Genomic DNA, 135,188 nt, shown 5'->3' with positions numbered 1-135,188 from the left:
CAGTCTAGATAATGTTCTGCCTCTTCAAAATTCTGCAGAATAGATACAGAAACTGTCAGCCGCGGAACTTCCTCGCGAGTAATTGGAGAGAAGCGCGAGTCTTTTAAGGCACTTGTGATTGCATACTCTCGGAGACCTGAAAGTAAATTTTAAGATTTAAATTAATTATTACTACTTTTTTTAAATAACAAACAATATACTCAAATCATCCACATACAGAATCTTAAACTATTATAGAAATAAATAGTATGAACGAGTTTTGCGCCACGAATTTTCCTACTTATAAAATAGGATATGAGTGGCTAACCAGTTTTTGCCTGTGCTTCTCACATTAGCTGTCTGTCCATCGACACTCTCATCATATGGCAATGTGGCATATTATTAAAGAGCAGTTGTATGATACTTATAAAATTACGATTTCTATTTTTATTCTGGGTCTAAGTGCCAGGAAGAATTACAGAAGTTTTTATGGAAGATTCAAATTCTTCCACTGCTGGTTATCTTGAAGCAGTCTCGACGTTAAAGTCGACGTAAGTCACCCATATCTGTATCTGCTGTACCCACTAGTTCAAGGACAATTTAGCAAAGACAAGGTTCTGTTTCTTCGCTATAATTGTCATGATGTCTTTTACTTTTACAAAGTACGAGGACAAACGACCGTACAGGCCGCCCACTCTCATGCAATACCAGGAATACAGGAACCTTGCCAGCCTTTTAGATGAGTGTAAGCACTTTTTGATGCTACGCATTTCTTGAAAACCGGACTGTGGAGGAATAACACCACTAGTTGGTGAATAATATATTTTAGTGTGGGGAGAGTAGTGCGATGGTGAGCATTGAGGGCAGAGATAAGGTCAAACAGCTCTTCGGAACACCCCCAGTGATAAATGTGATTGAAGACACACAATGACGTTTCATGTTGTGCCTTCAATCACGACAACACGCGATCGAGTCTTGCAGACTACTAAACTGACAATATGTTTAGCTCTGCTCTGTACATGGATAAAACAGAAATGAGGTCTACGCTAAGTCGTAGACCTACGTAAAGCGATTGAAATATGGACCGACTTCATAGATTGACTTGCTCTATGGATAACTCGTTTCTTGAAATCACGTTCCAGGTAGCACCTCAAAATTGGCAATCGCTCGAGTAATATTAGGCGAGGAATTAAGGAGAGTGTTGCCGAAGAGAGATGATACAACAAATAAAGTGGTTAATATTCAAACTTGAGTCTTCTTTAAATTAAATTCCTGATGATGTCATTTAGTCATCGAATTTTCAGTCACACAGGGTTATTGGATCATTGCTTTCTCCATGATACTCAGCACAGCTCGGAACTCTTCTGCAGTCTTCTAACGTGTATATTATATAACCTAACCTTGACATTGTGTACTTTTGTTTTGGAATAGTCTTATGACTGATCCACATCAAAATGACTAAATATTAATTTAGCATTGACCAAGAAAAGGTATTTTATTTTAATATTTGGTATAGGTACATTACATAATAGGTTGGTACTGTAAAATAATGTGGAGGTATTTTCATATATTTAATTAATATCTGTACATACAATATCTGTCTTCTTAAAACAATAAATATTTAAGAAGACACACCATTTCCATTTAAAAAAAAATATTGCAGTTTTTGTTGCGATGCTGTAATCTCGAGTAGGTTTGGGAATTGCAATGTGTTTTCCATGTAATATTTATTGTGTTATATTTTCAATAGCCCGTTAAAATTCATAAGGTCAACTTGTCATGCTCTTCCTCTTTATCAGTATCTTCATATCTGGTATTTTGTCCAACATTGTCTTTTTTTCTCAATGAAAAGGTCCACAGACTTACCATTCTATTTTATTTCCTTACTGTTGTAGGGAAGTACTCTATAGATTTTCATTATACAGTTTATCTTATTTTAAAAAGTTAGTAATTCTGCATTCAAAGATTTTCTAAAAATTTGATACTTGCCCCGTCTGGGACTCGAACCGACTTAAATGTAAAAAAAAAACACCCCTACTTTTACGATGCCAATCGAAAGAATAGCCAAAAACTAATAACTCTTCTTAAGTTACATAGTATTTTAAAAGAAAGGAGCAACGTAAAATGTTTGAGTCAAATTTCAAGAAAGTTATTTATTGCCGACGACGACGTCCGAAAAGTAGAGATATTATCATTCCATAGATAGCATTGATTATTCGTAAATAAGTACCCACTTCATAATTAAAATACTTTATAGCATAGTTTTTTTTACTTTAAAAGCGACACGAGAACGTGGGCGAGTTACAAATAGAATTGTGTCATATCATATCGAGTATTCACCATAAAATTATAAGAAAATCAAAAGTCAGCGGACTCATTAAAAGATTGGCGATTTGCGTAAGACAGGAGGGATCACATTTTGAGCATTTAATTAATTAATTTACAAATAATACCCACTTAATTGACTACTTTCTCATATTTACATATCATCAAAGTAGGGGTGTTTCTTTTTTACATTTAAGTCGGTTGGATTCCCAGACGAGGCAAGTAATTTTTAGAAAATGTTTGAATGCAGAATTACTATCTTTTAAAAATAAGATAATGTCTTCTTCCAGTAAAATACCTACGATATTTAAGGTACTTTCCCTTCATGTCCCATAACTTTGGGACATCCTGTATATCATAGTTAGGCAGTAATATGTGAACAGTAGAAATAATATTACTTCTCATTGGAATGTCTGCTGTGTCATAAAATATAAATAAGACCAATTGCAAAGCCTTGGCTTTAGCTATTATTTCATTCATGGCTAGCCATAATTGACTTTTATTCTAAAACTATCTGCCTTCTAAGTATGATTTTAAGAGGACAACAAGTTATATAACGTATATATTATCTCTTTATTTTATAAATGGCTGTGACACATCAAGAAATATTGCAGAGTAGCACTGTTTCATATATCTAGTACTTTCCAATTTTATTTGAACCCGACAAACTTGTTCAATGGTTGAATAGCCACTTCTAAATCCAAGCATAATGTCCACATGATAGTATCCAATCCTAATAATAGTAATTATGCTCTTCCAACTAAGGCTTTCGTGGGGCTAAATTGATAAATTAATGAAATTAAATTAAGTAAAACAGAATTCAAGGGCTTGTTTTGACTTCAAAAGATTTATTTATTTTTTTACTTCATGAGGTGACAATGATCATTGAATTGGAAGCCATAGTGGTAAATCCTTAGAAAAAACAAATATCATATCGGCCTCGCAGTTACCTGATCCAAGAACTTAACGAAAACATTTGCTTGTTCTTTTTTACTTTTCTCCCACACCATTTTGTTTTACTTGATAGTGTTACGCAAAGTGCTGCTTACTATTCATTTACTCCTCTTCACAGTTTTCCATTATTTTCTTGTCTTGTAAGTTAATGTTTATTTAATACCAGTGTCATATTCTTCTGTATTTCTTCAATGTTTTGTCATATTTTCCAAGCAGCTCTTCAACATGTGCAGAATAATATGTACAATTATTATATTTTTTATTCAGGTAAATATCTTGTCACATGTTCAACACACAAAATCACAGGATAACTTGCTTATATATCATCAAAATAAGTCCAGGCTTGAAGTCCACAGGGAACATAGACACATACATTTTATATATTATGATGTAATGATTGTAACTTCTAGCTATTTTGAATTTTGAATGTTATTCTCTAATATGTATTAATATTTTTGAAACAATATTAATGTTTCATCAATGGGTGTTTAAAGTAAAATTAAATGAAAGTATTTTTTTTAATTATTATGATATTTTTATACCTGAATGCAAATGCATAGCATTGAATGTGCCTATGCATCCTCTAAGACGATGCTCTTTGCCAATCTTCCAAGTGACAAAAAGGGGACTGAAAATAACAAAGATTTTTAGGACTGCACCATGTACAGTAGAAATTTGACATCGAGTTCACAAAATTAAATATTATACTTTTATATCAAAAGAGTGAAACACAATTTCTATATGGCTTCCTTTATTTACAAAAAATATATAAAAAAACTAACTCAGTAGTACTTATGTAAGTTTTATCATTAAAATAAAATTTAAATATTAATAAATATGCAGAATACAGCATTTCTGAAGCTTTGTTAGTGTGGGGTAGTTACTGACCAGGTTTATAACTTTCCAATAAAATGTAATCCTTAAAAAATGTGTAAGTATGTGTGTATATTTTAAATAATTTGTATACACCTACATATTTGATAAATTATATAATATACTAGCTGACCCAGCAAATGTTGTATTTCCGATATTAAAATCGCGATACAAAAGTAACTGTTCATCGTAGATGGGTGAAAATTTGAAGTTGAAGTTGTGTGTATTTTTTAATGCTGACTCATAATCAAATAAATTTAAAAGCAATGTCAAAAAAAATAAAAAAAAAATTCGTGTGGACCACCCTTAACATTTAGGGGTATGAAAAATAGATGTTGGCCGATTCTCAGACCTACTCAATATGCTCACAAAATTTTATGAGAATCGGTCAAGCCGTTTCGGAGGAGTACGGGAACGAACATTGTGACATGAGAATTTTATATATAAGATATATATTTTAATTGTTAAAAGATAATTGTTTTTATACATTACAAAGACAAACATAGTCTAAGGTCTAAAATATTTACTCATATCTCATAGATATACCGTGATCAAATGTTTTGTCACCGACTTAATAACACTACAGAGACAAAATAGAATATATTTATCACACAACACATTGAGACACCTTCTTGAGCTTATGTTGACTGTTTAGAAGTTGTTAAATGAATAAGAGGACTGTAACTCCCACTCAATAAGAATGAAACCTTGTCATATTTGGTTTTCAGCTAGAAGAAAATAAAACTTGATTCAATCTTAAGCACAGATCACTACCATTAAAATTAGTAAAAGAATACTCTATGCTTGGTGGTCTACCTTAACATGACACTGGCTAACTTGTGGTATACCTTCCACAGGAGCCATAGTAGGAAGAATAGAATAGAATAGAATTTTTAAGGTACACAATATGTTGTATTGTCCTGGAAACAATGTGGGTGATGGAGATAACTTAACATCAGGTAACATGTATACACTCACTTATTCTCCTCTTACATAACAAAATACTCTGCATGACAGCTCTTTCCATAGTTTAGTTGTATCTGGAAGAAAGTTCCTTAAAAAACCAACAGAGGAACACCACACATCTAGATCCTAGTTTGTGGAGTTATGATAAAGTAGAATTTGTTGTGTGATGAAACTGTACACAATAATAATGGGCATTATGATAGGTTATGGGTCACCTGATTGTAAGTGATCACCAAATGAATTTCAGGAATGTTGTAGATTGTAGATCCCTGAAAAGGTTGTACACACATTTTTTAAAGGTACTCATGTTGTATTGAGCTGGCAAGATTGAATGAAAAATGTAATAGTTGTGTATTGGTTATAATAATAAACATTTAAGATTTGTAAACAAAGAAAGCACCCTAGATACCGTTACTTTTTTTTTTAATTTAGGTACTGCATGCCCTAGCTAATTTACTATCGGTGTGTTGTATTTAAGCAAAATTTGTCTTTACATTTGAAAATTGATAGTGATTTGTTGAAATTTTATATTTATGTTATTGATAAAATAATATTTCATAATTTCAGAGTACATGATAAAATTTGTTACTATTCTTTGCAACTAAGACATAATATATAATAAATATTAAAAAAAAATTCATATAAAAATAATCTGTGCATATAGTAAAAATTTGAAATATTTATTAGGATAATGCTTGTTTATAAATATAAATTGCAAACTTTATTAATAACTGTTTAAAATAGTATATTATTTATTTAAAATTATGTATATAATTATTCTTTATAAAAGTATTCTATAATTTAATACACGATCACAGCTGGCACAGAGCACTGATGTTCCGAAAATACTAACAAAGAAATAGAGACTAGGTCAAACACCTCTATACACGAACGCGTGAAATCAAACTTGAACATTGGTTTATTGGTTGAAACTTGTACTTACAATGCTTCATTCGTAAAATTTGGCGTCTGTGGTGGATCCATACTGTGTAACTGACTATACAAAACATCGAAACAAAAGTAGCACATATCTGGAATAGCAACTGCTTCTTTGTGACCATTCATTGGTCTTTCAACATGATTGCTGTATAAATTGTTTAGTTTTTGTTTCTTAGTTCCACAACATACTGAAGACATGTTGGTTGGTACCAATTATTATTAGACCTAATAAGCTTTCACTAAAAACCAATCAATTTCTATTAGCAAACTAATAGAAAACGAAGACGACAATCGCTTCGACTTGAAGAGGTTTCAGAAGCTGCAAATATATCCGAAATCCGAAGTATCTAAATCAAAAAATAATTGAAGCAAGAGTCAAGCACACAGTCTGACATATGTCATTTGCAATTTTTTTTTTGGATTTTATGGCCTGGTAATGAGACCTTTAAGCCATGTCATTTTTCGGTCACTTTCGCTTTGAGGTCATTTGCAATAAATACCTATCACAGAGTAATAAAAATGTTCAGTCCTACCTATTCATTGCTCATTTGACAAATCTGTCTGTTATGTGTCAAAAGTGAACAAATTTCGCACACTTGCGGGGAGAAATTAAACAAAAATTGAATAAGATTATATTTTAGCGCATTCAATTATAGTTATTTATGCAACTGTTGTGTAAAAAGTGGTATTAAAACACGAATGTGGATTTATTTCACGAGGCGAAGCCGAGTGTGATAATTGTATCACATGAGTGTTTTAATTCCTATTTATCATCAGTTGCATACAAGACTTTTTCTACACCCAGAATATGATTCATATTTTGGGTGTAGAAAAGATTCTGAAACTGTTAGCTTACTGCTAACATTAGAAAATTTTTTAACAAAAATACGCAATTATTTTTATACTTTTTAGTGCAAATTGTATCTATTGTTTGGAATAGTGGTTTTGAAGCCGCCTTTTTTTTGTCTGTTAAAACTCTCTGAGCATGAAGGGATTGAAAAAAAAATAGGAGTGTTGTTATGAAAATCAGTACAACATTACAACACTCGTTTGGATGATGTAATGGTTATTAGAACATTGGGTGTTTTAATGTTAGCAATAAGCTAACTGTTTCAGAAACTTTAATAGAGAATTTAAGGCATGGGTGTAGATAAATTTCATTTATCTACATTATTGCCAACATTAAAACACCCAATGTTCTAATAACCACACTCGGCTTCGCCTCGTGAGAAAAATCCACACTCGTGTTTTAATACCCCTTATTACTCAACAGTTGCATAAATAACTATTACTCGTTAGAGTAAAAGTCTTCTGTGATTTAGCGATGTTTAAATGTTTCTTGATTGACTAGTTTTCGTAAATCGAATTATGTGAATTAAAGCTAAAATAAATAAATAAATATATAGCATATTATGTTGTAAGGTTAAAATCGAGTACATGTTTAAAAAAAACTGAAACTAATTATAAAATGAAGATAAAGTTTTACATCTTAATACATTCATTTTGGTTCGATCATATTCTAAGGGTTTGACCAAATGTTTTTTTATTATAATTTTTTCGCCCGGTTCTAAGGCTAGCTAGGATTAATATCAATTCTTCGTTTTTTGTTCTATATTTTGTTTACTTATGACCTCCATTCAGGAGCTTCCTTTTCAGTAATAGTGTTCTGTGATCCTTAACTATCCATACTATAAATATCTATAATATCGTTCAATCTATACTAATAAATGGACAGCCTTTTTCTCTTCGGTTATACTGCAAAGACTACTTAACCGAATAAAATAATACTTTATAGGCTTAGAAAAATAACGCTTAAAACGTGAGAAGGCCCAAGCAAATGGAAGCCGCAGACACTTTTTGGATTACAAATATGATGCCAAATTCGTTCTCTGGACCCTCGAGGACCTCGGATACGATATCCATATTGTTGAAATCATAATTTTGCACGGCGGCCTTCTTGGATTTCAAAAATGATCCCAAATTCGTTCTCTGCACTGCCGAGAACCTCGGATACAATATCCATATTGTTGAAATCATAATTTTGCACGGCGGCCATCATGGATTTCAAGAATAATCCCAAATTCGTTCTCTGCAGCGCCGAGAACCGTGGATAGGATATCCATATTTTTGAAATCATAATTTCAGCACGGCGGCTATCTTGTAGTTAAAAAAAGATCCCAAATTCGTTCTTATTATTAAAAATTTTTCATCCAAGATGGCTGCCGTGCAAATTTATGATTTCAACCATATGTATATCGAATCAGAGGCTGTCGAGGGTGCAGAATACGAATTTGGGATCATTTTTGAAATCTAAAATGGACGCCGCACAAATTTATGTTTTCAACAATATGGTTATCGAATGTGCGGTTTTCGAGAGTGCAGAGAACGAATTTGGGATCATGTTTTAAGTCCAGTGTCTATATGTGCCAATAGTGTCACGAAAATATGGGATGTTTTTATCCAAGAAAAGGGATAGGGAGATTGAGATAGAGTGAGAAAGTGCGAACGTAGCATGAAGCACATGTCACCACTAGTAAGTAGAACAACTTCGCTACTAGCGGTGTATCATGCAGGTTTAGCGAATGGCCGCGAGTAAGTAGAACATCTTCCCTACTAGAATTATATCGTACAAGTTTAGCGCGCGGTCGCGAAAACGTAGAGCATTTCCCCATTAGCTTTGTGTCGTGCAGGTTAAGCGTGCGGATGCGAAAAAGTTGAACATCGCCCCTTCTAGCGTTGTATCGTGCAGGTTTAGCGCACGGCCGCGAGTAAGTAGAACATCTTCTCTCGTAGCTTTATATCGTGCAGGTTTAGCGCGTGGCCGCGGATAAGTAGAACATCTGATATTTCTAATATTGACAATAAACGAGATTTAAAAATTAGTTTGCCAAAGAACTTTCACTTCTGACATGTGTACTTTGTACGCACGTCATGTTTTTTAATACGTTCGACTCTAGATTCAAAAAGCTTGAATGTTTTGGCATTGGTCGTTTTTTATTATTTACTGATATTTTAAACTAGTTGCTATATAAATCCGCTGCAAACACATTTTCCGATAAAATATTTCAATCGTCATTATCAATAAATCTTTTCTTTTGCAAGTTTATTAACATTTTTTGTAACGACATATTTTTTTTCTTCAAACAAAAAGTTTTTTTGGCTAGTTGTTTGCGTAGTGCAGACTTCCGAGGTGTATAAAAATGGATTTCAAGTCCGTGTCGTACGCGTGAGATATCTGTAAAGAAATTAAATTTTTACCAAGCTCCAATCATAAAGTAAGTAATCTGTGAATTATTGACCAAGCGAAGCAAGATCCCCGAGTTCACTGAAACATATTGGCGTTTGTATGTTTATAATATTTGCATGTATGTTTGTTCGAGGAGAACTTGATGCAACGGTAGACGATGATATGAGCCATATCGGTTTATGGCTTTAGAAGTTACGGGGTCACGAGATTCCGTTCGGAGCTAACATCTAGTAATATTAGTACAACATTATAATTACATTGAATGTGAGAATGAAGAGTGATACACGATTTTAATATTGAACTTTGAGTCAGCCTTTGACCACAATCTCGCTTGATGAGTAACGATGCGGCCGAAAGCAGGCTGATACTAGAAGGTGGAAATAAACCTGGCTTCACTGAACATACCGAACACGACTATTGTTGACCATTTGGTGACACAGTTTTGTCCAGCGAGCAGTAACTAGTCACGGCCGAAGCCTACCTACTGGTTTAGCGAGTGGAACGATTGGTAGGTTGAGATTGTATAGATACTTAACGTGATACCGCTCAGCCATCTGTAGCTCAAAATCTTTAAATCTCGTTTATATTGATTATCCTACTCTGTTCTCATCGCCAAATGTTTTGTCAATATTAGTAATTATTAGATGTTCTACTTACTCACGGTCACGCGCTAAACCTGCCCTATACAACGCTAGTAGGGAAGATGTTCTACGTTTTCGCGGCCGCACGATATACCCTCGAGAACCCCAGATTCGATATCCATATTGTTGAAGTCATAAATTAGCGCGACGGTCATCTTGCATTTAAAAAATGATTCCAAATACGTTCTCTACACCCTGAAAAACCTTGGATTCGATATCAATATTGTTGAAATAATAATTTTGCGCGGCAGCCATTTAGGATTTCAAAAATAATCCCAATTTATTTGGTTCTCTGCACCCTCGTATACGATATCCATAATTAATTTAAAAAAAAAACAATATGGCGCGTAGCCGAAATTCGTTTCGATTTGCTATAAAATTTCTCTCATACGTCGATAACGAAGTTTCACTTCAATTAAATTTAATTTTTTGCTTAATATCTCAAATTACAAACCAGCCGTGTCTTAAGATATGCAGTCCCTAAAACAATGTGACAATATTCTGATTATTACTCAAAAAGAAAGTATGCATTAAAAATAGGTAAAAAAAAGGTAAAGTGGTAGTAAAAACATTTTTACTTTTGTTTGTCCTGCATTCGGACGTAATTTATCGTAGCCACCATTAGAAGTATACTTTTCTTTGTCATCGAAATGCTCGGAACATATTTTCATATGTTTTGTTGGCTTGCAACACTCTTCTTTTCGCATTTTATCTATCCATCGAGCACCAGCAATTGGATTCGAAGGAAATCTCAAAATAAATTTAATTAAGTGTACATTATTGATTCACAATTGAAATATCGCGCTTAATACCTAGAACGTCATGTTGCATCGTTCATTAAAGCGTATGTGTGCACACGCCTATTTTTTATTCACACACAGTAGAAGTGAAACTCCTGAAAAGTTCCTGATTAAAATTATCATTGAAAAGCATTGAAAAAATAAACAGTCGCTTTATGTAAGCTTGACATTTATAAAAATATAAAAAAAGAATTAGAATTATTGAAAAGAACGCGCGGTAGCCATCATGTATTTCAAGAAATGATCACAAATTTGTTCACAGCACCCTCGAGAACCTTGGATACGATATCCATATTGTTAAAATAATAATTTTGCATGGCGGCCATTTTGGATTTAATAAATAAAACCGAATTCATGCACCCACGAGAATCCCGTATACGATATTCGTTTTTTATTATTTTATAACTAAGGAGGACAAACGAGCGTAGGTGACCCATCACCTGTTGTGATCTGATCACCGCCACCCACATTCTGTAGCAACACAAGAGAAATCACAGGAGCGTTGCCAGCCTTTAAGGAAGGTATTCGCGCTTTGTTTAAATTCAAGTAGCTATGTCGTATCGTCCCGGAATCACCGCATAAGGAGCTCATTCCACAGCTTTGTAGTACGTGGAAAAATCTCCTTTAAAACCGCACGGTGAAGGATCGCCACACATCCAGATGGTGCGGATGATATCCTAATCTGTGGCATGTCGTGCGAAGATGGAATTTGGCGCCAGAATTCAGGTGAAACAGCTCTTCACAGAGCACTGGGTCCCCGATAATTCGAGCTGATCTGCGTTGCACGCGGTCAAATGGATCGAGCTGATTCTTGGGTGCACCAGACCAGAGTTGACAGCAATACTCCAAATGTGGACTGGAATGTGGGCCGGCTTGAAGTATTGCCGAGCTCTATTTATGAAGAAGCTGGGCGCTTCTTCGAAGCTAATTTGGCTTTGCCCTCCAGGTGGTTGTTTTTGTTATCACCCCAAATTATGCTAGTAAAATTATTAACCACCAGCCATTACGTAGCCCGTTGGCATTGCGTAGAAAAGTCACTTATGTTTTTTCTTCTACTACACTTCTCACAGGTAGTATTCTAAGGAGCTGTTAGACCGCTGGATTCCACCTTCATACACGCCATTTTTTACCCATATATCCTCTCCACATCCTCAAGTGCACCTATAACTTTTAATTGAATATTGTGATAGTCGTGGTTGGAGATTTTTATTGTTCCATAAAGGAATTTCCATTTAAATGGAACTTACAGGCTATTTTATAAAAAGTGGGTAACAAAATTGCATCTTAAAGCGTACAGTAAATATAAAGTAATTGAAATAGGTTAATTAGGTAAGTATAGCTTATATACATTTCTAATACAAATATTTAATAAAAATTATAATACTAGTGGGTAGTTTTAAAACTTATAGTATTAAAACAGGTATAGTTGAATGTTGTTGTTTTTATTTTTCTTTAGATTCTTGTTAGTCCCACAAGTTGTGGGGAAACATGGATTCACCCTTGCAAATCACCTTCTAGAGGTAAGTCCGATAAAACTTTGAAGTCACCTGTTGTCCAAAGTACCACCGTCAGAAACTGACAAACCAAACATCTTGATGAGATTTTTGCCAGGACTTTTGTAGTTAGGTACGGTTTTTTTCGTAGGTAAATAGAACGAATACTCGACATGGTACTACGTGTAAGATAACACCTGTGACTTGTCTTAGAAATCTACATGGCATTTGCACCCTACCCCAAGATCTTGTACTTCCTCTAAGGCCTAAATTTTCTGTGAATAAGGATTTATATACTACGACGACTAAAATCGATATTAGACAGTTTATCAAAATCAATCATTTTTGATGAACGGCGGTGATTGATGACTATAACGAGTTTTTGTATTTAGACTAAAATGTTGAAGTGAATGTAACGTGAACATTTTTTCTCACAATATCGCAGCTTTCTGCGTCTAGTCGTGCGAATTGTTTTAATTTTCAGTTTTATATTCTCTTCGGTGACGCCTTCTATATTTAAATCAAGTTTCATCGATGTAATCGCAATTAGCATTCGCGCGCTTGCTGCGATATTTGTAGATTGCCAAACGGTGATTCCAAAGACATTCATGGCCTTTATCATGACACTTAAAATATTCTAAGAGTATTGCCATGTGTTCATCACGCCATTTAAAAACTAGTTATTCGGAAAACTAAAACTGTATTGGTATTAAAGCTAACAAAATTAGCATGTTCTGACAACTTCCCACTACATTGTAGTGAAACAAATAAGTGTCGCTGCATACACGATTTATTTATCATTCATTTGTGATGAACGATGACTGATGATAGACCGATGCTGATGAAAACGAACGGGCGTTTAGTAAGTTTCATCATAAAGGCACATCAATGATGAAAGTTGAAATGACATACTAAGACACTTCATTTTGGATGCTTCAGTTATGAAGCAGGAACAGACATAAACTGATGATGCCTACTACTCGGCTTAGTCGAGTTAGTAAGTCTTTTGTGGGGCGATGTATATACTTTTACAACAAGATCCCAGAAAGTGTTCAAAACAAAGGTGTTACGTTATTCAAAAGAATTGTTAAAAAACGTTTGTGTGGTAAAGGTAACTATAACATAAATGACTTTCTTAATGATACCACAGATTGGGAATGGAGCCACCGCCCTCAGGCTATTAAATAATAAGTTTAATTGTACAATATTACTTTATAAATGTTACTTTAATTGTAAAACATATTTTTGATGAAAAAAAAAGCCCGCTGAGTTAGTTGCGCCCATTCTTCTCAGGCCTGAGGCATTCACTTTGGAATGGGTGGTAGTTTTTTTTTTTTGACTTTCAATAAGTGATTTCACATCCTATTTTGAATAAAAATATTTGAATTTGAATTTGAATTTGAAGGACTGAAAATGAAAGCAAAAATGAACTGTTTAATATCGCCCTTACAGGCTACAGCATGTTGTTTAAGCGGGCTAATACAATAATAAACCCAAAAGCAGTAGTACTCCATTGGCAAGAGGCAAGTGGCAACATTCCGTGAGTATCACTTCGAGGATGGCAGATGGCTGTCAATAAGTTTTATTTCATTATTTTGGAAAAGGAAAGAAATCAAATAACGCAAATGTAATGACATTTTTATGAATCATGTATACGTTTTGTAGTATTGTAATAGTTCTGAGAGATCATATATCGCGTCGGTAGTGAATATCGTCTAAATATGTTAAATAAAAAGATACAATAAATGTCGACGATGGCGTCTGATGGAGAAACTTCGTGTACTAATGATCCTAATTTTGCTGCTATCTATTCGTTCTTAAAAGTTTTTGGAAAGTTATATGGTTTAGAAATACCTACTATATCTATATTACAGGAATGGATAGAAAATTCACAAGAAGGTACAGTTGACATGGAAAATCCATTATGAAAAACAAAAACAAACTATTCATCATTAGTATAGTTTATATACTAAGTTTTGTTATTTTAGTATTGGAGCCATTGCGAGAGCTACACTTACGATTATTACGTCGCGCTCTTAAATCGGCGCAGAGCAATCGCTGGGAAAAATGTTTAATAAAATTCTGTCATCAACAAACATTTCATCAAGAAGCTTGGGAAATTGAAAGATTTTCTTACAAGAAAGCCAGTACTCAAGTTAAATTGAAGGTTTTAAAAGTAAGTCACTCATCATGTGAATCAGTAAGTAATTATTTATATGTTGTAGTAAGTTGATATAATATGGCCAATAATCTATAAAACATTATGTGTACATAAATTTTTACATATCCATCATTATCATCATATGTGGTGGTAGTCCTTTCAGAGTATAATTTTGTAAGAATTTTCATTTGTAATAACTGGATTCAACCTTGCACAATATTTCTGGACCAATATAATTAACTTAACTATTAAACATGTACCTCTCTCCTACATTCCCTGGTGTTTTTTGAGAACATGGGTGGTGATTGTTTGTTTTGATACTGTTATGAAAAATAAAAATAGTAAATTGTTGCAAATATATACCAAATACTTATTAGTTTTGTAAAACATACACAGTAGTTTAGTAAAACAAGTTAAGAAATAAACAAACCAACAATATGTAGAGCCTATCAGGAGGTAGAATTCACATTTAATAGAAGATGCCACATGTACCTTTTGTATTTAGGTCTAAAGTATAAATATTAAAAAATACAGCAGCATATATACCCCTTTTTTATCCAAACTCTGAGAATTTAGTTAAACTTCTTTAAAGAAATCCAATATTTTATTTTGTTGGGAGGTACTAAATGAAAAATAAAAAGATTTGTCTCACAATTTATGTAAAAACATATTTTTCTGGCACAGAAATGTCTACTTTGTCAGCCCATTCAAGGCATTAATTAATTAAGTAACATTAAGTGGGTAGGGAGTTCAGATCACAGAGGTGTTTTGATTAGATGGAGTTTGGATTAAAGAGGTCTTGCAATCTGATGATGTTTTTGAGAAATGTGAAGTTTCTGGCAACTTAAAGAGTTACTCTTTAAATAATAATATTGACCAAATTTTACTTTAAATTTTGATGTTCTAGTGTAAACATGCCACAGAGATTTTTTTAATTCATGGATATAAAACTATAATATATTTTAGGTATAGTACTAACTATTTAATGACATAGTAGTAGTAAGTAAACCTGTAGTTATTGGGAATAATCAAAGCCTTGTTTCGCTAACCCAGCTGAAATATAGCACAAACAGCTCTCTTCTGCTTCAATCTTTTGTTGTTCATGACCTGGCTAGTGTGAAGTTCAAATAAGTTCTATCTGTTTTAGTTATTATTAGAATATCAGTTCACCTGTCATCCCAAGTTCAAGAATGCAGTAAATAACTTATCAAGCAAAGACCTGAGGTTAAATCCCATCGGCAGGGATAAAAATAGTTGCTTGTATTGGCTTCAGGTTGACCATGAGGCAAATTTGTGTCTGTTCAAAGAAGATCAAGATGAGGAGACGTGGCATCTTGTAGCTAGGTATGGACAATTTCATATATTAATTATCTGTTTCTACAGCATGCTTCACGGAAGTTTCATTATCTGGTTGGCATGTGAATGAAATAAGATCTGTTTATTAAAAGTGTTAGAATATTCATACTCTTGTTTATGTTAATTAATTCACTACCAGCACTTTAATAGCAAATGGGTCTCAGGGTAACCTCTTTTAGCAGAATCTACAAAAATCTATTTATAAAATTTCTGTTAATTGTATAAGCACTAAAATGGACTTAGTGGTTATTTTATTGTGAATATTGTTACAAACACTTTATATATTACTAGTGGACCCGACAGACATTGTCCTGTACACACATGTTAAATTTGAAAAGCGGTCTTGAACACGTCCAATCGCTGCTAAATTACGCGTACACCTTCCTTAAAGGCCGGCAACACTCTTGTGATTCCTCTGGTGTTGCAAGAGAGTGCGGGCGGTGGTGATCACTTAACACCAGGTGACCCGTACAATCGTTTGTCCTCCTATTCCATAAAAAAAAGAATTCAAAGTGCTATTAAATCTGTAATATCTTCGACAATATTCATTTAAATCATATGCTGTAACATAAAATCTATATTAAATCAACAATGTATTTAAGGTATTTAATTAGATAAGGATTATTGCTGTATTGGTTAAAATCACTTCGAAAATTAGTTTTAGTTTAATTTGTGGTAAAAAGTAAATGACAAAAAATTTTAATGTGGGATATACATAAGAGATAGACATATAACATAGCAGTGTTATATGTAGACCTTTTCAATGTGTACCAATGTGACCTTTTCAACTTAGAACATTATTTTGATAAATCTAGTAGGGTTCAGCCTGCATTTACAATTTAAGCGGAAATAATGTAATTATTTATGACATCACATTAGAAACCTCAAAAATAACAGTATTTCTCCACTATTTAATGGATGTTATTATACATATAAACCTTCCTCTTCAATCACTCTATCAATAAAAGTTTTAAAGATTTAAGCATACATAGGGATATAGGGACAGAGAAAGTGACTTTGTTTTATACTTTGTAGTGATTTATTAGACTATTGCTGTCATATGCTGTCTGTATTACATAGAACTTAAAACATCCCAAGCTTATTAATCAGTGTTAATATTTTGTCACAATTAGTTTGTTTCTATACGCTTTTTACATCTGTAAAGGCATATTATATCATACTATCCCTTATATGTAACTCTAAATTATTGTTATAATAATCCTATACTTTTTAAAGTAATTCTGGATAATATTACATATGGATAATCATCTATATACATAAAAATGAAATGCTGTTCGTTAGTCTCGCTAAAACTCCAGAATGGCTGGACCAATTTGGCCAATTCAGGTCTTGAATTATTTGTGGAAGTCCAGGGAAGGTTTAAAAGGTGAATAAATAGGATAATGCTGCTAAATTAAATAAAAACAACAAATTTGTTTCTCCTTTGATGTGTCCACACATAATTTCTATGAAAGAAATTATTAACGCACGGTTTGACAGTTCTGCTGTGAAACAATTTCATTACCACAGCAGTCTGCATCTTTTACGAAGGATTTTTGATGTTATGATATACAAATTCATATAAAAACATTATTTTATTTATTATATACAGAACAATGTCTGTTGGGTCAGCTAGTTAATAATAAATTATTGTTCAATGTTGTTTAAATTTTAAATTATTTCATTTTTAGGAATAGAGATGAGCTTGTTAAAGTAATAGCACAATTGAAGGCAGGGGAAGCAACCACACCTGTTGTCACAAGTACAAACAATATTTTAAATAGTGATGATTCCAGTGGAAATGAGGTGCAGAAGATAGGAAAAGTATGAATTTTGATTGAAATATACTTAATACTTTATATATTTGTTTAAAAGTTATGTACTTACTTACAGTTTACTTCTATTGTATTTGTAAGTTTTAAAAATTTAACAAACAATGCCAATTCTGGTGTCTTTCTCTAACACAAAATTTATAATGAATTTTATTATGTTGCAGCCAGCAAAAACATCAGAAGATGAAGAGGAGTTTTTAAGTCCAGAATCCGAAACGGATCACGAAAGTGATGGGTCAAATGAAAAACAAAACAGACCATCTGAAGTACAAGTAGAAACAGAAAAAGAAGAAAAAAAAGAGAATGTAAATAATGTAGATAATAAAGTTACTGATGTAAATACTAGTGATAGTGAAAACTCAATTGAAAAACAAACAACTGAGGTTGTCAAGGCAGAAGACTTGATGGTAGCAAATGAAAAGGGCTTAGACCAGAATAAAGACAATAGAAAAAAGAAATCTAGTTGTCATAACTCCGAAGATAGTGAAGATGGTCAATCTGTTAGTGAAGCTATTGAAGAACCTGTTATGATGGTAACTGGAGAGGGAAATGGTGCTGATTGTGAAAGTTACTATTTTGGTGAAGAAATATGTGAGCCAGTTATGTATATATTTGGTGAAGGATCCGGTTATGATAACTGCACAGGTAATCCAGAAGGTGCAGAAAAATCCCATAGTGATGATAAATCTGAGGACGAAGATCCAACTGACGAATGGAACGGTGATAGTAGTGAAGTATCAATTTCAAACAAACTTAAATTAAGAAGAAGTGCAAAATCAGTGTCCGTAGCTAAGAGATCATTAAAAAAGCAATCAGATACAACAGAACTACTTAAAATAGAATCAAAAAAGCAATGTAAAAGAGATATAAATAAATCAAAGGACTCAGATACAGTCAATAACAAGGATGAAGCTGATAGTGATACAGTAGAAAATTGCGCAAAGGATAATGTAAATAAATCTAGAAAGAAAAAAATTAAGAGTAAAGTGAAGAAGAAAAAGTTATTAAGAAGTTTTAAAAAGAAAGATGATAATAATTTAAATTGCACAACAGAAAATGATAAGTGTCAGAATGGAAAAACCAGTATTATAGAAAAGCGTAAAAGTAGTCTCTCATCAGACCAAGATGAAGAAAGAACTACAAATAAAAAAAATATTTCTTATGTAGAATCTAAAGTAGAAGAGCCTTTACCTTCAAAAAAGTTACGCTTAGAAACATCACAAGACTTAGATGATGTATCACATTCCAAAGAAACAGTTGATCCTTTAGATTGTAAGAACGATGTTAGTAATGATAATATTGAAAATAAGGATTTGAACACTGACAAAAACTATGATTCCATATCCAATAGAAAGAAAATCAGAGCTAAGAAAGGAAAATTTAAGAGTCGAAAGTTTAGTAGAGTTAATGAATCTAAAGGCAAAGCAAGTGACATAAAGAAAAGTGGCAAATCCTTAAAGAGATCCCTATTAAATGTTACATTAATTGATAAAAATAAATCAGAATCTCATAGTGAAAGTGAGGAAGATGAACCTGCAAAGAGTGGCAAACGGTTAAAAATTAAGCCTAAGGTGATCATGAAATCAACAAGGTGAGTAAATGTAATGTAAATTTAACAAATTAAATTTGTAACCATTTATGAAGGATGCGGACTTGGACCTGCGACCACTCCGGTTCCGTCCGTTGAAATACACATGGATGGTAAATTTGTATATCTAGTTCAACTCTGGGAACCTTACACTAAACTACAACAACATTTGGGTAGCTTAATATCGAGTATGAACAAAACATGCTGAACTCTTTTTAATGTCAGGGATTGAAACACGGATTATAAATATAAAAATTAAAACTGTTTTGTTATCATTGTCTCATTTTTTAAAAGTTTTATCTTTTTAATATCTAACGTGTACATTGAGTCAAAATTCAAGACTATTGTAAACTTAATAAAAACATCAAAACAACCACCTAGCTGTTGTGTATTTCTAATGTACAATTAAAGCGCAAAATAAGTTTTAATTCCATACATAGTTCACTTAAGACATTTTAATTTAAATTTAAAATATTTATGGATTTCCTGAAAATTAAGTACATGTGAAATATCCTTAGAAAATGTTGATGTGTGTGGTATGAATGTGTAAATGTAACCCCTCCTGAGTGATAAATATGTATAAACTTTAATTAAAATTGTAGATTTTTATATTTTTTTTATATATTTTTAATAATATGTTTGCAGAAAGAAAGTGGAAGCAAAATTAATGACAAAATGTTCAAGTGAATCTGAGGAGGAGACATTACTCACTTTAGGTATAATCTAATTTCTATTTTATGCTTTAAACAACTCATTACAATGGATCTGTTGTTGTTGTAAATACAAATATTTTTTATTTTATTTGTATCAAAAGAAAAACGTATTATACAAAAAAGCCATGTACAAGTTACTACATACTCATAATACCTACTACACGACATTATACATCACAACCTTTAGATACAAACATTAAGAAGAAGCCTATATACTTATGTTTGGTAAGTGCATCTAGACAAGTAGGTACAAAGTTTATATTGCTAGGACTTGTTAAAGAACCTAGGCACATACAGACAGTAGGTTTTATGTGAAGCAGACATAAAAGCCATCCCAGAAAATTGATATTTTGCTGGAGTGGTAGGTATGTAGGTTTCATTATGTAGTCAACATTATGACAACAATCTACCAGTACATGGCTGAGCTCTAACTCCTAACTAAGTTTCACTGTGTTTAGGATATTAGTACTCCCCCTGTATCGGTCTGTTATTCCATAGTTCAAGAATGTGTATGTCTGACTATTATAATGCACAAAATGAGTAGTAGTTTAATAATTTTGAGAGGAAAAATAAATAAGTAATATAATATAGTATATAATTAATATAAAGGTATGAGTAGTAATGAGTAAATATGTAGGTCGGTATGTATACCACCAGATAATTATGTACATACTAGTGAAGGTATATGATTGTATAAATATATATAATTACGAAATAATAAGCTGTTTAGAAACATGTCATTAGTATTTAATTATCATTTTACAGCAAGCAAAAAAACACTAAAAAAATTGAAAAAGAAGACCAAGAGTGACAAAAATAAAAGTGACAAAAATAAGAGTGAAAAGTTAGTAGATGAGGACGGGTCCAGAGTGAGACAGTCGAGGAGGATAGCACAGATGAAGATCAAGGAGGAGGCCGATAGGCGTCACTTAGAAGAGGTGGCCTTGAGGGAGTTAAAAATGATACATAAGAAAAAGGTATATATATTTTTCAAAGTCAAAAACTATAATTTAAGCTAAAACTAAGCACTTTTAAATTGTCACTATTTAAAATATATTTCTTTTAAATTTACTGAATCTATCACATTTTTGGAAAAGTAGAGCTTGTGAACACATAAGAAATTCAACGTTCACTCATTTCAATGAAATAGATTGTTTTCATAGATTCGCTCTTTTTAGTTAAGAGGCAATCTATACTACTATGTTAATCTGTTACGTTATTTTTTTATTTAACAAAACTTGTGAATCATAGTTGCCTTGCAGTAACAGGTCGGTACTAATTCTACTTAAAAATATTTCCTTTGTCTGTCCTTATTATCTTGATTTGAATGAGTGGATAGGAAAATCATGTAATCGAAAATTAATATATAAAAAGACGAAGAGACACTAATACTTACTTAGGAATAGTACTCTCGTAGAAGAGTATCATCTCGTTGTAATTAAATGAATTGAACTTTTGTACATGTTCATCTAAAAATTAATGAAGTGTGGACACACCCCCACACTACATGACTCTTTGGTTAACCTTTAATGCAGTGTCTCGTGTGTTGCATATTTAATGACTTTCGTTTGAGTTTACTAAGTAGTCAATTAATGTTAATTTTTGAAGTAAAACTTCTTTAGGTGTGACTTGGGGGTAACTCAGAATATTGTTCTGACGGAAGTAACGTTAGTACTTCCGGCGGAATAAAGTCAATTGAAACAATTTTTAACCGTTAATTTAATGGTTTTAATTTTTTTTTCAAATTGCTTAGTAATATTTTCTAAAAATCTCCAATAAATGAACAAATACATTGTTCATTTATGACTACTTTGTAATAAATAATAAGTAAAAGTTCTCAGTCTGATGTTTGCGACATTCGTTTATTTTTCTTCGTCCATCGGAAAGGCAAAAGGTCCGAGCCCATAGAGCTATATTCGTTAATATGCAGTAACAACGTTATATTGATATGTGTGATATTAATAATTTAATTATTTTTATTCAATTATTTATTAATAACACGACTTTAATTAATGTATGTATATATTTAATGGTATAAATTAAATCTTCTTCTTCAATCGCGGGTTAAGATTACACGCACACACTTCTTTAATATCCCATTTTGTTCATATATGTTCCTCAAATATCAAGCCCACAAGTAACATTAACAGTATCTCACCACTCATGCTGTACAATGTTATAAAAGGCATAAAGGCATAAAAGGCATTTATTTTCTTGATTTGATTGATTCCTTTAGAATTCTTTTTGATGTATTTTCTGATAACTACTAGATACTACTACTATGGTATCGGTAAGTGATATGTTTTAAGTCTACCAAAGTTAGATGAGCTCAATTGTTCGAAACATGTTAAATAGGATAACTTAATTAATAATAGGAGAATCTTAGATCATTTATACGTCCAGATAGATTGTGACAGCTGTAAAAACGTCGAAAAAAAAATTGAGAAACACACTTAAAGAAAGTGACATTCAAATAGCGAGTGTAACTTGTCACGCACACTAAAGTGATAAACAGCAAGAGGCTCTCCAGACGTACAAATCATGTGAGGGGAGAATAAAATGAAACTTTGTTAACAGAATAAGGACGAAGAAGAATGGCGCGCCAGCGGCACTAGCTCGGAGTCGGATCGGAAGAGTCGAGCGAAGAAACACAACAAGTGGCGCTCGTGTGACTCAACTGGACCCGAGCAGGACTCTGAGTCGGAGGAGCCGCTGTTTGAACATGATGAGCCGGAGAGTGAGTTATGACAAAAAAAAATAAAACTCTTACATCGCTGATTTGTTTAACACTCCGATACGTCGTCTACTTTTGTTTTCATTATATGAGGAGTCGAGTTACATTTAAAATTTACTATTTTTAGAATGGCATCACTTACTTTTGTTTTCGAAAGTAAGTATTAGTATAAAGTCAAGTACACATTTGCTGCACTTACTCACTCTTAAGACCCCTAAATGGGGCAGAGGGAGTCCACATTCCGGCTACATTCTCGGCACCAGGGGTGGTGTAGGTTGTCACGTTTACCTTGAATATTACAAACTAAGGCTTACTTGAACTCTCATCTTGGAGGTTCATCAAATTCCATTTTTTTCTGTTCGAACAGAGCTTAGCTTATGATTTTATATAAATACTGATACCTACGTCAAAAGGAGGGGCTTATAAAGACTAAGAGTTGGTGTAAGTTAACATTCACATTTCACGTCCGTATAGCATTAGCTCCCGGCATTCCTAAACGAATCTTTTTCAGACAAGTCCAGTCTGGTCCAAATAATGTTAGTACAGATCAAGACAGTGTTTCTTAGTTGTCATCTCACTCTGAAAGCATACTTATTTTGTATTACGTTTTTTGCTTCTCGCCATTTGATTCCACAGCAAACGTTTTGAGAAAATTGAATGAGCTTTGTCTTGTGAGGTGTATTGTTCCACTTTGTAGTTTATCTGCCCTAAAACCAAAGCATTTAAGTCTTTCAAGATAATTTTAGCTTGGAATTAAGTTAAAACCGAATTTTGGCTGAAATTAAAATTTAATTATAATCTCCACATTAGCCCTTGTTTTGAGAGCCTCACCAATGACCTTAGTGCATATTTATTAAATAAAATACGGAGGACTCTATTTCAGCAGCTGGCTCTTTATAAATTAACTAAATGTTGTTATTTTATTTCAGTTGATTACAATAAATCTGACCACGAGTTCTCACCGGAGTCTGACCTCGAGAGTGGTGAATGTGAGGAACCTGTAAAGAAAGCAAGGACCATGATAGAAGGTACATTAACTTACGTTACGTTCTACGTAAAATCAGTAAACCACGTTAATTAGTATTCGAGCTATATTTATCTGTGTCACAGATTTTTCTACAAATGCCTATATTTAAGATTATATTTAAAAAGTGTTTATTTTATTTTTTTGTAATTGAATTAAATATAAATCACTGATATTAATTAAAGATATGCAGCACCTACTACATAAAGGTATTATAATCTACTTAAATAGCAAATTATGCGGCCCTGTACTTTGGGTGCCAGACAAAATATTTATGAAACTTTACCATAGAGTGAAAATACATAAAATCTGTCGTTTAAAAGTAGACATTTTCTAGAACAAAAGTAAAAATGGTGCATGTTGATAAGCACTCAGCAGCTGTTGTGGACAAAAGTTGTGGAGGTTTAAAAAAGCTGAGTGATTTTGGCAAAATGTTTGATTACACAGACTCTATAAAATATAAACCTAATAATATTATGTTATAACCCAAATCGAACAAATGGTTTCGGATTTTTACATTAGAGGCTCCATATGGGTTTAGTAAGTTTTCCCTGATTCTGTTTTTTGTTAATATTATATGGCAACCATGCTAGCGGCCGCGCGCTTAATCTGCTCGATATAACGATAGTAGCGAAGATGTTCGACTTACTAGCGACCGCGTGCTAAACCTGCACCATACGACGCTAGTGGGGAAGACGTTCTACTTACTAGAGACCGCGTGCTAAACCTGCATGATACACCCTCATGCGCGCAAAGAAGTTTTACTTCAAAAATTCATATGCCAGTGTGATTAAAAATATCAGTGTCATGTCATTGATCATGACACTCTCGGTTTCCCCTATTACCAATCACAATTCATCCTCGCGCGTTATAAAAGTTCCCTGATTGAGGTATTCAAAGGTTGTATTTGGTACTAGCTGGCCGGGAGGGTGTCTGCAAGCGCTGCGGCAGCGGGGAGCAGCCCGAGTGGATCCTGGTGTGTGAGCGATGCGAGGCGGGATACCACGCCAGCTGTCTGACACCCGTGCTCCTGATGGTGCCTCCCGCGGCCTGGTACTGTCCGCCCTGCGACCACGTGCGTACACACACACTTCTACTGCACTCTATCTCATAATCCACCATAGTTGGACAACTAATTCTATAGATTTTTCCATTATGGTCTTTACGACTATGGCAATAAGTATGAGGTGCGAACACTTGTGCCGGGTGATCGCGGGTCACCGCGTTCTTCGGCCAGTTTCACTATTACCTTTTCTAGACCTTTCCGAAGAAGTTAGGTGTCTGGAAGAAGCGAGACGCAGGACAAATCCTTGATGTTCTTGAGTTCATGTAAAATATAATTTTCACTTTATCCTGTTTAGTTCTTTGAGTTTTAAGTTTGATGATAATAATGTAGGTATAGAAAGAATATAGTAATTTAAAAATAATATATGGATACTTACTCTCGTAGGAGTCATTGATATCCGCGCTGGAGTCAGAGTTAGGCAAATATGACGAGCTTGTGATAAAACTGGAAGAGGAACGCGTCAGGAAAGCGCAGGAACAAATCGAGCAGACTGAAAAGGCGAAAGAGACAGAAGAAGAAAACACTGAAAAGAGAGAGGAGAAACAGTCAAACGGAGATTCGTCGGAAGATAATTCTGGTGAGTGATTTTTTATGATTCACACATCTATATATATAAAAATGCTGTTCTTTAATCTCGCTAAAACTCGGGAACGGCTGAACCGATTTGGCTAATTTTGGTCTGGAATTATTTGTGGAAGTCCAGAGAAGGTTTAAAAGGTGAATAAATATGAAAATGCTCGGAATTAAAAAAAAAAACAACAAATTTGTTTTTCCTTTGATGTGTCCATACATAATTTCTATGAGAGGATTTATTGACGCACGGTTTGACAGTTCTGCTGTGAAATATTAGTTGTTTATTTTACGAAGTAATTCTTGATGTTACGATATATTATTGACAAACTCATAAAAAACATTATTTTATTTATTATACATAGAACAACGTCTATCGGGTCAGCTAGTATTTAATAATTATTTTACGGTAGACAGTACGGATACGTAGATCTAAGAATTATACAGTTTCAATTTGTGAGTATATTACACACCTCATATCATCTTAAATCAGTCGGGGCCATCTTAAATCATTAGGACTAACCACGGAAACGAGAAAGTAAAGGAGGACTTTTCTTGATCTAAGTTCTAATTCCCAAAGTCTTAAAATGCATTAATTTTCAGTGTATCCTGCAAAATGTGTAAGTTTTAAAGACAAATAAATACAATGGAATGTCAAACAATAAAACATGATTAATATATACGTCATAATCTCAGACGAAAACAGGAACTGTGGGGACGAAATATTTATCCTCTTTATTATCAAGAGTTTTCTCTGCTAAGAGCGCGAGTGAAAATGATTCTTAAGATATGTCATAATCGGTACATTGAATGTGTTGAAGATTCCCTAAAAAGCAACATTGAACACTTTTGGAAATATAGTTCATGGCTAAAGCAATCTAACTCAGGATATCCACATATCATGAAGTACGGAAATACTTTGTCTAGCGACCCATAACGACATTGTTGAAATGTTATCTCAGTACTTTCAACCAGTTTTCGAGCCTTCATATTGAAGGATTGACGAACAGACTTAGTTCTGCAGCATACGCGGTTAAAAAGATTAGACAATTAACTGACTGATAGATACGGCGCGACTAGTATACTTTAGTTACTTCCATAGTCCTATGGTATATTGCTATGGGGCAACGCTGCCGATATTAATACAATATTTGTGCTGCAGAAGAGGGCTATTCGCGCTATTTATAATCTAGGCCCTAAGGAATCATAGAGAGCAAAATTCTAAGAAATTAACATCTTGACTGTTGCTTCTCAATATATTCTTTATAATGTAATGTATGTTCATAGGCACATAAGTGAATTTGCCAGAAACTGTCATAACCATAATGTTAACACCAGGAACAGACGTAAGCTTATAATGCCTTCTACTCGACTTAGTCGAGTTAGCAAATTTTTTGTGGGGCGATGTATATGCTTTTACAACAGGATCCCAGAAAATGTTCAAAACAAAAGTATTACGTTATTCAAAAGAATTGTTAAAAAACGTTTGTGTGGTTTACCACACAAACGTAGACCTTTAGGTTACTATAACATAAATTACTTTCTTTATGATACCACAGATTGGGAATGGAGTGACCGCCCTCAGGCTATTAAATAATAAGTTTAATTGTACAATGTTACTTTGTAAATGTTACTTTAATTGTAAAACATATTTTTGATAAAAAAAAAGCCCGCTGAGTTTGTTGCGCCCATTCTTCTCAGGCCTGAGGCATTCGTTTTGGAATGGGTGGTAGTGTTTTGACTTTCAATAAGTGATTTCACATCCTATTTTAAATAAAAATATTTGAATTTGAATTCAGCTGTGTAGTTGGTGCTCTCACCAACTACACAGCTGAATTCAACGATACTCTATCGTCAATGACTCTCATGTTCTAATTAGTCACGTATATATGGAAACCTTTATACTCGATCCAATCATATAATTTAATCTAAAAATAGTACTTTGTAGTCATCATGGAGGTACATTTGTAATAATTAACAAATAATGAGTGCAACCCCAAACTTGAATCCTGTAACAGAAGACAGCAGCGAGTGGTCGTCTTCGTCGTCCGACGGCGCCGTGTACCGGCTGCGGGCTCGCAGGCAGCTGCCTGTCTCGTACCGGGACACGGAGTACGACCGGCTCATGTCGTCTGCCATCAAAGTAAAATATTAAATATTACACACACTTACATCTTCTTACTCACCCTTCATTTCTTCTTACTCACCCTTCACTTCTTCTTACTCACCCTTCACTTCTCCAGCTTGACTTTTCTCTAATGGAGAAGGAGGACAAACGAGCGTACATTATCTTACAACACTGGAGGAATCACAGAAGCGTTGCCGACCATTAAGAAAGGTGTACGCGCTTTTTTTGAAGGTACCCATGTCGTATTGTCTCGGAAACACTGCACAAGGAAGCTCAATCCACAGCTTTGTAGTACGTGGAAGAACGCTCCTTTAAAACCGCACTGTGGAGGACCGCCACACATCCAGATGGTGGGGATGATATTTTAATTTGAAGGTGGTATTCGGCTCCAGGAATCAGGTGCAACAGCTGTTCGGACACTTGACTTTCGATCAGATATTAACTAGATTAAGCATTTCATATCCAATAGATTTGTCAATTCTTAAAAGCACACAAGTATTTCAGCGAGAGTCTCGACGAGAGAACCTCTGTAGAAGAGGTGCTGGAGAAGGATGCTTGGAGTTGGAGTATTGTAGACCGTCTTATACTGCAGGAGCTAGGATCTGCCAAGCAGCGTTTATTTAGGTTTAAAGATATTTATTTCTCATTAAAAACATAATATTGTCACTTACATGAGAACATAAAAGTATGATGTAATAATTTATCCGCCGTTCTTTAGATGTTCAGTACATACATATTACACATTATAGTACTTATTCTTCTTCACAAAATTTAAGATTACACACTTTTTTTACCATAGTTCAGTACCGTATTCTTTAGACAAGTATGAAGGCGTAGCGGCCAGAACACAGAACGTTTTGTCATCCAGGATAAAGTGGAAGACACGAAAACGCGCGAAAGTTCACCCATGCGCTGGACCAAATCAAATCTGGGCGGTGCCGTCGTCCCCGACACATTTCATCTGTAACAGAGCAGGTGGCGACAAATTATGGGTTATTACATATTCTTTCCCTGATAGCAAAACTTCTAGACCAAGAAGAACTCACGTCCAATCACCCTGTCCACTCATCTCACACACCTGATGAATTGATAAAGCTCCGGTAGGCCGGAATCTGGTCTCTCTCGTCCCATATTTTACATTAGTTTAGCAGTTTAGAAACAATCTATTTTTAATTCATACGAAGAATGACAGTGTTCGACAAGTATTAAGGTAACTCTCGTATTACCAACTTACAGGAGGAATATGTAGAGCCGACAACAAGTGCTGGAAACCAGGGCCGGGGCAAAGATATCTCCACCATTATCGAAGCTGCAGAGGAAGAAAAGATGAAAGCGGAAAGAGAAGCTATTGAACAGGTACGCGAGGATAAACTTGAAAGACTTAAGTAATAAAAACTACAAGTTACAATTTAAGCAAGGTACATCAGTATTATAAATTCGTAATAGGATTATTGCACTCCTTTTCTAATTTTTCCTAGATAATGGTTAGTTTGGTGATTCCATAGCACGTATCTATGCGCACAAAATTCCCTGAAGCTACTTTTTCTAAGAGGTGCGCTCTCTCTCTCTCTCTATGTATATATATATATATATACTAGCTGACCCAGCAAACGTTGTATTGCCGATATTAAAATCGCGATACAAAAGTAACTGTTGATCGTATATGGGTGAAAATTTGAAGTTGTATGTATTTTTGAATGCTGAAAAAATGTAAAAAAAATAATAAAATAAAATTTCGTGTGGACCACCCTTAACATTTAGGGTGGATGAAAAATAGATGTTGTCCGATTCTCAGACCTACCGAATATGCACTCAAAATTTCATGAGAATCGGTCAAGCCGTTTCGGAGGAGTTTTATGTTTAACACCATGACACGAGAATTTTATATATTAGCTGACCCGACAGACGTTGTTCTGAACATAATAAATAAAATACTGTTTTTTAAGAATTTGTCTATAATATTTCATAACATCAAGAACTATTTCGTGAAACATGCTCCCTGTTGTTATAATGAAATTGTTTCACAGCAGAACTGTCAAACCGTGCGTCAATAAATTCTCCGAACAGAAAATATGTCCATACAAAACAAATATTGGAAATACAAATAATTATGGGTCCCAAATCGAAATAAAAACTATCCTATTTCTCAAGTTGGACTGAACTGCACTCCATGAAGTAATGCCCATTAAAATACGTTCATTAGTTTAGGAGTCCATCGCGGACAAACAACGTGTCACGTAATTTATATATATTAAGATTAACATACATATATATATATATATATATATATATATATATATATATATATATATATATATATATCTCCTCTCTCTTAAGCTGTGATTTTGTTTCTGTCCAGGGTAAAGTGGTGGAGGTGAGAAAAACGAAACGAGTGGCGCGACGGAAGCCCAGGAAACTTAATTCACTGGAGATACCTTCGGAAGATGACGAGACCGATGAAGACTTTAGAGATATAGGGTAATGATGGACAGATTTTAAAGAGAGTTTGGCTGGTACTATAGAAAAGGAATAACTTATCTCAAAAACAAAATATAGCACCTGCACAATTTAAGTATCCGATGTGGAAGCAGAAACTCTATTGAAATAATTTTTTTTTGCGGAAGTATCTATCTATTATAGTGATAACATGATGAGTATTCAACATCAAAACGATGTAGGTTGTATGGTAAGTGATTACCACTGCCTGTAGTCTGTTGTAACACTACAGGAATCACAGCAGTGTTGCTGGACATCTAGATAGTTGTATAAACCTTGGTCAGATATAAGAGACCGACCGGTAATGTCCGAGCAGCTGGAGTAGTTACAAGTAGATCGCCGTCCTTCCTTCTATTTCTTAAAAAAATATTTTAGATATCCAGTTATTCATTATCATCATCAGCCGGAAGACGTCCCCTGCTGGACAAAGGCCTCCCCAAATATCGCCATGGACCGACGATCTTGTCCAGATCGTCGGTTCATCTTGTAAGGCCTACCAACACTGTGTCTTCCGGTACGTTGTCTCCATTCGAGGACCTCACTGCTCCACTGGCCATCTGTCCTGTAGTTTCGCAATTATTTGGACTATGTCGGTGACTTTGGTTCTCCCACAGATCTCCTCATTTCTGATTCGATCTCGGAGGGAAACTCCGAGCATAGCCCTCTCCGTTGCCCGCTGAGCAACAGTGAGCTTCTTCATAGAGTCCATAGTTATCGACCACGTGTGTGTTCCGGATGTCATCACTGGCAACACACATTGGTTAAAAACCTTCGTCTTCAGACACTGTGGTATTTTGGACGAGAAGATTTTACAGAGCAGTACGTTGCCCATTTGAATTATTTCTGTAGTATTTATATTTTTGTAATAAGTTTTTATTTGCCCTTCCCTACTTTACTAAAAGAAGCAGCGCTTCAGGAAAGTATTATTTGGAGCGGCGTTGAGACAAATGCACTTTGAAGGTGAGCCTGTCATTAATATAAGAGTGTCATGTTGTCAGGGCCGAGTCGTCGTCGGAGGAGATATCGTCGGCCAGTACGTCGGGCTCCGTGCCTCTGGCTCGCTCGCAGCGGGAGCATCGCGGTGAGTGACACTGTACTGTATAATATGGTACAAATGATTTAAGTCTTCTTTAGTGTTAATTCCGCCAATATTTGTCTTTAAAACAAATCGACACGTGTTTCGCCTCTACACGAGGCATCCTCAGGACGTGTTGTCTCGCCAAAATCTGGCACGATATCATCCTCACCATCTGGATGTGTGGCGGTCTTCCACAGTGCGGTTTTCAAGGAGCTTTCTTCCTCGTACCACGAAGCTGTGGATTTAGCTTCCTTGTGCGGTGTTCCCGGAACGATACGACATGGGTACCTTCAAGAAAAGCGCGTACACCTTCCTTAAAGGCCGGCAACGCTCTGTGATTCCTCTGGTGTTGCAAGAGATTGTGGGCGGCGGTGATCACTTAACACCAGGTGACCCGTACGCTCGTTTGTCCTCCTATTCCATAAAAAAAAAACCTACTTTTTGGCGAGACAACATGTCCTGAGGATGCCTCGTGTAGAGGCGAAACACGTGTCGAATTGTTTTAAAGACAAATATTGGCGGAATTAACACTATAGAAGACTTAAATCATTTGTATAATTATGGATTTCCGCAAAGTAACTCCGAATTCAATCAATTTTGTATAATATGGATCAATATACACTAATTTTAGTTTATATTAGGGGTTAAGTATGAAATTGCCGATATGGACTGAAAAATTAAAAATTCGTTTCTTTTTAATTTGAAATATTTATTTAATCAAAATAAATAACCATTATTATCTATACATTGCTGCCTCGTTAGTTCCGCGTCGGAACTCGTATTCAAAAATCACTCAAACTTTCGAAGAATCCACCTTTATAGCTGAATAAAAAAAAAACATCTGAAAGTCGATAATCGAATGTTGCACATTCTTTTAAAGAAAAACAACATAGGTACCATGTGATAAAAGTTTTACTCAAAAACCTCAAACCATGAAGGTTCTATGTCAATTCGAATACCTTTTACAATAAAACCGCGAACATACCTAAAAGAAGGTCCCAACCAATTATATGATAGAGGTACATTGTATGTACTAATTCAAATTTATTTATTAGTACACTGTACCAAGAAATAAATATTAATTTTAATTATTTGTATTTTTGGTTTGATGAGCTACTTGACTTTAGTTCATCGTCAGTTATATATCTATGAAAAATATATATTAATAATACAATTTATTTCAATATTGAGATGACAATGACATTATTACCAGTGGGAGGCTCCTTTACACATCCTGTGCATAATCTAGCCTCCCTGGGCTAGATTATGGGTACCACAACAGTGCATTTTTCTACCGTGAAGCAGTAATGTGTATGCATTATTGTGTATCGGTCTGAAGGGCGCCGTAGCTAGTGAAATTACTGGGCAAATGAGACTTGACCTCTTATCTCTCAAGGTGACGAGCGCAATTGTATCGCCGCTCAGATTTTTTTTATTTTTACAAGAATCCTGAGCGGCACTGCATTGTAAATGGCGGGGCGTATCATGGTTTATCGCTGTGAATTTTGTATTAATTTGTATTTACAGAAAGAAAAAGCCTGGCTGAATCATCGCCCGAAGGGAGGAAGAAAAAGAAGGGAGTGTTTGCGGAGACTTCCAGCGACTCACCTGATACTAAAGAGTGGTCAAACAAGTTAGTAATTTATGTGTGGCTGCTGTAATAACAATGTAAATTACAGTCCAAGTGACTTTGTTCATCTGTTACATCATAACAGATAGTGATTACTTATATAAGCAACTTTTGTGTAATAAGGGGTATACAAACACGAATGTGGGTGATAATAGTATCACATGAGTGTTTTAATACCTAATTATCAACAGTTGCATACAAGACTTTATCTACACCCAGAATATGAATCCTCTAAAAGATTCTGAAACAGTTAGCTCACTGCTAACATTAAAAAAGCCAGTCCTAGTAACTATAATATCATCCAAAGGAGTGTAATTATGAAAACGGATGATGTTATGTTGCACTGAATTTCATTACTAATTAATGGTTATTACGACATTGGGTGTTTTAATGTTGTAATGAAATTAATAAATAACTGATAACTGTTTTAGAATCTTTAATAGAGGATTTAAAGCATGCGTGTAGATAAATTATATTATGAAGTGTTATTGTAGCATAATATTAAAATCTTCTTCAGCTTTACATCAGCTTTGCATCTCTACATCTTAAACTATGATTATCACGGGAAGTGTAAGGGGAGACAATTGTTTGGGGTATGCACACAATAGAAGATACAAGCGGTAGTGTCACGCAGCTGTCACACGTGTATCACACTGAACTCCAGAGAGAGAGAGAGAGAGAGAGAGAGAGAGAGACTGAGTTGCGTCTCGATCCTGTAATGTTCTATCATTATTATTATTTTAATAGATATTTTTAGTCAGTACTAGCTGTCCCGACAGACGTTGTTCTGTATGTCATAAATAAAATAATGTTTTTTTATGAATTTGTCAATAATATATCATAACATCAAGAATTGCTTCGTAAAAATGCACCCTGTTGTTGTAATGTAATTGTTTCACAGCATAACTGTCAAACCGTTGCGTCAATTAATTCGACGGGGTACACATCAAAGGAAAAACAATTTGTTGTTTTTATTTAATTCCGAGCATTTTCCAATTTATTTACCTTTTAAACGTTCCTTGTACTTCCACAAATAATTCAAGATCAAAATTAGCCAAATCGGTCCAGCCGTTCTCGAGTTTTAGCGAGACTAATGAACAGCAATCCATATTTATATACAGGGTGTCCCAAAGCTATGGGACATGAAGGGAAAGTACCTTAAATATCGAAGATAGGCTCTTTTACTGAAAGAAGACTTTATGTTATTTTTAAAAGTTAGTACTTCTGCATTCAAAGATTTTCTAAAAATTACTTGCCTCGTCTGGGAATCGAACCGACTGAAATGTAAAAAAAACACCTCTACTTTTATAATGCCAATCGAAAGAATGGCCAAAAACTTATAACTCTTCTTAAGTAACATAGTATTTTAAAAGTAAGGAACAACGTAAAATGAATGTTTTCCTACTTGGATTGGTACGAATGGACCGATTAGATGGCCGGCCAGATCCCCGGACCTTACACCATTAGATTTCTTCTTTTGGGGATACATGAAAGATATGCCGAGTATTCACCATAAAATTATAAGAACCGATATATCGAGTATTCACCATAAAATTATAAGAACAGGCAGCGGAATCATTAAAATATTGGCGATTTGCGTAAGACAAGAGGGATCACATTTTGAGCATTTAATTAATTAATTTACAAAAAAATACCCACTTAATTGACTACTTTCTTTTAAAATACTACGTTACTTAAGAAAAGTTATTAGTTTTTGGCCAGTCTTTCGATTGCCATCATAAGAGTAGGGTTGTTTTTTTTTACATTCAAGTCAGTTCGATTCCCAGACGAGGCAAGTAATTTTTTTAAAATCTTTGAATGCAGAATTACTAACTTCTAAAAGTAACATGATGTCTTCTTTCAGTAAAATAGCTTATCTTCGATATTTAAGGTACTTTCCCTTCATGTCCCATAACTTTGGGACACCCTGTATATAGATGTACATGTGATAAAAGTATATACAAATATGACATGTACTTAAAATACTTCAAGTGTGCCAATTGTAGAGGTCTTTAGTTACAATTGAGTGGCCGAACTTGTTGCTTAGTGATCCAATTGGAGTATGAAATGAAAAAATATCTTAATTGATTTTGATATTAAAATATAACTACATTCAGGAGTTGTAATAGTCAATTTTGTATAGCAATGAAAAGTTTTTCGACAGAGTCCCATTTTGTATAATTTGTAGCCAATTATTATATATTTCTTTTCCGTGTATTGCAGATTTTGAGAATGTGTGAGTTTTGCTGACATTAGTTTTCATATTAATGAATTTTAAGGGGCACTTCCAATTGCTTTAGCTGTTGCATGGTGTTATTAATGGCAGTGAGTAATGTGCAACACTTCACAATGTAGATAGACATCAATCAATGTACTTGCACTGCCTGCACGACTGAATTTACATTTAACTTTTTGATTTGAACATTGAGATTGTTGAATCAAATTCAAATATTTTTGTCCAAAATAGGATTCAAAATCACTTATTGAACTACAAAAACAACCAGCCATTCGTAAATTTATGCATCAGATCTAAGAAGAATGGGTGCGAGAAAAAAACATAATTTCGTACAGTAAAATTATCATTAAGTAGCCTGAGGCGGGTACATTTCTAATCTGAGGTATCATTAAGAAAGCAATTTAGTTATTTTATTATATTTCTTAATACATTTGTTTTGTTGTACATTGTCTCGGATCAAGTTGCAGAAGCAAATCAATCGCCCAACTCAAGACTTCCTAACTTGAATTAACCGAGTATACGAATAGTAGGCATAAAAAGTTTATGTTTGTTCCCGGTCTCAGGAATTTCCTACCACCTACGGCATAATAATATTTTTTTTTCCGTGCCCGTTCATTTTCTAATGATGTCGATTCATTTATGGATATTCCATAGAAGCAAGAAAAAATCGCGGTCGTCACACAGACGAGGCAAGTCGAGGAAGTCCCGGAAAAGTGGGCTCAGTCAATATGACGCGGCCGGGAACGTTGTGCGAGCTCGGGTCACGTACGGAGGACTGAGTGACGAGCCCAACGACTGGTCGCCCAAACACCGCACGCGGCACAGGACTATCAACTACACGGAGATGCCCAACACGGAGTCCGAAGACGTGAGTCGACCTACACAGTGTTACTACTTTTAAAATTAAAAATTTACATTTTGTAATAGTTAAAAATTCAAGAATTTTTTGAGTTTCAACCCTTAATATCTCGACTGACCGACTACATATCAAACTTGGTACTTGGCGACATTGAGATTACCAAGCGTTTCAAATCAGGGTCAATTTTGAACTATTTTGAGAAGTTTTAGAAACCGACGAATTATAATGATCATTCTTCAACCTGCCTTATAATATAACCTTTGGAATGAGGAATGAGCTTCCTTGTGCGGCGTTTCCGGGACGATACGACATGGGTACCTTCAAGAAAAGCGCGTACACCTTCCTTAAAGGCCGGCAACGCTCTTGTGATTCACTTAACACCAGGTGACCCGTACGCTCGTTTGTCCTCCTATTCCATAAAAAAAAAAACCTTATACCTTCAACAGATATAGGTATCGGAATCCTGCTATGACCAAACATCCACTGCTAGAAGCTAGAAGAGGCCTTTGCTTTAAAAATATATTCGTAATACGGCATATTTATATAAATATATCATACTTGTACTTGAGTTTATTAAAATTTATATTATTTTAGCTTAGATAATTTATACGTATACATAGACCCTCTTGCTGTTAGAAAAAAGGCATAAGAGGCATTTATTTTCTCAAAATTGATTCCTTTAGAATTATTTTTGATATCATTTCAAATATACTAGATACTACTACAGCTTCGGAAACAAATGGCGCTCTGAGACAGAAGATGTGGCGCAAGAAACTCTCGCAGCATTCTTTTTTTTGCGTTCTTTTTAATAAAAATATACAATACTATACAGTCATTTCTATCGCTATAAAATAATTATAATCTAGTCCCAGGCTGTCCGATCACTTAGATATTCACCTGTAGAGTAATAGGATTTACGACAGAGCCATTTTTTTATATTAAATTTATTTATAGATCATGCCTGAATAGCAGCTGGGACTTTATTATAAAGTGTATACATTTATCCTTAAAGCTATTATGTATCTTATGAAGCCTACTAGAATTACTTACAAGCGATCCCTTATTTCTAGTGTTATAATAATGAAAATCATTATTAATAGCTAATATACTGACAATGAACAGTCATAATATTACGTCATTATGCTGTGAAAATAACTGCAGTACACTAATCTAGCGGTCGCAACATTCGTGTACTCTCTAATTTTTCTAACGGCATATGCCGCAGAGCTGAGTCTATCTGTGTGACAAAATACGCTATATTACTACAAGCTACGTCTAACACTCGCGATTTGTATGACACTTTGTGTTAGTGGTCGTGCATTGCTCAAATTAGAAATTAATTCAAACTCGGTTTTTTTCGACGTTTTCACAGCTGTCATATCTAGACATATAACTGACTAGCTGACCCGGCAAACGTTGTTTACCTATATAAATTATTTTTAGACCGTTTCTTGGACATTGCTTCATTTTTCTAAAATAAACGTAGCCTAAGTTACTCCTTATTACATCAGCTACCTGCCAATAAAAGTCGCCGGATTAGACGGAACAAACAAACAGACAGACAGACAAAAATTGTAAAAAATGTCTTTTTGGTGTATGTATTCATAATATACATTTAGTAATAAACGGCTATTTCAATATTACAAACAGACACTCCAATTTTATTTCAATGTATAGATAATTCACACAATATTTTTATAAATTGTAGCCTATATGTTATTCTGGTGTGCAAGCTATATTATTGCAAAGTTTCATCAAAATCCATTCCGTAGTGTTTGCGTTAAAGAAGTTCTAACATACTGGATGTATGACATACAAACTTTGACATTTATAATATTAATAGGATGTTAGTGTTTCTGTTTAAGTAGTTTGTGTCCGGTCCCGTGTTCCAGGAGATGCACAAGTCCAGCGGCAAGCACATGGCCGACAGCTCGGACGAGTTCAAGATATCGTCGGACGACAGCTCGGGCTCCGCGCCGCCCGAGCGACCCGGCGGCGACCAGCGGCGCACCATCAGCGACCTGATCAAGAAGACGGCCGTGGTGCCGCTCGAGAAGCTGCCCGAAGACGTCACCAGAGCCAAGACGGAGGCCTTGCAAGCTGCCTTAGGTACTTATCATGTCATACTTAGTGTGAAGAAGTTATACTTCTTCAGGCGCGTAATGAAAATTATGAGAGTGAAATTTTGAGATGTGACAAAAGTGACAGGGTGAAGTTGGTTCCTAAAATTTTTGACGTTTGCGACATTCGTTATTTTATTTTTGTTTCGCGACTAACTTGGGGCTTCTGAATGATTATATCACATATGCGGAGTCAGGACATCAGGTAGACGTAATATACACTGATTACAGTAAATGTTTTGACCTAATAGACCACAAGATTCTCTTGCATAAATTATATAAAATGGGCGTTAGAGAAAACTTACTCAGATGGTTTTCTTCGTATATAGACAATGGATCTCAAGCGGTTGTTATAAGCAACTATATATCCAATTGGGTTATAATATCAAGTGGAGTCCCACAGGGCTCCCTTTTAGGGCCTCTCCTGTTTTGCGTATTTATAAATGATATCCCAGGTTGCATTAGATGTTCTAATGCCGATGGCATGAAGATATTTATGGCTGTTAAATCATCTGCAGACGCTGCTATGCTTCAAGGTGACCTTAATAATTTAGTCTTCTATTGTAACCAACATAAATTAGATCTAAATCCCATTAAATGCACAGTTGTCTCATTTAGACGTAAAAAACAAACACTAAATTATAACTACCACTTAAAAAACCAAGACCTTGGAAGGAGTCCTGTCATAAGAGACTTAGGAGTGATACATGATTCAAAACTCATGTTTGATACACATATTGATCTTATTCTAGCTAAGATTTCTAAAGCTCTCGGCTTCATAATGAGAATTTCCGCTGATTTTAAAAAGGCAAAAACGTTTAAAATTGTATTTTGTGTTTACATACGTACGTAGCTTCTTTAGAATATGCATCACAAATATGGAATCCACATTATTATATCCAGAATAATAATAATAATACAAACGAAAATTTTAAAATTCTTATGCTACCGATTACGTGTACCTTATAAATCTGTAGATTATTTAGAGGTCTGCAAAAAAATTCACTTCTTACTTCTATCATACCACCGTCCAGATCTCTTAACGAAAATATCTTTTTACACGCCTTCAATTTTAGCTCGTAAATATGCTCCTATCTTTATATCCCCTGCCATCACTAACTATCGTCAAAATTCATTCATCCTACGTGTCAGGAATAACTTTAACAAATTATCAAAACAATTCAATCTTGACTTATTCTGTAGCAGCTCTGATTCCATTAAGCGTCAGTTAGGAAATGAGTTCTTTGGTCAATTTGGTGGTCGAGCTGATAATATTTAATTAGATAAGTAATACAAGTGTTAAGCATTTGACTCGTGTACGTAACTCTCACATTGTTTTTGTTTTATATTTTACGTAGCTACATCGTGAGAACCAGTCAATGGCTTTCTGTTATATTATCATGTATCTATTGTAAAGTGTTCAGCTGTAGATTCTCCAATAACATAAATAAATAAATTATTAGGATAGGCAAAGGGTTCAAGCCCGTACAGCCGTATTCGCTATTTAATAATTAATTGTCAAAGCCATTGTTGCAAGATTTTTACAATATTGTTCTTTCTACAAACGTAGAATAGCAAGAGGAATAAGTAATTTTAAGGACTTTTGCTTTGTTAAGCCAAAGAAGTATAGCTTCTGCCGCGGTAAAAAAAGAGTCTGTGTACTTATGTATATAAGTACACATACCCTTTTTTTTAGACGAAACGTTTTTGCTTCTTCTTTTATAGATACATAGAACATCGTTTTTTTTTATTCATTTGAGTCAAGAAATGACACTTATGAATGTCAACGTTACACATTTTATAATTTACATGAGTTTGTTCAGCCATCGCTTCCCTTGCTTATGTTTAAGAAGTTCAGATTAACATTAAACAAAAGACAAGCACAGAAGGGGAGGTCATGTAAATGCAAATGCTGTCATAGATCTAGCGAGCTAGACTCATGTTTGTGTGTTAACCGTTTACTAAGTAATATTTGTTGTATGACGTCAGCAACACATGATAATGCCTCGCCTACTATCATGATACCTGAAGATAGAGAGACCAATAGAGTGAGGCAATACGTCCAACCGTTCCACATTCAAGCATATATAATATATAAGGTGCAGGTCTGATCAAGTATGGAGCATTAATTTCAAGTCTCGGGTCGGCTACACACCAATACGAGGGGCACACTGAAATGATCGGGAATAGAATATTTCCGATTGAGTTACAGGAAAACCTTTTTTAGAATTTGAATACTGGCCTCTTAGAACCTTAATGACATTCATACAATTAAAAAAAAAGTTTAAAAACAAAAACTATGTTGGTTTAAAGTTGACACGTCGTTGACAGAAATGGAGCTCACGCGTGAAAATTTCCGTGCCATAATTTATCACAATTCGTCGCGGCTTATTTCAAGATAAATGTCTCAGCGAACTTGTTTCGATTTATGATGTTGAAGCACCGAGTCAAACGACAATAAACCGCTGGTATGCCGAGTTTCGACGTGGTCGTGTGTCGCTCAGCACTCTTTCTTCTGCAGGTCGACCAAGAACAGCGGTCACGCCGGAAAACATCGCAGCTGTGCGAACTATTGTATTAGTTGACCGTCATGTGACATACGAGCAGATTCAGGATGTTATTAGTATCGGAATGAGTGCAATTCAGTCGATATTACATAATGAACTTTGTCTAAGAAAGCTAGTTTCCTGATGGGCACCCCACAATTTGGCTGAAGAGCAAAAGGCGGCTCGTGTAGATTGGTGCCGGAATACTCTGCAACGCTTTAACGGAGGGAAGTGAAATGCCGTTTATAATATCGTCTCATGTGACTAATCATGGATTTATTCATACGAACCTGAAAGAAAACATCAGTCAGAAGTTTGGGTCTTCAAAGACGAGGTCTAACCAACGAGTAACGAAAATGTTCGCTACGTTTGTCTCGAAAAAGGGGCAGGTTGCTACAATTCCTTTACAGGATCGCAGAACGGCTACCGCTGAGTAGTATATCACGGTTTATTTGCCAGAAATGATAGCCGAACTCCGAAAAAATAACCCGAAACGTCGCATCATCTTACATCACGAAAATGCCAGCTCCCATACGGCTCGGAGACAAATGATTTTTTGAAGCAGGAAAATGTTGAGCTGGTGGGCCATCCTCCGTACAGTCCTGACCTGAGCTCAAACGATTTCTTTACATTCGATAGAATGAAAGATTTATTACGCGGTCAACGGTTTGAAGACCCCGAAGCAGCTGTGGCAGCGTACAAATTAGCCATTTTGTCAATATCAACTTCAGACTGGAATAACTGTTTTAACGATTGGTTTGCACGAATGGAAAAGTGCATTAAGTTGAACGGAGAATACTTTGAAAAACAATAAAATACAATTTAGCTATACCGTGCATGTGGTTTTTCTTATTCCCGATCATTTCAGTGTGCCCCTCGTATGAGGGGATACAGTATTCTGTAAACGACATAATTTCTTGGTGTTGTAAATAAAAATGGCTTTTAAAGTCTAAGATAAATTGTTATAAATAAACGTTCAAAGGTTAAAATAAATAAAAAAGACGTGTGGCACTCGGAAACTGCCGCGGTAAAACTATTGCATACCATTTTTTATCAACTTATGTAATTATAATTATGTATTTATTTTATTTATGCAGTATTTTTTTTCCTTTGTTTTTTTTTCTTTGATATTAATTCAAGTTACACTTCTGAACGTCGTGACCGATAAGAAAACAATTTTTTTTCTTTTATTAAATAAATGAGAAGTAAGTATTGTTCAAAATATTTTTATTATCTTACAGTACATGCAGGTTATTCAGGAATATTTATCATTGAAACTATAGGTTTATGTTAACTGAAATAAGAAACATAAGTTTCAGACTTGATATCTTCTAAATATCTGGAAAATAACGCGTCAATGGTGGTGGTCCCATATTTTGTTGTGGATTCTTGTGGATCATTATTCATTTTCAAATTCAATATTTTCGAAAGAAAAGTTGTCAACCGCCCTGTTTTTTTATCAGCGAAGTTAATGTTGAAATCGCCAGCCAAACTAAGTGGAAATTTATTACTATTTGTACCAAGTATTTGCGACCCTTCTTCTGTGTAGTACAGTAAAGTGCGGTGAATAAAATGCTCTACCTCGTCTAAATCTGGATTCGGAGAAATGTAAATAATAATAAAAATTAAAAACGTGATAAAAAAAAATAAAGAAATTATAAAAAATCAAGACGTACCCCAGGCTCGAACCTGGGACCTCCTGCACAACAAGGGTACGTGATAACCGCTGTTCCACATCTATATACATGTAGTAAGTGGGGTGGTTATTTTCGTTACGGAATTTCTGGATTCGGTCTCCACGCTCAAGGCCCACGATAGAAGCTATGCAATAGCTTAATAAACAAAAGGTTTTTTTCCATTTGTGTTTCATAATATAGAATATAATATTATATTTAACGGGGTCACCATCTTATCCGATGTTTGGTGACGTACGATTGTTGTTTCTTTTGTAGAGCGGCAGGCGGCGCAGAATGCGAGAACCCCGCGGGGCCGCGGCATCCGGGGGAGGGGAAGCAGGTGAGTCGATGATATATAATATGACACCCATGTATGGACGATTTGATTCTTTATTTTAACAATAATGTTACCTACGCTTTTCACGTCGATCAAATTGTGTCAGGCTGAGATCTATAGAGCGTTTTTAGACTTTGCTTAGACTTTACTTATGTAAAACTTAGCTGAGTGTAAGCTTACCATAATCTTTGACTTCTCAAAATTCGAAATTATACTCAATAAGACAATAAAATACAAAGGTCAAGTTCATGTTTTATCACAATCAGCATAGTTTTACCTGAGTAAAATCTGAACAAAGTGTACGTTCACTCTATAGATCTCAGCCGCGAGAGCCACTAAACTCAACAATGTTAAGCTCTCAAAATATATGCCAATAAAATGAATAAATTATGATAATAAAAACGCTTTTCAACCAACTTCAAAAAAGGACGAGGTTCTCAATTCGTCGGTATTTTTTTGTATGTTTGTTACCTCAAAACTTTCGACTGGGTGAACCGATTTTGATAATTCTTTTTGTATTTGAAAGCTGGTGCTTCCCGTGTGGTCCCATTGTAATTTGGTCTGACACTGGCATTCATGAGAAAACCATAAAAGTCTTAAATTTGCTTTACATAATACGTATAGCAAAGTGGATGATAAATTTACGAATAATTCAATATCGGGTTAACCGATTTCGGTTATTCTTTTTTTATTGGAAAGCATATACTTCAAAGATAGTTTGGTTAGGTTCTGATTACGGAATCCATGAAAAGGAACGGAACTCTTCAATTCTTAGGAGCAAATTACGATACTCGGCCGAATATTTTTTATGCGTTTCGGATATTTAAGTCATCCACCCATAACATAGTTATGGTCAAGTAATTGTCGTAGTCGAATGTGATGATCAATGGGACTCCTTAACGACTTACAGTAAGGGTGCGATCTTTGGCAGAATTTCTGTCTGTAATCAAATTGCAAAGCGCTTACGTTCATTGCTGCATTGAAAAATTTAGTATATCTACACATATTTAGACAATTTGTTAGTGTACTTCAAATTCACTGAAAATCAAAAAATAAAAAATATTTTAACATAAAACAATCGACTTAAAAACATTATTCTAAAACAATATAATATATAATACGCACTAAAACAATAATTGCGTATGTTTTTACAATCTAATTAATTAATCTAAATCTAATAACGATAGATATAGATTTTAATTTTTGAGTCGGTGTCATCCAAGATAGGTTTATTACTACATACATAGATAACTATGCACTAACCACTCAAGCACATGTCACCTATAAAGGTGACATGTGCTTGAGTGGTGAGGAGGCGAGAGGCGAGAGCTGGTCACGGCGGAAGGACCCCGATTCCAAAATAACAATAATCGTAACTAGAATTAGATTAATTAATTAGATTGTATTAAAATGTGCAATTATTTTTATACTTTTTATATAATATAACTTAAATCTATTGTTTTGGAATAGAATTTTTGAAGTCCGTTTTTTTTTTGTTAAAATATTTTTAATGTATGCCGATGTAACTATTTGTTCAATAATTTTGTTTGTTAACAGAGGCGGGGGCCGCGGACGAGGAGGTCGCAATAGCGGGGGACCGAGCGGGGCGAGCGCGGGGCCCGAGGACGCGCTCGCTAAACTGGTGGGGGTGAAGATTAAAGGTGACGTGACTGTAGTGATATATTGATATGTAGCAGCGGGGGACCGAGCGGGGGGCCCGAGGACGCGCTCGCTAAACTGGTGGGGGTGAAGATTAAAGGTGACGTGACTGTAGTGATATATTGATATGTAGCAGCGGGGGACCGAGCGGGGGGCCCGAGGACGCGCTCGCTAAACTGGTGGGGGTGAAGATTAAAGGTGACGTGACTGTAGTGATATATTGATATGTAGCAGCGGGGGACCGAGCGGGGGGCCCGAGGACGCGCTCGCTAAACTGGTGGGGGTGAAGATTAAAGGTGACGTGACTGTAGTGATATATTGATATGTAGCAGCGGGGGACCGAGCGGGGGGCCCGAGGACGCGCTCGCTAAACTGGTGGGGGTGAAGATTAAAGGTGACGTGACTGTAGTGATATATTGATATGTAGCAGCGGGGGACCGAGCGGGGGGCCCGAGGACGCGCTCGCTAAACTGGTGGGGGTGAAGATTAAAGGTGACGTGACTGTAGTGATATATTGATATGTAGCAGCGGGGGACCGAGCGGGGGGCCCGAGGACGCGCTCGCTAAACTGGTGGGGGTGAAGATTAAAGGTGACGTGACTGTAGTGATATATTGATATGTAGCAGCGGGGGACCGAGCGGGGGGCCCGAGGACGCGCTCGCTAAACTGGTGGGGGTGAAGATTAAAGGTGACGTGACTGTAGTGATATATTGATATGTAGCAGCGGGGGACCGAGCGGGGGGCCCGAGGACGCGCTCGCTAAACTGGTGGGGGTGAAGATTAAAGGTGACGTGACTGTAGTGATATATTGATATGTAGCAGCGGGGGACCGAGCGGGGGGCCCGAGGACGCGCTCGCTAAACTGGTGGGGGTGAAGATTAAAGGTGACGTGACTGTAGTGATATATTGATATGTAGCAGCGGGGGACCGAGCGGGGGGCCCGAGGACGCGCTCGCTAAACTGGTGGGGGTGAAGATTAAAGGTGACGTGACTGTAGTGATATATTGATATGTAGCAGCGGGGGACCGAGCGGGGGGCCCGAGGACGCGCTCGCTAAACTGGTGGGGGTGAAGATTAAAGGTGACGTGACTGTAGTGATATATTGATATGTAGCAGCGGGGGACCGAGCGGGGGGCCCGAGGACGCGCTCGCTAAACTGGTGGGGGTGAAGATTAAAGGTGACGTGACTGTAGTGATATATTGATATGTAGCAGCGGGGGACCGAGCGGGGGGCCCGAGGACGCGCTCGCTAAACTGGTGGGGGTGAAGATTAAAGGTGACGTGACTGTAGTGATATATTGATATGTAGCAGCGGGGGACCGAGCGGGGGGCCCGAGGACGCGCTCGCTAAACTGGTGGGGGTGAAGATTAAAGGTGACGTGACTGTAGTGATATATTGATATGTAGCAGCGGGGGACCGAGCGGGGGGCCCGAGGACGCGCTCGCTAAACTGGTGGGGGTGAAGATTAAAGGTGACGTGACTGTAGTGATATATTGATATGTAGCAGCGGGGGACCGAGCGGGGGGCCCGAGGACGCGCTCGCTAAACTGGTGGGGGTGAAGATTAAAGGTGACGTGACTGTAGTGATATATTGATATGTAGCAGCGGGGGACCGAGCGGGGGGCCCGAGGACGCGCTCGCTAAACTGGTGGGGGTGAAGATTAAAGGTGACGTGACTGTAGTGATATATTGATATGTAGCAGCGGGGGACCGAGCGGGGGGCCCGAGGACGCGCTCGCTAAACTGGTGGGGGTGAAGATTAAAGGTGACGTGACTGTAGTGATATATTGATATGTAGCAGCGGGGGACCGAGCGGGGGGCCCGAGGACGCGCTCGCTAAACTGGTGGGGGTGAAGATTAAAGGTGACGTGACTGTAGTGATATATTGATATGTAGCAGCGGGGGACCGAGCGGGGGGCCCGAGGACGCGCTCGCTAAACTGGTGGGGGTGAAGATTAAAGGTGACGTGACTGTAGTGATATATTGATATGTAGCAGCGGGGGGCCGAGCGGGGGGCCCGAGGACGCGCTCGCTAAACTGGTGGGGGTGAAGATTAAAGGTGACGTGACTGTAGTGATATATTGATATGTAGCAGCGGGGGACCGAGCGGGGGGCCCGAGGACGCGCTCGCTAAACTGGTGGGGGTGAAGATTAAAGGTGACGTGACTGTAGTGACATATTGATATGTAGCAGCGGGGGGCCGAGCGGGGGGCCCGAGGACGCGCTCGCTAAACTGGTGGGGGTGAAGATTAAAGGTGACGTGACTGTAGTGACATATTGATATGTAGCAGCGGGGGACCGAGCGGGGGGCCCGAGGACGCGCTCGCTAAACTGGTGGGGGTGAAGATTAAAGGTGACGTGACTGTAGTGATATATTGATATGTAGCAGCGGGGGACCGAGCGGGGGGCCCGAGGACGCGCTCGCTAAACTGGTGGGGGTGAAGATTAAAGGTGACGTGACTGTAGTGATATATTGATATGTAGCAGCGGGGGACCGAGCGGGGGGCCCGAGGACGCGCTCGCTAAACTGGTGGGGGTGAAGATTAAAGGTGACGTGACTGTAGTGATATATTGATATGTAGCAGCGGGGGACCGAGCGGGGGGCCCGAGGACGCGCTCGCTAAACTGGTGGGGGTGAAGATTAAAGGTGACGTGACTGTAGTGATATATTGATATGTAGCAGCGGGGGACCGAGCGGGGGGCCCGAGGACGCGCTCGCTAAACTGGTGGGGGTGAAGATTAAAGGTGACGTGACTGTAGTGATATATTGATATGTAGCAGCGGGGGACCGAGCGGGGGGCCCGAGGACGCGCTCGCTAAACTGGTGGGGGTGAAGATTAAAGGTGACGTGACTGTAGTGATATATTGATATGTAGCAGCGGGGGACCGAGCGGGGGGCCCGAGGACGCGCTCGCTAAACTGGTGGGGGTGAAGATTAAAGGTGACGTGACTGTAGTGACATATTGATATGTAGCAGCGGGGGACCGAGCGGGGGGCCCGAGGACGCGCTCGCTAAACTGGTGGGGGTGAAGATTAAAGGTGACGTGACTGTAGTGACATATTGATATGTAGCAGCGGGGGGCCGAGCGGGGGGCCCGAGGACGCGCTCGCTAAACTGGTGGGGGTGAAGATTAAAGGTGACGTGACTGTAGTGATATATTGATATGTAGCAGCGGGGGGCCCGAGGACGCGCTCGCTAAACTGGTGGGGGTGAAGATTAAAGGTGACGTGACTGTAGTGACATATTGATATGTAGCAGCGGGGGACCGAGCGGGGGGCCCGAGGACGCACTCGCTAAACTGGTGGGGGTGAAGATTAAAGGTGACGTGACTGTAGTGACATATTGATATGTAGCAGCGGGGGACCGAGCGGGGGGCCCGAGGACGCGCTCGCTAAACTGGTGGGGGTGAAGATTAAAGGTGACGTGACTGTAGTGACATATTGATATGTAGCAGCGGGGGACCGAGCGGGGCGCCCGAGGACGCGCTCGCTAAACTGGTGGGGGTGAAGATTAAAGGTGACGTGACTGTAGTGACATATTGATATGTAGCAGCGGGGGACCGAGCGGGGGGCCCGAGGACGCGCTCGCTAAACTGGTGGGGGTGAAGATTAAAGGTGACGTGACTGTAGTGACATATTGATATGTAGCAGCGGGGGGCCGAGCGGGGGGCCCGAGGACGCGCTCGCTAAACTGGTGGGGGTGAAGATTAAAGGTGACGTGACTGTAGTGATATATTGATATGTAGCAGCGGGGGGCCCGAGGACGCGCTCGCTAAACTGGTGGGGGTGAAGATTAAAGGTGACGTGACTGTAGTGATATATTGATATGTAGCAGCGGGGGACCGAGCGGGGGGCCCGAGGACGCGCTCGCTAAACTGGTGGGGGTGAAGATTAAAGGTGACGTGACTGTAGTGACATATTGATATGTAGCAGCGGGGGACCGAGCGGGGGGCCCGAGGACGCGCTCGCTAAACTGGTGGGGGTGAAGATTAAAGGTGACGTGACTGTAGTGATATATTGATATGTAGCAGCGGGGGACCGAGCGGGGGGCCCGAGGACGCGCTCGCTAAACTGGTGGGGGTGAAGATTAAAGGTGACGTGACTGTAGTGATATATTGATATGTAGCAGCGGGGGGCCGAGCGGGGGGCCCGAGGACGCGCTCGCTAAACTGGTGGGGGTGAAGATTAAAGGTGACGTGACTGTAGTGACATATTGATATGTAGCAGCGGGGGGCCGAGCGGGGGGCCCGAGGACGCGCTCGCTAAACTGGTGGGGGTGAAGATTAAAGGTGACGTGACTGTAGTGATATATTGATATGTAGCAGCGGGGGACCGAGCGGGGGGCCCGAGGACGCGCTCGCTAAACTGGTGGGGGTGAAGATTAAAGGTGACGTGACTGTAGTGACATATTGATATGTAGCAGCGGGGGACCGAGCGGGGGGCCCGAGGACGCGCTCGCTAAACTGGTGGGGGTGAAGATTAAAGGTGACGTGACTGTAGTGACATATTGATATGTAGCAGCGGGGGGCCGAGCGGGGGGCCCGAGGACGCGCTCGCTAAACTGGTGGGGGTGAAGATTAAAGGTGACGTGACTGTAGTGATATATTGATATGTAGCAGCGGGGGGCCCGAGGACGCGCTCGCTAAACTGGTGGGGGTGAAGATTAAAGGTGACGTGACTGTAGTGACATATTGATATGTAGCAGCGGGGGACCGAGCGGGGGGCCCGAGGACGCACTCGCTAAACTGGTGGGGGTGAAGATTAAAGGTGACGTGACTGTAGTGACATATTGATATGTAGCAGCGGGGGACCGAGCGGGGGGCCCGAGGACGCGCTCGCTAAACTGGTGGGGGTGAAGATTAAAGGTGACGTGACTGTAGTGACATATTGATATGTAGCAGCGGGGGACCGAGCGGGGGGCCCGAGGACGCGCTCGCTAAACTGGTGGGGGTGAAGATTAAAGGTGACGTGACTGTAGTGACATATTGATATGTAGCAGCGGGGGACCGAGCGGGGGGCCCGAGGACGCGCTCGCTAAACTGGTGGGGGTGAAGATTAAAGGTGACGTGACTGTAGTGACATATTGATATGTAGCAGCGGGGGGCCGAGCGGGGGGCCCGAGGACGCGCTCGCTAAACTGGTGGGGGTGAAGATTAAAGGTGACGTGACTGTAGTGATATATTGATATGTAGCAGCGGGGGGCCCGAGGACGCGCTCGCTAAACTGGTGGGGGTGAAGATTAAAGGTGACGTGACTGTAGTGATATATTGATATGTAGCAGCGGGGGACCGAGCGGGGGGCCCGAGGACGCGCTCGCTAAACTGGTGGGGGTGAAGATTAAAGGTGACGTGACTGTAGTGATATATTGATATGTAGCAGCGGGGGACCGAGCGGGGGGCCCGAGGACGCGCTCGCTAAACTGGTGGGGGTGAAGATTAAAGGTGACGTGACTGTAGTGACATATTGATATGTAGCAGCGGGGGGCCGAGCGGGGGGCCCGAGGACGCGCTCGCTAAACTGGTGGGGGTGAAGATTAAAGGTGACGTGACTGTAGTGATATATTGATATGTAGCAGCGGGGGACCGAGCGGGGGGCCCGAGGACGCGCTCGCTAAACTGGTGGGGGTGAAGATTAAAGGTGACGTGACTGTAGTGATATATTGATATGTAGCAGCGGGGGGCCGAGCGGGGGGCCCGAGGACGCGCTCGCTAAACTGGTGGGGGTGAAGATTAAAGGTGACGTGACTGTAGTGACATATTGATATGTAGCAGCGGGGGGCCGAGCGGGGGGCCCGAGGACGCGCTCGCTAAACTGGTGGGGGTGAAGATTAAAGGTGACGTGACTGTAGTGATATATTGATATGTAGCAGCGGGGGACCGAGCGGGGGGCCCGAGGACGCGCTCGCTAAACTGGTGGGGGTGAAGATTAAAGGTGACGTGACTGTAGTGACATATTGATATGTAGCAGCGGGGGACCGAGCGGGGGGCCCGAGGACGCGCTCGCTAAACTGGTGGGGGTGAAGATTAAAGGTGACGTGACTGTAGTGACATATTGATATGTAGCAGCGGGGGGCCGGGCGGGGGGCCCGAGGACGCGCTCGCTAAACTGGTGGGGGTGAAGATTAAAGGTGACGTGACTGTAGTGATATATTGATATGTAGCAGCGGGGGGCCCGAGGACGCGCTCGCTAAACTGGTGGGGGTGAAGATTAAAGGTGACGTGACTGTAGTGACATATTGATATGTAGCAGCGGGGGACCGAGCGGGGGGCCCGAGGACGCACTCGCTAAACTGGTGGGGGTGAAGATTAAAGGTGACGTGACTGTAGTGACATATTGATATGTAGCAGCGGGGGACCGAGCGGGGAGCCCGAGGACGCGCTCGCTAAACTGGTGGGGGTGAAGATTAAAGGTGACGTGACTGTAGTGACATATTGATATGTAGCAGCGGGGGACCGAGCGGGGGGCCCGAGGACGCGCTCGCTAAACTGGTGGGGGTGAAGATTAAAGGTGACGTGACTGTAGTGACATATTGATATGTAGCAGCGGGGGACCGAGCGGGGGGCCCGAGGACGCGCTCGCTAAACTGGTGGGGGTGAAGATTAAAGGTGACGTGACTGTAGTGACATATTGATATGTAGCAGCGGGGGACCGAGCGGGGGGCCCGAGGACGCGCTCGCTAAACTGGTGGGGGTGAAGATTAAAGGTGACGTGACTGTAGTGACATATTGATATGTAGCAGCGGGGGGCCGAGCGGGGGGCCCGAGGACGCGCTCGCTAAACTGGCGGGGGTGAAGATTAAAGGTGACGTGACTGTAGTGACATATTGATATGTAGCAGCGGGGGGCCGAGCGGGGGGGCCCGAGGACGCGCTCGCTAAACTGGTGGGGGTGAAGATTAAAGGTGACGTGACTGTAGTGATATATTGATATGTAGCAGCGGGGGGCCCGAGGACGCGCTCGCTAAACTGGTGGGGGTGAAGATTAAAGGTGACGTGACTGTAGTGATATATTGATATGTAGCAGCGGGGGACCGAGCGGGGGGCCCGAGGACGCGCTCGCTAAACTGGTGGGGGTGAAGATTAAAGGTGACGTGACTGTAGTGATATATTGATATGTAGCAGCGGGGGACCGAGCGGGGGGCCCGAGGACGCGCTCGCTAAACTGGTGGGGGTGAAGATTAAAGGTGACGTGACTGTAGTGATATATTGATATGTAGCAGCGGGGGACCGAGCGGGGGGCCCGAGGACGCGCTCGCTAAACTGGTGGGGGTGAAGATTAAAGGTGACGTGACTGTAGTGACATATTGATATGTAGCAGCGGGGGACCGAGCGGGGGGCCCGAGGACGCACTCGCTAAACTGGTGGGGGTGAAGATTAAAGGTGACGTGACTGTAGTGATATATTGATATGTAGCAGCGGGGGACCGAGCGGGGGGCCCGAGGACGCGCTCGCTAAACTGGTGGGGGTGAAGATTAAAGGTGACGTGACTGTAGTGATATATTGATATGTAGCAGCGGGGGACCGAGCGGGGGGCCCGAGGACGCGCTCGCTAAACTGGTGGGGGTGAAGATTAAAGGTGACGTGACTGTAGTGATATATTGATATGTAGCAGCGGGGGACCGAGCGGGGGGCCCGAGGACGCGCTCGCTAAACTGGTGGGGGTGAAGATTAAAGGTGACGTGACTGTAGTGACATATTGATATGTAGCAGCGGGGGGCCGAGCGGGGGGCCCGAGGACGCGCTCGCTAAACTGGTGGGGGTGAAGATTAAAGGTGACGTGACTGTAGTGATATATTGATATGTAGCAGCGGGGGGCCCGAGGACGCGCTCGCTAAACTGGTGGGGGTGAAGATTAAAGGTGACGTGACTGTAGTGATATATTGATATGTAGCAGCGGGGGACCGAGCGGGGGGCCCGAGGACGCGCTCGCTAAACTGGTGGGGGTGAAGATTAAAGGTGACGTGACTGTAGTGATATATTGATATGTAGCAGCGGGGGACCGAGCGGGGGGCCCGAGGACGCGCTCGCTAAACTGGTGGGGGTGAAGATTAAAGGTGACGTGACTGTAGTGATATATTGATATGTAGCAGCGGGGGACCGAGCGGGGGGCCCGAGGACGCGCTCGCTAAACTGGTGGGGGTGAAGATTAAAGGTGACGTGACTGTAGTGACATATTGATATGTAGCAGCGGGGGACCGAGCGGGGGGCCCGAGGACGCGCTCGCTAAACTGGTGGGGGTGAAGATTAAAGGTGACGTGACTGTAGTGATATATTGATATGTAGCAGCGGGGGGCCCGAGGACGCGCTCGCTAAACTGGTGGGGGTGAAGATTAAAGGTGACGTGACTGTAGTGATATATTGATATGTAGCAGCGGGGGGCCCGAGGACGCGCTCGCTAAACTGGTGGGGGTGAAGATTAAAGGTGACGTGACTGTAGTGATATATTGATATGTAGCAGCGGGGGACCGAGCGGGGGGCCCGAGGACGCGCTCGCTAAACTGGTGGGGGTGAAGATTAAAGGTGACGTGACTGTAGTGATATATTGATATGTAGCAGCGGGGGACCGAGCGGGGGGCCCGAGGACGCGCTCGCTAAACTGGTGGGGGTGAAGATTAAAGGTGACGTGACTGTAGTGATATATTGATATGTAGCAGCGGGGGACCGAGCGGGGGGCCCGAGGACGCGCTCGCTAAACTGGTGGGGGTGAAGATTAAAGGTGACGTGACTGTAGTGACATATTGATATGTAGCAGCGGGGGGCCGAGCGGGGGGCCCGAGGACGCACTCGCTAAACTGGTGGGGGTGAAGATTAAAGGTGACGTGACTGTAGTGATATATTGATATGTAGCAGCGGGGGACCGAGCGGGGGGCCCGAGGACGCGCTCGCTAAACTGGTGGGGGTGAAGATTAAAGGTGACGTGACTGTAGTGATATATTGATATGTAGCAGCGGGGGACCGAGCGGGGGGCCCGAGGACGCGCTCGCTAAACTGGTGGGGGTGAAGAGTAAAGGTGACGTGACTGTAGTGATATATTGATATGTGGCAGCGGGGGACCGAGCGGGGGGCCCGAGGACGCGCTCGCTAAACTGGTGGGGGTGAAGATTAAAGGTGACGTGACTGTAGTGACATATTGATATGTAGCAGCGGGGGGCCGAGCGGGGGGCCCGAGGACGCGCTCGCTAAACTGGTGGGGGTGAAGATTAAAGGTGACGTGACTGTAGTGATATATTGATATGTAGCAGCGGGGGGCCCGAGGACGCGCTCGCTAAACTGGTGGGGGTGAAGATTAAAGGTGACGTGACTGTAGTGATATATTGATATGTAGCAGCGGGGGGCCGAGCGGGGGGCCCGAGGACGCGCTCGCTAAACTGGTGGGGGTGAAGATTAAAGGTGACGTGACTGTAGTGATATATTGATATGTAGCAGCGGGGGACCGAGCGGGGGGCCCGAGGACGCGCTCGCTAAACTGGTGGGGGTGAAGATTAAAGGTGACGTGACTGTAGTGATATATTGATATGTAGCAGCGGGGGACCGAGCGGGGGGCCCGAGGACGCGCTCGCTAAACTGGTGGGGGTGAAGATTAAAGGTGACGTGACTGTAGTGACATATTGATATGTAGCAGCGGGGGACCGAGCGGGGGGCCCGAGGACGCACTCGCTAAACTGGTGGGGGTGAAGATTAAAGGTGACGTGACTGTAGTGATATATTGATATGTAGCAGCGGGGGACCGAGCGGGGGGCCCGAGGACGCGCTCGCTAAACTGGTGGGGGTGAAGATTAAAGGTGACGTGACTGTAGTGATATATTGATATGTAGCAGCGGGGGACCGAGCGGGGGGCCCGAGGACGCGCTCGCTAAACTGGTGGGGGTGAAGATTAAAGGTGACGTGACTGTAGTGATATATTGATATGTAGCAGCGGGGGACCGAGCGGGGGGCCCGAGGACGCGCTCGCTAAACTGGTGGGGGTGAAGATTAAAGGTGACGTGACTGTAGTGACATATTGATATGTAGCAGCGGGGGGCCGAGCGGGGGGCCCGAGGACGCGCTCGCTAAACTGGTGGGGGTGAAGATTAAAGGTGACGTGACTGTAGTGATATATTGATATGTAGCAGCGGGGGGCCCGAGGACGCGCTCGCTAAACTGGTGGGGGTGAAGATTAAAGGTGACGTGACTGTAGTGACATATTGATATGTAGCAGCGGGGGACCGAGCGGGGGGCCCGAGGACGCGCTCGCTAAACTGGTGGGGGTGAAGATTAAAGGTGACGTGACTGTAGTGATATATTGATATGTAGCAGCGGGGGACCGAGCGGGGGGCCCGAGGACGCGCTCGCTAAACTGGTGGGGGTGAAGATTAAAGGTGACGTGACTGTAGTGATATATTGATATGTAGCAGCGGGGGACCGAGCGGGGGGCCCGAGGACGCGCTCGCTAAACTGGTGGGGGTGAAGATTAAAGGTGACGTGACTGTAGTGATATATTGATATGTAGCAGCGGGGGACCGAGCGGGGGGCCCGAGGACGCGCTCGCTAAACTGGTGGGGGTGAAGATTAAAGGTGACGTGACTGTAGTGATATATTGATATGTAGCAGCGGGGGACCGAGCGGGGGGCCCGAGGACGCGCTCGCTAAACTGGTGGGGGTGAAGATTAGAGGTGACGTGACTGTAGGGACATATTGATATGTAGCAGCGGGGGACCGAGCGGGGGGCCCGAGGACGCACTCGCTAAACTGGTGGGGGTGAAGATTAAAGGTGACGTGACTGTAGTGATATATTGATATGTAGCAGCGGGGGACCGAGCGGGGGGCCCGAGGACGCGCTCGCTAAACTGGTGGGGGTGAAGATTAAAGGTGACGTGACTGTAGTGATATATTGATATGTAGCAGCGGGGGACCGAGCGGGGGGCCCGAGGACGCGCTCGCTAAACTGGTGGGGGTGAAGATTAAAGGTGACGTGACTGTAGTGATATATTGATATGTAGCAGCGGGGGACCGAGCGGGGGGCCCGAGGACGCGCTCGCTAAACTGGTGGGGGTGAAGATTAAAGGTGACGTGACTGTAGTGACATATTGATATGTAGCAGCGGGGGACCGAGCGGGGGGCCCGAGGACGCGCTCGCTAAACTGGTGGGGGTGAAGATTAAAGGTGACGTGACTGTAGTGATATATTGATATGTAGCAGCGGGGGGCCCGAGGACGCGCTCGCTAAACTGGTGGGGGTGAAGATTAAAGGTGACGTGACTGTAGTGATATATTGATATGTAGCAGCGGGGGACCGAGCGGGGGGCCCGAGGACGCGCTCGCTAAACTGGTGGGGGTGAAGATTAAAGGTGACGTGACTGTAGTGATATATTGATATGTAGCAGCGGGGGACCGAGCGGGGGGCCCGAGGACGCGCTCGCTAAACTGGTGGGGGTGAAGATTAAAGGTGACGTGACTGTAGTGATATATTGATATGTAGCAGCGGGGGACCGAGCGGGGGGCCCGAGGACGCGCTCGCTAAACTGGTGGGGGTGAAGATTAAAGGTGACGTGACTGTAGTGACATATTGATATGTAGCAGCGGGGGGCCGAGCGGGGGGCCCGAGGACGCGCTCGCTAAACTGGTGGGGGTGAAGATTAAAGGTGACGTGACTGTAGTGATATATTGATATGTAGCAGCGGGGGGCCCGAGGACGCGCTCGCTAAACTGGTGGGGGTGAAGATTAAAGGTGACGTGACTGTAGTGATATATTGATATGTAGCAGCGGGGGGCCCGAGGACGCGCTCGCTAAACTGGTGGGGGTGAAGATTAAAGGTGACGTGACTGTAGTGACATATTGATATGTAGCAGCGGGGGACCGAGCGGGGGGCCCGAGGACGCGCTCGCTAAACTGGTGGGGGTGAAGATTAAAGGTGACGTGACTGTAGTGATATATTGATATGTAGCAGCGGGGGACCGAGCGGGGGGCCCGAGGACGCGCTCGCTAAACTGGTGGGGGTGAAGATTAAAGGTGACGTGACTGTAGTGATATATTGATATGTAGCAGCGGGGGACCGAGCGGGGGGCCCGAGGACGCGCTCGCTAAACTGGTGGGGGGGAAGATTAAAGGTGACGTGACTGTAGTGACATATTGATATGTAGCAGCGGGGGGCCGAGCGGGGGGCCCGAGGACGCACTCGCTAAACTGGTGGGGGTGAAGATTAAAGGTGACGTGACTGTAGTGATATATTGATATGTAGCAGCGGGGGGCCGAGCGGGGGGCCCGAGGACGCGCTCGCTAAACTGGTGGGGGTGAAGATTAAAGGTGACGTGACTGTAGTGATATATTGATATGTAGCAGCGGGGGACCGAGCGGGGGGCCCGAGGACGCGCTCGCTAAACTGGTGGGGGTGAAGATTAAAGGTGACGTGACTGTAGTGATATATTGATATGTAGCAGCGGGGGACCGAGCGGGGGGCCCGAGGACGCGCTCGCTAAACTGGTGGGGGTGAAGATTAAAGGTGACGTGACTGTAGTGACATATTGATATGTAGCAGCGGGGGGCCGAGCGGGGGGCCCGAGGACGCGCTCGCTAAACTGGTGGGGGTGAAGATTAAAGGTGACGTGACTGTAGTGATATATTGATATGTAGCAGCGGGGGGCCCGAGGACGCGCTCGCTAAACTGGTGGGGGTGAAGATTAAAGGTGACGTGACTGTAGTGATATATTGATATGTAGCAGCGGGGGACCGAGCGGGGGGCCCGAGGACGCGCTCGCTAAACTGGTGGGGGTGAAGATTAAAGGTGACGTGACTGTAGTGATATATTGATATGTAGCAGCGGGGGACCGAGCGGGGGGCCCGAGGACGCGCTCGCTAAACTGGTGGGGGTGAAGATTAAAGGTGACGTGACTGTAGTGATATATTGATATGTAGCAGCGGGGGACCGAGCGGGGGGCCCGAGGACGCGCTCGCTAAACTGGTGGGGGTGAAGATTAAAGGTGACGTGACTGTAGTGACATATTGATATGTAGCAGCGGGGGACCGAGCGGGGGGCCCGAGGACGCACTCGCTAAACTGGTGGGGGTGAAGATTAAAGGTGACGTGACTGTAGTGATATATTGATATGTAGCAGCGGGGGACCGAGCGGGGGGCCCGAGGACGCGCTCGCTAAACTGGTGGGGGTGAAGATTAAAGGTGACGTGACTGTAGTGATATATTGATATGTAGCAGCGGGGGACCGAGCGGGGGGCCCGAGGACGCGCTCGCTAAACTGGTGGGGGTGAAGATTAAAGGTGACGTGACTGTAGTGATATATTGATATGTAGCAGCGGGGGACCGAGCGGGGGGCCCGAGGACGCGCTCGCTAAACTGGTGGGGGTGAAGATTAAAGGTGACGTGACTGTAGTGACATATTGATATGTAGCAGCGGGGGACCGAGCGGGGGGCCCGAGGACGCGCTCGCTAAACTGGTGGGGGTGAAGATTAAAGGTGACGTGACTGTAGTGATATATTGATATGTAGCAGCGGGGGGCCCGAGGACGCGCTCGCTAAACTGGTGGGGGTGAAGATTAAAGGTGACGTGACTGTAGTGATATATTGATATGTAGCAGCGGGGGACCGAGCGGGGGGCCCGAGGACGCGCTCGCTAAACTGGTGGGGGTGAAGATTAAAGGTGACGTGACTGTAGTGATATATTGATATGTAGCAGCGGGGGACCGAGCGGGGGGCCCGAGGACGCACTCGCTAAACTGGTGGGGGTGAAGATTAAAGGTGACGTGACTGTAGTGATATATTGATATGTAGCAGCGGGGGACCGAGCGGGGGGCCCGAGGACGCGCTCGCTAAACTGGTGGGGGTGAAGATTAAAGGTGACGTGACTGTAGTGATATATTGATATGTAGCAGCGGGGGACCGAGCGGGGGGCCCGAGGACGCGCTCGCTAAACTGGTGGGGGTGAAGATTAAAGGTGACGTGACTGTAGTGATATATTGATATGTAGCAGCGGGGGGCCGAGCGGGGGGCCCGAGGACGCGCTCGCTAAACTGGTGGGGGTGAAGATTAAAGGTGACGTGACTGTAGTGATATATTGATATGTGGCAGCGGGGGGCCGAGCGGGGGGCCCGAGGACGCGCTCGCTAAACTGGTGGGGGTGAAGATTAAAGGTGACGTGACTGTAGTGATATATTGATATGTAGCAGCGGGGGGCCGAGCGGGGGGCCCGAGGACGCGCTCGCTAAACTGGTGGGGGTGAAGATTAAAGGTGACGTGACTGTAGTGATATATTGATATGTAGCAGCGGGGGGCCGAGCGGGGGGCCCGAGGACGCGCTCGCTAAACTGGTGGGGGTGAAGATTAAAGGTGACGTGACTGTAGTGATATATTGATATGTAGCAGCGGGGGGCCGAGCGGGGGGCCCGAGGACGCGCTCGCTAAACTGGTGGGGGTGAAGATTAAAGGTGACGTGACTGTAGTGATATATTGATATGTAGCAGCGGGGGACCGAGCGGGGGGCCCGAGGACGCGCTCGCTAAACTGGTGGGGGTGAAGATTAAAGGTGACGTGACTGTAGTGATATATTGATATGTAGCAGCGGGGGGCCGAGCGGGGGGCCCGAGGACGCGCTCGCTAAACTGGTGGGGGTGAAGATTAAAGGTGACGTGACTGTAGTGATATATTGATATGTAGCAGCGGGGGGCCGAGCGGGGGGCCCGAGGACGCGCTCGCTAAACTGGTGGGGGTGAAGATTAAAGGTGACGTGACTGTAGTGACATATTGATATGTAGCAGCGGGGGGCCGAGCGGGGGGCCCGAGGACGCGCTCGCTAAACTGGTGGGGGTGAAGATTAAAGGTGACGTGACTGTAGTGATATATTGATATGTAGCAGCGGGGGGCCGAGCGGGGGGCCCGAGGACGCGCTCGCTAAACTGGTGGGGGTGAAGATTAAAGGTGACGTGACTGTAGTGATATATTGATATGTAGCAGCGGGGGGCCCGAGGACGCGCTCGCTAAACTGGTGGGGGTGAAGATTAAAGGTGACGTGACTGTAGTGATATATTGATATGTAGCAGCGGGGGGCCGAGCGGGGGGCCCGAGGACGCGCTCGCTAAACTGGTGGGGGTGAAGATTAAAGGTGACGTGACTGTAGTGATATATTGATATGTAGCAACGGGGCGACGGGGGCGATCGTAGGGACACTCGGGAGAGCTAGGGACGAGATCGGTGCTGATATGAGATCAACAACAAATACAAATATAACGACGAACATAAACCTCTCTCACACCGCCTCCGCTCTGTGCTGGCGAGTGATACTCTTTCTCTTTTCAGTAGCTATATTTCGCCGTTGTTCGTTATATGTTGACTTGGAACAAGATAAACAGACATGAATGCAAAGCAAACTTGAGAAAAGCCAACTCAAAAAGCAGCCGTCCGCTAACATTTTATATGATGTGGGAGCTGATGATGAGATTCTTTGCAATGGAATAACGGTAGTGTTGCCGGAGTAATTCAGAGTCAAACTGTCCAGGAACACCACACATCCATTATATAGTATTTATTACGACACGAATAAATTGACACAAGTGTTGGGAACAGTGTCCGTGACATGCGGTCGAAGTAAAATTTACAGCTTTACAATGTTAAGAATATGACATGCTTTCCAGAGTTAACAGTAATTATAGACCCACAATTCAAAACATTAATATAACTAAATAAATTTATTTTCAGAACTGAGACCTGATTGCGCACCGCTAAGACCAAATCAGGTATAATATTTTTACGTTATATATATATTTTATTTAATACATTATCAAAAATGGAGAAATCTTAACTTATATTTATCATTTATAAAATAAAATAATTACATCGTTCGAATCAACAATACAGAAGTCAAATATTTTGTATACTCAGTCTGAATTTCATAATATTTTTTTTTAAATATATGGAAGGTACTAAAAGCTGTATAGCTTTTTAGTGTTGGTCATTTGAAATTTAAATCAAGATGAATAACTGAAATGATATAACGTTGGTGCACATTTAAAAAAGAAATTATATGGATTGGCCAGCAAAGACTCTTTTCATATTGGTCAAATTAAAAATCAAGTATCATAATTGTCATTTTGGTAATCGGTTACCATCAAATAAGCGTACTTAGAGAACATCGACGTTGATAGATTTATTTTAACTTCAGTGATTAAACATACATTAAAGAAAAATGAGTCAAGTAATACATATATTTTAACAGGTGGAACGTGACAGGAAGCGTCAAGAACGCGAGGCAAAACAAGCAGAGAAAGAAGCGAGAAGATTAGAACGACTGCAGAAGAAGGAAGAGAAAGAGAAAATGAAGGAGCAAAAGGCGAAAGAGAGGGAAGAGAAGCGACTGGCGAAGTTGGCGCAACAGGAGAACAAGCGAGTCAAGAAAGAGTTCAGCTACGTGCAGCCCCAGCATCAGGAAATAATGGGCCAAGGTCGACCAGTGGAGCGATTCCAGCCTCAACAGCCAAGGTTACAGGTTAGTACGTGACCTCCCCGCTGCATGCTCAGGACAAACACCTGGCGAAGTTCTTGATTCCATACACTTATATTATCGATGACCGAAATAGCCTAGTTGTTAGCGACCCTGACAACTGTGCTAGAGGTCACCCCTGAGTAGGTACCTACCTATATCTAATTTATCAGTGTAACGCGTCCATCTGTGAACAGAGTGCGATTGAAAAAGCACCTTATTCCTTACGAAGTTTGAGTAAGTGAACTTCTGTACTAAAATATGACAAGATTTCTACTCAATGTTAATAATTGTACTAAATTGTAGGGACCATTTTTATAGTTCAACGTTGGGTTTGTTTACATGCCAGAGAAAGTTTCTTGACAATCTCAGTGTGTTTGATAATATATATAATATGACGAGGAAAGAACCTGTGTATTGTTTTTAAAAGGTGTGACGTCATTACTGTTGACATCACAATTGCTATCTTGCTGAAGATCACTCATTGGTTCTTCCAAAGAAAACTACACGAGTAAGTATTTTATTACTTTCGTTTATTCAACGGGCAGCGTAACGACGTCCCAGAGAGGTCCGTACCGTACGACAGCCCGAGCACGACTGACTCGAGTGTCGACCGTGCGGCTGTATTGATAGGACCCGGCGCACGTGCTACTCCACGTGTTTTTGCGCCGATAAATATTATATTTAACAAAGTAAAACTGGTGATGATAAAAAAATGGATGATGGAATCAACTATAATAAAAATAAAATACTAATTATTAATCAATGAATATACCTATTTACTGTAATGATAGACATTAGGTAGACAAGAAGCGAAACAGCAATAACTCCTAATATGGAGCGAGTGAGATGTGGGGTCGGGAATCGGGAGTAATCGGTTTATCTCGCTACAATTCGTTAATGAGCTAGCCTGCTCAGCGGCTCACGAGCAGTCTAATGTTGTATAACAGTGACCAATAATTTTTCTAAATAAGATGTATGAAATACTCGTTATCGGGACTGCCTACCGAACGAATTTAGTATCTATCGTAAGGAAAAATTTAATGAGTTGGTGTTCAATAGAAGTTTGGTTATAGAATAACGCAACCAAATTAAACTTAGTCAATATATTATTTAGTATCTTGAGGTCTTCTTCAGTTCCTCTTAGCTCTGAGGAATGTTTTGAAATGGCGGTAAATTTTGACATTTATTATGCGATGCAAAATTTAAAAAAATAATATAAAATCCATAAAATGCCAAATTATTTGAAATGAAAAAATATAAAAGCTATTCAAATATTCTTAGTCATAGCCTATTTTAATTATGGTTATTTGAAGTGATGGGCCGATTGTCATTCATTCATTCATTCATTTCAAAATACTTTATTAATAAATGATATAAAATGAAAAATAGTAACCGAGCGGGGTCGCAGCGCTGGCTCCAATCGTTTGTAATGCTCATGCTCTCGTCATTCTCGAATTGGGGGAAACAAAACGTAGTGCTGCGGAAAGTTACGCGTGTGTCGATGATTGTTAAATTTATAAGTTGTGGATTTTTGTTAGTTTAATTTTTTAAGTAAAATGTTACCTACGCGTGTAGTGGTGTGGGAATGTTAATCCAAGATAGTGGCTGCATGAAATTGACATTTTTTTGTTATGGGTGTCGTTTTCATGATTCGCGAGGGTGTTGAGGCCGATAATGCTGGTCTTAAAAGAAACGAAGACTGAAATAAAATTGTGTGACCAACGACACTCCCGAAAATCTCAAAAATTATACCCATATTGATTTTATTAAAAATGTCACATCCGCCATCTTGGATCTTGAAATGGGTGTCATATTCGTTATTGACACTCACGAAAACAATAATTGTCCCGTCTTGACATGTTCGTGGGATGACTGCAGGGAAGAGTTTCTTAAGACTGTGGTAGAAGCGAAACTACAACGGACAAAGTTTAAAAACACATATTTCAAAGCTTCCCGTCAATATTTAAAATAAAATATTTCCAAGAAAAACATTCAATAAAATGTTGTTTAAAACATTACATAACAGTCATCATGTAGATTATAATATTGCATTATACACAGTATAGCTATCATACATACAATATACATAAAAATCTTACGTTTTTTACTTTTTTACCCTCTGCAACGCCCCATAAGGAACTTCGTTCCAAACTCCTTTTTTAAAGTCGGTTAGAAAAATAACCAGACAACCCTAGCCCTAGCTTTAATGGAGTGTAGCCTTGTTGATAAAATACTTACATATATGTGATATGTAAGTATTTTATCAACAAGGCTCAGTTTCCGTACTGATATATATGTCTACTGTGCCTCCGTCTTAGACTCGTTTAATTTCAGCTTCAAATTTAGAGAAGTATGTACAAAGCAATACGATTGCAAGTTGTATCTACTAATTATAAGATCGACATCATCGTCAGATGAAGTGTATGAGGCTGGATAGGGATGTCATTAAGGAAGATGAGGAACAAGTATGGGCCTAGAATAGATCTCTGACGAACACCAGCAGGGGATACAAAGCATGATGACTTGGATTTGTTGTAGTGAACTATAAATTGGCGGTCGGAAAGAAAAGACTTAATAAGTTTTACAAGGTCTAGTGGAACATCTAGATTGACTAGTTTGTGTAATAAGTCTTCATGCCACACACTATCAAAAGCTTTTTCAATGTCTAATAAGAACATACCTATTGACTTATGAAGACGAACGAAACGAACGGTTAGCTCAGTTGGTTAGAGCACCGGCACGGAACGCCGGAGGTCGTGGGTTCGAATCCTGCATCGTTCATAAAATTTTGTTTTTCAAATTTTTACGCTTCGTATATATATTTTTATCATTACCGCTAGGAAGCTTATAATCCTTACGTCTCAGGTAGTTTTTGTATTTAATAATGTTCAAAATATAGCGGGGTAGCTTTGGAGTTTGTAATCTAGTCATGGCCGTTAGGACAGCATACTCTTTGGCAGCAAGAAGCGTAAAGTGAAAGAGATCAACAGCCAAGTCGATCTCATTTCTAGTGTTAAATGTAGGATGTAGACATATAATTTCGTCTATTTTTGACCTGTAATGGCTCCAGTTGGCATTTTTGAAGCGATAAGATACTGTTGTAGGAAGACGAGACACGGTGCCATGAATACTAAAAATTAAGGGTTAATGATTAGACGAGAGAGCTATTTCAGCTTGAATATCACTTATGCTGACAATATTCTTGGAAAGGACCAAATCAGGCTTTGACGGTTTATGTCGGGAAGAATAATTAACTTGAGTTGCTCTACTGGAGAAGTGGATTGAGTAGTCATTAGCCAACATGTGTTGAAACAAGACCCTACCACGATTGTTGGTATGGCTACTTCGCTAAAAGTTATGATTAGCGTTAAAGTCGCCAGCAATCAGTAACCGACCGCACATACCAAACAGTAGATCAAGGTCTGACTTCCGGAGTGGTAAGTTAGGAGATTAATAGGCCGATACAATCACGTACGAGTGTGGTTTGAACTGAATACGAACTTCAGCCGAACATTCGGTTCATTTTCGCCGCCCTTTCTCGGGAGTGACAGGTCACGTCTTGTATCGCGGCTAGTTACCACCCGCCCGCATTACGCGCACCGCAGCGAGAGTCTGGGCCGGTCGGCATTCATTAGCAAATACATCGTGTTGATGACGCCTGCGTTATTGTTTAACGTATGGAAAACCAAAAGCAAAACGTTTATTGAACTCATAACATTGATTTGCAATGGCTTAAGTTCAGTCATACACTTAATTTCATAACAATAAATACATTTATTTATATTTTATTATATCACACAGATAAAATTAAAATCAAACAAATCAAATAAGTAATATTCGTATAAATAACGTCAAACAATTAAAATCACATAAAACAAATCACTCTTAAGTAGAGGAATTATTCAATTCCAGGCTGCTTTATCATTTAAATAATCTTAGATATTGTGATAGCCTTTGCTGCTAAATTTACTTTTTGTGAAGGCTTTGAATATGTTTATAGACATATTTGCTATCTGTTCGGGGAGTTTATTATAGAAGCGAACACACTGACACCCAAAAAAAAATCTTTTGTACAAGCATCAAATTCTCGTAAATGTATTGTGAGGCCACTGTCATAATACCTATTTCTTTAAACTTATTCTTTAACGAAATTCTAGATCCCATGTTATAAATGGCTCTAATGGCTCTCTTCTGCAGCACAAATATCGTATTGATCTCAGCAGAATCACCCCATAAAAGGATACCATAGCTCATAATGCTGTGGAAGTAACTAAAATATAGTATTCTGGCCCTATCTATGTCAGTCAGTTCTCTTATCTTCTTAACCGCATATGCTGCAGAGCTTAATCTGTTTGCTAAGGCAGATATATGGTCACTCCACTGAAGCTTTTAATCTAGAGTTATACAAAAGAACACTGTCTTATTTACAAGATCCAACATTTCTCCATTTAATTTAATATGTGTTGTTAATATTTTTTACATTTGGTAATATGAATTTTAAGCATTTCGTTTTCTTACTATTCAAAAGAAGATTGTTAACTTTGAACCATTGTTCTACCTTAGAAATAGCATTATTTACATCTTCAATAGTAGTTGCATGTCGATTAACTTTAAATATTAGTGACGTATCATCCGCAAACAATACTGTATCATGTGTGTTCTTTATAAGATAGGGTAGGTCATTGATATAAACTAAAAACACAAATGGTCCGAGAATTGAACCCTGCGGGACACCCATGGAGCATGAACACGGAGCCTGAGGACCTTACTATATTAACTTCAACATACTGTTTCCTGTTATTCAAATATGAGATTAATAAATTTAAAGCGCTTCCTCTTATGCCATAGTATTGCAATTTCCTGATTAGAAATTCAAGGTGGACGCAGTCAAACGCTTTTGAAAGTTCGCAAAAGATTCCTAAAGAATCTTGTGAATCCTCCCAAGCACTAAAAATATGTTCTATTAATGCAACACCAGCGTCAACAGTTGAACGTCCTCGTGTGAATCCGAATTGTTTATCATGTTTAATTTTATTTATGTTAAAATAGCGCGTTGTTGACATAGTATAAGTATATTCAAATATTTTACTCAGGGTAGGCAAAATTTAAATAGGCCTATAATTAGAGGGATCTGAAGTGCAACCCGACTTGAATAAAGGTATTATTTTGCTATGCTTCATGAGGTCTGGAAATTTGCCACAGTCTACACATTTGTTAAATATTAGGGCTAGATCAGGCGCTATTATATCAATCAGAGAGCCTATTATTTTAACAGATATACCCCAGAGGTAAGCTGTCTTTTTAACATTAATCTCTTTAAATGACTATAATATCCGTGATATTAACATACTCAAATTGGAAATTATTTGAACATTTAGTAACATTTGAAGCAAGTAATGATATTGCCCTGATTGGACATGAGTATAAATGTTTAGTGGTAGATATGGGAATATTATGTGTTGTTAGAAGTTGTAATTTGATTTAAGTTGTGAAATATTAATATTTTGTTGTAGCAAGTGTTAAAGGGCTTGTTTTATTTTACAAGCCATCCGTATTTATTAGTGTCCTTGTCGTTGTGTCAGGTCCGGCCCGAGCTGCGCGGCATGGCGGCGGGCGCCGACGAGCGCGTCATAGCGCAGCGGCACCAGCACCACCACCTCATGAGGGAAGGTAGGCAGCCTGCTTAATAAACTAATTCCAGCTTCAATAATAACTTTGGAAGGTATTCTCTTATTAATTTTGTATAAAACGAAAATCATAAATAATAAAAGTGAAAGTTATAATTAGAACATTTTATTTATAGTTAAATACATAGATTTTGTGGTAATTTTTTTTTATTGTATATTTTGCTATCGACCTCCGCGTATGTATTATTATTTTTTGGTTCATACACTTTACTTTTTAGTAATTTACTTATGAATATATTACATAGCATATACTTACAACAGCAATAAATTAAAAGTAAGAAGGAAGGGGAGTTATTTTCTTAATAAGATTTTTTATAAAACCGAGCTTCGGACCCGTGAATTTCTCACGTTTAAGTTGTTAACGTGTTATTTTTTCACGTTTGTTGTGTTGTTTTAAATTATTGTTGCCTCTTTTTAATTTATGGAAAGAAATCATAAGATCATATTATGTGTTCCGTCTAACGTCTGAAGTCCTTTATCGGAGAGTACATTGCTCCTTCCGACTTCCGTCACTACTAGTTTCCGTGCTGAGAGTAACTCTATCCATTGCTTCCTCATCATCGGAGGGTAGTTCATCATCGCAATACTCATCAGATAACGAGGGTAGTAATGCCTTTAAGTGACGTAAAACCTGTTTGGAACTAAATCAAAGGTTTGAAATGTAATCCTATCAGCTGGTGAGTTATTTAAACAATATTATGCGTGAAAATTTCATTTGCCAATCCCTTCATGTAATCAAACCACCGTAACATCAAACGCCCCTATTCAGGAACAGTCTCTAATCGGCAGTAAACATAAATTCGACATATCTGATCTTAGTGTATCTGTAAAAGTGCCTACCTTGCTAAATTCAAGTTCAGATAGGGTCAATAAACTCAGTGCCTTACAGCGTTTCGATACCTGCGAATGGAATTCAGTTCGTTATACCGACGTGCAAAAGAAGTACGTAGCATGTCCTGTTTTTATGGAACTGAGATTAAATGAAGAGTTGAGGCGGTTTGAAGAGCAGGGTAGCGAGCGCCTCGAGAAATGTGCAAAATGAACGCAGTTTTGCGGCTATTTCTAATACAATTATGGCTCAAAATGAGTCCTTGAACACTGCACTTCAAAGTCTTGTAGACTGATCGGATAAAGCAGAGACCACATTAACGCCCTTAGCTTTATAGTCTAGTTAAAAACCGTTACCGTTGCCGTAGTCCGATAAAGCTCGTGCGAAGTCGCCCACTCCCTCAACGTCGTATCAGGACAAATCATTTCAGCCTCGCACTAATAAAACAAAAGGAAACAAGAAGTTTTTCAACAATAAAAGAAACAAAGACAACTCATCTAAAAAAAGGGGGGGGGGGCGAAAGTTTAGCAATAGCAGAAAGCCAGCCGGCCACAATAAGTGACTCAGTGTTTTCGGAGAGTTGCCTAGCGCTCCATCGGCATGTCCAATATTCCTAATCAGAAAACCAAACGGAAAGAACCGAACGACCTTTAATTTTAAGCCGCTAAACCAATACATGAAACAGAAGCCTTTCAAGCTTTTTAATCACTATCAGGTGCACATGTTTTTACAGCCACACGAATGTATGGCAAAAATCGATATAAGCAAGGTTTATTACCACGTGCCAATCATAAACAGGCGGTACCTTCGCATCAGCTATCAAAATCAACTGCTACAAATGACATGTCTGCCTTTTGGTCTTTCGGCAGCGCCGAACAATTTGTATCGCAGAAATACTGCGAGTGAAAGGAATAAGTCTGATTGTATACCTGGATGATTTTTCTCTAGTACACCAGTTCCGAGAGCAGCTTCGACTACATGTCCAGATTGCACTAGAATTTCTAAGCAACCTCGGATGGTGTGTCAGTTTCGAAAAGTCTGGCGTAGCTCCGACACAGACAATGGAATCTTTTTGCATAACGTGGGACACACGGAGCATTCCCAAGTCCTTGCTAAGCGAAAAGGTGCAAAAATTCGCCATTGCCTTCAACAGCGATTGCAGGTCGGCAGTTGTACCCTCAAGCAGGCGCAACGCCTCATAGGGTATCTCAACTTCGCAACCTTCATCACACACCGGGGAAGGTTGCATTGCCGCAGTCTTCTATGTCACTGCCACCTACTGAAAATGACTCCATTAACAAACGTCAAGTATCCAGAAGAGGTTCAAATAGACATGAGTTGGTGGATGGAAAACTTGACATTGAGAACTCCGATTCACGTGGAAATGACACGCACCAACTCTATAACAAACGATGCCTCCGATTACAAGTGCACTAATCAACAACAAAACGGTAGAAGGCAGGTTGCAAGCTCTCCAGACAAAATGGCACTGCAATTTGAAAGAGATGTTTGCAGTAAAAACAGCAATATTGTACGAAAAGGACAAACTGAGAAACTTGAGAGCCATTCTTCAGAGCGACAACAAGACGGTAATAGCTTACATAAAAAACGAAGGGGACTAGGTCACAACATTTATTAAAGATGGCGAAGGATCTTCTAAAGCTGACAGACAGGCTAAATAAACTGTTAGTGCCGCATTTCCTGCCCGAGAAATACAATGTCGAAGAGAATCATGTATGTAAACAGGGCAGTTGCCGAGTGCCTGACAACAGAGGCTGAAAAACAACAGGAAAAAAGACCTGTCTAAACGCTGGCGAGATTCTACATTAAAAACGTACACACCAATCTGGAATAAATGGATTAAAATGGTGTTCACAAATTAAATTCAAATTCAAATATTTTTATTCAAAATAGGATGTGAAATCACTTATTGAAAGTCAAAAAACTAGCACCCATTCCAAAATGAATGCCTCAACCAAAATGAATGCCCCAACCAAATTAAACACCAAACAGCGAAGTTGCTCGATATTTAGCAAAATTACATACCATAGATAAATTAGCTTATGCTTCAGTCTGTGAAGCTACATAGGAGATAAAATTATCTTCAAATCCTCTAGTGAAGCATATTCTAAAAGCAATGTAATATCAATATCAATGCCATCTCCACCAAAGGCAACCATATGGGATGCAAGAGTTCTAATTGCTCATTTGATGAACACAAATCCCAACCTAGACAGTTTATTTGAGGTTTCTGCTATTGAGTGGACTTAGAGTGCATGACGTAACATTATTACATTTCGATTCCAGTCGATTTATAGAAGAATGCGAATAAATTACGTTACGTCCCGAATTTGGATCTAAAACATACAGTACACCACCAGCAATCGGATTGGAAACTATCAGCGCATCCTGACTCCATATAAACCCAATATTTTGGGTGCGTCGATAAGTAGAGCTATCCAGCTCATTTACTAACCGCGCAGGGACTCACTAACCTTTTTATAACAAGAGCTCCGTATAAACCAGCATCACGAACTATTATAGGCGGTTGGCTGAAACGTCTGTTATTAGATGCAGTAATTAACGCCTCTGGCAGTTTCAGGTTTGCTGTAGCCTCGTTAAACTGGATAGAAAACTATCCTATTAATGAGATTTTGGCAAAAGCAAATTGGTAACACGAAACAACTTTTAGAAAACATTATTTCAGAACAATGCAATCTTCATCGCATTCAAACGCAAAAATCACTGTCGGAATTATTTTTTTAATATCAATGGGTTCGAAATGGTCGGGTATTGCTAAGAAAGGATGACGCTACTCCGGCTATATGGGTCAAAAACAGTGAAACATTGTCTACACTTAAGGACTGAGCTTCTTCTAATATATTATTCTCTTTGTAAACATTAGATTTTAGATTTTTATATCTTTATAATGCAATATTTGAATCTGTTGTTTGTTCCGTTCTAACATTTGACGTAAAACCAATTTTGATTAATCAGCAGCACGGGTTTAGATCTAAAATGTCTACCGTTACCAATCTTGTTTGTCATATAACAGATGTATCTGAGGCAATAGACATGGGGCTACAAATTGACACAGTATATACAGATATAAATAAATTGTTCAGCTGTATGGAGTCCTCACTACAAGTGTGATATGCAAAGACTTGAGAAGATTCAAACAAGGTTCATGTTTTTTATGTGTATCCATCAAAACAAGCTACATCAATTACAATCATACAATGAACGCTGTTTCTGTTTTGAATTGACAATTCCTTCGTAGACGTTGGAATTCAGATAAGGTTTTTCTTTTTAAAATAGTTAATAATTTGATTGAATGTCCTCAATTACTGGAAAAAATTAACTTTAAGGTTCCTCGTGCTAATGCTAGAGTGAATAACTTTCAGCTTTATGCAATAGATACTTACCGAACAAATGTAGGGTTCCACAGTCCTTTACCTCGGATATGCCGTCAACATAACGACATAGATATATGTTTAATTAAGTTTAAAATAGCGTGTTTGGAATGGAGATGGAACGCTAATATTTAAATACTTGTTGTATCTGTAAATTTTAATAGAATATATTCATAGATATTCCTTTTTCTTGTAATAACCTTAAGAAAGAGCGAAGGAGAAATTATATAATATGTTTATCATTATGTATGGATAATATCTATAACAGGTTCTTCTCAACCCTGTTTACAACTAGATAACTAATTTGCTGTGTTTACCCATAATTGGATGTTCACTATAGTTTTTAAGTTGTGTATATGTATTCTAAATAAGCTTTTGTGTACTATCTGTCGGTAAACCTTATCAAATAAACAAAACAACTCAGCAGCAGCCGGCCGAGGTGCGCACAGGACCGTGAGCTTATCAGAGGTTAATCGTATATTAAATTAATCACAAATCTATGAATTTATAATAGTATGTTAAGGCTCATCAGGGATGGGAATGCCGAAGTTATGCGTTTGATACAAATGTCGGTAGCCTGTTGATTGACATTTAACTAAAGTTGACCATCACGGCATGTTTCAGGCACGTTGTCTGTGGCCGGCTCCCCGCAGCCTTTCAAGCCGGTATCGGAAGAGCCCAGCGTCATCACTCGCATGCCGCACATGCTCAACCAACAATACAGGTGATTATGTTTACAAATACCATAGAATTCGTGACCCACGATCTTGTAGGATCTCTGAACAATCACAAAACCGTTACCGTAAAAAGTGCGGATAGATAATTATATTATTTGACCCGGTACATCAGGGGTGCTCAAGCTTGAATTGCTGGCGATCTACCTCAAAATTGTTAGACTACGAACGATCGGCTCTGAGAGGCTTCAAGTATGTGTGATGAAGGATTGTCGTCTAGGTAGAGTGTCACGATGACATAGATATTAGTTTTGCGCAAAATATGCATTTTTTTAGTCAAGGTAAGTGTAGGTCTGCTCTTAAATGTCAATGAAAAAACTCATAATTATTATTCAAAATTGCGAGTTTATTGTTTCTTACAAAACAAACGCGTTCTAAAGTTCTAAGCTTAACTAAATAGTGACTTTGGATGTTGAAGCGTGACACTGCATGTCCTGAGCATACTTTTCATAAGATGGTACGTAATTACCGATTTTAGTTTATTATACCGGATTTTTTTCTAGAGATCGACTCAAAAAGCACTCGCCGATCGACCGTTTGAGCACCCCTGCGGTACATCATGAAAGAAACTGAAATACAATTTAGATTTCAACTTCTAATTTATTGGTAAAAAGTCAACGTTTCACAAACTATTACTAAGTATACGTTGTCATTATTGCGTTATTGTGCACACAGAAGTCTTTTGTGGGTAATAAATATTATGTAGTATTTTCTCGTTTTGCTTCCAGGGGACAGATGATGTACCCCCCCCGCCCGACGTACGGGGCGGGCTCCCCGTACCCCCCCTCCCCGCGCCCCCCGCCCGCCCCCTACCCGCAGTACTACTTCCCGCGCGCGCCGCCCGCCTACCGCGCGCCCCTCCCCCCGCGCCCCCTGTTCCAAGCCGCCATGTCCGATCCCGGCTCGTCGCCTCACCTGCTGGTCCGCGGTCCGTCGCCCACCGCCGCGAGACCCGCGCCGCCTGCCGGCAGTCCGCATCAAGCCTCCCCCGATGAAGCCTCGGTCAGAATCAAAGCGGAAGTGAAAACTGAACCGGAATATAATTCTCCTCCAGCGTCACCCACGCGACGACCCTCTTCGCCGGAACAGCCGCGGAATAGGATAAAACGCACCGAAAACAAAGACGGTCGGAGGCATCCACTGGGTCCTTATGCTCCTCAGTATGGTCCTTATGGGCCTTACGCGCCCCCCGCGTCGCAGGGCCAAGAAATTCCCATTAACCATCCTCTCCAACGCATGCCCATGCCGTATCACGCACCGAATGAATTCAAGCGCCACAGTCCGTCGCGTGAAAATTACGAGCGCGACAGACCGATCCCTCCCGAGGGGCGGCCGCCGAATAGGTTACCCGAGCCCATCGGACCCGAGAGATTGAAGCCGGACATGAACCGACCGCCCGAGACCTCCATCCTTCACGACATGATCCGAGCTCCGCTGCGACCCATCCTTTCTGACATGCTGCGACACGATCGACCCGTTACCTCTACCGATATGCGATGCCCTCCGAATAGACATTCGCAGCCTTTCTACCGACCCACCCTCGACAGAAACATGCACGAAATGCTGCGGGCTCCCGGTCCGGAGAGACACGAAATGCACCGGGCGCCCGGGCCAGAGAGACACGAAATGCTCCGAGCGCCCGGGCCAGAGAGACATGAAATGCTTCGGTGCCCCGGTCCAGACAGAATCGAAATGCTCAGAGCTCCCGCACCAGAAAGCCACGAAATACTTCGGGCTCCCAGACCAGAGAGACTTGAAACGATTCGGGCAACAGTACCAGAAGGACACGAAATGCTTCGGGGTACTGGCCCAGAAAGACACGAAATGCTTCAGGCTCCCCGCCCACCGAGACTGGAGATGTTACGCGGAGCCGGACCAGGAAACCATGAAATGCTTAGGGGCCCTACACCATATAGAAACGATATGCTACGAGGCCCCGGACCAAATAACAATGAAATGCTACGGACTCCCGGACCAGAGAGACACGAAATGCTACGAAGTGCAGGACTAGAAAACAATGAGATGCTTCGGGCATCTGGACCAGAAAATAATGAAATAATTCGGGCCCCCGGAACAGAGCCCAACGAAAGTCTACGAGGCGCCAGACCAGAAAAGCATGATACACTCGGGGCTGCCAGACCAGAGAGAAACGAAATTCTACCAGGTGCTGGACCAGAAAACCATGAAATTCTTCGGGCACCGGAAAGAAACGAAATACTACGAGGCGCTAGGTCAGACAACCATGACTTGCATAGGGCTCCCAGACCCGAGAGACACGAAATGATCCGAGCTTCTGGAATGGAGCGGCACGAAATGATCCGTGTTCCCGCACCGGAGAGACACGATATGGGACCCGTGATGCCGGATATGAGAGTCGCCGACCTCTCTCACTACCCGTACATGCGGCCACAGATCCGGTACTCCATGCCCGTCCGACACCTTCAGTCGGAGCGGTTCGTGTACGATGTGAACAGAATGGAGAAACCAATGCATGCTATGCGAGACTCGGTTCTGATGAAGCCACCATCGCCCGGCGCTCCCGGACCGGTGACGGTTCGGCCGGTCGAGTCACCGAAGGCCCCGGAGCCGCCTCCGTCACCGCCGGATATAAAGCCTCAGATACAGGACGATCATGTAAATAATGACGTCGAGCTCAAGCTGAGTAATCTGAAGATGGAAGAACCGGCGGACAGTCGGCGGGGGGAGGAGGGCGGCGTGTTCGGTGGCCTGGTCAGCTACTTCTCTAGCCAGCGAGAGGACGACCTGGTGTAGTGACGGGAGACAGACCGGACGCAGTCGCGACGATGAAGACAAGCTCGTTCGAACAAAGTGTTTCCTTTCACGTTAAGTTTGAAGCTCTGTATGGATAATATTAACATAAACTAATATATTTCACCAGTGGCTTCTTTGTTCAAGAAGCTGTTCAGATAACGCGTACCGCAGAAGTGCCTTTTTTTTGCCGTCACACATATAGTTCAATTAATGGGCTACTGGGACTAAACCTCTGTATGTCAGAATTGTAGGTTAAAATTGTAGGTCGAAAAAAGTGGCCAAGTAAGATTGCTTACTGTCAGGTGTTATCGTAGTCGAGTTATGTCTTGTTATCATAAAGAAACCATAAAATTTATTGAATTAGGCGTTACTTTGCGGAAATCCATAACTATCCAAATGTTTTAAGTTTTCTTTAGTGTTAATTCCGCAAATATTTTTCAGTTTCAGGACATGTTGACTCGCCAAACTCTGGCACGAGACTGAATTAAATGAGCCGAAAGCCGCTCTTTTATACCCTCGTCCCATGAAATGATGCCCTGTGATTGGTCGGCTGATGTGACGTATTTCCCCCCGGAAGAGATACGTAACAATGGTGAAGGGACCAAATTTGTTGGTTCATTCAACAATGTAAACATGTTATTGTTGTGTTTTATTATTTCTAATTGCTTTAACACATTCAAGCGACATCCTTTTTCACATGTATGTGAAATATTAAAATTATTATTGTTGCCTAGTGAGTGACCGGTGTCAATTAAATGTTTCGCGAAGTGTGATTTTTCGGGATGATTATTTCTAAATGCAGAATGTTCCGCACATACATGTGAAAAAGGATTTCTCTTGAATGTGTAAGAGCAATTAGTAATAATAAAACACAAAAATAACATGTTTACATTGTTGAATGAACAAACAAATTTGGTCCCTTCACCATTGTAACGTTTCTCTTCCGGGTGTAATACGTCACAACAATCACAGCGCGTCATTTCATGGATCGAGGGTATAAAATAGCTGTCTTCGGCTCATTTAATTCAGTCTCGTGCCAGAGTTTGGCGAGTCAACATGTCCTGAAGATGCCTCGTGTAGAGGCGAAACACGTGTCGAATTGTTTAAAGAAAAATAAACTTTTTTACATTTGCATATCGGAGGCCATCGTCCAATTCGCCATTTTTTACATTTATTATTATAACGGCAATTTGTACTCACATTTATCTCATAATTTTATCTGTTGCGGTTTATGAGATGCAGTCTGACGGACGGACTCTAAGTTGAAATTTCACTTAAGCCTTATTACTTTATTTACACATGACTTAACCTTAAATCTGAACCTAGATATTATTCTTTAAACTCCTATGTAAGTGCAATGCAATACGCTTCCAGTAATTGTACTAAATTAGATCCAGTGTTAGCAACACGAAATCTCAAGGAAACCTTTTGCGAAACGAACTTTACTGATAAAGTAATGCGACTCATATAACGCTTTAGCATTTTTAAGAATTAATGAAGTAAATAGTTAAGATATAACGCGGTTAAATATATTGACTATATTGTATGTATCACAAAGTTTTATATAGGAATAATTGTTGCCGAGAAATACATAATACATAGAAAACTGACTGAAGCAAGATTGGATATTTTCATGGTTGTGTCGCTTTATTTAACCGCGAAATATCTGTGCACATGTACATATAATATATAGATAATATTAACGGATAATGTATTTATAATCCGGCGCGTAGGCCGTTAGCGTACCCATGATGTATAATATAATGAAATACAATTTAAATTTACAACAATCTCGGTCTCGAATGAGAAACTGTGTATTATTATTTTTGTTTATTGTTAAGTGAGATTTATTTATATAGATATAGATCGACGAGTACTTACTTACTCTATACTCAGAATACGAATTTTATTACAGAGGTATTTCTTTTTGCAAAATAAATGTTTTCTCCTAACGTTTGTTTTAATACGTGGATTTATGTGTTTCTTTTGGCTTTGGAGGCAGATAATGCTCGCTGTGGACTTTCTGAAATATAAAAAACTACGTTTAAAAAAACCGACTTCAAATACTGAAAAGTATCAAATAGCTAAAAATTAATAAAATGCAATTATTAATATGTGCTACCTATTGATAGGTTTTAAGTCAGTACCAAGCAAAATAAAACTTATTAAGGTTGTCTGGCCATGCGTGTCTGTCCGCTTGGGTTGTTTTGTTCTAGACGAAGCTATCCCGCTCAAAGTCACGAGGCGAGTGTAGGTACCTAAAGCTATCAATATGTAGCACATACAAATAGTATTTTATTAATATTAAAGGTAAAGGTGTGTATTAAATAAAATTTTAAGTTATTTGATACTTTTCAGTTTTTGAAGTCGGTTTTCTTAAACATAGTTTTTATTTTTTACTTTTGTGTCACTTAATAATTATAATATAACCATATATAACCTGAAAGAAAACTCCTAAAAAAGACGTACACAAAAAACAATTATATCATCCAGGTAAACAAAAATTTTCATAAAAAATGTTAATAAAATGAAAACTACTGGGCCAAACTATGTAAAATTTTATGGGACCAAATGGCATCTATTCTGCATCGAACTAAAGATAAATTACGTAAATCGGATCATAAATCTAAAAGTCATGTCAATAATATACTATTATCACATACATAAAAAAAATACCGATCGAATTGATAACCTCTTCCTTTTTGAAGTCGGTTAAAAATATTAATTGCTAGTCTAAATATCTACAAGTATGTTTGGATCAGAAATGGCAAGATTTTCATGCGCAAATCAGACGATTCTGATTTTAAATTTTTAAAGAACCATGATGTATTAAGCAAATTAGACTAAAATGTATAATTTAGTGGTAAGTAATTTAAAAGTAGCACACAAAAAAATAAATTCGATCAATTAAAAATTTATTACCAGAATGTACGAGGAGTTAATTCAAAATTAAATGAAACATACTGAAACTTAACGAACTGTGACTATGACATTGTTGTGTTATCCGAAACTTGGCTTAATAAGAGTGTCTATGATAGGGAAATATTTTGTGACCGTTATGTTCTTCATAGAATGAATCGTTCAGTGACTTGTTTTAATCGCAAAACTAAGGTTAGGGAATATTAATCGCCGTTTCAAATAAATTGAAGTCTAAGCGCATTATTGATTATGACAGCATATGTGAAAATGTTTTTGTTAAACTAAATATTTCGGTAAATAATAAAAATATTAATGTTTGTCTGTGCTAGCAGGGTTTTAGAACTAGAAGATTACGTTATGGTGTTAGAAGACTTTAATCTAGGCACCTTACAGTGGTTTGACAATAATGGATCAATAATCGATTCCCCATCCCATATTTCGTTTAATATGCAAAGAATGCTTTGGGACTTTTTGATGGATAATGATTTAAAACAATTTAATAATTTGCCTCATATAAATAACCGGATACTTGACTTGCTTCTGTCACCCATTCCCTATTGTGTTCACCTACAGAATGCATCTCATGTTATATCTAAAATAGATCCACATAATCCTCCATTTGAATTTTCGATATCTTTTAAAAAAAACACAAATTTTTTGAAGAACAATATAATGTAGAAAAATTATACTTTTTTAAGGCTGATTATACTAACATTGCTATAGAATTAAACAAAATAAATTGGGAGGAAACTTTTCGATCTCTGAGAGTAGATGAGATGGTTTCTTCACTATATAACCATATAACCCATAGCTATTTTATCTATCTTAGCTAAAATATTTGCATCTTTTATTATTGAAAAAATGACGTGGCAATTATCGCAATTAATTGATACTAGGCAAACTGGTTTCGTTAAAAACAAATCGACAGCAACAAACCTTGTTGAGTATACTGAAGAAATTGTGGAAGCAGTCGATGGTAAAGCACAAATTGATGCCGTAAACACCGATTTCAGCAAGGCTTTCGACACCGTCAATCAAGAAATTTTTATATACAAATTGCAGAAGTATGGAGTGTCGGATGCCATGTTGAGTTGGTTTCGCTCATATCTCTGTAATAGACAACTAAGAGTGGTTATCAATGGGCATACTTCGGAATCAAACATAGCGACCTCAGGAATCCCATCTCGGCCCGCACCTCTTTAATGTGTTTATTAATTATATCTCTGAGTGTTTTAAGTATTCCAAAGTTTATCTTTTTGCTGACGATCTCAAGGTCTGTAAAGTTATTAAGTCACTGAACGATTCCTATCATCTGCAGGGAGAACCTAATAGTTTGGAAAATTGGTGCGAGCTTTACTTAAATATGTATTATAATGAGTATCACTTAAATGAAGTCATTTTGGAAGAAGTCACGTGTATACGTGATCTTTGAATTCATTTTGATACCAAATTGAATTTTAACACTCATATAGATAAAATACTACATAAACCTTCAAAATTATTAGGTTTTGTTTTAAGAGAGGCAAAGAATTTTAAAGACCCAATGACTAAAAAAATAATGTACAACTGTTTGGTGAGAAGTCATATAGAGTACCTACTGCACTGTTGTTAGGTCGCCACATTATAAAGTAAATGTTGCTAGACTTGAGCGTCTCCAAAAAAAGATATTACGGCATCTTGCGTTTTGTCGTGGAGTTCTTAAAAATATTAAAACATATGAACAACGACTATCATATTTCCACATTAACTCCCTAGAAGAACGAAGAAATTATTTGGACTTAGTATTTCTAAAAAAATTATACACTGGCCTAATTAATTGTCCCGACTTGCTCAGCAAAGTTAGATTTCCTATACCAAATAGTCGCACTAATCTAAGAAAATTCTGCCTATTGTCACGAATGAATTTTCGCTTCTTCAAACTTTTAGAAAATTATTCTTGAAAGAGATATCTTAAATAATATTACCCAAACAGGTTCTTAAATCTGTGCTTACTAATTTTGCTACTATTTTATGTATGCAATAAAAACATAAGTGTGTTGTTATCTTAATTAAGTAAAATTCTGTGCATGCTGTGATATCCTGTAAGTGATAAGACACTTAGCATTAATTTAATTGAATCCAAACCGAAAGACAATCAGCTCAGTTGGTGTTTCTTTTCGAGAATCGGCCAACTAAGGTAAAAAAAGGAAGAAGTCAAGGAAAAAAGATGATTGCCTCATTCTTTGGTCGGAAAGGTCATTTCGCGACAGTTGTGCTAGAAGATGGAAGAACAGTTACTGCAGACTGCTATGTCACTCGCTGTTTGCCTGTTGTCTTGGAAAAAATTCGACAGCAGAGCCCTAGAAGCAGGATCCTCCTTCACCACAATGTTTCAGCGCACTCCGCAAAACGGACTGTTGAATATTTGACTAAGGTAGGTGTCGAGATAATGAGTTATCCGCCAAACAGTCTTGACCTGGCGCCCTGCGACTTTTATTTATTCCCAAGAACTAAAGATAAAATTCGAAGTATTCGCTTTAAGCCCTGAAGATGCGGTGAAAGCGTACGAAAATGCCAAATAAAGAGACCCCTAAGGAAGAATGGGCCCACATACTTGACATTATAGCACCTGAATTAGCAATAATATATAATGAATGCATAGATGAGGGTGTGTTCCCTGACCTCATGAAATACAGCAAAGTTATACCTTTGTTTAAATTGGGCAGTTCTTTTGACCCTGCTAATTTCAGACCTATTTCAGTGCTGCCTGTTTTTAGTAAAAAATTTTAAAAAACTTTTGCTTCAACAGCTACAAATGCATTTTTGTAAATTAATGAACAAAAATCTATTCGGTTTCACTAGGGGCCCACCATGAAACTACTCCTAAAACTAAAGCATTATGGAGTGAAAAATAGAGCAAAATAAAATCTGTTAAAATCATATTTAAGCGAAAGAGTATGATAGACGATGTAAATAGCAAACGGTCTTCGGGTAAACCTGTGGGAATAGGTGTTCCACACGGTTCTATTCTCGGTCCTTTCTTGTTTCTTATATATATTAAAGATCTACCGTTTGTGGTAGATGATAGCCATGAGATTGTATTGTTTGCTGATGATACTTCACTTATTTTTAAAGTGAAGCGACGTGTAGATATTAATGACGAGGTAAACAATGCACTCTCAAAGATAGTGCGTTGGTTTGAGATGAATAATGTGCACTTAAACAGTAAAAAAACAAAGTGTTTACGGTTCATTACATCAAACACAGTGGAGGTACAAGCCAACGTACTTATAAATGACCAGAGATTGGAACTTGTGGACACTGCGGTCTTCTTGGATATCGTGTTAGATAAAAAGCTTAAGTGGGGTCCACATATTGCCCAACAAGCAGATAGACTCGGCTCTGCGGCATATGCCGTTAGAAAGATTAGAGAGTACACGAATATTGCGAACGCTAGATTAGTGTACTTCAGTTATTTTCACAGCATCATGACGTACGGTATTTTACTGTGGTGTGATGCTGCTGACATTGATATAGTGTTTGCACAGCAAAAGAGAGCTGTTCGTGCTATATATCAGCATGGTTATGGACAGTCTCTCAAAGAAAAAATTTAAAGAAATAAATATTATGACTGTTAATTGTCAGAACATTTATGAAAATTTAATATACGTTCACAATAATCGTCACCTTTTTGCTCTTAATAGTGATTTTCATTATTATAACACTAGAAATAAAGGATTGCTTGTAACTAATTCTAGTAGGCTTCATAAGACACAAATTAGCTTTAAGGGTAAATGTATACACTTCTATAATAAAGTCCCAGCCACTGTTCAGGCATTATCTATAAATAAATTTAAATGTTTTAAAAAAATGGGTCTGTCGTAAATCCTATTACTCCACAGCTGAATATCTAAATGATCGGACAGCCTGGGGCTAGATTGTGATTATTTTATAGCAATAGAAATGACTGTACAATATTGTATATTTTTATTGAAATAAGCGCAAAAAAAGAATGCTGGGAGAGTTTCTTGCGCCGCTTCTTCTCTCTCAGAGCGCCATTTGTTTCCGAAGCGGTAGTAGTATCTAGTATATTAGAAATGACATCAAAAAGAATTCTAAAGGAATCAATTTTGAGAAAATAGATGCCTTTATGCCTTTACTGCTTTTCACAGTGGTTCCATGGAATGCGACGATGTGTAGAGAGGAATTACTTCGAAAAACAATAAAAGTATTAGCAACTTTCTACATTAAGCCATTTTTCATTTTCTAATCATTTTCAGTGTTACTTAGGTAAAACACGCGTATTTAATAACAATAATATTATAAGCTTGGATTTAATTCACTATAGAAAATAAAATTATAAGTTGTATAATCCAAGGTGACAACATTCTCCAACAATTTAAGTATCTTCTAACACAATATCTCTATCTTCTATCGATATAAACGAACATAAATATTCATTCAAACAATAAGCATCGTGGAAATTCATTTTAAATTATTATCACACGTAATTTGACAAAAATCGAACGCCCGTGCCGTATTGTACTGTGATCATGACGTCAGTTCGACATGTTAATTGTAAACAAAATGCTGATATGGGTAATGGGATCATTGCAAGATACCGCTTGTCACCTTGTTTTCATGTTCACTGACTATCAATACAGATGCATTTAGATTGCTACAGTTAGATCTGGACATAATGTACATTACACAATACAAAAATTTTGTTTAATTCAACAACAAATACATGAAATTTAACAAATAAAAAAACATTTTGAAACACCTTTCGCGCAATTCCTGACTGCCTGGTTGTGAACTCTCACATGCAGAATGTCCCTACGCTATTCTCCCATCGATGGTTTCACTCGACACTTTGACAGGTTCAGTAAATAAAAACAAATGTTATTTATATAAATATGTTTATTATTACAATCATTTCCGCGGTCTGCCGGCTACTTTTTTGCTTCCCGCCGTCTGCTTGTTCTTGCCGCCGAACGAAAGTGGTTGTTCTACAAACAATACATTACGTTATTATACATTTCAGAACTTTTAATAATACATGCAAACTTTCTCGACTCATCCAGAGCCTCTAACCAAGTGTCAAGTCATCCAGAGTCAAGGTGCTACACCACCAGCGACTCAGACATGCCGGAGCTGATATTACAGACTGACGCTGTGCTTAAGGCACTTCTCACCTTAGACATTCATAAATTGAGCCTGATATTGCTCCAGAATGGGAGCTGGTCTTTACCCTATCCCTAAGAAAGGTGTACGCTCGGATTTGTTCAACCATCGCACCATTGCCATTACCTCTAATTTGTCCAAGTTATGGAGTCGATTATCAACCACTAGCTCTTGGGATACCTAGAGGAGCACCAGCGATCTCCATCCATCTCCAGGCAATCTCCTAGTATATCTCACCCATAAATGGACGCAAGCGGTTGAGTCGAAGGGAGAGGCGTTAGTGGTAAGTCATCGCATCGCGTCATGTTGACGTCTGGCATTCTACAGGGTGGACCAAAAGTCTGTTTACATTTGAATCGGTTGCCGCGTCTAGCAGCGGCGGCGGAGGGGGGTGGAAGGGTTACGCATTGCAAAAGCGGCCAATGGGAATTTAGTACCATGGCGTCGTTTAGCGGTAGTCAACGTGCATTTTGTGTACGCGAATACTATCGAAACAACGATTCTGCGACCTTAGCTCAACGAAAGTTTTGCAATCATTACAAGATACGACACAAAAATCAAGCTCCATCAGGTGTGTTAATTAAAAAATGGGTGCTCAAGTTTGAGAAGACGGGTTCAACAATGGATTTACGTCGATCTGGCCGGCCTAGAACGTCGAGGGACCCCGAAAACGTGGAGCGAGTAAAATCGTCTGTTCGTGACCAACCTGGACTATCACTCGACTCGAAAGCGGTGAAAACTTAACCTGCCAAGATAATGATGTATTAAACCGCATTCTCAAGAAAGATTTAAGTCTACATTCCTATAAAATCAAAAAGGTTCAGGAATTAAGGCCTCAGGACCATGCCACTAGGTTGCAGTTTGCGAACGAAATGGTAGAGCAATTCACCAGTTTTACAAACATTTTTTTCTCAACAAGGCACACTTCCACCTAAATGGGCATGTTAATAGACAAAATTGTCGTTATTGGAGTGACACTATGTCATGGTGATCAAAAACCCCTGCATTCCAGCCAATCAACCCAGTAACTCTTGACGAATTAAAGGATCGTATTCGCACAGAAACATGTAAAGCTGTCATCGAAAATTTCCGCTCTAGATTGCAGCAATGCCAGAATAATGAAGGATTGCATATGGATGATGTGATTTTTAAGAAATAAATTCCCCTTTTGTTTTCTATCGAAAACAATAAACAATTTTGATCTACTGTAATTAGTTTTTTTTTAAATCATCATTCCAATTATAAACGGACTTTTGGTCCACCCTGTACAATCGCTCGCTATGAGAGGAACTTCTTGCCTCACACATCCTCTTTGTGGAATCAATTATCGGCTGCAGTTTTTGCGACCCGATACGACTTAGAGTCCTTCAAGTATAGCGCATAGAGCATACTTCCAATAAAAAAACGGACAACACGTCTTTGACGCTTAGTTTTTTTTTATGAAAATAAGAGACGAGACGAGCAGGGCGTTCAGCTGATGGTTATTGATACGTCCTACTCATTACAATGCAGTGCCGCTCAGAATTCTTGAAAAACCCAGAAATTCTGAGCGGCACTACAATTGCGCTTGTCACCTTGAGACATAAGATATTAAGTCTCATTGGCCCAGTGATTTCACTAGCTACGGTGCCCTTCAGACCGAAACACAGTATTTACACATTACTGCTTCACGGTAGAAATAGGCGCCGTTGTGGTACCCATAATCTAGCTGGCTTCCTGTGCAAGAGCCTCCCACTGGTAGTTTCGCGGATGTCCCTAGTTGCTGTTGCCTCACCATTTCCCATTACCTGAGTCTCTTGTCCGTTTGTATATATATTTGTATATACAGTATGGAAACAGCTTATATGAAATAAATGTAGGTATATACTTGTTAGCATATTAGCTGACGATATACCAAAAATTAACGAAATCCGTGCAATCCGTCAAAAAGTAGGCTTTTCATTTTGCACAAATTTAAACGTCCTGTAAGATTTGTGTTACTGGGTCAATGATTCAATGAATTTTAATATTTCAATATAGGCGGCGTTGCCGCTTTGCCTAGCTGCCTTTAAATTGCGCCGCCCGCGGCCGTCAAAGAGATACGTGCCGGCGGTGTCTCGTTGACTGCTGCGCTATTCAAAGTTAGGGAAGGACATCTTCTATCGATAATTAGCTTTCTTTAAAGGGAGTTGGATTGGATAAATAATAAGCTGTTTAAGTCTGTTTTGAAATTGTTCTGTTATGATTATTGTAAAAATACTACATCTACCTAGGTATTTAAAACTAAGCAGCTTCAGAATTTTTATTTTTATAAATTATGAAGTAGTTTAGAGATAATGATCGTGAATAAGGAACTAAACAATAACAATTTATTACTTGTTTGTAATTTGAAAGCAAACCTATCAAAAATCGTACCAACTTACTTTTTTTAATGAAAATAAGGGACGAGACGAGCAGGACGCACAGCTGATGGTTATGGATACGCCCTGCCCATTACAATGCAGTGCTGCTCAGGATTCTTGAAAAACCCCAAAAATTCTGAGCGGCACTGCAACTACGCTCGTCACCTTGAGACATAAGATGTTAGGTCTCATTTGCCCAGTAATTTCACTAACTACAGCGCCCTTCAGACCGACACACAGTAATGCTAATACATTACTGCTTCACAGCAGAAATAGGCGCCGTTGTGGTATCCATAATTTAGCCGGCATCCTGTGCAAAGGAGCCTCCCACTTGTTCGCTGCTCAGGAAATCACTCAGAAAACAGTGGTTTCGTAAGTATTGAACTTACAAAAATAAACTATTTTTTTACAAAGCTTATCCATTCTTTAATTTATTAATTGTTAAAAATATTAAAACATTCGAATAACACAAAACTACTAGTTTTTAATGCCTTGTTTAGATTGTTGGTTGGTAATTGTAAATAAAGTATCGATAAACTAGAATTGTGGGGTATGCCCTATTTACGCCATTTATTTTCGCCATTTTATTTAAGTATTTGTAATTTGTTATTCGGTTTAACGCGAGCTTTCGGAATCTGTGTTTCGTCGTCTGGAGTGTCCAAGCGAGTGCTTTACGCAGCCCGTGATTGTTGAAAAAGTTAAAGTTGTATTTATTAATTTAACTTTTTTAAAGTTCAAGTAAAATGTTTCAATAAATTTTCATTTCATTATGTTATTGTTAAGAGCTTGTTTACGAGAAGAGAAGTAACAGCCAATTCGCCGCCGTGAGCTACGTTGTCGCTCCTCGGGGTAGAGGTGAGCTACGTAGTCTAAACATACTGTTTTCTTTTTTCTAATTCAATTTAGATAATTAGTTTCTTTGAAAATTTATTTTTTATAATTTAGGGATTTTAATTTAATTATTAATTTTACTATACTTCTGTGGACCTATGGTATGACCTGGAGTATGACTTGTATTTTCATTTATTTCATATAAGCTGTTTCCATACTGTATAAAAAAACTTGCATTTAAACGCTTAACAGGAGTTGATAATTTAGACAATCTACGCAAAGATTTACAATAAAGACTCAGCTGCTCGTCTCGTCCCTTATTTTCATAAAAAAAGTATACTGTCTTTGTTTGTAAATAAACAGAAACATTTGACTGGCCCATAGGTGTGCATGTACCAGACAAGCATAGTTTATTAAATTATGAAAATTATAAATGGACTTTTATTAAAATTACATGCATTTAATAGATTGCAGTTTGATTCATTATTATTTATAATTAAATATTTGTGAATTGTAAATTAACGCCATCTATGTTTTTCTGTCCATTACTACAAATTTTTCCTTTAAACTGTTTTAAGTAAACTTACGGTATCATACTCTGGCTGTTTTTCGAACCATTTCAAAGCTGTTTCCCAGTCCTGAAATGCTTCTGGATGACATGGTCCTGTACAATTATTTTGCTGCTTTGCTGTCTGTTCGTTTGTATTGTCTGTTCATAACAGGTACAATATTATCTCAATAGTAATGCATTACACAACGTCCTAAAAAGTAGCGTAATGTGATACCGCCTTAGTTATATTGCTCCTGAGGATGTGATGTATGACTCAGTGATATTCTATCTTATTAGCACAGGCCTGAACTTGAGAATGTCACGAGGTCCATCAAATCACTTAATACTATGTGGACTGGTTCGCTAGCATGACTTCAAATACACAAGTTTTAGTTTCAATAAATCAAGCACGTGCTTTTGATGTTATAATAATAATCGTTACCTTTTTGCTTTTAATAGTGATATTCATTATTATAACACTAGAAATAAGGGATTACTCGTAACTAATTCTAGTAGGCTTCATAAGATACATAATACCTTTAAGGGTAAATGTATACACATTTATAATAAAGTCCCAGCCACTGTTCAGGCGTTATCTATAAATAAATTTAAATGTTTTATAAAAAAAATGGCTCCGTCGTAAATCCTATTACTCCACAGCTGAATATCTAAGTGATCGGACAGCCTGGGACTAGATTATGATTATTTTATAGCAATAGCAATTAAAGTACAATATTGTATATTTTTATTAAAAAGAGCGCAAAAATAGAATGCTGGGAGTTTCTTGCGCCGCTTCTTCTCTCTCAGTGCCTCATTTGTTTTCGAAGCTGTAGTAGTATCTAGTATATTAGAAATGACATCAAAAATAATTCTAAATCAATCAATTTTGAGAAAATAAATGCCTTTTATGCCTAATAATTTCGTCATCATTCAATACTTCATACGGGACGAAATGTCCGCGTGACCTGATAGCATCGTGTGCAGCTGTGTGTCAGTGAGTGTTTGTAGGTTAGTGACGTCACAGCAGTCAGCGACCCACGCCCAGCTAAACAACTTAATATAATGGTAACGAATTAAGAGTTCCCGCTATGTGGCTATCCAGTAGGGACTCACGAGCCAGCAGTGACGCACGCACGATTTTTGTTCGTCAACTACTTCACCGATCCGACCGATCTTTTAAAAATGGAGAAACATTACTACTACTTTTCCCACTAAATGGAAATTAGCTAATGTCGCACCAACATTTAAAAAAGGAGATAAATCTGATGTTTCTAATTGTCGCCCCATTTCTCTGCTATCAATATTTCCAAAAGTCCTTGAAAGAATTTTACATAAATTTATCACTTAGCATTTTAAAGAACATATTTCTAACTCTCAGCAAGTTTTTGTTGGTCGCAAATCTACTATGACAAATCTTGTGAGTTATGTTAATAACTTAACTAAAAGTGTCGACAGCGGTATCCAAACTGATGTCATCTACACTGATATCAGTAGTGCGTTTGATAAAGTCGACCATAATCTACTCCTTACTAAGCTTTTAAACTACGACATCTCTAACCCCCTATTATCTTGGTTTAAGTCATACCTAAGTGGTAGTTCTTTAAGAGTCATTACGAATGGTTATACCACCACGTGTTACGCTGCATTTTCTGGCGTACCCCAAGGATCTCTCTTAGGGCCTTCACTGTTTGTAGTTTTCATTAGTGACGTAGTTTCGGTTGAGAAGCATAGCAAAGCGCTACTGTATGCCAATGATTTAAAGTTGTACAGATTAATTAAGTCAGTTAATGGTTGAGTTTATTAAACGTACTTCCAAACTTTTTAAACAGATAAATTATATCATTTGCTTATACAATGTATTTGTTCGGTCGCATTTGGAATATGCTTGTGTGATTTGACACAATTATTGACCCCTTTAACACAATTCATATTGATAGGTTGGAAAGAATTAAAAGGTCTTTTACTAAATATCTGGTATACAATAACACAAAACATAGCGGTTCATGTTTCAAATCTCTCGAAAATCGTTGTCGTATTCAAGACTTGTTATTTTTATTTAAATTATGTAACGGTTAGTACCCCAGAAATATTATTTATTTATTTAATTCAGAGAGATCTCTGTAATATATATTATTATAACAAATTGATTTCAATATAGCCCGCCTCGGAGCAAGGCTAATAAATCGTGAATGCTTCCATCTTGTTATTCCGAGAACCAATATTTTGGTCTTCACTTCCCACTACAGCGCTCTATGAGATTAAAAATGAGCTCCTTAATAATATTTTTTGACTAAATTCATGTGTTTGGGATGTCGGTGCTACAATTTAAAAGACTTTGCAACAGTGTTATTGTTTAATTATAACATATGGTTTGATTTATTCATATATCATAATATATGAATAAATCAAACCATAATTTGTATCTTTAATATTAATTAACCTTTAAAGTACTTTGCGTTTTTTGTACTATCATTATTTTTAATAATACAACAGAGCTGTACATACCTGTAAGAAAGCTATTCTTTTCATAATGTTCGTTTTATATTTTTCTTGTTTTTGTATTGTTTAGAATAGCTTGTTGGTGAATGCTTGTCTTTAATAAATAAATAAACATAAAGCAAAGCGTATTAAAGATCATTGCGATCTCAATTAAATATTTTTTAGCTTCCTAAAGACGCTGATCTAATCTATCCAAAATATCTTTTACCTGTTTGTAATAGAGCAAGTGTAAGGGAAAATCAAAATGTGATGCTATTCTTCTGACTGGACACGACACTTGTTAGTACATGAGTGATGATCTCACCTGGCGGGTCGATGGTGAGTGAGATGTCGTAGGTCTTGCTCTTGGCACGTTTGGCGGCCGGCTCCACCTTCTCCGGAGTCTCAGTGGGCGTGACCGTCTCTTGCGTCGCCGCCCACCCGTCCTGATCAACCAATCATCCTTATTACTAATAAGAAGATAATAATATTGAAACAATTTGTTATTTTTAAAGTGATATCCCCTACTTCTAGGATGAATTAAATTAAATTTGTACGCAAATTTATGAACGATGCGGGACTCGCACTCGGCCTCTCGGATTCCGTCCGAGCGCTCTTCCAACTGAGCCAACCGTTCGAGTGACGTATGGTTCGTAAATCTTGGTATGTCTTGTTTAACACTCGGGTTGTGACTCCATCTACAGAATCTACTTTACAGTAGGTAACCTGTTCAACCCGCATCGTTCATAAATTTTGGTTACACATTTAATTTTATATAATATTGACAGACTTTTACACAAATTATCTTGGCCCAAACTAGGCACAGCCTGTACTATGGGTACAAGACAACGATATATTTAATACAATATACTTACTTAAACATACATAAATAAATATTAATATCCATGACTCGGAAATAAACATCCATTACTCATCATATAAACGTTTGCACTTAACGGGATTCGAACCCGTGACCTCTAGCTCAGTAGGCAGCGTCACAAACCACTGGGCTACATGGGCGTCATATATTAACAAATACTGACGATCAATAAAATAAATTTGTTACGCCAAATGTAAATCAGTAATAATTGTTATCAATATTTATGAGCGAACATTCGTCACACGGGCCATCATCGTCTCACACTACGTTTGAGCACTATACTTTAAGTCAGCCAATATAATGTCTTAATACAAAGAGGAACTAGACTTAGGATATACTAACGACACCTGACAGCCACCGGCTGTATCGACACAGAACACAGAACGATATTACAAGTAGTATCGCTTTATTATACATTATTTATAGTACTCATAGTCGTTTAAGGAAAGAACTTAAATAGCCACTTAGTATGGCATTAAAATGTTCACTAGTATTACAACCTAAGGATGGCTTACGGAATACTAAGTTTGTATCGTCGCACCTATACTTTAATGATTAAGGAATGGTTTTGACGTGTAAATATTGAGATTAACGTGTCTATTTCTTTAATAATAAATACAATATTATATATCAATATAATTTAATTTAAATAATTAATCAGTGATTACTTACAATATATACATTTCATTTTAAAAGTAGTGCACTCATTTTCTATATGATGAGTCTGTATGGTAGAGATACGTCCTCAACTATAGTGAGAAGGCTTCCATCGCTAAACAGGCTGCCACGTTCATTCATCAGATCGAGCTTTATAAACGTAACTTATCTTTTGTAATTAATTTCACGAAAAACATATTCGCAACACAAAATAACAACAATCACAGTTGAAGACACTGACTGAATGGACTTCGGATATCTTCACAGTGAAAAATAACCAGTTAGTTTATTTCATTCATTGTTTTCAGACAATTATGGAGTTTTGAGCTATTCAATATAATTTTGTGCTAAGGAATTAATTTGTCTTATTACTTATTGTACTAGTATCACAAATAATTTATCGATAGTGATAGTTCAGCTATATAGGTACTTACTGACGTCTCTCGGATAGAACGCTCCTTAGTATACGAGGGGCACACTGAAATGATCGGGAATAGAATATTTCGGATTGAGTTACAATAAAACCTTTTTTAGAATTTGAATACGGCCAGTATTAGACTTAGAAACTTAATGACATTCATATAATTTAAAAATAAGTTAAAAAACAAAAACTAAGTTGGTTTAAAATTGACACGTCCGCGTCGTTAACAGAAATGGAGCTCCAGCGTGAACATTTCCGTGCCATAATTTATCACAATTTTCGTCGCGGCTTATCTCAAGATTAATGTCTCAGCGAACTTGTTTCGATTTATGATGTTGAAGCACCCGAGTCAAACAACAATATACCGCTGGTATGCCGAGTTCCGACGCGGTCGTGTGTCGCTCAGCACTGTTTCTTCTGCAGGTCGACCAAGAACAGTGGTTACGCCTGAAAACATCGCACCTGTGCGAACTATTATATTAGATGACCGTCATGTAACATACGAGCAGATTCAGGCTGTTATCATTATTAGAATGACTGCAATTCAGTCGATATTACATAATGAGCTGTGTCTAAAAAAGCTAGTTTCCCGCAGGGTTCCCCACAATTTGTCCGAAGAGCAAAAGGCGGCTCGTGTAGATTGGTGCCGGAATACTATGCAACGCTTCAACGTAGGGAAGTCAAATGCCGTTTATAATATCGTCTCAGGTGACGAATCATGGATTTATTCATACGAACCTGAAAGAAAACATCAGTCAGCAGTTTGGGTCTTCAGGTCAAACCAAAGTAAGTGGTTCGCTCCCGCAGCGTGTCAAAGAAAATGGTCGCTACGTTTGTCTCGCAAAAGGGGCATGTTGCTACAATTCCTTTTCAGGAACGCAAAACGGTTACCGCTGAGTGGTATGTCACGGTTTGTTTGCCAGAAATGATAGCCGAACTCCGAAAAATAACCCGAAACTTCGCATTACCATACATCACGATAATGTGAGCCGATACGTCGCGGAAGACAAATGATTTTTTGAAGCAGGAAAACGTTGAGCTCATGGGCCATCCTCCGTACAGTCCTGACCTGAGCCCAAACGATTTCTTTACATTCCCTAGAATGAAAGATTTATTACGCGGTCAACGGTTTGAAGACCCTGTAGCAGCTGTGGAAGCGTACAAATCAGCCATTTTATCAACATCAACTTCAGACTGGAATAACTGTTTTAATGATTGGTTTGCACAAATGGAAAAGTACCTACATTAAGTTGAACTGTAAATACTTCGAAAAATAATAAAATACAATTTAGTTATACCGTGCATGTGGTTTGTCTTATTCCCGATAATTTCAGTGTGCTCTTCGTATTAATGTATACTCAGCTAAGTATTCCTTAGCACTAAAATAAGGAACGACTATGAGTGCGGCGGTAACACTAACAACGTTTGGCGACACGCCTCTTTTTATTTTTCGTGGGGATTTCTTTAATTTTTAGCTCTAGTAACACTACTCGAACCATTTCATTGTCCTCTAAGTTAGGCTAGCGATATAGCATTGTGAATGACGTCACACCGACAACCAGCTAGCTATCATATTTCCCAATCCACCGAGTACTGATTGAGTGATTTGTTCCAAAACAGGTTACAATCGAAACAAATCCGCTACCCCGCCCCCTCGCTTCCACCATAGTAGCAGTTCGCAGGTAGCGCGCTCACGCCCTGCGTAATTAATACCACTATAGTTGGGCCATTACAAACGTGCGTCATAAAACATTACGTCAAAGGGATGTGAAAATGCCGCACAACTCATCGATAAAGGGATGCCTAGCGGTGCGAGCGAAAGTTCAGATATGCCAATATGTGTGAGCGGGAGATCTGATAAAAATGATTAGGACTCAGTTCGCAGGTTTGTAATGGACGAACTATAGCTAGAGTCTCTTGTTGTTAGACAACCGATATAAACAGGCCAGGAATAGTTTAGTGTATGTGGCAAGCTACGTCTTACATCGCGATTTGTATGATACTTTGTGTTAGTTTCAATTTCAAATATTTTTATTCAAAATAGGATGTGACATCACTTATTGAAAGTCAAAAAACTACCACCCATTCCAAAATGAATGCCTCAGGCCTGAGAAAAACGGGCGCAACAAACTCAGCGGGCTTTTTTTTCATCAAAAAATATGTTGTACAGTTAAAGTAACATTAACAAAGTAGCATTGTACAATTAAACTTATTATTTAACAGCTTGAGGGCGTTCGCTCCATTCCCAATCTGTGGTTTCATTAAGAAAGTTATTTATGTTATAGTAACCTTTACCACACAAACGTTTTTTAACAATTCTTTTGAATAACGTAATAATTTTGTTTTGAACATTTTCTGGGATCCTGTTGTAAAACCATATACATCGCCCCATAAAAGACTTGCTAACTCGACTTAGCCGAGTAGTAGGCATTATAATCTTATTCTGTTCCTGGTGTTAACATTATGGTTATGACAGTTTCTAGCAAATTCACTTATATGCCTATGAACATATATAACATTATCACGAATATATTGAGAAGCAACAGTCAAGATGTTAATTTCTTTGAATTTTGCTCTCAATGATTCCTTAGGTTATAAATAGCGCGAATAGCCCTCTTCTGCAGCACAAATACTGTATTTATATCGCTGCCCCGCAGCAATATACCATAGGACATAATACTATGGAAATAACTAAAGTATACTAGTCGCACCGTAATCTACGTCAGTTAATTGTCTAATCTTTTTAACCGCGTATGCTGCAGAACTAAGTCTGTTCGCCAATCCTTCAATATGGGGGCCCCATTGTAATTTGGAATCCAGAGTAATGCCTAGAAATTTAGCAGATTCCACCGGTTTTATAACCTCTCCGTTTAACAAAACACTCGAATCAACATTTTTGACATTTGGTACGGTAAATTTTATATATTTCGTTTTATAGCTATTTAACAATGGGTTGTTAGCGCTAAAACAGTACACGATGTCAGATAGAATATCGTTCACTTCGTTATACATAGCTTGGTTTCTTTTCACTTTGAAAATCAGTGAAGTGTCGTCCGAAAACAATACTACCATATCATTTTTCATCATCATAGATAAGGAAGAGGAACGGTCCGAGAATAGACCCTTGTAGTACCCCCATAGTGAGAGGAGTCCCAGGAGATCTCCTGCCATTCACGTCGACCTTCTCAATTCTATTGTTTAGATATGAAATCAAAAGATCGAGCGCAGTTCCTTTTATGCCATAGTGACATAGCTTCCAGACCAGCGTTGAATGTTGAACACAATCTAAAGCGTTAGATAAATCACAGAAGATGCCAAGTGCATTCTGCGATTCCTCCCAGGCATCAAAAATATTCTTGAAAAGCTGCATCCGTTGTTGAACGTCCCCTAGTAAAGCCAAATTGTTTCAAATGAAGTAACTTATGAGTGTTAAAGTAAGTAAGCATTTGGCCTAAAATAATTTATTCAAAAATTTTACTAAGGGTCGACAAAGCCGACACAAGACGATAGTTATTCGGGTCAGAAGAGCATCCCGACTTAAATTTTGGTGTAATTTTGCTATGTTTCAGAAGGTCAGGAAACACGCCATGATTAATACAATTATTAAAGACTATTGCAAGATATGACGTCAATTATAGAACTTTTTATTTTAACAGAAATGATGGGGCATTTCTCTTAAATCACAGTTTTTTTCATGTCTAGAGATTTAAAAGTTTTAATTATTTCTCCAGGGCTAACAAAACTAAAATTGAAACTTTGTTGACATTCTCTAACATTTTCCAGAAGAAGTGACTCAGCAACACTGATGGAGGAGACAAGAGTGTTTGTGATAAAAACTGGAATCTCAGAAAAAAAAATCTCAAAAGCAGTAGCAACTTCCTGCTGAGATTGAATTATTGTATTGCTTATTGATAGATTGTATTCAATCTTCCAGATTCCCAGTTAATAACATTCCAAGTCATCTTTATTTTATTTGGTGCATTTTTAATTATTTGTCTGATATGCATAGACTTTGCAATAGAACAAACACTTTTAAATAATTTAGAGTATTTTTTAACATACTCGAGAAAAGATGCATCATGATTTTACAATGATCTCTCACTATATAGTTCATATAGCTACTCCTATAAATGCCAGTTGTTGCCCAATCATGAAATGACAGGAGACCACCTGATTTGACTGTCTTAGAAGTAAATATAGAAGCAAACTCTGTTTTAATTATTTTAAATAACATATCATACATTTCATTGGGATTAACATTTTATTTGAATAAATCAAAATTTGAGAGTTTAACTGACACATTGCCTCTATATTTCTCCATTCGCCTATTATTCACAGGAACAAACGTAAACTTTTTAATTTTAGAACATTTATTGACCTCAATATTAAAAGAGGCTGAACTCAGTTTGTTAATTATTAATTTGCCTGGGAAATGGGTTTATAATTGGTAAATATGTCATCAATACAGCTTTTGGAGGTGCCAGTTACTCTAGTAGGCTCTAAGAAAATTGTTTAAATCATATGATTTGAATAAAGATCTGAATTTAATACTGGTCGTGCATTTTTCTAATAAATTAATATTAAAATCACCACATATCATGATATACTTCTTAGACTCAGATAATTTTAATAAAACCTCCTCCAATACACTTTCAAATAATTCATATACTGCATCTGGGGGTCTGTATATACTAACAACAATGGCGCGCTCGAGCTCTGCACAGGCTATTTCAATTGTACGTTCAACAGAGAGGCCCACAATATCTTCTCGTTCTTTGAATTTAAATAATTTACTTACAAGAATAAGAGAGCCGCCACGTGTAGCTTTTTCTCTGATAAACGCACTTGCCACCTGATGACCACTGAAGTTAAAGATGAGCTCATATTTTCTGAGCCAGTGCTATGTTAAACATAAAATATGTATATCTTTATGATTCATAAAGGCATAAAAGGCATTTATTTTCTCAAAATTGATTCCTTTAGAATTATTTTTGATGTCATTTCTACTAACTACTAGATACTACTACCGCTTCGGAAACAAATGGCGCTCTGAGAGAGAAGAAGCGGCGCAAGAAACTCAGTTCAAGTTCTTTACCTAATAATCCTTGCATGTTTTGGTGCATCAGGTTATATTACATTGTGTTTTTACACTGCTAGAGGAGTCCACTATTGTCTTATTGTTTAATTTTTTGGAAAATATTCCAAATCTTTGCTTAAATGCGTGAATTGTGGGTTTGCGTGAATTGCTCAAAATAGAGGTTAGTTCTGGTTTTTTTCGACGTTTTCACATCTGTCATAGACTATCTAGACGTATAAATCATGTAAGTATTTTAGGTTATATGTACCTGAGTTGCCCTTAAAAGATGTTATTTACCAGTAATCCTGTGTATTGCCTACATTTGGAGCTACGAAAAAAGTGCGGATTACACTTTTCGGTTTCGTCAATTACATGTTTTACAAGGCTTGTTTGAGATTAAGTTTGATCGTCGACGCATCAACACACATATTATGTGTGGGTTACCACCTCAGTGTAAGATATGACCTAGTTAAGCGACCCCGATGCTATTCATACCAAACAACCACGACACGTGGAACATAAATGACAGGATAAGACCGCGCGTACAGATGTGATACTTGGCGTGGTTCCTGGTGGAATGGTCTTATGGTCAACTCCGCCCATTACTCCTTTTTTTGCCAGAGGAATTACAGCAGCAAGCACCTATTTCACAACGACTTAAATACAGTGACCAGCAGATCAGCAGCTCTACCTTCAACGTTGACAGCACATTGGAATCATACCTCCGGGTCCTCGATTTCTGGCGCGATGGGAAGAAACGAGAGGAGATTCTCATCCTCTCCTTCCTCGTCAGAGCTGCAGAAGGCCGCCACCGCAGAGCATGTCGTCACGTCCACCTGAGTATTAAGATCATAATTGTAGTGACGTAGATTTAAGTTATATATCATATGTATGTTAGACTATAACGTATTTATTTTATGGGCCTTGTAGCCTGAAATAAAGGAATTATTATTATTATTCATATTATTTTTTAAAAGGGCGTAAATATAGAGGGAATCAATTTTTCAAAAGGAATATTCACATAAATTTAACATTTACATAACTTTATTTGGCCTTCACTTATTATATAATTTTCATAAAGAATTAAATAAATATATACCAGAAATTAGGAAGGAATAAAATCAGTTGATTAATAAATAACCTTGTACACCAAGTTCATTCATTCATTCACTGTATTATTACTATTTTCCGATAATGTCTTGTGATCTAGTTGATGATGATTGTGATCCATTGCAACATCTTTGTAGTTCCGCAAACAAACTTTTCGGGAACATCTTAAGGCCAATAAATGAAATGTATTGTCGATTCAAGAGTTCTTACTTTAAGCCTATTTGAAATTGACCTAATAAGACACAATCGTGCAAATCGCCCTTAACTGATCTTACAATCATTCTGAGGGGTAGTTTGGACTACATGGAATATAATAGACTAGCTGTGATACCCCGCGACTTCGTCCGCGTACAAACAGGACTGGGCACGTAGTAGCAACATTTCAATCAAATATTAAAATTAAAAAAGTGTGTGCGTGTAATCTTAACCCGCGTATATGTATGAAGTAAAATTTAATTATAATAAACTTTAGGAATAATTAACAGATACATATATATACTTTTTTTTTGCTTATCTGAAAGCTCATAAATAAATGTTATTTTCATATGCCCCTGATATTCTAAAATAGTTGAAAAACGAGAAGTATTAATTTATACCATTAAATATATACTTACATTAATTAAAGCCGTGTTATTAATAAATAATTGAATAAAAATAATTAGATTTGTGAGTGAGTGATTGTCACAATGAGTTTCTTGCCACTTCTTCTTATTAAAGCTCAACCCTCAAAGGCGGTGGGAATATAAAAAGAAAAAGTCATTTTTTTGACCTGCATGAATGGATTTTGATTTGATTACCCTAAAGGCTTTTGATTACTGTTAGTAAAAATATAATATTAATTACAAGTTTAAGCAGAATTGTCAAATTGTAATTAGAGGGATTTTGTGGGTATTGCATGATATGTAGATTAGGATTCTTTTATTGTTGTTTGGTTGAGTCCTCGTAACAGGCTTCGTCATGCTCGCTTAAATGTCACTGCTTGTAGCGGCACCATGGGACGGGTCGTCCCCTTCCCTATAATATGGTTGAAGGAGGCGATGGCTGGCTCATGCGTCATGCTCGTGAACGGGCGCTGCTTGTGGTGGCAGGATGATCCTGTTGCCGGAAACTCGGTTTCAGATTCTTAATAAGTTATTAGTTTGTATGTATATATACAGGGTGTCCCAAAACTCAACGATAACCTGGTACCGGGCGAGAGGCCAAGGTATACCAGTTATGAAAAAAATAAGAAAAAAAATCTATGTCGCTTAGCACACACGCAAGCGATGATAGACATTTTTCTAAAATGTTAAAAATTTGACACCGTTTGTCGCATTTTTAGGTACTGTGATCGCAATTTTACAGTGATTTTTTTAATAACGTTATCTCAATTAACAGTGCTATTAATGGTAACCACAAATGAAAGTAATAATCATTGTTAACTAAGTAAAATAAATTAAATTTTGACGAGTTATGGTTTATAAAATTTATGTCAGTCAACTTTGACACTCTACGTTGGAAAAAAAAAATACTACACTACCTATGGCAAGTTTTTTTAAAAGATGGCCTAAATTTAGTCTAGATTTCAAAATAGTACAACACTTGCCACTTTTCTTGCCAATAAAACTGCTATTTCGTATTTTTTGCGAAAGGAACTCGTGGAAAATTTAATCAAAATAAACCGGTAAATTATCGTAACACTTTATTATCCTCCTAAAATTAAAGCAGATGCTCAAATTGTTTCCCTCCAGCACGAATACAACCTCTGCATCGCCTCAGAAATGACCTGTTCACCAGTCTTGCAAATTTCTGCTCGCATTGATTTCTTCTGATGCTGCATCAATTTTTTGGCGCAATTCTGTTACATTTTGAATTGGTTTTGAGTAGACCTTTCTTTTATGCATCCCCAGTAAAAAAAATCTACTGGATTCAGGTCTGGGGACCGAGGGGGCCATGAAATTGGTCCAAGGCGTCCGATCCATTTACCGGGATATAATTCGTTTAAATATTCTCTTACAGGCTGGGCATAATGTGCTGGGCAACCAAAATTTTATTTATTTTACTTAGTTAACAATGATTATTACTTTCATTTGTGGGTACCATTAATAGCACTGTTATTTGAGATAACATTATTAAAAAAATCACTGTAAAATTGTGAAAATTGCGATCACAGTACCTAAAAATGCGACATAGGGTGTCAAATTTTTAACATTTTCGAAAAACGTCTATTCGCTTGATTAAGTGACATAGATTTTTTTTCTTATTTTTTTTCATAACTGGTATACCTTGACCTCTCACCCGGTACCAGGTTATCGTCGAGTTTTGGGACACCCTGTATAGTTAGCCGGATATATATATATATAGTTTACCGGAAGTACTGAACGTTACTTTCGTCAGAAAAATATTCTGAGATACCCCCAAGTCGCGCCTAAAGAAGTTTTACTTCAAAAAGAACACCTATAACATAATAATTATATTGTCGCTACACTTTTTGTAAATAATGATGTGTTCTATAAAGTCATAGTATATTATTTTATTCTATCATCAATAGTTATCGCAGCGCACGCGATGTCAAAATTATTTGAGGTTATTTTTTACACCTTATTGGAGTTGTAGTAATAATAATAAAGTAGATAAGGATAGGAGGATAAAAAAAAAGGCTACATTTTTTTTAAATATAATATAGCCTATGTTACGGGGATAGTGTTGCTTTCCACCAGTGAAAGAATTTTTCAAATCGGTTTAGTAGTTTTGCAGCCTATTCAATGTAAACAATTGTACTTACAAAACATACCATGCATAAAAAAATTATCAATGCAAGTCGTCAATTTAATATTTATAAGTGTTTATAAGTTAATACCTAGACTTGACGGAAATACTGAAACAAAGAAAAAAAAATTTCTATAACAAATAACATTTATTACTTTAACAGTGTGTTAGTTTAAAACATAAATATAAAAAAAAAATATAGAAAAATCTTATTCGAAGTGGTCTCCATTGGTCCATACAGTCCTTTAAACGTTGAAGCCAGTTATCAATAGAAGCACACACTCGTTCCATGGGAAAATTCTTCACTGTCAATCGTACGGATTGTTTTAGGGACACCAAATTATCATGGCGTTTAGAGCAAGCCGTACTCTCTAAAACTGATCATAAATCATAATCCAGCTGATTAAGATCGGGACTAGACGACGGCCAGTCTTCAGCTCTGATGAAGTCCGAAACGTTCGTTTCTAACCAAGACTGCGTAGACCGAGCTTTATGACCCGGCGCCGAGTCTTGCTGGAAGGACCCGTGAAGGAACACGTGTAGTTACGGCACAGGTCACGCGAGAAGGAAAAGCCGTAGACCTTTCTAAAGAGACGAGTCGATGAAATCAAATCCGTGAGATGGTACATGGACTAGAACTGCTGGTGTTACACATTTATGGCAGACATTGGAGGAGGCCTTTGCCACAATAGGCAAACAGATAAAATGATCATTTAACTGTAATCTTTATAATGTTTTCCTTTCAATATAAATTTTGTATGTTAAGAAATACGCAATGCAAATCTTGTGTGAACAAAGGCTTATACCATTATTTATTAACATGGAAGCAACTCACCTCCACCTCCTCATCATCTCTCATCTCTCCGCTCTGGTCCACCGAGCGGTCCTCATCTTCCACGTCGAACTCACTCTCTCTCTCCTCGTACTCCACGTTCTCATCCAGCTCCTTGAAGTCGGGCGCGAACGCAGACCAGTTCTCCACTTGATTCTGCGCCCATATTGACACAACACCTAAATATTATAATCATATGTCAAAAGGTTCTCACATAACAATCATTCATGTCGGTTTGATAAAAAAATTAGTACTGTTTACAAGTCAGTTTGTAAATATTTTCATCTATTTGTGCTATATATATAGTATAGGTAAATGTAAGTGTCCTTCTAGATATATTAGGTACATACAAAGAACTAATCTCACTAATTACAATCCTTTGGATTGAACTGTTAGTATTTCAAAGTAAGCAGTTTCATTCTTACGACAAGCACTTACCTGGTGTTTTATTATTAATAACAGAGTGACAGCCCAGTGATAGTAGTTAATGGTGCTTCTTCACATAATGATTTTAATTTCCTTTCCATTATTAGTTAGTTCTTATTATATTATCCTTCAAATAACGTTATGACGTATTCCTATGTATGTGGAATCCTGACTTACCTACAAGAGTTCATTCGTCACAGAGACATTAATTATTGAAATATGTACCGACACGTGTGTGACGTATGAGTACCACTTAGTCTCAACAGAAGTAACAATATGTAACGTGAACACAGAAAGTAGGGTTAGAATAATTAAAAATTTCCGCGCTGGCGTGGAAGGTAATACTTGTTTCTATCATTATATTTATTGTTATTGATATAGATCTTGCGAGTTTTTTGTATTCTCTTATCACAAGTGTAACTCAAACTTATTCAATTAGATAATAGTTAAAAGGTAGTCTTAATTTAATGCTGTTAAAAGAAACCTTCTTCCACATACAACCAAATGTAAAAAAACCCTAAAATACAGCCCTTTGTGAGCCTCTGGTTCGGAAAGGTTACCATAAGATGACCCGAAGTCTCGTTTCTCCCCCCCATCCATACAAAAGTAAAGTAAAGGTCTCACCGGCACTTATACTCGCGATGATTGGTCTCACAGGATGCCAGACTACATCCAACAGGAGCTCTCCTTTGGTACCGTGCAGTATCTTCACAAGATTCCCGATGGACTTTTCCCATATGTATAACGCGTGTTGTCGCGCCGAGCCAGCGCAAATGTACTCGCCGTCGCCTGAGAAACAACATTTCTTCCATGTCGTCCTGTTATCAAAATGAACAAATAATCAACCTTGGATCATTATTAACAACATGCATTTGATGTAGAGAAATCTCTGCAGCATGAGAAATGATCATCACTTACCACCAGGTAACTCTGTACCTATGCCTATTCCACTAAAAATTCTCGAATAATATTTTGTTTTTTACTGAATGTTTACAGATAGCCAAAAAATGGGAGGTTTAGGGAAGGTCAAATTAATTACTATTATATCAGGGGTTAAAGTATGATATTGCCTATTTGTACTGAGACATAAAAAACGTTTTTTTTTTAATTAACATGTTTATTTAATCAAAATAGTTACCATTATTTTCTATACATTGGTATGTATCTATAAAATGGTAGTCCGTTGGAGCAAGGTCTGGCGAATACGGAGAGTAACAAATGGTCTCTAATTGCAGTTTCGATCAGTAGGGTTAAAACGATTCCTCGTGCTGTATGAGGTCTCGAGTTATGATGGAGCAATAATGGTGAAGATCGATTCATGAGTCGGGGCTGTTTCACTGCTAGTTTTGCTAGCATTGTTCGAAGTTCGGCACAGTAGACATCTTGCTTGACTAGATCGGAGCTATAGTGAAGAACACCATGCTGACCACCAAACAGTTACTATAACCTTTTTATTAGTAAGCTTTACTTTAGGACAAATGTGCGGCGTTTGACCTGGGGTTAGCCATTGCATTTTTCGCTTACAGTTATCGTAAAGTATTCACTTTTTATCGCATGTCACAATTCGATCGAATATTCCTTCATTTTTGTATCGATTCAACAAGGCAACACAAGTTTCAACACGCGTTTTTTTGAGCAGATTAGTAAAATCACACATTTTTAATTTTTTTTGACAAATGAGTCAATATTGCTGGTAAGGTAACGTTAAACCATGCCGCTAATTCCTGGGTAGTTTGGCTCGGATCTTCCATCATCTCTTTCAATTCATTGTTATTCACATGTGAAGACGTTCACGTGGTTCGATCTTCAAATCAAATTTTCCATCACGTAAGCGTTTAAACCAAAATCGCACGGTGTGATCATTAGCAGTCCCCTCTCCAAACGCAACATTGATATTGCCAGCTGTTTCTGCCGCGTTAGTTCCGAACTCGTAATCAAAAATCACGAATTATCCATCTTTGCTGATTAAAAAAACAACTGAAAGTCGATAATCGAATGTAGCACATTTTTTAAAAGAAGAACTACATAGGTACCATGTGATAAAAGTTTCACTCAAAAATCTGAAACCATGAAGGTTCTATGTCAATTCGAAGTAGCTATTACATTAAAACAGTTGTTGAATTTAGGTTATTTTTTTGTTAACGCTGATCGTGGTGTTTGTGAAACCGAATTTTATTGTTATTGTTGTTTTGGTGGTGGTATAACTATTTTAGGTAAGTATATGGTATTTTCTAATTATAAGTGGAAGTGAGTATGGAGGAGCCGCCTGATGATAGGGGGGGGGGGGGTACTCCCAGACAAATCAAGAGCATTGAAAAGAACGGCAGAGATGGAGATAACTAAACCTGATGGCAAGAAGATAAGGACACCTGCAGAATCGATCCAATCAATTTATTCGAAACCTGGTTTTGACTCTGACACTAACCTTAAATACTCTGATGAAGACAAAGGCCCATTCTCTGTATATGTCTCTAAAATTGAGCCAGATCCCGTGTCGGGATACGCATTGAAAATCCTTAAATTTGCACAATTCCTCCACAAAAATAATATAACCGGTATTAAAGAGGGAGGCATTAAGAAACTTGGCCGCAATAAGATCTCAGTTGATTATCATTGATCAGCTGAAAAAGTTAACAAATTCTTAGACTTGGATATACTAGAATGTAACAAATATTCTGCGTATATTCCGAAATTTCAAATATTTCGTATGGGGGTGGTCCGCGATATACCTACAGATTAGTCCCTCGAAGAACTTATTCAAGGCATAGTGTTACCAGTAAATTGTGGAGAGGTAATTCGAGCGAGAAGGCTAAATGCATTACACACATGGGTACCTTCCAACTCAGTGGTACTAACTTTTTTCGGCCAATCCCTACCCGATAAAGTTTATTGCTACCATGCTTCTCTCCCAGTTTCCCTTTACCAGCTTCCCACGATTCAATGCCGTAACTGCTGCAGTTTTGGACATATAGCCAAACAATGCAGATCTCAGCCACGATGTTATAGATTCGCTCAACCTCATTCCGGAGATTCATGCACAACTAATGACTTGTAGGCTTCCTGCTTCCTTTATCGTGGTGGAAGTCATATGGTCATCGATAGTATTAAATGCCCCGAACATGCTCGACAAAAATCGATTAAACTTGTTATGTCACAGGAAAATATAAGTTATTCGGAAGCCTCAACCAGGTTTAATAAACAAAGACGACTTTATTCTGAGGTGTCCAGACCTCATCCCTCCCCTGATACTCCTCAAACTTCTCAATTCCAACCGGCGACCTCCACTCCCCGCACTTCTTCAACATCTTACAAGTAGACATTCTTACTCCCAGCTAAACCTAAACCAGTGTTAGGGAAATCCTATGACCGTCAGGCTCACCAAAATATTATCTCCTCTCCCTCCTCTTCCCAGCCAAACGGCTGTGCCTTGCAGCTATTGCCATCCATAGAATCAACCCCTCTCCCCACTCCAAATGATAGATTATCATGTCGCACGTCAAGACTTCTTTCCAAAAAGAAATCCCTTGGATGGCGTCAATTCTGTGAATCCTTATCTCCTCGTTCCCCCTTTCCCTCGTTTGGAAAAATATAAAAACGTATCGTAGAGGTTTTGACATGCCGGACATTTCAAACAATGAACCAAACTCTTTTATTAATGACTTCTTTTACCATCTAGCTCCTCCCTACGTCCATGAATCTGATCGCCTTTTTACCCCCGATCCGATTTCTACCCTTTCCGACTCAGACAAAATGAACGATCCTTTTTCCTTATCCGAACTAACATCTGTTCTTGATCAAATTCGTGATTCCTCTCCTGGCGCGGATGGTATACTTATATACGTATATGGTTCCTTCATTTGTAAATCCTCTACCACTAGCAAAAAAGTCCTTCTTAATATTCTCAATTCGTTCTACTCCTCCTGTGTAATCCCAAATTCTTGGAGAACACAAATTATTATACCCATCCTTAAACCTGGCAAGGACCCATTGGTTGCTTCCTCCTATCGTCCCATTGCTTTGTCGTCAGTTCTGGCCAAAATTATGGAAAATTTGGTAAAAAATAGATTAGAATGGGTAATAGAAAATAAAAATCTCCTTTCTAATAGCTAATATGGCTTTAGGAAAGGTAAGGGTATGCTGGACAACTTAAGCATCCTTACTTCTGAAATTCGTTTAGCATTTTCTAGAAGCGAGCATGTTGTTGGGGTCTTTCTAGATGTCTCAGCGGCATATGACAACGTTCACCTTCCTCTACTCAGGCAGAAAATGCACCAGCTGAGTATTCCTGTTAGGTTGATCAATATCATTTGTAATATGTTAATGGGTCGCTCTATTTCCGTCCGCCATCAAAGAACGCTCCTCCCACCTCGAACTGTCTGGAAGGGCCTCCCACAGGGTTCTGTGTTAAGTAATATCCTATATAATATATATATATACTTCTGACCTAGGCCTTACTGTTAGCCCATTCTGCAAAATTCTTCAATATGCTGATGATATAGCACTATACTCCATCTCATCTTCTTTTAACTATTCATCATCTTGCTTAAATTCTGCTTTATATTATCTGAATCAATGGCTCTTAGACCACAACCTCACTCTTTTTGTTCCCAAATGTACTGCGGTTATTTTTTCCCGAAAACGCACTATACCGGTCATAAATCTCTCAGTAGGTGATGAATCAGTCCCGTTTAAGGATAATGTTAAATTCCTAGGTCTTTTTCTTGACTCTAAGCTCTCCGGTATTCACCACTTGAAGTACATTGTTAAGAAATGTGAGAGGGGTGTAAACGTTATGAGGGCCCTTTCGGGGGTACGCTGGGGTGCCCACCCATTTTGTCAAAAACTTTTATACAATGCTTTCGTTCTACTTGAGCCGTGTAGCAAAATAGCCCTGTCCAAATTAGAGAAAATCCAGTCCAAATGCTTACGAATCATAACTGGTGCTATGAAATGTTCTCCCGTCAACGCTCTCCAAGTGGAGTGTGTAGACCCACCTCTTCAGCTTCGCCGTCAGTACCTAGCCGATAGATTCCTAACTAACGTAATCCAAATCAGCGCACACCCCCTTCTTGATATTCTGCACTCTTTGTCTCTAACTATTCAAACTTCTTTTTATTGGTCTCATAAAGATCCGCCTCCGTTAATTAATTCTTATACTAAATTTAAAGCCTTTCCAGTTCCCATTTACCAATCAGCCTTATCAGTCTTTGAAGTAGAATATCAGTCTCTCATTTTCCAACCTAAAATTTTCTTTGACTTTGGAATTACTAAACACTGCCCTGAAGCCAATAGAAAATTTAATTCTATTCTATCTTCTGATTGGTCTGATTAGGTGAAGTTGTACACGGACACATCCAAATTATCCAATAATAGCTGGGTTGGGTCTGCAGTTTGGATCCCTAAGTTCCGTATAATTCTAAATTACAAAAGTCCCCCGCAGAATTCCATCTTTACTGGCGAATCAATTGCCCTGTCAGAGGCGGTGTCATATGTTGAATCACATAAGATCAACAAGGCTTTAATCTTGTCTGACTCATTAAGCTGCTTGTTGGACCTAACAAAAAATCCTTTCAAATCTTCAAACATTTACAATTAATTTAAGAACAAAGGCATCCCTGTACAGATGTCACATAATGGGAATAGAAGTTGCATTAGCTTGGATACCTAGTCATCTAGGGATAACTGGCAATGAAATTGCAGACTCGTGCGCTAAAGACGCGATTCAGTCTGGAACATTAAAATTTAATTACTGTTTTCCTCGAGATCTACGCGCTATGTCTAAACACTTTCTGGCTGATTCATGGAATGCTTTATGGCAAATCACAAAACAAACTAAAGGTAAATTCTATGGTTCTATCCAACCCTTTATCCCCTCTAAGCCCTGGTTCTTTCCTCAAAAAAACAAAATAAACTTTTCACTTCTGTCATCATACGACTTCGCTCGGGATTTGTCTGTTCCCCCGTATTTTTGGCCAAGATCCGGGTAAGGGACCATTCTATATGTGAATGTGGCCTTGAGGAAGGTACTCTTGAACATATTTTTTTCTATTGCCCTAAATTGTCAATTCTTTTATATGACCTTCTACCGAAGGATATCCCTCGCCCCATCAACATCCCTTTTCTTCTTACTTTATGCCATTCCCCTTTCATAAAGATTCTTTACAAATTTATCTCCCGCAATAATATTAAATTGTAATTTCTATCCTTCATACTTTCTACACTTCTATTAGGCACATATTCCCACTTACATTCACACATTTCTCCCTTAAACTTAGATTAGATACTAACAAGGTAGTTAATATTGTTGTGTTATGGGTGTTTATTACTAACCATACTAACTCTTGTTGCCTATTCTTCAGTTCACAATAAAACCACAGCTATATCAACCAATCATTTCCTTTTAAATCAGCTCTTTATATACTTCAATCAGCTAAATTAAAATAAAAAATCTCTCCACCTTGACGTTGGCCGAATCGTCGACATTCAGTCGACGGAGCCAGTTATAAAAAAATAAAAAAAATACATTAAAACAGCTATTTCATAATTGGACCCCTATTTTAAACGATATCTTACGAAGGAAAATGATTACGTACTTATTGACAAGATCCTGTAGTTTTTGTATAGGCTCTGGTTCCCCGTTAAGGCCACACTTTAAGACAGTGTTTGTGTCGTATACTCGAATAACTCGGTCCGATGTGTTCACCAGGAAACAGCTGCGATGTGAAACATTATTTACTTAATTAATTTTGCGCGTTTGAAAAAAGGTCTTCATCTATATTATATTATGCGATCTTTCTACTACATACAGTCAAACTATGTTATGAGCATCCTTGTTGGAATTAGACAGTTATTTTCACAGCATCATGACACACGGTATTTTGCTGTGGAGTCATCGGTTATAGACAGTCACTCAAAGCAAAGCTCAAAGAAATAAATATTATTATGACTGTTCATTGTCAGTTCATTTATGAAAATTTAATATTAGTATGTTCACAAGAATTGTCACCTTTTTGCTCTAAATAGTGATTTTCATTATTATAACACTAGAAATAAGAGATTGCTTGTAACTAATTCTAGTAGGCTTCATAAGATTATGTATCTTATAGCTTTATCGTATAGCTTTAACGGTAAATGTATACACTTTTATGATAAAATCTAAGTCACTGTTCAGGCTGTATATGTAAATAAATTTAAATGTTTTATTAAAAATGGGTTTATTAAATCCTACTACTCAGATCGGGCCTACATTATAGTAACAATGACAGCATACAAAAAGATATTAAAGAGCGCAAAAAAGAATGCTGGAAAAATTTCTTGCTCCATTTCTTCTCTGTCAGAGTGCCATTTGTTTCCGAAGAGGTGGTAGTGTTTGCAGTGACATCAAAAATAATTCTAAAAGAATCAATTTTGAGAAAATAAATGCCTTTTATGCCTTTGTGCAGTGTTGCCAGAACAATATGACATGAAAAAGCGCACACACCTTGCTAGCGGTGGTGTCATGTACCGGGTCATGTCCTATAAAATATATATTGTTTACATCACAATGATCCTTAAATGATGACTTGATTAAATCTGAAACAAGAACAGAATACAATTTCTAGTATACTCACTCCCCTCTTCTAGCAAATTCAATACTCTTAATGCCTGTAGTACTAGATGTGCCCACTGTTATCTTAAAGCTGGCTTTAACAGTTAGAGTCTGTGAGTCCAGTATTAGAATTTTTCCTTTGGCATTTCCGGTGTATACATGATCTCCTCGGCGGTCAAACGATGCTATCACATTTATATCACCCTGAAAATAACAATACACTTTATATTTACATTATAATATATTATAATAATAATAATTATTTATTTGCATTATGTGTGAATGAAAGTTAACAATATATCCTATATGAATAAACATATTAGCCAAAAAGGGCATGCAAATAACATTAGCTCCACATCATTATATTATAATAAAATTCTAACGTTACAGCACATAATATTTCATTGTTACATTATATTAGCATCTACACAACATACCTATACATGTCATATATATATGTAGTCAAAGTTAAGCACAAGATTATAAAAAAGAAAATCACAAATTTAAAAAGTCAGATACAGCATAGAAACTGTAATTAATTAGCCATTCATATAATTGAGTTTTAAAAGGACCCATATTCAACATTTTAATAGCATCGACAATTTTTAGTAAACAAAATAGGACTGGGTGCTTTTTTATATACAAGTCTATTTGGATGTCGTTGGTCGCAGCCATACATTTCCAATGTCTCTTTACAAAAATACTAATTTCGTAAATATATAGGCACAAGGTTAACAATTTTAATTTAATAAACAGCGGTCTACACGATTCGTACGGACCTACTCAACAAATCGCACGGATATTTTTTTTTGTGCTAAAATGTTTTTTGGATGTTTACGCCATTACCCCAAATTATAAGACCGTATCTTAAGAAAGATCCAACATGAGCATGGTAAGCTGACAGTGTGATATCTAAATCTGTAATTTTTGTAGGCGCCTCAGGACATAAACAAATTTATTTACTCTACCACAGACCTTATTTATGTGTGATGTCCAATTAAGTTCACTGTCAAAAATAATACCTAAAAACACGGACGGGTAAAAAAGAACGACTCCGCGCCGTGATATTAGCAAGTGAAGCACCTTTATGCTAGTGTGCGTGCCGTTACGGGGGATACTAGTTACACAATTTTCACTCCCTTAAATAATCATATATGGTCACAAATACTTTTATAGTATGGTTTTTACGCTTTTTCAGAACGCACGACGGCATTTTTAAAATATTTTATTGCGACGCTAACTAATCTATCACAGACGATGGCAAATCATCATAATGGCGGTCGATCGGCTTGTATTAGTGTAAGTGTGTGGGGCTATGTATTTACTCGTTTACCGGCTTGTTTTGGTGCTTAACTGTTATGTAAGGTGACACTCTGAGGTAGTAACAAAAGTGGCCCAAACAAAATTAAATTATTAAAACTTTCGTGAGACATTAAAAGGACCTTTATCAGGGTGAGTGTAGGTCGCAATAACATCCCGTCTCATACTCAACCTGATGAAGGATCTCCGAATGGTCCCAAACTAGTTGATAGAAGACCAATAAAACATCAGTAAAGCTGTGTAAATAAATAATGTAAATAACAAAATGTATATGACTAATAAGTGAGGAACACCTGTGCCAGACTCCCCTATAACTATTAATTTCAACAGTTCCAAAAATCTTAGGTTAACCATTTAAATCTCCAAAAAATATTACAGGACAGGAATGCCATTGTGGGTGTGTGAGTTTAGGTTTGATGTATGTGTGTGTACATTAAAGTGCTATTAGTATGTTCACAATATTGATATTTTAGCACTCTTGACTACTGAACCTTAACTGACAAAGAAGGGTTAAAAATAAAATCACATAGAGTATTTAGAATAAAGAATCACTGAAAGTAGTTTCTCATATTGCCTTAATAATTTTTGCAATTAATATTTCATCTATATCACTTACTTAAATAATTTAAAATCTAATCTAGAAACTTTAAGAAAAAACGATTTTTATAGTTTTCTCACATCATCATCAATTGGCAATATTTTGTGTCCTCCATCAGTATCCACTAGCAGTGCAGCATGCCTCATTGGACACACCAAGAAACGCTTGTCATTTCTAGGATCAAACTGAACTCTCTGAATTGGAGTAGGGAACCTGTAGCGTTGCTCACATTCACCAGACAACACATCCCATATGCACACATTGTGGTCGGTTGATGATGATAACAGCTGAAATATTTCTGTATTGTAATTGTTATAAATTAAAAAATAAGGCAGAGTATTTACATTTGAAGAATAAGTTTAATTTTAAATTATAATTTAATTTTTCATCATTTAATGGAAAAACATCTTAATAAAATTCCTTTAAAAACAATTAAAATGTGTAATAGTATGAATAAATTTTAAGTTGAACATTACATACAATATACTGATATTTTGCATGTTATGTCTTCTACGGACTAGTAAAAAAAGAAGGACACCGCACCATGATATTAGCAAGTGAAGCACCTTTATGCTAGTGTGTGTGCGGTTACGGGGTATACCAGTTACACAATTTTTTCTCCTTTAAATAATCATATATCCACAAATACTTTTATATTATTGTTTTTTCACTTTTTCACAATGCACTATGGCATTTATAAAATATTTTACTGTGATGCAAACTGATCTGTCACAGACGATGGCAAATCTCATAATGGCGGCCGATCAACTTGTATTAGTGTAAGTGTATGTGTGGAGCTATGTATTTACACATTTACCGGACTTGGTTTGGTGCCTCACTGTTATGTAAGGTGTCACAGAGTCCTTATTTTTTCTCGTCCGTGATGCCTTCATGTTCATTGGTAACTTATAAATATTACAGTCAAAAGCATCGTACCAATTAAACTGCAGGTGTAAACACTTTTTACTATGACACCATTTATAACATAATATAATCCAATATCAACATACTGGATAAAATCTAGCAGACAAAAAGGTGTCAGCTGGATTACTCTTAAGGATATAGCACTTTTTAATATTGCATCATGACTATTAACTTATAATTTGGAGAAAATTATAGTATCTGTTAAAATGGCTAACTACATTTTGAAAATTCAAGTAGATTTTACTTCTTGTAAAATATTATATAGCAAATACATATTTATTTGTAAAACCAGACAAAAAATTATTATTCTTCTTCAGCTTTCATTTTCAAAAAAATATTATTATGCTTCTTATTCAGCCAGTTTATCTCAGAAGTTTGCACACAAAACTTAAAGGTGAGCAAGTAATTTATAGTTAGTTATACTTTAAAATAGTCATATGTGCACATATATGTGCAGCTAAATATAAGTAATGCATTTGCTAGGTAAGATTGACATCTTAAGAAATATTTTTATAATTTTAAGACTCACAAGAGATAAATAAAGCATTGATGACTGTTCTTTGTAATAATATAATAAGCTATAAAACAGCAATACCTTTTTACAGTTTCTAGACCAACTTAAACTACAGACTGGATAAACATGTGCCGAGATGGATTTTGCTATCCCTCTAGTGAGAAAGTCCCAAATAAACACCCTTCCATCATTACATCCCACGGCTAAGAGAGTACCGCGACGATTAAAAGCGCAAGTAGCTGCCAAAGATATAGAATCTAGTGTTCCATCGAATTCCTGAAAAGCAGAAAACGTACTGTTATTATGCGTAGTCTGTACACCCAAAAAAATATACTGCGGATTATGCCAATTTAACTTACTTCGGGATAGTTTTGACCAAATGATTCTGTAACATAACGGACACATATAAATCTTAACCGAAATTAAATTAAATTTGATACACACAATAAAAAGTTTACCTAACAATTCCAAGTTCATAGTAAATTGTTATAAATACTGAAATTAAAACACTAACACAAGTGAGTTACTCTTAAATAACAATTGCAATTGAAGAAGAAATAAAATAATATTTAATGTTTGAACTTTCAACACCTTGTGTTGTTAACTTGTTATTGTTTACACTTGTGTGAAATGTGAATTCAAAATTGCTTTGCTAACTACATATATTATTATACTCTTTGCTACCTACTGTTTTGATTTTTTTCGTCCAATATTAGGACAGGCAAAGGGTTCAAGCCCATACAGCCATTTCTTCGTCGTTTTTAAATGCTTTTTTTTCTTTTAGTTTCTTCACAATTTATGTCAAGTTCGATCATATTTTTTTAAAGGCCGTAGCCAAGTCTCTTGTTTCGAAATTCAGAAGTATATCAGTTTCTTCGCAATATTAGGTCAAGTCCGATCATATTTTTTTAAAGGCTGTAGCCAAGTCTCTAGTTATATTTTCCCGTCCAGGGTCTCAAATAATTTAATGTCATTTCATTGTTAATACATAACTCAAGCGAGTTTCTCTTCTGTTTCTGACTTTCACTGTCATGTTTCAAGTCAATGTCATGTCGAATGTCGATTTATAATATACGAGGTATAAATATAACAAATAACAATTTATTATTTACTAAATTGCTACGATACTATTCAAATTCAAATATTTTTATTCAAAATAGGATGTGAAATCACTTTTTGAAAGTCAAAAAAACTACCACCCATTCCAAAGTGAATGCCTCAGGCCTGAGAAGAATGGGCGCAACAAACTCAGCGGGCTTTTTTTTTTCATCAAAAATATGTTTTACAATTAAAGTAACATTTACAAAGTAACATTGTACAATTAAACTTATTATTTGAGGGCGGTCGCTCCATACTCAATCTGTGGTATCATTAAGAAAGTCATTTATGTTATTTACCACACAATTGTTTTTTAACAATTCTTTTGAATAACGTAACACCTTTGTTTTGAACATTTTCTGGGATCTTGTTGTAAAAGCATATACATCGCCCCACAAAAGACTTACTAACTCGACTTAGCCGAATAGTAGGCATCATCAGTTTATGTCTGTTCCTGGTGTTAACATTATGGTTATGACAGTTTCTGGCAAATTCACTTATGTGCCTATGAACATACATTACATTATCAAATATTGAGAAGCAACAGTCAAGATGTTAATTTCTTTCAATTATGCTCTCAATGATTCCCTAGGACCTAGGTTATAAATAGCGCGAATAGCCCTCTTCTGCAGCACAAATATTGTATTAATATCGGCAGCGTTGCCCCATAGCAATATACCATAGGACATAATACTATGGAAATAACTAAAGTATACTAGTCGCGCCATACCTATGTCAGTTAATTGTCTAATTTTTTTAACCGCGTATGCTGCAGAACTAAGTCTGTTCGCCAATCCTTCAATATGGGGGCCCCATTGTAATTTGGAATCTAGAGTTATATGCTACTAATAACTATTTAGCTATACTACTTAGTACCTAAAACTAAACTATTGTCTACCTCTTTAACTATATATAAAAATAATTACAATAATACTAAAATATATTAAACTACTGTATTTACATACGTAATGCAGGTTGCATTTACCTATAAATAATATATAATTATTAAAATTTACCTAAGTAGAAATGCTAAAATATATACAAATTAAATTACAATATCAAGTATCAAGTGAATAGACTGAACCATGTCCATAACTAGTAAATATTATACTCTAGAGGCCAGGGATAAGGTTTATCCGATGAAGATGAACATTAAATAGACAATGGCCCAGACGTAAGCGACACAGAACCGTATAAAATTTTCTGTTATGGTGTTGGTTACCTCTGCAAAATCAAGGATGGTATTCCTTGATTTTGAAGAGGTAATTGAATTATTAATTTCAGCATTACAAAGGGTAAACCTTTGTTTCAATAGTTTGATAGCAATGTTGTTTAAAGTTTTCTGTAATTTCCTTCTTAATACAGATTAGAAGATCAGATTGTGGAGGCGAAATCTGTTTATTAGAAAAAGGTATAGTTGAAGAGTTGTTTGTGATGGATTTGGCAAGGAAATCAGCTTTTTCGTTACCTATAACACCAATATGTGAAGGTGTCCAAAAAAATACTATATTTTTTGAAAAGGATAATTGAAAGTATTTTTCTCGAATTTCGTGAATGATGTAATTTGTTTTAGAATTGAGTCCAGGATTATCTAAAGCTTGTAAAACACTCATGCTATCAGTGACTATAACCCATTTATTAGAGACTTGCTTTTGGATATAATTCAGAGCTTCTAATATTGCCGAAGACTCTGCTGAGAAAATACTGACTTTTTCAGGTAACTTGTACCCTAAGCCTCTCTCTGCAGTCACATCATAGAAAGCAGTTGCCACTGCCTCACTGTTTTTTGCATCATCAGTGTAAATTTGTTGATAACCCACAAAGTCTGATAAACCATTGAAGACATCTTCTTTATATTTTAATTTGTGGTGTATGACTATCTCTATAAGGCAAAACTTACTTAAATAAGAACCATTATAACAAGTTAAGAGTACACTATTATAAATATCATAGTTAGCTTTGTAATTAAGAATTTTTCAATATCTTGGACCAGAAAAGAACGATGATTTAAATGAAAGGCATGAATTAATTTTAAGAGCAAAGGGTGTCTGGTATAGGATAACAAGTTTAGAACGAACTTGACTTGAGATATTTAAACCTCAGACTAAGTGGTGGTATATTTGCTTCAACCTGCATAGAAATGATGGGTGTTGAAATCATGGCACCCATGATAACCCATAAACATCTATTTTGGACTTTATTTAGTTTTTCCACTAGTAATGATTTATGAGCATAACACAAATATCCATATACAAAATGGCTCCATACTAAACTTTTGGAAAGTGTTAATAGTATTTTTGGATCAGTTCCCCAATATATACCTGCTAAAGATTTGAGTATATTATAGGCTTTTAAAGCCCTATTTGTTAGATAATCAATATATTTATCCCATTTAAAATTAGATTGAAAAATGACTCCTAAAAATTTTGTGGTTTTATCTTTTAACGTTGCTTTTAGCAGGACTGATATCCAAATTAAGAAAGTTAAAATATGAATTTAAGTTTTTAAGGGCATTGTTAAGTACACTGACAGTGCTTTGTATATTAGTACTTGAAAAATAAACCACTAAATCATCAGCAAATTGAAGATTAGTAACTTCAGAGCCAAGTTCAAGATTCAGTCTATATATGTATAAAACAAAGAGAAGGGGACTTAAAATTCCACCTTGACTTACACCTTAATGTGAATATCTTGAACCAATCAATTTATTATTATATTTAACAAAAATTTCTGCCGTTTGGAAAATTAAAAATCCATTCTATTATTTTTCCAGGAAATTGGAGTGAACTTAAAATGGATGAAAGAATATGCAAATTTACTTTGTTGAAGGCACCAATTATGTCAAGGAAAACAGCTACTAAGACTTTGTTGTTCTGAAAAGCATCATCAATATCCAAATATAAATGGCTAAGACTCTCTCTGGCAGAGCGACCACGGCGAAATCCAAACTGATTGCTTGGTAATATGCTATTATGTTCAACATAAAATTCAATCCTTTGTTTTAATAATTGTTCAAAAATTTTTCCAAAACAAGATGATAAAGTAATTGGGCGATAAGAATCTGCCTCATTAGGGTTTTTTTTTATGGAATAGGAGGACAAACGAGCGTATGGGTCACCTGTTGTTAAGTGATCACCAAGTTTTTGTCCACTTTAAGTATTGGTACCAAACAATCAACTTTCCATTCGCGAGGTATGGTGTTAAATATCCAGATTGAATTAATAATTACCAAAAAAATTTGTAAGTTTGATGTATCTAACAACTGTAACATTTTATAAGATATGCCATCAAGTCCACAAGCAGTATTCTTTCTTGATTCCAAAGCTGCCTGTAATTCAACTATTGTAAAGCTATCAGTCAGATATGAATTGGAGGGCAATGACTTAAGGCTACTATTTGAGATAGAAGTGTTCTCTACTGTATCAGGTGGGTATTTTTGAAGAAAATTTGTAACCCAATCATCATTAATGAATTGTTTTATTGTATTATAAGTTTTATTAAACTTTCGCATTTTTCCCACACTCTACTCGGAACCAAACAACATAAAGATTTACAAAAGTGTTTCCAAGCCAGTCGACACTCATTCTTTAATACAACTTTTTTCAAAGCTTGGGCCTTTTTGAATGAAATGTAATTTTATAAAGTAGGGTATGATTTGAATATAACATAGGCATGTTTGCAGTCAGCTTTTGAACATTTTGCATTCCACCAAGGTAAAGGCAAGAATATTTTCTTACTTTTATCATGTGGAATATTTTTACTATTTAGATTATTATTGTTAATTCTTGATTTAGGCAATGAATTTTTAACAGTAGAAAGCAAAGTAACACAAAATTGATTATATGAATTTAATGGATCATTTGGATCCACTACAAATTTTGTAACTAACTGGTTAATATTTTCTTTGTACATAGGCCAATCTACCAATTTTGGATTGAAATGATTAGGGATGATTTGAGATGACTGGTAAATGACTAATATAATCAAATGTATATTCTGTTACAGTGGGAAGATGATATCCACCTAAAGGGGAATCACAGACCTTCCATTCACAAGAGAAAAGTAATGAAGAGGATACCATTGTCAAATCAAGACCATTCGGCCGCCAACTGTTTGAGCCAACTGTAGTGGGACTTCCATCATTCAAAAGTGCCAAGTCATTCTCCTCCATGACATCTAAGATATCTCTACCATGAGTGTCTGTGTTTCCACAACCCCAAAGAGTATTATGTGCATTAAAATCACCAGTTATTTATTATCCTTGGACCAGGAATGGACTTTATTAAATTATTCAACTTTGATTTTGTAAAACTAGGAGTGGAATGTGGAGGACTATAGAAGCTTACTATTGATATTAATTTGTGGTTAATTTGTATAACAATATTTTGTATTAAATCATCATATGAAGTAATTAGATTTTGAAAATGAATACTATTATGAACTATAACAGCCACACCATTATGAGCATTACCACAGTCATTTCTCACAATGGTATAGCCTTTTATACTAAGTTTCATAGAAGGTTTTAACCAGGTCTCTGAAATTAAAGCTATGTGAATTTGTTTATCACTAAGAAATTTCTCGATAACATTCTTACTATGCATAATGTTTTGAGCATTCCACTGCATAATATTTAGGGTGTTGAAATTGAATTTGAATTGAAAAAAATGTTTTTCAGTAAATTCTTAGTCAATAAAAAAAAATACTTTGAGAGTCTGATATGTTAGGTGTTATTGTTTTTTAATGTTGCATGTAAAATATCTGTAATATTTTAACTGTTAATTGCCATATTTTCTGTTTTATTTAATGATATTATTCTGATTAACGATTCTGTTATCAAATTAATTACTTTCTTGTCTGAAAGTAATTTAGAGATATCTAGTGGATTTTTATTTAAGCTGGGGAAATTACTTTCATTAAATAAAGATGAGTAAGGTCTTGAAATAAATTTGTTTTTATTTTCTGTGATTTTTTGTTGTTTTACAGGGCATTTGCCCGAAATAGCAATATGGTCCCCTTTGCAGTGAACACATACTGCTTTTTCTACACTGATGGTGCAATGTCCATCACCACAAACTGAACACCTTTCAGCATTTTTACAAAATTTGGCAAGATGTCCATACCTTAAACATCGGTAACACTGCTTCACAGGAGGTACATATGGCAATACTGGCAATCTCCACATCTTAAGATAGACATAGTCTTGGAAGAGAAGTGGAGCTTGCAAATGTGATTGCAACTGTCTGAGTAGGCTGCCATGAAAATGTATTGTTAAATCTCTCACGCTTCATTATGCGTCTGACACAAATAATTTTGTTTGTGCTTAATGCTAGCGCTTTAAAAATATTTTTGTTAGACATATCAATTGGTACAGAGGTTATCACTCCAGTCAATTCAGTGGATGAAGCTGGGATTGATGCGATAATGTCTTGTTCTTTTAAGAATGAAGAGTTATCTAAAAATGCATTAGCTAAGTTGGCTTTATAAAGATTACACCGATTTTATATTTGTTGATTTATTTTAAATATTTAATTCCCTTCACAAAACGTTGGAAACAACTGCTCAGGCTTAGCATATCACGTGTTCCGATAGGTTTTTTTTCCTCTTTACTTTGATGAATACGATAAATTCATAACCTGCCGCGCTATCTTCTATTATAATCAGACACCATGTATGGTTTATATTTTGTGGCTTCATTTTCTATTTCATTATACTCTTCACTAGAAGAGAACAAAGGGAGTTCCTCATCAGGAGGTTTCTCCTTTTTCTTTCGCTTAGACATGGCGCGAAAGTTAGCGCCAAAACTTAAAAAAACTTACGAAACACCTAGCCAATTACTATTAAATATCTTAAAAATTTAAAGAAAAGTCAGAACTATAAAAATATGTACAATAATTTCAAAAAGTAATAAAGAAATATAATTTAAAATTAAAGAAGAAAATAAATACCGCCCTCACGCTTCGAAGCTCCCCGCGCTCTTCCTACTGTTTTGAGTGTTTGCCCAAAAGATTGAACAATGATGAAGGTTTTGATTGAACAATGATAAGAGTGAACAATGACAACTGACAAGGGACCTCTGAGCTCGGACTCGAGAAAATTCTAGAGCGATGATTTATTATGACTTTTGAAGTGGTTTAACACAAAAACAGTGTGTTGACCGGATGATTTCTGCATTTGGTGATGAAGCCCCATCCAAAACCACAATTTATCGCTGGTTTGCTGAATTTCAACAACGGGCGACAACGACGGACGTGTCAAGCTCAGTGATGATCCGTGTCAAGCTCAGTGATGATCCCCGTCAAGGTCGTCCAAAAACTGCAGTCTCCAAAGAAAACGTTGATGCTGTGCGTAAGCTGATTGAGGAAGATCGACATGTGACATACCGCGAAATTCAGGCAACTTTATACATTGGCATGAGTCAAATACAAATAATCTTGCATGAACAATTAGGTGTAAAAAAGTTGTTATCCCGATGGATACCGCATTTGCTCTGTGAAGAGCAAAAAGCGGCTCGCGTTACTTGGTGTGTCAGAACTCTCGAAAGATTCCACGCAGGATCCTCAAATGCTGTATACAACATCGTATCAGGTGACGATTCCTGGATATAAGCGTACGAACCCGAAACAAAAAACCAGTCACGAGTTTGGGTGTTCGAAAATGAGTTAAAACCAACAAAAATTGTTCGCTCACGGAGTGTTTTTTTTTTTGAGAGGAGGAAATACGGTTACGTATTCGGGGCGTAATATGTTGGACTCGAGTGTCCGCGTAAGCGGACACCCCATACCGACTAAAACCTCCTCAGTGCTGTTAGCAGCCCTGGCTTTCACAGCAAAGTAGGACGTGGGCCGTGGAAGCCGCAAAGACTACGTAACAACAGTCGCGGGGCGTCTCCTAAGGAGACTCGAACCTCAGACCGGCTGTGTGCTTGTGGGAAGGAGAGAGAATGAAAATGAAGATGTAAGATGAAAACGTAATAAGAACACACTCGCCGGCGAGTGTGGTGATGTTTTGTGTAATGTATGTAAGTGTGTATGTATGTGTTTATGATTGTATGTATGTGTGTTTGTATGTATGTACGTAGTGTAAATGTTTGTGTGCATGTATGTTTGTTTGTGTCTGTTTGTGATTGTGTAAGTGGTGTATGTCAGTCCGTCAGTCAGTCCGTGTGTGAGCGAGTGTAGTGAAGCGATTACAGGACGAGGACTAACGTCTCGTCGGGTATCAAAACAATGTGTGGTGTATCTAGGGTGCGGGCCGCTGGCCATCGTCAGAGCGACGAGTGCCAGTGGTTTGCGGTGGTTGACCGGGCCTACGCCTGCGAAGGCGGTGTGTGCGTGTCTGTGTCGGTGTTTGTGTGGGTGTCGCGTTCGCGATGGTGATGTCGTCATCCGGGTCTACCGTTACGTGTCTGGGACATCTTATTGGGTTGAGACTATGGTGAAGGGGGGTGTACCCGCATGCCTTCCTAACCAAGATGTTGGGATGGTTAGGCGCCTTGTCAAAGAAGCGTCGCGAGATCTCTTTAAAGTGTTGAGCTATCGTCGGAAGCTCTAGGTCGCGGTGAAGGTCAACGTTTCGGATGAACCACGGGGCTCCGGTTGCCATGCGCGTGAATTTATTTTGAACTACTTGCAAAAGACGTAAGTAGCTTGGTCGGGTGTGCGCGAAAACGTTTCTTGAAGTTCATATTGCTTTTGAACGTGACTCCTAAGTATTTGTAATCCTTCACCCACGGTATGGGTGTTTCATACAATTTAATGACGTCGGTCGGTCGTATTTTAGCGCGGATGCTATTCGCGTTACCGAAGAGTACCGCTGCACTCTTGGTGGGGTTCACTTCAATCCGCCATTTTCTGAACCAGTTGGCTAGTTCATCGACGGCGGTTTGAAGCACTATAATGTTCCTGCTCAAGGTTGAGCGGTTCAATAGAGCGGAGCCAAAGTAGAGTGCCGTATCGTCAGCGTACTGAGCGAGCTGGACACTCGAAAACTTGGGAATGTCGCTCGTGAAGAGCGAGAAAAGAGTGGGAGAGAGGACTGAACTCTGTGGCACGCCAGACCTGATGGGTCTGGGTGAGGATAGGGTGCCCTCTACTCGATATCGGAAGGAGCGATCAGTAAGGTAGGCTCGTATGATGCGCACGAGCCTGTCTGGCACTCCCAGTTGATACAGCTTGAATACTAAGCCGTTGTGCCACACCTTGTCGAATGCCTTCGCGACATCGAAAAACACGGCTGCCGTGGTAGCGTGAAGTTGACGCCGTACGAGAATGTACTCGGTGAGTCGGTGAGCCTGCTGGGGACACGAGTGAGCGGTTCTGAATCCGAACTGTATGTCGGGTATCAGGTTGAGCTCCGCGATGTAATGATTAAGACGCGCGAGGATTAATCTTTCGTAAAGTTTCCCGATCGAGTTAATTAAGCTAATAGGCCTATAGCTACTCGGATTAGCTTTAGGTTTATTGGGTTTTGGGATACCGATAAAAATGGAATCCTTCCATTGTTCGGGGAACGCGCTATTAGACAATAGAATATTAAAAATGGCAACCAATAAAGTAATAAGAGTCGAGGGTAGGATTTTAAGAACCCTATTGTTTATAGTGTCGGGCCCCGGGGCTTTCTTGGAGTGAAGCTCCTTAATGATAAGCTTCACCTCTTCGTAAGAGGTGGGTTTTATTACATCGCCTGAAGGGCTCAGAGCGGAGCGACGTTCAACTTCACGATCAACTTCGTCAACGTGTGTCGGGTCGGCTGCTGCATTTGGAGAGCACTGACTCTCGAGGCTATCGGCGAGTCATTCAGCGTTCTCATCGTCATCGAGCGCCGGCTGCAGTCCCGGTCTGTCCAAAGGAGGCATGACAGTGGGCGGCTCCTGTTTGAACGCGCGAGGCAGCTTCCAGAAAGCTACATGTGATGGCTTAAGGTTGCCGAGCAAGCGGTCCCAACGTTCGCCGCGGAGTTCCGCGATACGTTCCCGTACTACCCGCTGTAGGTAGCGGAGGTGGCACCCATTTTCGACCGACGGATACCTATCGTAAAGTCTAGTGGCTCTGTGCTTCTGTGTGAGTAGGTTCCTGACCTCTGGAGGCAGGTTTAGGCGATGCGGTTGCATCGTCGGAACCTGACTGGAGCAGGCCTTGATCCTATTCTGTAAATGTGACGTCACATGGGAGATAGCACTGTGAGCCGTGTGGACCGAGTCGATGACGTCCGGTATAAGGTCAAGGTCGTCGGACTTGATAGACTCGAGATCCTTTTCCAGCCGTTGCCTGTCCATCACTGTTTTCGTCGGTGGTTGAAAGTTAACTGGTGGTCCTAGATTTAGGACGACGGGCCGGTGGTCTGACTCTAATTCGTGAAAAACCTCGATTGAATTTACATTGAGCGTTACGTTTTTAAGTAACGCAACGTCTAGAATGTCGGGTCGGTGCGCGACGTTATCCGGATAACGTGTTGGTTCGTCGGGTACTATTACTGAAAAGTTCAGCGTGTTTGTCAGCGAATCTAATAAGATTCCGTTTCTATTTCTCTTCTGTTTGGCGTTAAGATCGCCGCCCACTATGACTGCGGCCCCGTGGCCGAGTAGTGCTTCTATATCTGTGTCTAATACTTGTTTGTTAGGCGGAAGATAAGCTGAAATAACAGTGATCGGCTGGTGATTCGCCATAACGACTCGGATGGCAGAGGCCTCGATGTTAGTGAAGACCGGAGGATCTATAGGTATGCAGTGTAGAGACCTTTTAAAATGAATGAGGGTACCGCCCATACGGGTGGTGCGATCATTCCTGACTAAGTTATAATTAGCGATACGCGGATCGCGTATACGTGGTTTTACAAATGTCTCTTGCACTAAGAATAGGTCTAATTGATGTTCGTGAGCGAACTCCTTCACCAAAACTAGTTGTGGCTTAAGTCCTTGGACGTTAAAATACGCTATATGGAGCGTATGTGGTTTAACCCGTCCGCTTGTGTAATTAGGCATCGCGAATGTTTTTATACTTTCGCCCTATATCGGTGAGGGCACGGAATATTTTGGCGTTGTCTGCCATAACTTGCAGGAGCGACGGCGGGTCGTCCCGGACAGCCTCGAGCCTGCTGGCCAGGGCTGTGATTTCGTCAATGTCGAACAGCTCTGAAAGCTCAAACATGAAGGCAAAGGCGCTGCCGCCTTGGTTGCTTGTAGACGCGGACGCGGGCGCCGGTGGCCTCGGTCGCGGGACCGACGCCGCCGGGCGGGACGCTAGCGGGGGCCGCGAGAGTGGCCTCTGTGGCAGCTTTGGCAGCCGGATTAGACCTCGCCCAGGCGTTTACCTAAGGAGGCGGCGCAGGTTTGAAGGTCGGAGTGAACTCCACCTTCTCTGCTCTGCCTTGCGGCTGGCGGCGCCCTGGGTGACGCTTGTGTTTGGGTGCCTTGGGACACCTGCGATAGCTCGCGGGGTGCCCCTTCTCCCCGCACAAGACGCAGGCCGGGGGCTCCGTGCATTGCGCTGGTCGAGGGCACTCCGGCGTGCACTGTTTGCCGAGGCACTTCACACACCTCGGGGTGTGTTCACAGTTGCGTGCCGAGTGCCCGTATAACTGGCATCTGTGACACTGACCGGGCCGAAGGAGCTGAAGGGAGCAAACCGATTTTATATTAAAAATTTCCTTTCCCTCTTGCGTGAGGTCGAAGACGACGAGAACCATGTTAAATGGTTGTTTGTTGTTGGTGCCGCGCAAACGGTGCACCTCGTGTGCAGGGTAACCCTGCTCTTTGAGGTCCGACAGAATGTTGGCCTCGTCTATCTCTCTCGGGACGTTCCTAATAACGACCCTCAGACGCTTCTCCTCAGGCAGGGCGTACGTGTGGAAACCCACACTCAGCTCTCTAAGAAGAGATGTCAAGGCGCGGTGGTCCGCTACCTCTTTGGTCTCTAATTTGATAAGAGATTGGTACGCCCTCGCCTGGAAGGAGAGCGTCTTTGGGATCCTAGTTTTGATCACCAACCAGCGGCCTCGGTCTCCTATAAAAATAGGGGGCGGGCGCTTGGTCGGAGGCGGTACGCGGGCTTTAGCGGGCGCGGGCGCGGGAGTGGAGATATTCGTGGCCGCGGCTTTCTTGGCGGGCGTGCCATCGACAGAAGGCGATTCGCGACCGCGCTTCTTTTTACGGCTCACGGTGGTGAAGCCGTCCGTGTCCGACGCGACACTCTCCGCTCTCGACGGTAGCGCGGTTTCCGGCTGGGCCGGTGAAGCACTGGAAGCCTGAGCGGCTTCCGTGCGGTCAGGAGTGACCGCGGGGACCTTAGGGGTCGCCTGCGCGTCAAAGTAAGCCTGAAGGACAGGCGGGCGGGCTGATCGGGTGATCACTTTTCTCGGTTTGACCGAGGCCACGGAACTAACATCAGAGATGTTGCCTAATTCCATTTCGGATTCCCCGTCGGAACCCGAAACGTCAGACGACGAGTTATAGTTTTTGGATTTCGCTTTAATAGCGGCATCCACTGTCTCGTTGATTGTTTCTTTCATTAGCGGAGCGATCTTCTCCGTGAATAACCTATCTAGTAAGGCGCTTAGAAGGCCCTCGTCGGCAACCATTGGTGAAGCCATGGTTGTCATATTTATTAACTAGGTTGAGCGGGCAACAACCCCCGCTGCCCGAGTCAGGCAGAGGGGAAATATAATAATTAAGTGGACAACTATAGTTAAGTTGTACACTTGCACATCAATAAATAATATTAATAATAATAAAATATGCAAAAATTAAAAGAAATTAATAATAATAATTAAGCCTAAGACTTAGCTTTGCTTGATGTAGACTGGCTGGGCCGGAGCCCCGATGCACGCTGTGCAGGCCCCCGCGGAGAAGACACACACGGCACGAACTGCAACTCACAAACACGAACGATTAGCGTGCAGAATCGCGAAACACAGCACAGGTGCTAACTAACACGATCGTAAAACCGGGTAATTAACACTGATAATAACTAAGCTACGTTCCGCGAAGGAACGTAACAGGTGCGAGACTCAAAGAGTCCCGAACAATAGCGCGCGATAACAATAGCTAGCCCAGGTGGCCTGAGCAGATAGTGCGATAACGCAGGTAATAAAAATATTCGAAAGAGGACAGATAGCGTGGCACGTGTGCTCGCGTTGCCTGTCTGAATCGAACTCGCCACGGTGTGTTGCAAAAAAAAACGTTTCTCTCCAAAACCGGCCATGTTGCGACTATTCCTCTTTAGGGACAAAGAACTGTTAATGCAGAATGGTATGCTAGCATTTGTTTGCAAGAGATCGTTTCTGAACTCCGTAAAGAGAACTGCAACCGCCGCATCATCCTCCATCACGACATTGCGAGTTCTCACACCGCGCACAGAACATAAGAGTTTTTAGAGCAAGAAAACATAGAATTATTAGACCATCCGCCGTACAGCTCTGACCTAAGCTCTAATGATTTCTATACTTTCCCTAAAATAAAGAATAAATTGCGTGGTCAGAGATTTTCATCACCTGAAGAAGCTGTGGACGCTTACAAAACGGCCATTTTGGAGACCCCAACTTCCGAATGGAATGGTTGCTTCAATGATTGGTTCCATCATATGGCAAAATGTGTCAAATTTCGCGGAGAATACTTCGAAAAGCAATAAATACATTTTGAAATAGTAATGTTGTGTCACTTCCTTGATTCCCGAAATTTTCAGTGCCGCCCTCGTACACTACAAAAATTGGCGACCTGACGCAGTGTCGGTGGTATCCGGCTCTTCGCCATCTAACAATGGATAGTACGACTTATAAGCGAAAACACGTTTCATTGGTATCCGGCTCTTCGCCATCTAACAATGGATAGTACGACTTATAAGCGAAAACACGTTTCATTGCAGATAAAATTAAAAACAGTAATAATAAAGTAAAAGCGACTTGGAGTGTAATTAACAATGAAACTGGTAGATCGAATTGCCGTAACACCTCTATCTGTTTAAATATTAATAAACGCGTTATAAATTCGGAAATAGAAATTGCAAATGAATTTGATAAATACTTCTCCGAAATCCCGATTGTCACGACCAAATACCTTAACTCTTCGCCAAAAGCAGCATATGATATGCTTAAATTACACGTACCAGTATCTTCTACTGACTTGAAATTTAAGTATGTTACAGGTAGCGATATAATAAAAATCTTCAAATTAATTAACCTAAAAAATACAAAAGACCTATGGGGCCATTCGACTAATATTGTTAAATACATACTTGACATTATAGCACCTGAATTAGCAATAATATTTAATGAATGAATAGATGAGGGTGTGTTCCCTGACCTCATGAAATACAGCAAAGTTATACCTTTGTTTAAATCGGGCAGTTCTTTTGACCCTGCTAATTTCAGACCTATTTCAGTGCTGCCTGTTTTTAGTAAAATTTTTGAAAAACTTTTGCTTCAACAGCTACAAATGCATTGTTGTAAATTAATGAACAAAAATCAGTTTGGTTTCACTAGGGGCTTATCAACAATTAATGACCCGCATTACTAGACTCATTGAGCACATCTTTGACGCCTGGGAAGAGTCACAGGATGCATTGGGAATTTTTTGTGATTTGTCAAAAGCATTTGACTGCGTCCACCATGAAACTTTACTCCTAAAACTAAAGCATTATGGAGTGAAAAATAGAGCCCTAAATCTGTTAAAATCATATTTAAGCGAAAGAGTTCAGATAGTCGATGTAAATGGCAAACGGTCTTCGGGTAAACCTGTGGGAATAGGTGTTCCACAGGGTTCTATTCTCGGTCCTTTCTTGTTTCTTATATATATTAACGATCTACCGTTTGTGGTAGATGATAGCCATGAGATTGTATTGTTTGCTGATGATACTTCACTTATTTTTAAAGTGAAGCGACGTGCGGATATTGATGACGAGGTAAGCAATGCACTCTCAAAGATAGTACGTTGGTTTGAGACGAATAATCTGCACTTAAACAGTAAAAAAACAAAGTGTTTACGGTTCATTACACCAAACACAGCGGAGGTACAAACCAACGTACTTATAAATGACCAGAGATTGGAACTTGTGGACACTACGGTCTTCTTGGGTATCACGTTAGATAAAAAGCTTCAGTGGGGTCCACATATTACCCATCTAGCAGATAGACTCAGCTCTGCGGCATATGCAGTTAGAAAGATTAGAGAGTACACGAATGTTGCGACCGCTAGATTAGTGTACTTTAGTTATTTTCACAGCATCATGACGTACGGTATATTACTATGGGGTCATGCTGCTGACATTGATATAGTGTTTGCACTGCAAAAGAGAGCTTTTCGTGCTATATATCAGCTTGGTTATAGACAGTCTCTCAAAGAAAAATTTAAAGAAATAAATATTATGACTGTTTATTGTCAGTACATTTATGAAAATTTAATATATGTTCACAAAAATCGTCACCTTTTTGCTCTTAATAGTGATTTTCATTATTATAACACTAGAAATAAGGGATTGCTTGTAACTAATTCTAGTAGGCTTCATAAGATACATAATAGCTTTAAGGGTAAATGTATACACTTCTACAATAAAGTCCCAGCCACTGTTCAGGCATTATCTACAAATAAATTTAAATGTTTTATAAAGAAATGGCTCTGTCGTAAATCCTATTACTCCACTGCTGAATATCTAAATGATCGGACAGCCTGGGACTAGATTGTGATTATTTTATAGCGATAGAAATGACTGTACAATATTGTATATTTTTATTGAAAAGAGCGCAGAAAAAAGAATGCTGGGAGAGTTTCTTGCGCCGCTTCTTCTCACTCAGAGCGCCATTTGTTTCCGAAGCGGTAGTAGTATCTAGTAGTATAAGAAATGATATCAAAAAGAATTCTAAAGGAATCAATTTTGAGAAAATAAATGCCTTTTATGCCTTTTAAGTTCGCTAGCTATAATTGTAAGAACGTAAAGAGTGTGGTGAACGATATTCGACGTTTATGTGACGATTGTGTCGGGATAGCACTACAGGAAACATGGTTGGCTCAGGACGAGTTACGGTTTATGAACAGCATAGACAGCAGGTTTAGCAGCACGGGGACATCAGCTGTAGACACGTCCGCTGGTTTATTGCAGGGGAGGAAATATGGAGGAACGGCATTGCTCTGGAATACGTCTGTGTTTCCTTGTATTACAGTGATAGATTGTGATAATCTGCGAGTGAGTGCTATTCGCATCGAAACGGCCGCGTCTCTGTTTATTGTGGCCTGTGTGTATATGCCGAACAACCTGACGATGTTTACCGATTGCATGGTGACTGTAAGTGCTGTTTCAAATGACTATGAAAACGAACCTATTTTTGTTACAGGGGATTTTAATGCTCATCCCGGTGAATTATTTTTTAATGAATTGAATATTTTATGTGAGGAGTTCAAATGGGCACCCATTTACTTGTATAATATGGGCTTGTCGTCGAATACATTTATCTATATAGATGAAATATGTAGGTCGAAGCGATGGCTTGATCATTGTGTTGTATCACAATCAGCTGCTTGTCTCTGTGTTCAATGTGTATGTTAAATATGACGTAGTGTCGTCTGACCATTTTCTACTTATTTGGGAGTGTGAGTTGAAATGCTTGACTCCTATAACACTAACTTTTAATAAAAGTATAATTAAAGTCAGGTGGAGAGATAAATCAGCTGACCAAATCTCACTTTTCAGTATTGAAAGCCATAAACGACTGCGACATATCGATTTTTACAACGATTTAAAAAAATGTGCGGATCGGTATTGCAACAATCCTGCTCACAGCTTACTTATTGACAAACTGTGTTCGGACATTGTGCTCGCGTTATCACAGGCGGCAGTGGCGGGACGGGGAAGTAGGCATGAACAGTGTATACGTACAAAAAACAATAATAGGTTGGAATAAACACGTTAGTGACAGTCACAGGGAGGCGAAGGCGTGTTTTCAGGAATGGTTGTGGTCGGGAAGCCCTTCCGAAGGAAGTATATTTCAAAAGATGTGCATTAGTAGGAGAATTTTTAAATCAAGATTAAGATGGTGGCAAAAACATCAAGGTCAATTAAAAATAGACGTACTCGCTTCTCAGCACTGCGCGAAAGATTTCAGAGGTTTTTGGAAGCACACAAATCAATTGATAGGTCAGCCTGGTCTTCCTGTGACTGTGGATGGTACAAATTATCCCAAATTAATTGCTGATAAGTTTGATAATTTTGTAGATAATTTTGTTGTGACATCACCATTAGGACCGTCCCTGTCCCAGATATCAGGTCGGGTGAGTGGGGAGTGTATAAATACTAGAATTATGGCTAAGGATGTATTAAAAGCAATTAATTCGATCACCAAGGGTAAATCCCCTGGTCATGATGGGCTGAGTTGAGAGATGTTCAGCACGCTGGACCTCATATGTACTGTGCTGTGTCCTGGCCATGCTGTACAACTTGTGTATTTCCCACTGATACCTACCGACGGACATGATGAAGACTATTGTAGTAACTGCAGTGAAAAACAAAAATGGATATTTATCAGATATTAATAACAATACGCCTATATATTTAGCTACTATTATAGCTAAAGTATTTGACAGCATTCTAAATGCATAATTAAATAAATTCTTGCAGTTGCATGATAACCAGTTTGGTTTTCGGCAGGGACTTTCCACGGAAACTGCGATATTGTGCTTGAAGAGTGCTGTCAAATACTATACAGGTAGAAATACATCGGTTTACGCTTGCTTCCTTGACCTTTCCAAGGCCTTCGATTTGGTCTCATATGACATCCTATGGGAAAAGATGAGAGCATCCAATATTCCTAACGAGCTCATTAACATCTTTAAGTATTGGTATGGGAAAAAGTAACAGAAATGCCACCTATAAGGCTAAATGGAATACCGTTAGAAACGGTTGTCCTATTTAAATATCTTGGCCATTTAGTAACACCTTCCCTGAGGGTTGACGCAGATGTTGAGGGGCAACGGAGGGCGATATCCGTATGTTTGCAAGGTGCTCTTCAGATGTTAAGATTACTCTTTTTAGGGCCTACTAGGGCACCTCATTCTATACCTGCAGCCTGTGGACTGTCTATACGCCGCCCTTCGGGTCCAGTACAACAATGCTTCCAGGATGCTCTTGAGGCTCCCTCGCTATTGCAGCGCCTCAGCGATGTTTGCCGAAGCCCGTGTTGACTGTTTATATACAATAATGCGAAAGAGAGGCATGTCACTAGTGCGCCGAGTCCGAGGGAGCAACAACAGCGTGCAGGCTGCACTGGCGGATTGGCTCGACTGTGTTTATGTAAAATGCACGTTGCACACAGGGACTGAGGAATATGGGGCTTTGTTATTAATTTTAAATTTAAAATTCAAGCCCTAAAATATGGTCGAGGGAGGCGATAGCTGGCCCATGCGTCATGCTCGTGAACGGGCGCTACTTGCGGTGGCAGGATGATCCTGTAGCCGGAAACTCTGCTCCTTGGTTTTAAAATTAAAAATTATATTTTTTATAATTGCTAATAAAATAGTCGCTAAATACCTTGTGTGTGGATTGATGCATCTACTGTACCATAGCCTAGTATTATTGTTGATACAGCAGTAGTCGGCCGTGACTGTACTCAATAGCTCTTGTTTTTACGTATTAATTTACACTTTTTTTTGAGTATTTGTAGTTTGAGTATCATTGCTGCATCACTTTACATATATATGTGTAAAGTGTCATATATATATGTAAAGTCTCACTGCTTGTGGCGGCGACATGGGACGGGTCGTCCCCTTCCCTAAAATATGTTTGAGGGAGGCGATGGCTGGCTCATGCGTTATGCTCGTGAACGGGCCCTGCTTGGAGTGCCAGGATGATTATGTTGCCGGAGGCTCGGTTTCAGATTCTTATTGTGTGTATGTCATATATATGTATGGATATATACATATTTATTTAGTTATAATCGCTTATAAAATGCTCACAGAATACCTTTATTTATATATTTATGGTGTGTGTGGATGATGCAGCTACTGTACTCAATAACTTTTGTATTAATTTACATTTACTTTTTTGACTTACTCGTGTATGCATTACGTGTTTTGCATCATTTTACATTTTATATTGAAATTTGAAATGATTTGTAAATCGATGTACTTAAATGTAAATCTTGATATAAAAGAGTGGCAATGAGTTTCTTGCTACTTCTTCTCATTAGCTCAACCCTTAACGAAGTAGCGGTAGATTCAATAAGAAAAATATATATTTTTTTTGACATTCATAAGTGTCATTTCCGTGACCTACGTGAATAAACTGATTTTGATAAAAAAAATTATAATTTATGTACTTATTTTATGTTATTTATGTATCAATTATAAATATATCTGACTGCATTATTATGACATTTAAGTGGGCCATAGAAGCCAAATAAAGAATAAAGAAATATAAAAAAATTGTAATGGGCAAGGCGTATCCATTACCATCAGCTGTGCGTCCTGCTCGTCTCGTACCTTATTTTCATAAAAAAATAAACGTAAGTTGGTACGATTTTTGATAGGTTGCTTTCAAATTACAAATAAGTAATAAATTGTTATTGTTTAGTTCTTCCTTATTCACGATCATTATCTCTAAACTACTTCATAATTTATAAAAATAAAAATTCTGAAGCTGCTTAGTTTTAATACCTAGGTAGGTGTAGTATTTTTACAATAATCATTACAGAACAATTTCAAAATAGACATAAACAGCTTATTATTTATCGATTACAACCTCCCTTTAAAGAAAGCTAATTATCGATAGAAGATGTCCTTCCCTACGCCAGACGACGACCTTGCCTTTGAATAGCGCCGCAGTCAAAGAGACAACGCCGACACGTGTACCTCTTTGACGGGCGCGGGCGGCGCAATTCAAAGTCAGCTAGGCAAAGCGTCAACGCCCTTTGATAGTTGATTGACCCAGTCACCCAAATCTTACAGAACGTTTAAATTTGTTCAAAATGAAAAGCCTACTTTTTGACAAAACCACTGCACGCATTTCATTAATTTTTGGTATATCGTCAGCTAATATGTACGCTACAATACAAGTATGTACCTACATTTATTTCATCTTAGCTGACCCGACAGACGTTGTTCTGTATATAATAAATAAAATAATGTTTTTATATGAATTTGTCAATAATATATCATAACATTAAAAATTACTTCGTAAAATATGCAACCTGCTGTCGTAATGAAATTGTTTCACAGCAGAACTGTCAAACCGTGCGTCAATAAATTCTCTCATAGAAATTATGTATGGACACATCAAAGGTAAAACAAATTTGTTGTTTTTATTTAATTTAGCAGCATTTTCCTATTTATTTTTTTTTACACCTTTTAAACCTTCTCTGGACTTCCACAAATAATTCAAGACCAAAATTAGCCAAATCGGTCCAGCCGTTCTCGAGTTTTAGCGAGACTAACGAACAGCAATTCATTTGTATATATATAGATATGCGCATATATGCGTTTCAAAAACATTATTCGTAATAGTAGGTAATGTACACCAATTATGGTAACTATTTATTTTTCTATTCTAAGAAATCAAGAACACAGAAAAAGATAAACAATCTGCCTCGCCAGACAACTCGTTATCCTCTTGAATATCTTAAGGAACACTATACATCGTCTTAAATTTTTATAACAAGGCTTTAATTCACCCAGTATTATATTCTTTCTAATCATATACAATAAGTTAATCTATAGTTGTTAATAATAGTTTTTCATCCTTATTTGGCCTCTGGTATAGATAATGATTCATCATACATCTTTTTTAATTAATTTGGAAACGCTTCACTTTCCTTCCTTTTTGTACGTGTAGCTCTAGTACGAGTATTTCTATCTTTGCCGGTAATATCTATGGAACTGAAATTCTCACTCATGTCGTAAAATAAAATCTATTAATTTTAAGCCACTGCACTCTATTTCCTACATTGTCCTTATCTTTGTTATGAATTATTTTAGAAGCCAGATCTTTTAAATCGTAAAATTCGTGATATTTCAATTCTTGTGTTTTATATGGCTCCTCAACTACCTTCATTTTTCGAACAACAGGTACTCTTCCTACGCCTTGCAGAATATACTGAAGTTTCTTTCTTTTGTGATTCTATAGCAATGTGCATAGAATCTACCTCCATGTATGTATGTCCAGATTCCAAACACTTTTGCTCAATTATATGCAGATTTTCAATATTGTGAATAGCCCAAAGAAGTATAACAGCCACATATTGGTTTCTATTTTGGCCTGACATAGTACCTTTTTTCCACTTATCACTATATTTGGCAAGTAAGGACTTGACCATTGAAAACAGTATGCATTATTGGTTAATCCTGCTTCGTAAATAGTGAGGTTAAATACGGATATGCATTTGATTTCCACCTCTTCATCGGCTTGATTTTTTTCCACATTTTTGATAAATTTCCTCAAATACAGAGGCTTCAATGTAATATTTTATTTTCAAGCCTCTAAAGAAGAATTATTAAAGAAGATTTATCTTCTTCAAGTAAATCTTCCTAATCGGATACGTCACCAAACAAACTCTCAATCTGTCTCGATATCATCACTATATATATATATGAATGTGTATTCATATAGCGAGGCTCTTGGTACTCTTTTACCTCACCCAGTTTTCACCCTTATTAGGTGTACAAGATGGTTTATTTGCCTACACAATTATGAACGATGAAGTCCGATACACATTTCGATCCGTTACGATTCAAGGCCACCAATATTCGACGTCATAGCTTTACGGACATAGCATTTTTGTGTTCACTTGTTCCCGGGCGGCGCAGCGAGCGGTCGTTATCAAGACTTTGCACGAATATTGTTCTTTGTGGAGATTTTGGTTTTATTTTATAATGAACATATAATGTTCATTACAAAAACATAAAAGGAAATAAATAAAACAAGTAATTAACATTGAAAATCAACATTTATTTAAAAAAATACCTATTTTACACATATTGTCGAATGAAAAGTCTGTGTGAAAAAAAATTAAAACACAGTATGAATAATTTATACATGGTCTTATAGCTTGTTTCAATAGCTTTCAGTGACAGTCATTCAAATCACCATAGTTATAAGCATTTTATTACTACACGTAAAATAATACGCACGGGGAAAACGCTGCGCGAGCGCCGAACTCTTGCCGATCTAAGGCGTACATTGAGCGGCGGAGAGCGCCGGTGCGGAAAGCTTAAGCAAAATTATAAACTCAAAACACTGTAGCAAAGAATATAAATACCTTGTGTTGCGCAATTTTGATGTTACCATAGCCAAAATCTTTTTTGTTCTGGACGACATTATCACATAAGTATACCGTATACGATCTTGTTGTAGGTATACACGCGTAGGCGTTGTAGGCATAATAAAATTTCTATTAAATGAAGCACGTTCGCACGCGAAGATGTTGAAATGAGACTAAAAACCTTAGCAAGCAAAACCGTTTAAATGAGACATATGCTTTTCATATTAAAGTAAAGCAACAAATTTCATTACTCGTAACACGAAAAGCACAACAAACTCACTTATTCCGTTCTACCTGTTGATAAAGCCAAGGAGTGATTTAGTTATTACATACAGTGAGAACCATATAAAATCCGATATACAGGTTTGTCTGTAGTTAAAAAGTAAATGTTTAATAGTCGTTTTTGTGAGTAAAGAGAATCAATTCTTTTATTTTATTATCACTGTATTTAAATATTCATGTTGTGTAATAAGTGATTTTATCACTTAATGCTTTTAGGTTTAAAAGAAAATATCGTAGATAATAGCTTTGCACAGACAAAAAGAAGTATGCCTATGTAAATAACTAATCTTTATAAAATTTTGCACTTATTCGGTTCTGCCAGAATACCCTCGATATATAGATAGATAAGCTGTTTCCATACTCTATTTAGGAATGCATAAATTGGATTGCAATATATTGAAACAGTACAGTACAGTAAACATATATTGAGTTGAGAACAGTACTATATGTGAGGCTTGTAATGAAATACTGTCTCGCTTTACCTGAGTACCAACATCAAACTTTATAGAGGTTAGTTTGGCCTTCTGTTCCAAGTGACCACGGAACTTAACGTCACTCGATATATCTACGCCGAGTGTGCCGATACAGGCTGTGGCAATTAGAGGAGTGATTTCGAATCTAGGAGATACGACAAAGGGAGACTTTTTAGCGGTGAACGCACAAATGTGTCTTCTTAGGGTTGAATTGGATTTCATATCTCACTGGTGAGATATGCAAGAAGACCAGCTGAGCGTCTTCTTAGTACTTAATAGTGGTTCTTAGTACTGATTGTCAGTCGCTGATCAATGCTGGCAGTTGATTATCGACTCCAGAACTTTGGAGAAAGTGGATGTAATGGCTATGGAACGGCAGTTAGATCCAATCATACACTTTTCTTGGGGATCGGGTTCACTAAAGCCACATTCCATAATTTTGGGACTACGCCTGATGAGCAGGAGAGGAAAAGATGGGTTAGATTCGCCCTGGCCATTACAATGGGTACTCCATGTGGACTTGACTTAATTAGGTTTTAATTAAATAATAATTCATCACTTCTAAGGATTGGATCACATATGTTAGCATCATACAATTAATAACTCCATTTTATTATTACTCTTACCTATATTACATATAAAAATGTATTCCATATTTTCAAGTTGTTATATATAATATGCTTTTATACCAAAAACTATTTATTTAATATTACTTATTATAATCCATAGGCAAAGGGAAGTTTTAACGGTATAAGTGGT

At 38.7% G+C, this 135,188-nt stretch overlaps 3 protein-coding genes and 1 long non-coding RNA gene across 7 annotated transcripts in view; 2 read left to right on the top strand and 2 right to left on the bottom strand.

The window, feature by feature from the left end:
* LOC126968744 (uncharacterized protein CG5902) overlaps positions 1 to 6,398 on the bottom strand; it is a 13,683-nt gene extending 7,285 nt beyond the window's left edge. The window contains exons 1-3 of the mRNA XM_050813856.1: positions 6,041 to 6,398; positions 3,801 to 3,886; positions 1 to 136 (exon numbers count right to left, since the gene is read on the bottom strand). The exon at positions 1 to 136 is cut by the window's left edge and continues 95 nt beyond it. Coding sequence (XP_050669813.1) covers positions 1 to 136; positions 3,801 to 3,886; positions 6,041 to 6,234 — 416 coding nt within the window. The 5' untranslated portion in view covers positions 6,235 to 6,398. The remainder of the gene's footprint in view (positions 137 to 3,800; positions 3,887 to 6,040) is intronic.
* Positions 6,399 to 13,756: 7,358 nt separating this feature from the next.
* Positions 13,757 to 75,877, top strand: LOC126968662 (remodeling and spacing factor 1). Its single transcript, XM_050813693.1, has 25 exons — positions 13,757 to 14,116; positions 14,206 to 14,393; positions 15,526 to 15,722; positions 17,426 to 17,558; positions 17,731 to 19,157; positions 19,800 to 19,870; positions 20,633 to 20,844; positions 22,445 to 22,604; positions 23,531 to 23,629; positions 24,543 to 24,700; positions 25,076 to 25,268; positions 27,280 to 27,404; positions 28,626 to 28,745; positions 29,749 to 29,867; positions 30,884 to 30,966; positions 32,491 to 32,596; positions 35,484 to 35,697; positions 37,581 to 37,797; positions 42,307 to 42,370; positions 43,925 to 44,028; positions 59,707 to 59,744; positions 60,224 to 60,493; positions 66,073 to 66,160; positions 71,044 to 71,143; positions 71,882 to 75,877. The coding sequence occupies exons 1-25, from the start codon at positions 13,963 to 13,965 to the stop codon at positions 73,923 to 73,925; spliced, it is 6,684 nt and encodes a 2,227-aa protein (XP_050669650.1). The 5' UTR covers positions 13,757 to 13,962; the 3' UTR covers positions 73,926 to 75,877.
* Positions 75,878 to 81,725: 5,848 nt separating this feature from the next.
* On the bottom strand, positions 81,726 to 112,128 carry LOC126968807 (retinoblastoma-binding protein 5 homolog). Of its 3 annotated transcripts, XM_050813920.1 has the most exons (12): positions 111,801 to 111,980; positions 111,702 to 111,727; positions 111,424 to 111,618; positions 109,985 to 110,191; positions 108,009 to 108,190; positions 106,992 to 107,111; positions 101,023 to 101,216; positions 99,976 to 100,151; positions 96,005 to 96,118; positions 88,573 to 88,693; positions 85,807 to 85,928; positions 81,726 to 81,832 (listed from the first exon to the last, which is right to left on the bottom strand). In XM_050813920.1, the coding sequence occupies exons 1-12, from the start codon at positions 111,817 to 111,819 to the stop codon at positions 81,776 to 81,778; spliced, it is 1,533 nt and encodes a 510-aa protein (XP_050669877.1). In that variant the 5' UTR covers positions 111,820 to 111,980; the 3' UTR covers positions 81,726 to 81,775. The 3 variants fall into 3 exon arrangements, with proteins under 3 accessions (XP_050669877.1, XP_050669878.1, XP_050669879.1); XM_050813921.1 differs by lacking the exons at positions 106,992 to 107,111; positions 111,801 to 111,980 and adding an exon at positions 112,031 to 112,128; XM_050813922.1 differs by lacking the exon at positions 85,807 to 85,928 and having other exon boundaries at positions 111,801 to 111,978.
* A 1,291-nt stretch (positions 112,129 to 113,419) lies between these two features.
* LOC126968847 (uncharacterized) lies at positions 113,420 to 117,382 on the top strand. Of its 2 annotated transcripts, XR_007730299.1 has the most exons (4): positions 113,420 to 113,657; positions 113,806 to 114,157; positions 115,214 to 115,399; positions 116,446 to 117,382. It is a non-coding gene; the product is annotated as an uncharacterized LOC126968847 (long non-coding RNA). The 2 variants fall into 2 exon arrangements; XR_007730298.1 differs by lacking the exon at positions 113,420 to 113,657 and having other exon boundaries at positions 113,665 to 114,157.
* Positions 117,383 to 135,188: the final 17,806 nt, after the last annotated feature.

The sequence above is a fragment of the Leptidea sinapis genome, chromosome 16 (genome assembly GCF_905404315.1).
Source record: "Leptidea sinapis chromosome 16, ilLepSina1.1, whole genome shotgun sequence".
NCBI lineage: Eukaryota > Metazoa > Arthropoda > Insecta > Lepidoptera > Pieridae > Leptidea > Leptidea sinapis.
This window is presented reverse-complemented; position numbering and strand designations above follow the sequence as displayed.

Bases quoted from the DNA above. Each gene is read 5' to 3' on its own strand.
- LOC126968662 (XM_050813693.1), top strand. From the start codon at position 13,963: ATGTCGACGATGGCGTCTGATGGAGAAACTTCGTGTACTAATGATCCT. The intron at 28,746-29,748 runs GTACGCGAGGAT...GTTTCTGTCCAG, and splicing joins AAAGAGAAGCTATTGAACAG to GGTAAAGTGGTGGAGGTGAG. The intron at 59,745-60,223 runs GTATAATATTTT...ATATTTTAACAG, and splicing joins CACCGCTAAGACCAAATCAG to GTGGAACGTGACAGGAAGCG.
- LOC126968807 (XM_050813920.1), bottom strand. The intron at 108,191-109,984 runs GTGAGAAAACTA...TGTTATTTTCAG, and splicing joins TATTGCCAATTGATGATGAT to GGTGATATAAATGTGATAGC. The intron at 81,833-85,806 runs GTAAGTTTACTT...TATTGTTTGTAG, and splicing joins AACAGCCAGAGTATGATACC to AACAACCACTTTCGTTCGGC.